The sequence below is a fragment of the Cornus florida genome, unplaced genomic scaffold (assembly GCF_030987335.1).
Source record: "Cornus florida cultivar Cherokee Brave unplaced genomic scaffold, ASM3098733v1 CherokeeBrave_3.0.0_Hap2_Chr10, whole genome shotgun sequence".
Lineage (NCBI taxonomy): Eukaryota > Viridiplantae > Streptophyta > Magnoliopsida > Cornales > Cornaceae > Cornus > Cornus florida.
In genome coordinates this window covers 94,206,963-94,333,127 of record NW_026775580.1, presented here as the reverse complement: position 1 = coordinate 94,333,127, position 126,165 = coordinate 94,206,963, and the positions used below count along the sequence as shown (strand labels likewise).

The window sequence follows — 126,165 nt, the reverse complement described above, 5'->3', positions numbered from 1 at the left end:
AATCCCTGTCCAATATAATAGACAATGGAATGCCATGCAGCTTTATAATATTCAAAATGTAAAATCTCGCTAACTGCTCCGAGGTGAAGTCAGTGCGAATAGGCAAGAAATAAGCTGATTTCGTCAATCTGTCCACGATGACCCAAATGGAATTGTGATCCTTGAAAGAATTAGGCAATCCCTCCACAAAGTCCATTGAAATGCTCTCCCATTTCCACTTTGGTATCGGCAGTGGCTGTAGAGCTCATGGCGGCCTCTGGTGATCAATCTTAACCATCTGACAGGTATTACACTGTGAAACAAATAGAGCAATGTCCTTCTTCATACCTGCCCACCAAAACTGCCGTTTCATATCCTGATACATCTTGTCTCCTCCTGGATGAACAGAAAACTCAGAGTGGTGAGTCTCAGTCATCACATCCTTCCTCAAACCATTAGCAGAAGGTACCACCAAATATCCCTTGTACCTCAAACCTCTATCAGTCCCAACATAGTAGAATAGAACCTCTCCAGAAGCTATCTCCGCAACTTTGTCAATGCACTGCTGATCGGTGAGTTGTGCCTTCAAAACTTTGTGAATGATAGAAGGTGTAACTACCATGCAAGCCATGAAAGCATCCGACAATTCATCCACCTTCTTCAACGCATTTCACTCAGTAGTGAATAGAGCGGAAAGACTACCAACAGGTCGGCGACTGAGTGCATCCGCCACCACATTTGCTTTCCCTGGATGGTACTGTATAGAAAAGTGATAATCTTTCACAAACTGCAACCACCTGCGCTGTCTCATATTCAGCTCCCACTGAGTGAACAAATACTGCAGACTCTTGTGATCGCTGAATAATCTGAAGGACTCACCCAACAGATAATGCCTCCAAATACGTAAGGCAAAGACCACAGCTGCCAACTCCAAATCATGTGTTGGATAATTAAGCTCGTGAGGCTTAAGCTTACGAGATCCATATGAAATCGGTCACTCCTCTTGTATTAAAACACATCCAAGACCCTGCAAAGAAGCATCTGTGTAAACCAGATACTCTATTCCGCTATGTGGGGTAGACAAAATCGGTGCAGAAGTCAACTTAGTCTTCAGCTCATCAAAAGCTTTCTGACAATGTTCATCTCACACGAACCGTACACCCTTCTTAGTCAGATGAGTGAGTGGTTCCACTATCTTTGAGAACCCCTGGATGAACCTCCGGTAATATCCTGCCAAACCAAGGAAACTCCGAATCTCAGTAGGTGAAATAAGCTGTCCCCACTCAACCACTACTAAAACCTTGGCTGGATCCATCACTATTCCTCTTTCTGACACCACGTGACCCAGAAATTTCACCTCCCGCTGCCAAAATTCACACTTCTCAAACTTGGCATACAATTGGTGTTCACGAAGTGTCTGCAAAACTATCCATAGATGTCTAGCATGATCGTCCTCAGACCTAGAATAGATCAAGATAGCATCAATGAAAACAATGACAAACTGATCCAAATAGGCTTTGAAGACCCTGTTCATTAAATCCATGAAAACTGCTGGTGCATTAGTCAACCCGAACGGCATCACCCGAAACTCATAAGATCCATATCTAGTGAGAAACGCTGTCCTCGGAACATCCTGCTCCCGAACCCGAAGTTGATGATATCTAGACTGCAGATCAATCTTAGAGAAATAGGTAGCTCCATTCAACTGATTAAACAAATCATCAATCCTGGGCAAAGGATACTTGTTACGAATCGTAACTTTGTTCAACTTCCTGTAATCTATACACAGGCGGAGCAAACCATCCTTCTTCTATACAAATAATACTGACGCTCCCCAGGGTGAAGTACTCCTGCGAATGAAACCCTGGCTGAATAGCTACTGAATCTGATCCCTCAGCTCGCGCATCTCCACTGGTGCCATCCTATACGTTGCCCTAGCAATAGGCATAATGCTTGGAGCTAAGTCTATCACAAAATCAATCTTGCGACTAGGCGGCAACCCTGAAATCTCCTGAAATACATCCGGGAAATCCTGTACAATTCGTATGTTATCCAATGATACAGTAGTCCCCTCTTCCGTTTCCTCCTTCATATGAAACAAATAGGTGCTAGTGACCCCGCTAGAACGCGGCATGGCGATGACGTACATGTCCTGACCAGGTATGGTGAAAATAACTGACCTATCATAACAATCAACTTGGGCATGGTAATGCGATAACCAATCTATCCCAAGTATCATATCATAAGTGTGCATGTCCAGGACTAAAATATTGGCTAGAAATCTGAGTCTACCAATATCTAGTGTCACAGGTCCATCACTCTCATGAAGGATGGTTGTATTGTCTAACGGTGTAGAAATACCATGAGTTCTACTGCATACCCGAGTCGTCATCCCAGACAAAGCAACAAATGATCTAGCTATAAATGATTGTGTAGCACCCGTATCAAATAAAACACGTCCAAGTAAACCATAAATAGGAAACTTACCCTCAACAGCCTGAGGTGCCTGCATATCCTGTGGCATAGGGTTGTACACCCTGCCATAATATAACTACTGTGGTGCCTGTCCCTGAGGCTGCGGTAGTGCTGATAAAGTCGGATACGTTTGTCCCTAAATCCATAGAACCTGTGGAGCTGGTAAAGGCACTGACGCCCTCTGCCCCTACTGCACATGTTGTCCCTGTCCCTGTCTCTGTCCCTGTCTTGTTGTAGGACACTACCTAGAAGTGTGACCATACTCTCCACAAGTGTAGCAACTCTCCTGGAAAGTACCAAATGGCCTCCTCTGTCGGTTAGCCTATGGCTGACCCTGTCGTGCCTGTGTTCCCCCTCTATGGTGGTAACTGACTCCCACCACTGCAGTGCATCCCCAACTAGCTTGAAGGTAGCAAGCATTTGCTTCTGAACCTCCGTGCACTGAACCAAGCGAAGATGTCGCTCGATGTCTTGTTTCCACTAGTGAGCTGCTCTCGCATCGGTGGAGCCTGTAAACTCAGGTGGGCTCCCATTTGTGAAAGAACTCCTTGCCTTCTCCCAAGTATCAATCTGAACAATCGGCGCTGGTAACGGTGCCGGCTGTACTTGAGGTTGATTCTGAAGTGCAGCTGTTACCCTTACTTCTATAGCCCGAGTAATGAGGTCGTTGATGTGAGGAGGATACTCTGGATCTCTTCCGTGATCCCGAGTCTGCTGAACATCCTCCTGCCCCTCCTGAACCTGACCATCACCATTTTGAAACCCAGGCCCTTGCTGCTTTTCCTCCATTTGTCGATGTTGCAGGCGTTCCTGCTGCCTACGTACCGCTCTCCTCGGTCGACTATTCATGTTCTGTCTAGGGTTAACCATGCTGTTAACATAGAAAGACAGACATCAGTACGAGGTTAAACGAACCATAAAGGAATATAATGACTCCTAAACTTAAGCTCTAATCAAGAGAAAACGCTACGCGGAAGACTTAATACGAAACATCCTAGAGACACTTGAACCTGGAGTGCTCTGATACCAACTGTGATACCCCTCGGATCCGAGACACGGGTTGATCAGGCCCAGGCCCAAACCTGAGGGAATATCCAATAATTAATATTTTAAAACGAACACAGATGACAAAATGAAATAAGAATAAATATTAAAAGCTGAAATGAATATTAATATAAAATCCTCAGCTGATAAAACTTAATAACATCCCAATAATCCAAAACCTCCAATAGATTAAACAACTCGAGAATCCATCTCTAGTGGACCCTTAATAATAATCCAAACTGAAATAAAAACAACTGAAAGAAATATCCAGCAACAAGCTATGGAAAGAGTCCTACGTAGTCAGTAGAATGGAAGTCCTCGTCTGCTCTGCATGACCAAGCTCTAACCCTGGAACTGACGAGCACCTAAAAAATAAGAGACAGGCCTACATACAAGCCTCAATCTAACTGCAATCCATACAGTGACCCGATACACAGATACACCCTAGATACCCTCAACATAGTTCATAAGTATATATATATCCATACTAAGGACATTCACTGGACTACAATAGGGGTCTTAACCTGAATAGAAGGCATCATGCGAAAACGCACCCAAATGTAGGCATAAGTACCTAGACCTAACAGGGTACACCTACCTACTATATCCAGTTACGCATCTACTGCATATACGCACCCTAACCAACGATTCTGAGACTCAAGCTCATATTGTGATACCATAATCATATATCTAAAATCCGTCTGAAACCATAGTATGTCATTCAATTATTTATTGAGGAAACATACAAAACACCGTCCAGATAATCACTCAACTTATTCAGCTGATGTGACTTAACTACAACCAATTAATCCAAGAAGTCACTCAACTTAGTCAGTTGATTTGACTTAAACACATTGATGGATTTAATATTTTATAATCCATTCTTTCCATCCGGTAGGTTAGGTCTTAGCGTTTTGAGCTAAACCGTCCCTAGTATGCCACTGTCCCATACCGGTGCATACAATCCTCCATATCCATGTAAATTACAACATATAAATCATAACTGATTAATTTACAATCCTAACTAGTATCCAAATAATTGCATAAAAGGTTTCGTTATTCTAGCAATTGAAATTCAACAGTAATCCATGTAATTGTAGAAAAAGTTTACTATTTCGACAATTAGCATCCCAAAGCATATATAGATCAAAATAAATATATAGAGGACCTTACCATGCATTTAAAATGGGTTTTATAAACATCCTACATCCCATTATATTGCTAAAATTTAGTTAAACAATTAGTCCACCTTTATCCGTTAATAGTATAGAAAATTCAATAATTTTATACCGTTTGTCCCGTTGACTAGACGTAAACTTTAATCAACTAAATGTCTTATTAATACCTAAGATTACCTTTTTGAATCATTTTGTGAAATCCCAGAATTTTTCAGAACAATTCAATTCCTTCCATCCATCAGTAGTATGTTAAATTGTATTGTTTTATACAGCTCCATCATTTAGTGTAGAGACAGCAATAAGAGGCTTTAACCACACTTGAAATTGGTATTAAGAACCCCCAGAATACTCACCACACAGTCCAGACCAAATTAAAATCATCCAAACAACGCTTAAAACACTTCAGAAATCAAATCCTGTGAGAGACTGCTCTAAAACCAAAAGGAGAAGGCTCCAAAAATTCTAGAGCCGTCTCCAAGAGGGTAGAGCCAACTCTACCTATCCTAGAGCCGGCTCTACAATGGGGGGAGCCGGCTCTTTGCATTCCAGAGCCGACTCTCTCCCTCTCCGAGAGCCTTCGTCAACCTCTGCTACTTCTGCGACTTTCTGCATTGTTTCCGGCCACTCTCAACCTGTCTATTTGGTTATAAACTATTCCTAAGAGTCCTAACTGTGTCCAGTATAATCCCTAAGATATTTTTACAGCAGTTGAAACCAAATACAGAGGCCACAAGTTCTACAGATTTTCATACTTTAAAAAACACTCTGATATCAAATATGCACGAACTGTAATTGAACAAATTTTAACACATACAGATCATCAATATTGCATCTATTATACATATAAATCCCAATTAATGTTTAATTAAACCCTAGAGGCTATCCAGGTGCACAGAAAATAGGCAAATGGAAGGAGGAAGAAAAGAACTTATATATTCAGAACTTGCTTGTTTCGGCAACACGAACCACTGTCCAGCCTCCTCTGGTTCTAGGTAGTCCACCACCACACCTCCTTGGTCCTCCCTATTCTTCCCTTGACAGACCCTACAATGCTCTGTTCTTACAAAACCCCTCTCTGTTTTCACTCTGTAACCTTGAGACGTGAATAGAGCTTCTGTATTCTAAAACCCTAAATCAACACACTGTTTTTTATATATATATATATATATATATATATATATATATATATATATATATATATAAATAAACCATATTCCTTGTGTGTGTAGAGACAGAGCCCTAATCCTAATCCTTGTCGGCCCATAACAAAACCTACATTTTAAAACAGTGTCAGCTACACACGTGAACTCCATTACACAGCTAAAACTATAACCTAATTTAATAAATAAAACATTTAACTTAAGCCAATTAAAAAAAACCATGAAATTAAAACAATTAATCAATTAAAATAAAATAATTAATCAATTAAAGCAAAACAAAATCCAATTTAAATAACCATTAAATAAACACACAATTAATACAACCAAACACACAAACAAATAACCAATTAAATAAATTAAAAATGTAATTAAACAATTAAATAAATACTAGGACTATCCTTTTAAAATTAGGGGTATTACACTAGTCAGTCATTTGGTCTTTTAGACTATATTTATACCGAATATTTGTGGTCTATTTCTTATTGTAGCTCGTTTGCAGTAAAAACATTTTCAGCATCTATTCTATTTATTTCAGTCTTTATTCCACTTTCTTTAGTGGTTTCAGTTAAAGCTCATATTCCTATTTTTTCAGTAATTCCCACTCAATTAGTTATTTCTCCTTTGCAAGCTTTTACTTTCAGTTTCCAATCTAGTTGCTTAGTCTGTTTAGATTAGGAGATTTTCTAGAGCTTAGAAGTGTGTTGTAGTTGGTGATTTTGAGGTGTATGATGGATATAAAACAAAATTAATAGCTAAGTTCTTAAGCAAAAGTTAAATGTTGATTTCTTTGAGATTTTTTCTCTAGTTTCATTAAAGGACTCTTTAAGAGTCATTATTTCATTATCGCTCATTTATGGCTTAAGCAAGTTATATAGTAGTGGTATCCAAAATTTTGATACAGTGCTTACTAATTGTAAGTTCAATGAGAATGTTATAGATAAATGTATATACCTCAAGTTCAGTGGGAGTCATTTTGCTTTCCTTATCTTATATGTTGATAATATTTTGTTAAGTAGCAATGACATTCATGTGATACGTGATATTGAGAATTTCATGTAAAGTTTTTGATATGCAGGACATGAGGTATGCAGAGTATGTCCTTCGCATTAGGATCCATAGAGATTATGCTACTAGCATACTTGGACTTTCTTTAAAGGTTTATATTAATTAAGTATATGAAAAAATTTAAGGGTGACGAAGCGTAGTAAGCCTATTGACATAAAATATTTTTTCATGTGTGAGGAAGTTAGGAAGGTGTTATTGAGGTTCCCAGATAGAGTAGAAAATTTGATTGTAGATCCTCTCACTAAAGGTCTTCAGCCGAAGATAATAAAGTATTTATAAAGTACGTGATTCGGATAGGTGTTCGAGAGTCATTATGTTATGATGTCCGATATTTCTTTTATATATGCTACATTATAGTTAGTTTCTTTACGCCTTGTGGTGACAGTTATTTTTCCTCCAGGTTACGCCTTATGGTGACAGTTATTAAAATCCAAAATAATTATTAAAGGTTGTCTGGAAGTGATATTTCACTCATACAGTTGTTGGGCTAGATATGAGATTGATACCATATCGGTAAATTCAAACATAAGATTTGTCTGGGAGTGGTAATACACTCATGAAGTTATTTGAACTAGATGTGAGATTGACACCACATTGGTAAATCCAAACATAAATATTAAAATTTGCCTGTGGGAGTTTTTTTTTTTTTTTTTTTTTAACACTCCATGAGGATAGCTTGGGCTAGATATGGGATTGGCTCCATAACGGTAAACCCTCACACTGAACAGAAGGTTGGTGGTTTGCTATAATATGTTCAGGTAACATACCGCGATGGTATGAAGCAGGACGGATAGTGAGGTGCGCGTTTAGACCACATGCAGTTTGCACATCTCATGAAACACAATAAAAACCACTATATTTGCTTGAATCCTAGATGGAATCGGTTTTGAGATCATGGAACTATTTAGACTAATATATTACTTGTCTACGCATTCATGATTCACTATTGAGGAAATCTATGGAGGAGAGTGTTCTAAAGTATCAATCCATCTATTTCGATAATTATATTTTTTATAAAACAAAAAATGAGTGGCCACTCAATTTTTTTTTTCTAAAATGTGTTGCAATCCATAGTGTCATTTTTATAAAACTTAGAGTACATGGACCAAGTGGGAGATTGTTGGAAATTTATATATATAAATAATAAAAATTATTTTATGGTCCTATGCACTACATTTTCTAAAATAGGATTGCAATGTAATTATTGATACTTAATGGATTGGGTTGTACTTTCGAATTTGGTGGTCTAATAGGGAGTATGGTTTTATACCGTTGGATTGTGATTTTCTAACTTATTTGGTGTGATTTAATTCTAACCATTGATCTCTAAGTTTTCATGATAGGAAGGGAGACTTAGATATGCTTGTTTGTAGAGAAGTTGTCCCCCATGTTGTTATTATATATAAGGGTTTTAAAACCATTATTCAAACCTATCGTATCAATAACTCTCAGAGGGAGTAAAATGCTCTAATGTTTTGTAAGAACTCACAGAGGATTACATGGATATTCTAAAAATATATATATGTTAATCATCAATCAGGTACGAGTTTAAATTACTCTTTAATTAATTAAAATATTCTTGATTTCTAAATGAGTTAATTTGATTAAAACCCAATACTTTCTTGTTGCTGGTTTTTCAGCTTTGTTGGTTGCTGATTCTTGTTGTTGGTTGTGGAATACTAACATAATTTAGTAATGGATTGATTTTTCCTTTAAATTGATTTCTTTTGGAAAGCCCGCATTGGAACTTTTTGTGGGCTTTGGCAATGGCTGTCTACATGCTAGGTTAATCCGAAAAGTCACTGTTAATAGAAGGGACCATAGTGTACATGTTGGGTTTTTATAAATTTTGGAGGGGTCCAGATCACACATAGAAGTAGATAAGGTTATCACATTAATCTTTGACCAATTTAAAGTCAATATTAATAATTCTCATGTCTCACCTCAATCCTGATTACCCAAATAATAGAAAAGTTAACCTGATTATTTACTAATTGGATAAGTATGGTCTGAAGAAGTTAGCAGCGGAATGGAAGTCATGAATGAAAATGATAGGCAGAGGTATCTTGTCATTTATTTTCAATTCTTTATTAGTTTAGTCAAACTCTCCTAGTACACACGTTAATTATTTTTCTCTATTCTTCCTCATTTCATAATTATTTCAAATTTATTTTTTTTAACCAATCACTCACACACTTATTTTGTCACTTTGAATACCCAAATCATCACCATTCACATACTCACTTTATCTTTTGAGAATTCGAGCATTCACCATTCACTTTGAAAGATAAATAAAATATCACTAGGTTATGTAACGCCCCTAAACTGATACCAAATTCTAAAAAAAAAATTGGCATGACCTCCCCTAAAAAGGGTCCTACCACAACCTGTTCAAATGAAGAAAAAAAAAATGCGATGGCCTTTCAAGACCTATCCAACCTGTCCCAACACATAATACAAAAGAAATATAATACATTCCCCAATACCGCAACATCAACAACCTCCCCAAGTTAGCCCATCATCGTCATCCCATTCAACTTAAGCATTTACATAGTCTTGCTTCCCTTCAAAATATCAACAAGAGTTATGATTTATAATACATGACCTTGGCTTGCAAAAATGAATACACGACATTTTAGTTTTGAGACTATACAAAAAAAATGGGCTAAGATACAAAATAAAACAAAATACAACTCCTAATATTCTTCAAGCTTGCGGGGGATTTTCTGTTGGGATTTATATGCCCTGGCATAGCAAATTCCTGTTTGGATTAAAGTGACATATGTTTCTGACGTTTCTGAAATATTTATGTTTTATACAATTGGTGAATTCAATGTATTATATTTCGATTCATTATAGAATTGATAGTGTCCATTTGATTACAAGAGATATTTATATATATATGTATGTGATGGCAATAAATGCATGATATATAAATAGTAATCATAAATGGTTCATAGTCGGTAATTATGGATGGACTCATAATTAATTAAGATTTGAACTGGATCCGCATTAGGTTGAGATATATTGCGAGCGCCGTCGTATGCAATTGCTCCCTATCACCGTCATGGTATTTGACTCTTAAGCATGAGAAAATTATAGACTCTTTTATTAATTAATAATTACTTTGATTTGTTCGGCGGATTCTTCGGGATCCTTAGACCGACACTTTGGGTAGTTATGTAATTAATAATTAGAGGGTTATATTTTCGATATTTGCATCATTGCTACTTGTATTTATTTTGTATTGATTATGGTTGATCACAAAGTAAATTCGAAGGCCTTCGTGTGTTTTTAGACAAAATGATTTATTATATATTTATTTATTTAAATTATTATTTTTGTCAAACAAATGTTTTATTGTGATCGAGCCAGAAATAATCAAAGGTACCAAAATAAATATATTAATTAAGTAGTCGGATTGATGGCTATATTTATCCGATAACTAATTATGCATAGAGGGGTCAAAGTGCAATATTGACTTAGAGGTTATTTATTATTTAATTGGAGTTCAATTAATTTCTTTTAGTGGAGTAGAAATTAATGTATGAATTAATTGAATTGGGTCCATGGATCGGGCCAATTATTAATTCATTGTAGCCAATAAAATAATAGGCCCAATGGATTCTCACTCATAGCCCAACTTGATATTGGAATCATATTAGATTTGAGACATATGAATTAGAGATGGAGAAGGATTTGTTGTTTCCTTTTCTTTATTTTTATGTTGCCTATAAATATACATGGTCTATGTATATTTTAGGGGGTGATTTTTAGTAGAAGGAAAAGGGAATATATTTTCTCTCTCTAGAAAATTAGGGTTTATGTTCTCATCTAATGGAGGCTCCCACAAGCCTAGTTTTCCAAGGTCATTCATGGAGGCATATGAGTGATTCCTAAAGGCAAAACAATTACCAAGAAGATGGAGATCCAAGGAGAATGCATCTTGCTAAGGGATCTACAATAAGTGAGAACATTCACTTTAGAGGAGAGATCTAAGGTTTACTCAAACCTTGATGTAAGTATTCAATTTTTTTTTTTGAATGATACATCATGTTTTATTTTTGCATAAAACTTGTCTCTATGTAATGAATCAAGATTTATGAATTTAAATCCCTCGAAAAGTTTTTAAAACTAGCACGTTTCCCAACAGTGGTATCAGAGCATGGTTTGATTCATTACTAGAGATCATGATTTTATGAAAATCATCATTCATGGATCCAAAAATTATATTCATATATATTTTTTATTGATGTATGTTGATGTATGATTTAATATGTTGATATATATTGATAGATGATGATGTATGTATAATTGTGAATGGATGATGATTTGTGTATGGGCCATGGATGAAGCTTATAGGTTCATTGAATGTAATTTTATCTTTGGATGAATGTAATTAAGGTTTTGATTTAGCCGTTTGAAAGTTCAATGATGTAATTTATTTTTTCCATTGTATTTCAAGTTGTAAATATTTTTAAAGCCATGTAATATTCATCAAAGAATGCTATGAAGCTTCAAGAAGGTCCAAAAGGGTTAAATTATGCTTCAGTAATTTTCTGAAATTTTTCCGAATTTTTTGAAATTTTTCTGGAATTTTTTGAGGCTTAATTTAATTTCTAGAATTTTTCGGCGATTTTCCGGCGACCGGAGAGTTGTCGGCGGCAAGGTTTTGGCCGGAGATCAAGAGGGATTGATGGGAAATAATCCCAAGTGACGCGGCTAATAATGGGCCCTCGCGCAATACTTAGAGCAATTAAATGTTAAAAGCTGAATCCATTGGCCATTTAATTTGCTTTATCTGTCATTTATTGTTATATGTGATGCATGAAATAATTAATTGCTAATTATTATTGTTCATGCATTGGATCCATGATATTTATTTAAATGGTTTGATTTATATTAGTTAAATTATGAAAATTAATTGGATTTGATTACTAATTAATTAGAGGGCACTTATTGGGAAACGAAAAATTATTTTTGTAAATTATTTTAAAAAGTGTGCCTCAAATTAAATATTAGTGAATCATTTAAAGTCCAAATATTTTCTAAATTTAATTGGATTAAAATCAAGACGTTTTGCATGCATTATATCATGTAAATGAATAAAATGAAAACCCTAATTATGAATGATTAAAAATTGAGTGGGAGCGGGAATTTTTATACATTGTCCCATGACCTTCGTTATTAACACCATTGTAATTAGGTCTTCAAAAATAAGGCCTCACGCATGATTTGAAGAGTCTTAATATTACAAGAATGGTTATCTCATGAAAATAATAATATTAAATATTCATTATAATTAGATCTTTAAAAATAAGGCCCTACGCGTGATTTAAAGAGTCTAGATTATAATGACAAGATATTTAATATTTTATTTTTCATTAGAGCTTTAATAACGTTATACACTCAATCTAAAATCAATAGTGTTAGCTCCCCAACGAAGTGGTCTATACTAGGTGATTTTAGAAAGGCTAAATATAATCGGGAATCATTTCATATAGATAGACAAGGCATTGTCTTAAGAGATATGGAAATGATGGGATTTGCCCGCCAATAGCAATAATGAACTTCGCCAACCGAATAAGTTATTAGCGTATTGGTTATTCGATTTTTCATGCAGTGGTTAAGGGACCCACATACTATTTTAATGGAAGTGCTCGCTTAATAGTAAATGAATCTCAATAATAGTAATAATGAACTCCTCCAACAGGATAAGTTATTGACATATTGATTGGTTGATTTATTATGCTACAGAGTTGAGGGACCCGCATTAATTAAAAGGGATTGTTCACCAATAATGATAATGATCTCTTGTTCGATTGAGATTTATTGTATTATGTGGTTAACAAGCTCATTTTAATTTTAAATATGCATGACAGTATTAATAATTCACCTTCCATATTGTATGAATGCATTTATATTCAGATTAATTATGTCTAATCCAGTTTATCTGCTTGCTTACATATTCAATGTAACTGGATCTCATTAATATTGACTGAGAAAGAAATTTAGATATTTTATTCACAATGTAAGGGTATAAATGTATTTACTACTCCTAAACCTAATCCTTTTACTTTAAGATACCCAAGAGAACATTAATGCTTTGAATAAGTGAAATAAGGCAAATGAGATGACTTGGTGCAATATTCTAGAGTTTACCTCGAATACGCTCCAAAGCTAACATTTACATTATTTTATTTTCTTCAAGCATCATGTTAAAATTCAATAAGATGTTTTGATGAGATTAGATAGAGAGTATGCCAAAGTACTATGTCAGACTTGAATAGCATCAAGATAGCCTAAGGAACTCCAGTATGAAATCGAATTTTGAAAAATGATTGTTTATTATTTAAAAATTAGCTGGAGATCAATAGGGCTGACTTGGGTGGTAAGTTTCAAGTTGACAAGATTATTGCCTTGTTACCAAACTCGTTCGACTCTGTTAGAGTGAACTAAATAAGGAATCAGTTTGAGTTCACACTCGCTGATATTCTTATAGAATTGGTAACAGATGAAGGGATAATCAAGAGTATGGACGTTCCTATCAATTTAACCTAGTCTATACCATCTTCTTCTAGGCCCAAGTGGACGGGCAAAGCAAAGAAGAAGGATGATAATAGGACTAGGCTAGCACAAAACATAGGTATCTAAAAGGTTAAAGGGAATAAGGCAGTGTATGTTGAGGGCGAATGAAACTGTTTATTTTGCCGTTAACTAAAACACTATAGGACGAACTGTCTAAGCAATGACATGGCATAGGAAAATATATATTTAATCATTGAGCCATGTTATGTGGTTGCATCTATTAATTCCTGATGGATAGATTCTGGAGCCACTAAACATGTTTGCAATTCATCGTAAGGATTTCAGGAATCCAGAAGCCTTGATGATATGGATATATATTTATCTTTTGACCTGATGCCAAGGTTGTAATTAGGTCAGTGGGAGTATTACATCTGAAATTAGAGAGTATGAGGATATTAGTATTAGAGAACTATCTTTATGCACAGAAGTTAGACGCAATCTATTTTTTTGTTTCACTTGTGGTTTATAAAAACTGTGTTGTTATTTTGTAAAACTGGTTTTATAAAATTGAATAGATATGCTATTGCTTCTGGTGCATTGAAAGATGGTTAATATACTATAATCACAAACTCTTAAGATTTACATGATGTAAAAACTAATGTTGCATTTTCTAGATTGAATGTTAAGAGAAAAATTGTTATTCTTGACTCATTGTATTTTTAGTGTCAATTTTTGGATTGTAATCAATCAAAATGAGATTCAAAGATTGGTCAAAGAAGGTTTATTACCTAGTGAGGCAGAGGAGCCTAAACCAAACTTGTGAATCCTGTTTTGAATGATAGATAACTCTAAGGGCTTAATCAGCCAGATGAAATAGACATAAAGGACAATTGGAGTCGGTACACACTGACACGTGTGGTCTTATGAACATCCAAGCAAGATTACTCACGTTTTGGATAAGTTTATTTGATGCAACACAAGTCTTAAACTCTTGGTATATTCTGAGAAGGTTAAGACTGATGTAGAGCACATATTAGGTAAACTTATCAAGACACTTCGATCTGATAGAGGATATGAGTATTTCTTGGGATAGTGCAAAGACTATATGGTCAATGAGGGTATTATGTACCAGTTTTCCGCAATTGACTCTAAATGCATTTAGGTGTCAAATAAGAATAACAGAATTCCACTTAACATGGTTAGATCTATGATCAGTTATGCCACATTATCTCTTTCATTTAAAAGTTTAGCGTTAATGACATCGATGCGCGTTATGAACTGCATTCCATCTTAGTCTGTCTCAAGGATACCATTGAGCTGTGTTTTTGACTAAATCTTAGTTTGAATCACATGCACATATGGGGTAGTCTTGCACATGTGCGCTTGATATGAATAAGTAAGTTGGAAACAGATCATACGCATGATAGATTTGATAGCTACTCTAAAAGTCACTAGGATGGATTATTTTATGATCTCAATGATAAAAGTTGATTGTTTACACTCACTGTTTATCTATAGGAGGATCATATTATGAATTACATACCTAGTAGCATAATGTTAGAGAATACGGTATGAGTACCAGATGTACCACATGTGAACACACTTATTATAGAGATTGAGAATAATAAATGAATTCCCTATTGATGCGTTAGCATCATCTAGTACACAGATTCCTACATCGGTACATTGATGTAGTGGGAGGATTATCATCCAATCCGACAGAATCATGTTTTTAGGTGAGACCGTTATGGACATCCCTGTTAAACATGAGTTGGACCCAGTAAGCTACACGGAAGCGTGAACCGATATGGATACAGATCGTTTTGGCAAGTTACTATGAAATCAGAGTTGGAATCTATGTATTCTAATAAATTCTGGGATCTTGTAGAACTTTCTAGTAGGGTGATTCCTATGGAAGGCAAGTTAATCTACAAAAAGATACCAGAAGATTTCTTAGTGAATAAATTATGAGTGTACAAGGGAATGTCATTATTTTTCTGATTCTATATATATTGATGACATCCTACTCATATAGAATGATGTGGAAGGTTTGTCATCAATAAAGAGGTAGTTGTTCAATTACTTTTAAATGAAGGATTTTTAAAGATGTAAGCTATAGTCCTAGGATCAAGCTTTTGCAAGATCGGGATAAAAGGAAAATAGGCTTATCTTAATAATCCTACATTGATAAAGTTTTGACCAGGTTTGGTATGCATAACTCAAAGAATAAGTTCTTGCTTTATTGATATGGATGGCTCTCTCTAGTAAGTAGTTTTTCAAGACTATCAAAGGAGATTGAGCAAATGAAACTGGAACAATATGTTTCGGCATATGAGAGTCTCATATATGCCATGGTCTATACCAAACAGGACATCCGCTACATAGTAGGGATAGTCAGTAGAGATCAGTCCAATACTGGACTTGACAACTGGTTTATTGTGAAAAATATCATTAAGTACCTAAGGAGAACCAATGATATCATACTCATTTATGGATGTGATGATATGGTCCTAGTCAGGTATGCTAATTCTGATTTTAAATCAGAAGTAGATATTATGAGATTCATGACTTAGTGTATGTTCACTTAATGAAAGGGAAATCAGTTGGTAGATTGTTAAGCAGATTTCAACTGCTGACTCAAACCTGCAGGTGGAATATATTGCAGCCTTAAAGGCGGCAAAGGAAGCCTATTGGTTTGATCTCACTGATTTAGAGGTTGTGGAGCATGCTAGCCTACCTATCAAGCTATATTGCGACAATAGTGTAGAAGTAGTCCAAACCAATGACCCAAGGTTCTATAGAGGAACAAGATACACTAAGAGGAAGTATCATGTTCAACATGATATTGTCCGACAAGAAAATGTACTTGTAGCTAGAACATTACATTGGAACACAACTTTATTGATCCATTATCAAATGTGTCATTGATCAATAATTTTGATCATCATCTGGATAACATTGGAGTTAGGTGCAATTTGAATTGGCTATGAGGGCAAGTGGGAGCTGTTGGGATTTATATGCCCTGGCATAGCAAATTCCTGTTTGGATTAAAGTGACATATGTTTTTGACGTTTCTGAAATATTTATGTTTTATACAATTGGTGAATTCAATGTATTATATTTCGATTCATTATAGAATTGATAGTGTCCATTTGATTACAAGAGATATTTATATATATATGTATGTGATGGCAATCAATGCATGATATATAAATAGTAATCATAAATGTTTCATAATCGGTAATTATGGATGGACTCATAATTAATTAAGATTTGAACTGGATCCGCGTTAGGTTGAGATATATTGCGAGAGCCGTCGTATGCAATTGCTCCCTATCACCGTCATGGTATTTGACTCTTAAGCATGAGAAAATTATAGACTCTTTTATTAATTAATAATTACTTTGATTTGTTCGGCGGATTCTTCGGGATCCTTAGACCGACACTTTGGGTAGTTATGTAATTAATAATTAGAGGGTTATATTTTCGATATTTGCATCATTGCTACTTGTATTTATTTTGTATTGATTATGGTTGATCACAAAGTAAATTCGAAGGCCTTCGTGTGTTTTTAGACAAAATGATTTATTATATATTTATTTATTTAAATTATTATTTTTGTCAAACAAATGTTTTATTGTGATCGAGCCAGAAATAATCAAAGGTACCAAAATAAATATATTAATTAAGTAGTCGGATTGATGGCTATATTTATCCGATAACTAATTATGCATAGAGGGGTCAAAGTGCAATATTGACTTAGAGGTTATTTATTATTTAATTGGAGTTCAATTAATTTCTTTTAGTGGAGTAGAAATTAATTTATAAATTAATTGAATTGGGTCCATAGATCGGGCCAATTATTAATTCATTGTAGCCAATAAAATAATAGGCCCAATGGATTCTCACTCATAGCCCAACTTGATATTGGAATCATATTAGATTTGAGACATATGAATTAGAGATGGAGAAGGATTTGTTGTTTCCTTTTCTTTATTTTTATGTTGCCTATAAATATACATGGTTTATGTATATTTTAGGGGGTGATTTTTAGTAGAAGGAAAAGGGAATATATTTTCTCTCTCTAGAAAATTAGGGTTTATGTTCTCATCTAATGGAGGCTCCCACAAGCCTAGTTTTCCAAGGTCATTCATGGAGGCATATGAGTGATTCCTAAAGGCAAAACAATTACCAAGAAGATGGAGATCCACACAGACCTTAATTAGCACAACAAATCAAGAAACCAGGAAACACGTACGAAATTGAATTAGTATTTTGTGTGTTTTTGTGACTTAGTATTTCAGGGTTGATGTATATTGTGTGTTTTTGTGACTTTGAAGAAATTCAGTTCTATGGTGAAAAAGCTTCACAAAGAAGTGGGTCTAAACTGGTACCAAATCCTCATTTAACAGAAAGTAAGGAAACAGAAAAGAGAGAGACAGACGGTTCTACTATTTCATCAATTATCATGGTAAAAAATGAAGAACCAAAGACCTTCGACGTGGTCAATTTGTAATTCTATGCATATATAATTCAATTCAAATGACAGATAGTTGTTAAACCCTCCCAAAGAAAAGGGTTATAATGATTTGGATTCCAAATTAATTACATGCAGAGTAAATTCCAGTTGATTTTATCTGTTATCTCACTATTTGTGCTGAATTCGAGGAATTTACCTCAGAAAAGCACTCGCATTTTCATATTATCTACTTATTTTATGTATAAGCTTTCTTGTTGCTGGTTGTTCAGCTTTGTTGGTTGTAGACATATATATATATATATATATATATATATATGGAATAATATAATTTGGTAATGGACTGATTTTTCCTTTAAGTTGATTTCTTTTGGAAAGCCCGTATTGGAACTTTTTGTGGGCTTTGGCAAGGGCTGTCTACATGCTAGGTTAATCCGAAAAGTCACTGTTAAGAGAGGGGACCATGGTGTACATGTTGGTTTTTATAAATTTTGGAGGGGTCCAGATCACACACAGAAGTAGATAAGGTTATCACATTAATCTTTGACCAATTTAAAGTCAATATTAATAATTCTCTTGTCTCACCCCAATGATTACCCAAATAATACAAAAGTTAACCTGATTATTTACTAATTGGATAAGTATGGTCTGAAGAAGTTAGCAGCGGAATGGAAGTCATGAATGAAAATGACATGCAGGTATCTTGTCCTTTATTTTCAATTCTTTATTAGTTTAGTCAAACTCTTCTAATAAACACGTTAATTATTTTTCTCTGCTCTGCCTCATTTCATAATTATTTCAAATTTATTTTTTTTAACCAATCACTCACACTTATTTTGTCACTTTGGATATCGGAATCATCACCATTCAGACACTCATTTTATCTTTTGAGAATTCAAACCCTCACTAATCACTTTGAGAGATAAAAAAAAAAAAAATATCACTAGACCACAAGAACTTTGGTCATAACAATTTCAATTCAATACTCTATTGTTTTTAATTTCCCAGCTATCACACTTTTAATTCAAATTTCCATCAATTTCCTTTAATATTGCAATTCTTTTTATTAAAAAGGCTTTTTCATACAAGGCATTTAGAACCCTAAAGAAAGTTTCATGTTCTCTTTCTTTTTTCTTTTTTTCATGTTCAATATATTTTGTAAAAGAGGTTCCATGTTTTCTAGTTGCTATTTCTTTCTAGTTATGGAAATATATTACTATTAGTTTGCTGGTGCAGGATATGAGTTTAGTAGAACTTATGAAGGAAAAATCTCTCTCTCGGAAGAAATTCAGTTCTACAGTGAAAAAGTGTGATACCCCCGAATTTCCGAATGCGGGTTGGCCAGGCCCACGCCCGAATACCCGAGGATATCAAAACAAATTGATAATAAACGAACACAGAGTACAAAAGAATAAAGAAGAATAAATAAAATGCTGACAAAAAACTAAAATGATAATCTAATAATAAACCTCATAATATATTTCCATTAATTAATAAACTCTTCTGATACAACTGATCCTCCAAAAAACAACTCGGGAATCCATACTGTGTGGACCCCTAGAAAATCCAAACTAAACAAATGACAGTAATCTAAAACAGGAAACTGAATCATAAAGGAACTCCTATGTAGCATCGGAAGAATGAAGTAGACTGATCCCCGCTCAGCACGAACAACCTCTACTCGTGACGAACACCTGAAAAATAATGGTGGGTCAGGCCCACAAACAAGTTCTACTCTACTACAGTCCAAGCAGAGATCCGATATACGTATACATCCTAGTCAATCCAACAGTAACTAATAGTCCGTATATATATATATACACACTAAAGGAACCTCACTAGACTATAGGGTTGTCTCAACCTGAATAGTAGGCAACATGCAAAACGCACATATAGTGGGCATGAGTACCTAGACCTACCAGGGTACATAACTACATTATATCTAGCTACACATCCCTGGCGATATACGCGCCCTAACCATTGATCCTGAGACTCAAGCTCATATCATGGCACCATATTTATATATATAAAATCTAGTAACCATCCTATCCAGCATAAATTAATCCTCCATAAGTCATTCAACTTGTTCAGCTGACCTGACTTGAATATAAGTAGGACTTAACATTTTAGTTAATCCATTCCCTTATATAATAAATTAATCCTCCATAAGTCATTCAACTTGTTCAGCTGACCTGACTTAAATATAAGTAGGACTTAACATTTTAGTTAATCCATTCCCTTATATAAAATAGGTAGGACTTAACTGATAAGTTAATCCGTCCCTAGAATGCCACCGTCCCATACCGGTGCATTAAACCACACAATCCAACAATTGATGTAATAATTAAAGAAATACATCAAACATTCCAGAAATAACTATGATAATATGATATCAAGTTATCACAGAATATGAATGACTTATTATTTATTTAAGCTCATATATCATATGTCCTACACAAACTGAATCTTATACATGATGATATTTTATTATATCGTCAAATAAGCATTCTCCATATCCAATTCATCCTACACATTTATTCTCAATTGCTAAAGCATTTTAAAAGATTAAATCCATTCGTTTGTGTAAACATTTAAATAGCAAGCATCGTTATGATTGAGTGTATTTAAATTTATTTAAACCCAAACCTAGTCCCTATTTAATGTTCAAGAATCATAGGCATGTTTCTACGTTCCATCATTCCACATATATGAAAAATACATAATTCAAACATATAAAAATTCACACCAGAAATCAAATCAAAATCATGCATTTTTTTGAATTTATAACACAAGAACAGATATGACCCAATTTCACAAAAACCTATACTTTAATCCAATTAAACATGCATTATTTAATTTTATGTGTTTAGTAAATCCTGGAATTTCCTAGGCATGTACAGAAACACGAATCAAAGGGAAAGAGATAGAAGAAGAACTTGCCTTAAACTTTCGGATTGAAAGTTAAACTTCTTCTTCCTTGATCTTCTCTCTAAAGGGTTTTCTCCTCCTTCCTCCCTCTTTCTCCTTCTCTCTCTAACTCTCTCTCTAGAATATATTACGTGATATATTTTCACTCCTTTTTCAACCTATAGTTGTGTATTTATAGGCTAAATAATAACCCTATTCCTTTTCCCAATCCAAGTCAACTTAATAAAAAAAAATAAAAATGAAAATATTAAAAAGGTACTTAAAATATGTTACGTATATAATCTATGCATATCCTTATTAATTAAATAAAATATATACATTAGATTATTTAGTAATACTAAAGTTACCATAATATTAAAAGGTAACTTAAAACATGTTAAGTATATAATCTATCTGTATTCTCATTAAATAAATAAAATATATACATCAGATTATTTATTTATACTAAAGTTACCATAATATTAAAAAGGTAACTTAAAACATGTTACGTATAAAATATCTGTATATCCTTATTATATAAATATATAAAATATATACATCAGATTATTTATTAATACTAAAGTTACTATAATATTAATAAATTACTTTCCTTTTTATATATATGTATATACATATATATCTATATATATACATATACAACTATCCATGGATAATTATCCATACCCATCCAACCTCCTATCCAAGCAGTCCATGGGATCCAATTGGTTGGCCAATTACCACTAACCATAACCATAAAAGAAAAATAAAATAAAATAATAAAAGAAATGAAAACATTTAATTTACAATTAATTAACATTAATCAAATACATCATTTAAGCACACAATCTAATTAAACAAATAATACAAATAACACCTAGACAAAATACAAATAACACATAGATAAGTAACCAATTAATCAAGTAACACTTAATTCAATTAAACACATAAACAATTAGTCAAATAATCAATTAAACAATTAAAAAAAATATAATAAAAATAAATAAATAAATACCGAGACTATCCTTTTAAAATTAGGGGTATTACATTCTTCCCCCCTAATAAAAGGAATTCCGTTCTCGGAATTCGCCCTTACTTTCTTCTATTATGCTTGGAAACTGTGAGCGAAAAACATCATCATATTTCCAAATAGACGCAACCTCACTATAAGGGCTCCACTTAACTCTAATATACCCAGTAGTATACAGAGTTCCTATATTTTAAGAAACACAATAATCATACAATGTGTAGGTCGTATCAAATAACAACGTAATCCTCCTATGTCGACAAGGGAATGATCTACATACCTCCAAGTGCCATAGAATATACGCACAAACTCCTATGCACCCAGCGCTAATAATTTGGTAACGCTAATTCAGAGGTGACTGCCTCAATTGCGAAACACAATCGTGTAAAAGTCAATGTAATAAGTAAAATTGACATTTCTCCAAAAATCGTCTTTCTTCCTACATAGAAAACAGAACGAGCAAACTACTCCCTGATAGAAAAACTCTAGTATACGAGTTCAACTATTTACAACATCCTACTGTTGCTTCCCAACCGCGCGCAGTTCAATATAAAGGGAAGTATCTATTTCCGACATATTTTTAAATGAAGTCAAGGTCTAATTGTACAACCCTTACTTCCATTTTCAACCAACAAATGAGAGGTATGCATTGTGAAAGATACAAAACCTCCAAAGTTGTCACACTAACCTCCTTGTGCCAACAATATCACAGACAAAATTCCGACAAGTGAAGTAAATTCTTCCAACAGTCCATGAAAATCTAGGATATACGCCTCAAACATATCCTTTATGGTCTAATTTAATCTCTCGATTAATTCCCCCGTCTATATTTATGAAGTAGAGCTGCTACTCTAAAATCTTCATAAAGCTCCTTCGAAATAGCACTTTGCATCCACTAATATGGACATCCACATGCTATAACACCACTATCACTGAACTATAAAACTACTATGAAGTTCTAAAATAAGCATCACTCAAATTTATGTCCTCAAGCAATCTTTCTCAATCACCACTCGGATTCCATATGGAAAATTGAAATTCCAAATCAATGTCGATCATTCCCACCGACTATCACTCCTGTTTAGTTCAACTTCCATATTTGGTATAGGAAGTGGCTAAAGATTCCTATGATATCTAATGATCAACTTTCCACCTTTGTAGCAGGTTTTACACTTAGGGCAATTATAGACACGTCCCTATCCGTACCTGTTCACCAAAACCGATATTTGATGTCGTGATGTACCTTCTAACCGTCTGGGTGTACCAAAAAAAATTATAAATTTCCATCTCAGTCGCTCGACCGTCATATCACTATTTATAGAAACTACTAACTCCTCCTCCAGTACCTTAAACTCCATCTGAGTAAGGTAACACCTTCTCGAGGGTTAGCTCCGATATTCAAAGTTGACCTCCTAAATTATCTTGGTAATAACAAGTGTTATTATTACACATGTTATAAATTCAACTGATAACTCATCAACTAACCGAAAGATTTAAATATCTTATCGGTTGTTGAGAGCATCCACTTCCATAATTGTTTCTACTATACGGAACTTTATATAAAGTGTGAATTACCACTTCTATCTATCTAAACCGTCTCGTGATCCATTCTATTCGTATGAACTAAAGTCCTACCAATTCGAAATAGACAAGAACTAAGCTGACCTAACTTATCAGTCAACCAATATCCCATCCAGAATCATGACCCTTGTGCGAAGTCAGCAATCCCTCAACTAAATCCGTGGAAAATGCTATCTCATTTCCACTTCAATATAGGGAATAGCTGTAAATGATCTAGTGATCTCTAATGGTTCATCTCGACTATCTAATAAAAATTACAATGGGAGACAAAATCACTATGTCCCCCCTCCTGCCTGTCCTCCAAACGTCTGCTTCATACCGTGAAGTATCATATTTCCACTAGGATAAATAAAGAACTAAGAGTTGTGAAACTTAGTCTTTGCATCCTCCATCCAATCTGTCTGTAGAAAGTACTGTTAATCCGGTACCACCAGTTTTCGTCTGTACCCATTGTTTAAATTAAAGCATCTTCAAAAGCGAATTCTGCAACTAAATCTATCCACTACTAATCTGTGATAAACTTACCGATATTGAAAGTCAATCGGTAATTCCATTTATCAATAGTCAACTATGATTTTAACTCAACAAAAGTCAACAAATTATGACATTTCCATACATACCATGCACCTCATCTTTATATAGGTGTTTGGTCTTACCATCTTATCTTTGACACACCCTGCTTCTTTAAGACAAGTTAGTGTCAATCCAACTTCTTTGTCTAACTTCAAAAGAATATGAAATCTTTCCATCCTCCACATAAGTCATCAATTTCCTTCCAACAACTATTTGTTGCAAATTGTGACTAAAAAAAATAATTCCATATTATTTATGGAAATAAAAATACTTAGCTTCCTCTTCCATGTGCAACACCGGTAAATTCCTCCTAATGACACACCCTCTTGAATAAATTTTTGATTAAGAATTTAGTGCTGAATATTTATTCAGTCTCCTATCCTCACTCGGTGTCATTCCAATAAGTACTTAATCCAGTACTAAATCCTCCTTCCGACTTGGTAACAACTTCTAAAATTTTCAAGAAGATGTTCAGCAAATCCAGCACCTCTGATATATCATCATGGCGTTTTAGTGATCTTTATTTACCACTACCTCACGCATACCGAAACATTAACAATCACCAATATCATGGCGTTGTAATATGATACGAATTCACACCTAACGTAAAGTATATCAAATTAATCGTTCTAGATTGTTTGACTCGTAGTGATGGTTTAATTATCCCATCCCAAAACGCACCATAATGACACATGTCCAGGTCCAATAGATTGGTTAGATTTATGTGTATCTACCAAATCCTATGACCGTATGCTCACAAATTTAGCGTAAATAGCGCTATGACTCCATGTTATTAAAACAATAATTGATTGATCACACACTTATGTCCCCAACTAAACCACATACCAAATCCCGAGTAATTAACAAAAAAAAAATAAAAAAAAATAAAAAAAAAAATAACATAAAGCACGTATGATAAACACAACAGAACAAAATATACTCCTACTTAGGACATCGTTCTTTCTAGAAAAGAAAGTCTCCTTTGAAATCAACCTTACTAGATTGTTTCAAAATTTCCTTTTATAGTTTTGTAAATAATCATTCAACCTCGAAACATATCCTTTAAAACATAGCTTAAAAGCAACATTTGTTAGTCTAAGCAAATACTAAGGGCTTAACCCTCATCCTCCCTATACACGGAATGTAAACTATCTAACTTGGCTTTATAAAGTGAATTAGAACGTCACAACATAATCCATATGCCTTTTTGTATGTGATTTAAAAATTATGTATTTCGTTCTGATAAGAACACATCCGATCCCCAAACTCCTGAACAATACTTCTTATATACCTCTTTTAGAGATGATAAGAAAGATTAATTATTTGTAGATTGATCAACCCTAATTCTACTAATAACATTCGCTATACTATTAGTAATTCAGATCACCTCGTGCGATCATCCATCTTCAAGATTTAGTACCCTCTCTACTGAATGCACATAAATCTCCTCCATTAGGATCCTCTTCGGCTCCTACTCTTCGCTTGTCTCCTTTTTGAGATCAACTGAAGTCGTGTTGGTTCCGATATGCGGTGACCTATCACGTACACCTAAATCATTCCTTGGCTTATACTTTTAAAGTAACGCCAAACGAACCTAAACCGTCAATCCTTAACTCTGCTTTCGGGCAATGAAATCGATAACTTACTCCTTTACTTCTTTGGGTTTTTATTGCTTTCGCCTTGAACCCAATCCTCCTCCTAATGCCAACCATTCTGTAACTACAGAATCTAATTAACATCAGCTCCTCCTAACGAACCGTAAATAGAGTACAACGAATCCTAATATGAGCTCTAAGTTTTAAGAGACGCAACGCGGAAGTCACATAACGAAAGACACTCCTAAGGACACTTGAACCTGGAGTGCTCTGATACCAACAGTGATACCCCCGAATTTCCGAATGCGGGTTGGCCAGGCCCACGCCCGAATACCCGAGGATATCAAAACAAATTGATAATAAACGAACACAGAGTACAAAAGAATAAAGAAGAATAAATAAAATGCTGACAAAAAACTAAAATGATAATCTAATAATAAACCTCATAATATATTTCCATTAATTAATAAACTCTTCTGATACAACTGATCCTCCAAAAAACAACTCGGGAATCCATACTGTGTGGACCCCTAGAAAATCCAAACTAAACAAATGACAGTAATCTAAAACAGGAAACTGAATCATAAAGGAACTCCTATGTAGCATCGGAAGAATGAAGTAGACTGATCCCCGCTCAGCACGAACAACCTCTACTCGTGACGAACACCTGAAAAATAATGGTGGGTCAGGCCCACAAACAAGTTCTACTCTACTACAGTCCAAGCAGAGATCCGATATACGTATACATCCTAGTCAATCCAACAGTAACTAATAGTCCGTATATATATATATACACACTAAAGGAACCTCACTAGACTATAGGGTTGTCTCAACCTGAATAGTAGGCAACATGCAAAACGCACATATAGTGGGCATGAGTACCTAGACCTACCAGGGTACATAACTACATTATATCTAGCTACACATCCCTGGCGATATACGCGCCCTAACCATTGATCCTGAGACTCAAGCTCATATCATGGCACCATATTTATATATATAAAATCTAGTAACCATCCTATCCAGCATAAATTAATCCTCCATAAGTCATTCAACTTGTTCAGCTGACCTGACTTGAATATAAGTAGGACTTAACATTTTAGTTAATCCATTCCCTTATATAATAAATTAATCCTCCATAAGTCATTCAACTTGTTCAGCTGACCTGACTTAAATATAAGTAGGACTTAACATTTTAGTTAATCCATTCCCTTATATAAAATAGGTAGGACTTAACTGATAAGTTAATCCGTCCCTAGAATGCCACCGTCCCATACCGGTGCATTAAACCACACAATCCAACAATTGATGTAATAATTAAAGAAATACATCAAACATTCCAGAAATAACTATGATAATATGATATCAAGTTATCACAGAATATGAATGACTTATTATTTATTTAAGCTCATATATCATATGTCCTACACAAACTGAATCTTATACATGATGATATTTTATTATATCGTCAAATAAGCATTCTCCATATCCAATTCATCCTACACATTTATTCTCAATTGCTAAAGCATTTTAAAAGATTAAATCCATTCGTTTGTGTAAACATTTAAATAGCAAGCATCGTTATGATTGAGTGTATTTAAATTTATTTAAACCCAAACCTAGTCCCTATTTAATGTTCAAGAATCATAGGCATGTTTCTACGTTCCATCATTCCACATATATGAAAAATACATAATTCAAACATATAAAAATTCACACCAGAAATCAAATCAAAATCATGCATTTTTTTGAATTTATAACACAAGAACAGATATGACCCAATTTCACAAAAACCTATACTTTAATCCAATTAAACATGCATTATTTAATTTTATGTGTTTAGTAAATCCTGGAATTTCCTAGGCATGTACAGAAACACGAATCAAAGGGAAAGAGATAGAAGAAGAACTTGCCTTAAACTTTCGGATTGAAAGTTAAACTTCTTCTTCCTTGATCTTCTCTCTAAAGGGTTTTCTCCTCCTTCCTCCCTCTTTCTCCTTCTCTCTCTAACTCTCTCTCTAGAATATATTACGTGATATATTTTCACTCCTTTTTCAACCTATAGTTGTGTATTTATAGGCTAAATAATAACCCTATTCCTTTTCCCAATCCAAGTCAACTTAATAAAAAAAAATAAAAATGAAAATATTAAAAAGGTAACTTAAAATATGTTACGTATATAATCTATGCATATCCTTATTAATTAAATAAAATATATACATTAGATTATTTAGTAATACTAAAGTTACCATAATATTAAAAGGTAACTTAAAACATGTTAAGTATATAATCTATCTGTATTCTCATTAAATAAATAAAATATATACATCAGATTATTTATTTATACTAAAGTTACCATAATATTAAAAAGGTAACTTAAAACATGTTACGTATAAAATATATGTATATCCTTATTATATAAATATATAAAATATATACATCAGATTATTTATTAATACTAAAGTTACTATAATATTAATAAATTACTTTCCTTTTTATATATATGTATATACATATATATCTATATATATACATATACAACTATCCATGGATAATTATCCATACCCATCCAACCTCCTATCCAAGCAGTCCATGGGATCCAATTGGTTGGCCAATTACCACTAACCATAACCATAAAAGAAAAATAAAATAAAATAATAAAAGAAATGAAAACATTTAATTTACAATTAATTAACATTAATCAAATACATCATTTAAGCACACAATCTAATTAAACAAATAATACAAATAACACCTAGACAAAATACAAATAACACATAGATAAGTAACCAATTAATCAAGTAACACTTAATTCAATTAAACACATAAACAATTAGTCAAATAATCAATTAAACAATTAAAAAAAATATAATAAAAATAAATAAATAAATACCGAGACTATCCTTTTAAAATTAGGGGTATTACAAAAAGCTTCACAAAGAAGTGGTCTAAACTGGTGCCAAAGTCTCATTTAACAAAAAGTAAGGAAACAGATAAGAGAGTTCTACTATTTCATCAATTATATAGATCATGGTCAAAAATGATGAACCAGAGACCTTCAAGTGGTCAATTTGTAATTCTATGCATCATTCAATTGAGAGATAATTGTTAAAAAATTAAATGGAAAAATATGAAAACATGAAACCTAACAAATGCAATAGCTGGAATTCCTCCTACATTTATTTGGAAGTGCAAAATCCCTTTTGGGAAAACCATAATGTCTCCCTTCTTAAGTGTTTTCAAGTAAACAAACTTTGTTGTCTGAAGAAGATATCAAGCCTGCACTAATTCTCCCTTGAATTAACAACCTACAACATTTCATGTGCACTAGGGTGTGTGTGCATTGGTATCACTCCCCCCAGGGCTAGGTCAGCCCGGGCCATGGAGAAACCAAGCCCATTCAAACCAGGGAATTGGGCAACAAATGCTGGGGTCACTGCAGCTTTTATCAGATTGGAAGTGTTACCTGCCATGGCTAGGCCAGAAAATGCAAATCGTCCGTGGTCACATTGACAGCCTTCTTGCAGGGGTAGCCGGCTGGTCCAGTAGGCAATGTTAAGTTTGCAATGCAGAAGTCTAGTGCTGCAGTGTGAGGGGAGGAGGAAATTAGGAGTACCAAAAAGATGAAGAGATGGAATTGGGAGAAACATATTCACAAGGTGTGTGTGAGTGTGTTTTGTGATTTAGTATTTCAGGGTTACTGTATATGAATATTGTGCCATTTATATAGAATGTTGTGGCATGGGTGTTTTTAAATTTTGGGTGGAGACAAGATATTGTCTTAGGCTCTTAGTCTTATCGGCAACACAATGATTCGACTATTGCAAAATGTTGCAGTAGTTGCAACTAGCAAGTGTATCCATCAATGTGATTAAGAGGATTGAAGATACTAGACAATAATGCATGAAGAAAACAGCTCATTCTGATAAAAGTGGTGGGACTCTACGAAATCAATATCACTACAAAATTTCCTAACTTGGAACCTAAAAAGCAAATGAATTGTGTGTATATATATAAAAGCCTAAGCAGTAATAAGATCTATCGATCATACTTTATAATTGTACATGATGTTAGATTTTTTTAATGATAGCCTATTAAATGCTAGAAAATGAATTCAAAAGGGGAAGTATGTTTTGGTGATTCAAGAAAACACCCAATATCTCATGGAAGAGTTCCCGAACATCTATGCCCATTCTACTCTTTCAACAGAAGAACTGAATCTGTTCAGAAATCACCAAAACATGCTACTGGTTTGGACTATATCGTTGCCCTCCAATGTGATGTTTTTGTTTATACCTATGATGGGAACATGGCGAAGGCAGTTCAAGGTCATAGGCGCTTTGAGGACTTCAAGGACTATCAATCCAAATAGGTAAACATTCCATAATTATTATAGAGATGTTGTGTTTCCAATTGATTATTGCATCAGGTTTCGTGTTTCTAGTTGTTGCTGTTCTTGTTGTTGTTTCGTGTTTCTAGTGATGGAAATTTATTAGTATTGGTTTGTTGGTGCAGGATGAGTTTAGTAAAACTTGTTGACGAAGGAAAAATCTCTTGGAATAAATTCAGTTCTAAAGTGAAAAAAGCTTCACAAAGATCGAGTTGGAGGTCCATATTTAAGGGAGTCGGGCGAGTTCCCAAAACTAGAAGAGAGTTTTTACGCGAATCCCCTTCCACGATGTATTTGTGAAACAACACCGAAAGAGTTTTACAGTTTTAGTTTTAAGCTGTTTGATTATACAGTTTTGAGTTCAGCTACGGGAGGGGAGAATCAAGGAATTCTTTGGGGGAGTGGCGGTCTTATAATTTCATCCTCGAGAGAAAATCAATCCATCAGCTTGGAGATGTACCAGCTCAGAGGAAAGAAATGCAAAGAGTACGACGAGTTTAAGGAAATTGCAGCTTGATTTGAGGGTCTGCTGATGAGTAAGGTAGATAATTCTTGAATGAAATACATCAGAAAGTTCATTCTGTGGATTGGATCTCTTTACACTGAATTACATCTCCAAGAGTGAGATGTAACTTTTTCCAGGAGGTGGTATGCCATACTTTTATGTGGTTAGAAAAAACACTGAAAATACGAGGGGAATTGGAGATTATGCTAAAGAGATTGTTACTTCTGAATATCAATGATTCCAAAATAATTCTCTGAAGCTGTTTTTTTTTTTTTTTTCATCCCTTGTGCCCTAATTAGGTTCAAAAAATGCCCCACTTTTTCCTTCCCTTTCTTCTCGGGCGCACTCTTCTTGATTGTCAATGATTGGTGGCATTGATTGCGCTATTGGCAAATTAATTACTACAAAATGGTATATATTCTTCCCTCCATATCCACCACCACCACCACCATGTAAGCAATTTCTTTTTTGGAACATTTTAAATCCTTGGTTCAATCAGGGTCACACAATCACGCTATTTCATATATAATCTACTGATTTGGGTCAGGTTAATTTTGTAAGACCGCTTTAACATAAACATTTTAAGTGAGTGAGATATTTATTTTAAGAGGGAATAACCATTAATAATAATATAATAATAAAAAAATAAATCTGAATAATAAATAGTAAAAAAGGGGTCTTTTTTTTATTTTAATTCTTAACATTTTTGTGGTAATCGCTGGAAGATTACATTGGACCAACTAGTTAGAAAATAAAGGGATTTTTGTAATTTTGAAAGTTTTTCATAAGTTTTTTTTTTTATGAATTCTTTATGAGTTTAGCGGGGTCATTTTATAATTATGAAAATTTTTGTAAAAAATAAATAAAAAGATGAAAATTCCAGTGGAGCCAACTGACTTTCCACCGTTTTAAAGTAGATTTACTCGAAGAGAATCACGGATGATTAGATGATTAGTGGTTCACAAACCCTCCTCTGTTCATTTCAACTGATATATAATTTTTCTCACTTATAGAAATTATAGATATATACGGAAATACTACGTATATAATTTGGAAATGGACCCAATTTTCATTTAAATTGATGTCTCCTGAAAAGTCCGTGTTGGCAAGGGCTGTCTACATGATAGGTTTATCCCAAAAGTCACTGTTAAGGGGGAGGGGACCATAGATGTTGGGTTTTTATAAATTTTGGAGTCCCATGTTTGAAAAGTCCAACCCCACAGACATGAGAATCAATTTAAAGCCTACATAAATTTTTTTTTATCTGAACATCATTTGGGATTAAGATCCTCTGCTGTAAACGTATCGTACTGTATCATGCTATATCTATACTATAGTGAAAAATATATATTTTTTTTAAATTAGAAACTTTAGAGTTTCACCGAAAAAGGAACTAAAGTTCAAAAAAAATAAAATAGAAAGGAAAAAAAAAAAAAAAAAAAAAACAAAAAACAAAATATCCTTTTTATCAACACATTTTAATTTTGTTCTTTATTCTCAACACTTTTTAATATTTTTCTCAACAACTTAAATCTCGTCCTCAACAATTTTTAATATTTTTCTCAACACATTTAATGTTGTTATCAATACATTTAATCTTATTCTCAACACCTTTTAATCTTGTTATCAACACTTTTAATCTTATTTTCAACACTTTTTAATCTTATTCTCAACATTATTTAATCTTATTTTCAACACCTTTAAACTCTAACTCAACACATTTTAATCATTATCTCAATACCTTTTAATCTTTATCTCAACACTTTTGAAAACAAGATTAAAAAGTGTTAAGAATAAGATTAAATGTATTGATAACAACATTAAATGTGTTGAGAAAAAGATTAACAAGATTTAAGGTGTTGAGAAAACGATTAAAAAGTGTTGAGAACAAGATTAAAAGTGTTGATAAAAAGACTAAAAAGTATTGAGAACAAAATAAAATAAGTTGAGAAAAATATTAAAGGTGTTGAGAAACAGAAAGAAAATGTTGAGAATATTTTATTTTCCTTTTTTTTTTTTTTCCTTCTATTTTATTTTTTAGGTGATGCCTGAACAATCTATTACAGCTATGCTATTTTGAGGTACACGTGACGAGAGAGAGAGAGAGATGGTGTACGGGACGGTGACGAGAAAGGGAGGCGCTGAAGCAAAAGAGGATATTTTGTTTTCCTTTTTTTCTTTTTTTTTTTTTCTTTTTTTTTTTTTTTTTTTTTTGGTAGGGAGATGCTAAAGCAGAAGAGGATATTTTCTTTTCTTTTTTTATTTTTATTTTTATTTTTTCTTTTTATTTTATTTTTTTTAACGTCCAGGATCTGTTTACAACAGAAAATCTTAGTCCGTTCGTACAGCACGACCCGTTTACAGTAGATTTGTTAGAGGGAAGCCTAACAAATAAGTCTAAATATTATTATTCCGTGTTTAAATAATATATAATATTCAAATTTTGACTATCAAAATCCTAAAAAATGCATGTTGACTTTTATATCATTTTAGGTTGTCTGAATTTGGTGTGTAACTATTGAGGATTTACTCAAACAATTAGCGGAGGATTCTTATTCTTAATTACTCAATTGCCTTTTTTCTGTCTTGTTTCTTGTCATTATTTCTTGAGCCTCCACCATTGTACTATCTATCTAACCAAAGAGAAAAATACCTCAGTAATAAAATCGAGCCTCTAGTGCTCTTCCTCCCACGTGCATGTAGATTGTAGGCGCGCACTCGGCGGGTTATATCTCATGTTCTTCTCTTACTGTTTTGGGTGACAACAATGCTCAAATGGTCCTCTTTTTTTCTTTTCTTTTTTTTCTCTTTTTTTACTTTTAAGATGACTTTTCCCAATCCAATAATCAATGATTAAAGAAACATGCATAGTGAATTTATTCAAATAGAAGGAGTTTGCCTTCAGGTTTACATTAAAAATAAAAATAAAAAGTTGCTTATTGCAAACTTAGCATTTACACTCACCAAGCTTACAATTAATTTGACATCGAAAATTAATATAGTACACAAAGAAGCAGCCAACAAGAAGTAGAATCCTACACACAGACCTTAATTAAGTACCACAACAAATCAAGAAACCAGAAAACACCAAATTGATTGGAAGAAAATTAAAGTACGTAAGAGACAAGCAATTATTAATGTTGAGAGAGGTAGGTAGCTAGCTTAACCAGTGCCACCAAAAACAGCCTTGAGCTTCTTGACTTGATCATCATCAAGGAAAGTGACCTTCTCAATGTATTCCGAAGGCAAGTTGTTAGCAAACAAAGCATTATCTAGGATTTGGAGACCAGGGTCTGGATCACTGAAACTAACAAATTCGATCACCGGAACTCGTCCTGTATTGACTTGGAAGTGCAGTAAGCCTTTAGGAAAAAGCATAATGTCTCCCTGGTTAAGAGTTTTCAAGTAAACTTGGTTGTCTGAAGAAGATATCAATCCTGCAACAACTGACCCTTCAATAATAATCAAGAGTTCATGTGCACTAGGGTGTGTGTGCATTGGTATCACTCCCCCGGGGGCTATGTCTCCCCGGGCCATGGATAGACCTAGCCCGTTCAAACCAGGGAATTCGGTAACAAATGCAGTGGTCACTGCAGATTTGAAAATATTATTGGAGGTGTTACCGGCAATGCCTAGCCCGGAATATACAAAATCGTCCGCGGTCACATTGGCAGCATTTTTGCAGGGGTAGCCTGCTGGTCCGGTAGGCAATGTTAGGTCTGCAATGCAGAAGTCTAGTGCTGCAGTGTGAGGAGGGAAGGAGGAAATTAGGAGTACCGAAAAGATGAAGAGAATTGGGAGAGACATTTTCACAAGGTATATGTGTGTGTGTGTTTGTGATTTAGTATGTATTTCAGGAGGGTACTTTGCTCATGTATTTATAGAAGAATGTTGTAGCACATATGGATTAAGTTGGTCAATTAATCTTGGTCCATGAGCACATTGGAAATGGCGTATACGAAAGGCATAACAAGACATTATTTTGGCGGCTAAGAGCTTGCAAATTGACTACTACCATATCGTTGCCCTAATCCAAAGTGATCGGTGATGTTTTTGTGTATACCTATTACCTATGATCGATGGGAACATGGCGTAGGCAGTTCAAAGGGAGCTTTGAATGTTCACACCATAAATTGGGATGCCACGTGGCAGCCAATTGGATGTTGATATAAATTGGCATGCTAGGTGGCAGCCAACTGGATGTTGATCGGATTAAGAATGAAGTAATATGTTGACAAAAGTTGATACTAATTGGAAAACTATGGTCTGAAGTAGGATAAGCACACGTGGGTTATTGGATAAAATCTTATACTAACTAATAATATATTGGAACGTATGTGAAGAATAGTTATCAGAGGATGGAAGTCTTGAATGAAAATGATACGGCATCTTGTCCTTTCTTTTCAATGGTTTCTTAGTTTAGTCAAAAACTCCTAATTATTTTTCTCTCTTCCTAGTTTCATAATAATTTCAATTTTTTTTTTTTTCATGTTTTCGTATCACTTACACATTCATTTTATCCTTTGAGAATTCAAATTCTCACCATTTACATTTTCATTTTGAAAGATAAAAAAACATCACTAGGCCAAAAGAACCTGATAATAACAATTCCAATTTACTATTTCCTTTCAACTTATTCAATTTTCTTTAACTTCTCACCGATCACACTTTTAATTCAAATCTCGATCAATTACCTTTAGTATCCTTTTCATACAAGACATTTAGACATTTAGGACCCTAAAGAAAGTTTTTTTTTTTGTTTAATCCACCTAAAGAAAGTTTCACGTTTTCTATTTTTCACAATAGCATGTTGAATATAATTTTTAAAAGAGATTAAATTTGACCATATCTTTTCAACAATAAACAAATCGCGTGCATCACAAGTGATCGGCATTGAGGACTTCAAGAAAACTATCATGTGCAGATAGGTAAACATTGCAACCTACCATCGTCGAATGACTTCTAGAGACATGTGTGAATATATTACTGTTAGTTTGTTGGTGCAGGATATGAGTTTGGTATAACTTGTTGACGAGTATGATGAAGGAAAAATCTCTTGGAAAAAATTCAGTTCTATGGTGAAAAAGCTTCACAAAGAAGAGGGTCTAAACTGGTACCAATTTCTCATTTAACAAAAAGTAAGGAAACAGATAAATTAGAGAGAGAGTTCTATTATTTATGGTAAAAAATGATAAACCAAAGACCTTTCAAGTGGTTAATTTGTAATTATATGCATAATTAATTCAATTGAGAGATAATTAATGTTAAACCCTCCCAAAGAAATGGGTTATAATGATTTGGATTCCAAATTTATTACATGCAGAGTAAATTCCAGTTGATTTAATTTAGGGTTATGTGCAAAAAAAATTCCTCTATTATCGTACATATCAATCATGTGTGGTAAAAACACTCGTATTTTCATATTATCTTTATGTTTTGAGTTTTTCAGCTTTGTTGGTTGTAGATATATATGGAATAATATATTTTGGTAATGGACTCATTTTTCCTTTAAATTGATTTCTTTTGAAAAGCCCGTATTGGAACTTTATGTGAGCTTTGGCCACATGCTTAGGTTTATTAGGTGAAGAGGTGACCCATACCATCCATGTTGGGTTTCTAGAAATTTTGGAGGTTCTTGAAGTCCAGACCACACACACAAATAGATAACGTTATTCCATTAAATCTTTTATCAATTTAAACCCAATATAAATTCTCTTATCTCATGGGGCTATAATTGTCACACCCCAATCTCCAATGACCAAATAATTCTCTTATTCTTATTCCTAATTTCTCCTTTTCCTTTCTCTATCTCTTTTCATTATCATGGTTTCTTTTCGCCTCTACTATTGTTTTGGGTATGAAATTAGAGAAGGGAAAAAAACAAAAACAAAAAAAACTCATTAATAAAATCAAGCTTCTGCGAACTATCTCAAGTTCTTCTAATCTTCTTTTACATTTGTTTTTTGGGTGGAAATAATTATTTTCCTTTCTTAGGTGATATTCACTGATATGGTTTCCCAAATACGTTTCGAATAATGAATTTGTAATTTTCTAGCTGCAAGCTAACTTAGCTCTGATAGTTTCTGCTTAAATGTTACAAATTTTTGGGTCGTGCTTAATTGAAGCTTTCTAGTTTTCTAGTTTTAAGATGACTTTTCACAATTCAATAATCAATAATTAAAGAAACATATTATTCAAATAGAATTACTAAGGAATGTTGCTTATTGCAGACTTGGCAGTTACACTCATCAAGCTTACAATTTGGCATTGAAAATTAAGCAATCAAAGACAACTAGTACACAAAGAAGCAGCCAATTAACAACTAGTAGAATCCTACACACAGACCTTAATTAGCACAACAAATCAAGAAACTAGGAAACATGTACGAAATTGAATTGGAAGAAAAGTAATGGAGAGACATGAATTAATGTTGAGAAAGGTAGGTTAACCAGTGCCACCAAGAACAGCCTTGAGCTTCTTGACTTGAGCATCATCAAGGAAAGTGACCTTCTCAATCAATTTAGAAGGCAAATTGTTAGCAAACAAAGCAAAATCTAGGATTTGGAGACCGGGGTCTGGATCACTGAAACTAACAAATGCAATAGCTGGAATTCCTCCTGCATTTATTTGGAAGTGCAATATCCCTTTTGGGAAAACCATAATGTCTCCCTTCTTAAGAGTTTTCAAGTAAACTTTGTTGTCTGAAGAAGATATCAAGCCTGCACTAATTCTCCCTTGAACAACCAACAACATTTCATGTGCACTAGGGTGTGTGTGCATTGGTATCACTCCCCCCGGGGCTAGGTCTGCCCGGGCCATGGAAAAACCAAGCCCATTCAAACCAGGGAATTGGGCAACAAATGCTGGGGTCACTGCAGCTTTTATCAGATTGGAAGTGTTACCTGCCATGGCTAGCCCAGAAAATGCAAAATCGTCCGCGGTCACATTGGCAGCCTTCTTGCACGGGTAGCCTGCTGGTCCAGTAGGCAATGTTAAGTTTGCAACGCAGAAGTCTAGTGCTGCAGTGTGAGGAGGGGAGGAGGAAATTAGAACTACCGAAAAGATGAAGAGAATTGGGAGAAACATATTCACAAGGTGTGTGTGTGTGTGTGTGTGTGTGTGTGTGTGTTTTGTGATTTAGTATTTCAGGGTTACTATATATGAATATTGTGCCATTTAAATAGAATGTTGTGGCATGGATGTTTTTAAATTTTGGGTGGACATAAGATATTGTCTTAGGCTCTTAGTCTTATCGGCAACGCAGTGATTCGACTATTGCAAAATGTTGCCGTACTAGCAAGTGTATCCATCAATGTGATTAAGAGGATTGAAGATAATAGACAATAATATATGCATGAAGAAAACAGCTCATTCTGATAGAAGTGGTGGGACTCTGCGAAATCAATATCACTACGAAATTTCCTAACTTGGAACCTAAAAAGTAAATGAATTGTGTGTATATATATATAAAAGCCTAAGCGGTAATAAGATCATCATACTTTATATATATTTCTACATGATGTTAGGTCCTTTTAATGATATATAGCCTATTAAATGCTAGAAATTGAATTCAAAAGGTGGAGTATGCATCAAGTTGCTAAAGATATTATTAAATTATCAGAATTAATATGGTCCATGAGCACATGGGAAAGGCGTATATGAAAGGCATGAGAAGACATTCTTTGGCAGCTAAGAGCATGCAAATTGCCTATATGCTAGTTGCCCTCCAAAGTGATGTTTTTGTTTATATCTACAATGGGAACATGGCAAAGGCAGTTCAAGGTCATAGGGGCTTAGAGGTCTTCAAGAAAACACGCAATCCAGATAGGTAAAAACACTCCAACCTACCATTTCTTATCAAGTTCTTTTAAATTTTGACTGTTGGATCAGGCTTCGTGTTTCTTTGTTGGTGTTTGATTATACAGGTTTGAGTTCAGCTGCGGGAGGGGAGAAGCTGAAGGTTTTTTTTGGGTAGTAGTGGTCTTAAAATTTCATCCTCGAGAAAAAAATCAGTCCATCAGTTTGGAGAGATGTTATCAACTTAGAGGGAAGAAATGCCGAAGCGTACGATGGAACCAATACGATGAGGTTAAGAAAAGTGCAGCTGGATTTAAGAGGTTCTGCTAATTCTTGAATGATATATACATCAGAGAAGGTAGTTCCTTCTGTGGATTGGATCACTTAACACTGAATTACAGTTGGAAGAGTTGTAACGACCCAAAACTAAATACCAATCATTAAGAAAAAAAAAAGGAAAATCGGCATGATCTCTGCTAAAAAAGGATCTACAAATGCAATGGCCTTTTAAAACTTATCCAACCTGTCACAATACACAATACAAAAAAAATATGTATAATACATTCCTCAATACTACAACATCAACAACCTCCTTCAGTTAGGCCCATCATCGTCATCCCATTCAACTTAAGCATTTACATAGTCTCAATTTACATAAAAATAAATAAATAAAAAATAAAAATAAAAAAATATCTTAGTTATGTCACATGGCCATGATTTGCAAAAATGAATACTCTTTTTCATAGTTTAAGACTTCACCAAAGATTAACTAGTACACAAAAAGGTATCAAAATAGATCTCTAGTCCTCTTCATGCTTGAGAAGGATCGACATCCACTACATCTTTTCCTAGCCCTGAAAATGTTAAATAATGGGGTGAGCAAAAAACTCAGTAGGTGGTGCCTAAGACGCACCTCTTGTGACCCCGTGAACCCAAATAATGAACAGGACACTAGGGAGAGAGGTCATGCTAAACAGGGGAAAATATAATGTAAACCTGTAAGTTCTAAACAAATGAATGTCGTGCCATGAATGCAATGTTATGCATGTCACTCCCCATTTTCAAAAAAACATCCATCACTTCACAAATTGTTAATATAACCCGTCCTTTGGTGACTTCGCAGCGACACGAAAGAAGGGCTGGCTACTGTCCCTGACCCTTAGTACCCCCGCGGCATCATTTGGGGCCCAGATAGATCAACCACGCTAGGGCAATCTCCCTAATTCTCTCGAGGTTACATTAACACACCGGCCCTTTGGTGACTCCACGGCGATCGGGTTTTCTCAAAAACCGTTTCATCAGATTCCTTCCAAAACTCTCCTTTTCATTTGTTCAACATCATTTCTCATCATTCATGCCCCATGATATATTCAATGCTAGGGTAATAAGAAATTTCTATAATACTTCCATAATTAAGCAAGCTTTACAATAATTCTAAGAAAATTTCCATGAGCTTTCATGTATCATTTCTAGCAATTTTGTCAACACAATAATATAAAGAAATTACAATAATTCTAAGAAAATTTTCATATATAAGCTTCCATGTATCATTTTTAGCAATTTTGTCAACACAATAACATAAAGAAATTAATAATGAAGCATGTTTTCTATACAAATCAACAATTACATATATAATCATGAACTTTATACCCACAAGAAAATCATTCTAAAGGTAATTAATTTCAATTAAGCATGTTGGTATCAAATAACAAGAATTGACTTACAAAGGAACAAGAAAATGCAAATTAGAGACCCTTACCTCAATTTTGTGCAAAACTCCCAATTTTCACCTCAAACCCTAGGATTTTCAAATTTCCTATAGTGCACCAACCAAGGAATTGCTCCTATCAACTTGTAGGTCTCGTCGTGGGCTTCGAATAGCCGCAAACGGCTCTTAAAAACACTAAGTATTGAAGGAGAAATCAAGAGGTGAAGATTGAAACAAAGAAAAAGAAGAGTCTGGAACGAGAGAGAGGGGCTTACAGGAAATGAGAGAAAATTGAGAACAAAAGGTGGTCTCATGACCACTTTAAGTGTTTGTAGGTCCCAACAAAATTTTATTTTCTTTTTTTCTTTTTATTTCATTTTCTTTTCTTTATAAACTCCCACAAATTTCTATATATACACCCAACCAAATAAAACCCACATTAAAATGCATCAAATAAAATGCATGAAATGCTAATGGACTCAATTACAATCCCCGTACACGACAAATTCGGTAACGGGTCTCACACGGGACCGTCCAGCCTGAAAAATAGAAAAATGCGAAAATGATCACCCTTACATTTCAAAGAATCCTGAACTCAATGAAATGCCCCAGACAACTCGAGGACACAACCGGCACACTCCACAGTGTCCGGCTCGCATAACGGCAAAAGACAGAAATGCCCTTGCAGCAACAAAAGTTCCAGAAAAAATAAAAAAATAAATAAAGAAAATTAAAAACATCATAATCTCCCCAACTTAAAAGGATTTCGTCCCCAAAATCACACATGTGGGAGAAAACAACGCTGGGTACTTGGAGCGAACCTCCTGTTCGAGCTTCCTAGTAGCCTCCTTAACTCCGTGGTGTCTTACTCCTCAACACCTTCTGCTGTGTGTTAAGGATCTGAACTGGTCCCTCCTCGTAAAAAACATCCTCATCAATGTCCACATCAATCCAACTCAAAATGTGAGATGGATCCGGCTCGTACTTCCTTAGCATCGATACATGAAAGACATTATGGACTCTGTCCATCTGTGGTGGCGAAGCAAGTCTATAGGCAACCTCTCCTACTCGGTTCAAGATCTAAAAAGATCCAATGAATCGTGGCGATAACTTGCCACTCTTCCGTGGAGAAACCCGTAGAAAAACATGGTCTCCCACTTCAAAAGATAGTGGTCGTCTCCGCCTATCCGCATAGCTCTTCTGTCGCCTCTGAGCTATGAGCGACCTCTATTTGATCAATTTAATTTTCTCGGTAATCTCGAGTACAATGTCGGGTCCTAAGGCTGTTGTCTCGCCTACCTCAGTCCAACAAACTGGAGACCTACAGGGTCTACCATACAACGCCTCAAATGTAGCCATCTCAATGCTCGCCTGATAACCATTGTTGTAGGCAAACTCAATGAGTGGAAGGTGATCCTCCCAACTGCCTCCCAAATCAAGTACACATGCTCAAAGCATATCCTCCAAAATCTGGATGGTACGCTTCGATTGGCCGTTGGTCTGTGGATGGAATGCCGTACTCATATACAACGCTGAACCAAACGCTGCTTGAAGTCATTCCCAGAACTTCGAAGTGAACTTGACATCCCTGTCCGAAGCAATAGTTACTGGAACTCTATGCAACCTTACAATCTCCTTCACATAAAGAGCATCAAGTGCCTCCGCATCATCTATTGCCTTAATAGGTAAAAAATGAGCCGTCTTGGTCAATCTGTTAATGATGACCCATACGGCCTCGTTGCCTCTCCATAATCTTGGCGGACCTGTCACAAAATTCATAGCAATCTGCTCCCATTTCTACTGCGCTACAGGCAATGGTTGCAATAAATCGACTGGTCTCTGATGCTCGACCTTCACCTGTTGACAGGTAAGGCATCTAGCCATAAATTGTGCAACATCTTTCTTCATTCCGTTCTACCAATACTGATGTCTCAAAGTGTGATACATTTTAGTACCACCTGGATGAACTGCAAAGCGGAAAGTGCGAAGCTCCGGTAGAACGTCCTCACGACAAACTATGGGAACAACCAATAAACCCTTAAACCGTAGACCTCCATCTGCATGCGAGGTCCAATCTTTCACTGTCTCAGCACCCGAGATCAAAGTGTGAATGGCATCCAAGTCCGGATCCTGTTTCCGCGACTCAATCACTCGTCTGACAAGAGTAGGCTGAGCCACAAGACTAAACAAGATTGCCGACTCACTACAACCATCATCATCAAAACAATGCAATCTCATTTCTGCCAAATTCTCAAGCATCTTCTATTTCTGAATGGCCAAACTAGCCAAAGTTCCACGAGATTTCAGGCTTAAGGCATCTGCTACCACATTTGTCTTGCCCGGATGATACTGCAAGTCAAAGTTATAATCTTCCAAGAGCTCAACCCATCACCTCTATCTATTGTTCAAGTCCTTTTGGGAAAAAAGGTATTTGAGACTTTTGTGATCCGAAAACACCTCGAATCTCTCACCATACAAGTAATGTCTCCAACACTTCAAGGCAAATACAACCGCCGCTAACTCTAAATCATGAGTAGGGTAGTTAAGCTCGTGAGTCTTCAACTGTCGAGACCCATACGCTACCACTCTATCATCATGCATCAACACACATCCCAAACCATTACGTGAAGTGTCACAATAAATCACGTAACCCAAGCCACGCTCAGGTATCACCAACACTGGAGACGTAGTCAACCTTATCTTTAATTCCTGAAAGGATGACTCACAAGCTTCATTCCATGCAAACTTAATCCATTTTCGGGTCAAACGGGTCATAGGCACTGCCAAGCGAGAAAAATCCTTTACAAATCTTCGATAGTAACCCGCTAAACCAAGAAAACTGCAGATTTCAAACACATTCTTAGGTTGCTCCCAATTCAGAACTGCCTCTATCTTTGATAGATCAACCGATACTCCACCTTCTGAAACAAAATGCCCCAAAAACTTCACCTCTTATAGCCAAAACTTACACTTCTCATATTTGGCATACAATCGATGCTCCCGTAAAATCTGCAATACAATATTCAAATGGATCTCGCGCTCCTCCCGAGATCGTGAATACACAAGAATGTCATCCACGAAAACTACCACAAATTGGTCCAAGTAATCGTAAAAGACGCGGTTCATCAAGTCCATGAATGCCGCCGGCGCATTAGTCAAGCCAAAAGGCATAACGAGGAACTCATAGTGTCCATATCGTGTACAGGACGCTGTCTTTGGGATATCCTCATCCCTAACCCGTAACTGATAGTAGCCTGACCTCAAGTCAATCTTTTGAAAAACAACTGGCTCCTCTTAACTGATCAAACAAATCATCTATCCTTGGCAAAGGATACTTATTCTTAATGGTGGCATGATTCAACTTCCGGTAATCAATGCACAACCTCAAAGAACCATTTTTCTTCTTAGCAAACAAGACCGGTGTGCCCCACGGTGACATACTCAGTCGAATGAAATCTTTCATCCTCAAATCATCAAGCTGCATCTTCAATTCTTCCAATTCAATTAGTGCCATACGATACGGTGCCATAGAAATCGGCATGGTACCGGGCATCAAATCAATAGTAAACTCCACTTCTCGGTATAGAGGCAACTCTGTCAAATCCTTCGGAACACATCCGAAAAATCACGAAAAACCACAGGATAATCTTCTTCCACAACACCATCTTTTTTGGCTAAAAGACTAGCCAAGAAGTAATCACCACGACTCCGTCCACGAACTCCATAAAACGATGAAATATGGGAATCACTCCGATCTCCAACGAAAAAGAAACAGTCTCCCTCAGGAGTGCAAACTGTGACTCTACCTCTGAAACAGTCGATCGTGACACGAAAGGAAGCTAACCAATCCATCCCGAGAATAACATCAAAGCTAATTATCTCCAAGAGGATAAGGTCAAACACAAAATTCCACCCAGCTATCACGATGGAACAATCCCGCACAACTTGGCTCAAAGACACTGAAATCCCAACTGGCATATCAACACACAATGTGATACCCCTCGGATCCAAGACACGGGTTGATCAGGCCCAGGCCCAAACCCGAGGGAATATCAAACAATTAATATTTAATCGAACACAGATGACAAAATGAATTTAATAAATAAAGTTTAAGCTGGAAGAAACTAAAAGTAAAATCCTTTATAAATTAAATACTTAAAATCTGATAATCCAAAACTCCATCAGTTTAACAACTCGGGAATCCATCTCTAGTGGACCCCTAATAAAAATCCCAAATCTGAATGAAAATAAAAACTGAAAATAAAATCCAAATCTAATATTTGGAAAGAAGCCCTACGTCGTCGGTAGAATGGAAGATCGTCTCTGCTCAGCACGAACAAGCTCTAGACTGGAAATGCCTGATACCTGTAAAATGATGAGTAGGTCAGGCCCACATGCAAGTTCTATACCACTACTACCAAAGTAGAGACCCGATACGCATGTACATCCTAACCAATCCAACAATAGCTAATAGTCCGTAGATAAATAGATATATATAATCACACTACAGGACTCTCACTGGACTACAGGCCCGTCTCAACCTGATTAGTAGGCACCGTGCGAAAACGCACCCAAAGGTGGGCATGACTACCTAGTCCTAGCAGGGTACACATCCAACCATCATAGCCAGCTATGCATCCCAATGCATATACGCTCCCTAACCAATGACTCTGAGACTCAGGCTCATATCGTGGCATCATAAAAATATATTTAAATTCCATTCCAAACCAGAAGTGTCACTCAACTATTTAGTGATCTGACACAAATACAAGTAGGACTTAACTTTTGTAGTTAATCCATCCTTTAATCCAGAGTAGGTAGGACTTAGCATTTTTAAGCTAATCCCCCTAGTATGACACCGTCCCATACCGGTGCATACGATCCATCCATCCAGTGTTGATAATATAAAAGACAGTAAACATTACAATATCAACAAATCCATAAATAGTCTAATACCATCCATCCAATTGTTGATAAAACAGATGACATTATAAATATCAATACCAACACATCCATAACAAGTACAGCAAGAAGGTATAAATAGCATGCTTGTCATACACGAACAGTACATAATTCTCTTAATAGTTTAGAAACGTAGGGTACAAGTGTAATCCATCCTTTAATCCCCTATCTACATACTAATGTCACTATTAGAATTAATATGCTCACTTAAACCATTCCATATCATCCGGTAAGTTGATAATACAAAATATTAAATGTAAATACCAACTAAACCATATTAAGCAGTGTCAAAATATATAATCGAGCATGCTTAACTTACACACTTCTTAATTATCCAAGAACTGAAAATACATTTTAATATATGTAGACGTCAGTTTGTCCATTATAAATATATAATCATTCTATAATCTAATATGCTTAATTTGAATTATAGAAATATGATTAAACAATATGTCCATTCCCAGATAAATAACAACCCATCAGGCACTGCATTTGAAATCCTCTACCTCCAAAAACAATTCACAAGTTCCCTTAAAACCATAACGGTTTAATCTACCGATTTCCTTGTGATTTATTATATATTAACACACCCTCAGAATTTCTTAATAAGATTTAGATGCTACTGAAAAATCCCTGTGTAGCTCCTAATTGCATCTGAAAACACCCAATTCTGAAACCTGTAGCCAAAACTATTACTGAAAAGGCGAAAAATCACAAAAATTGGAGGAGCGGGCTCCACACAAGGTGGAGCCGCCTCCACCACCTTGTAGAGCCAGCTCCACACAAGGTGGAGCCGCCTCTAGAGCCCCAAGAGCCGGCTCTACCTAAGGTAGAGCCTGCTCTACTCTTTGGTGGAGCCTGCTCTACTCAAACTAGAGTAGGCTCTTCCCCTGTGCGTTATCTTTTCCAACTCCGACGGTGTCCGGCTATATTGATCCTCCAAACCAAGTTCCTTACTGATTAAAACTAAGTCCTTGTGCGTTCAAAAGTTATTTAACTTCCTTGATTATTAATCAAATTCAATGGGAACAAGAATTAAACAAAATAGTTTAAAAACGATTAACCTGCACATAAAAGAAAACATGATGTTTTGCCTTCTTCTCCAACTCTAGCGATGTCCAGCTAACATGTACCTCCAACCAACTTTCCTATGGATTAAAACTAAGTCCCAAAGTGCTCTAAAGTTATTTAAGTTCCTTACTTGTTAATCAAATTCAATTAGAATAAGAACAAGCACAAATAGTTTCAACACGAACGGAAAATACTTACAAGAACCCATACTGTTTGAAACAAATAATTACAACCAAATTAATTTAGCTTTATTTCTTCCTGGAACGGAATTAGAGATGCAAAGAACACAGGCCAAAGAGATAAAGTTAGTAATAAAACTTGCCTGTGAGATTCGGTTCAAAAATCTCAACGTCTTTCTTCTAAGTTTTCCGGCGAACTACCTTCTCCTAACTCCCCTGATACTTCTTCCTCCAATACGTGTGGTTAGGGTTCTAAACCCTTGGCAGTCTTATACAGATATATTTATAGGCCAACTAAACCTAGGTGCAATAAAACCCTAATCCTATTACTAGACAGAAAAAAATAAGTCGGCTAAATACGTGGCTTCCCTAAACTGATAAAACCCTAATTTAATAAATAAAACATTTAACTTAATTCAAATAAATACTAACTAACATAAACAACCAATTTAAAATAAAACAATTTAAAATAAAACAAATAATCAATTTAAACAATTAAAGCAAAACAAAAATTCAACTAAATAACAATTTAAATAAACAAACAAACACAACAACTACAAATAACCAACTAAATAAAATAAAAACACAATTAAACATTTAAATAAATTCCAAAACTATCCTGTTTAAAATTAAGGGTATTACACACAATACCCAATCCATGAAACTGACCTTTAACCCCGATGCAAATGCAAATGATGATGATATGAAGGAATGAGATGCACCAGAGCCAAACAAAACACAGGTCCAAGAACCAAACACTAGAAAGATACCTCGGAGAACTGACAGTCCAGGAGATGCATCAGTTGGTACAAGTGCAAAGACACGTCCCTACGGTGCCTGTGCCTGAGAACTACCAATCTAAACACCAGATTGTTGCGCCGACATAGTAGGAGTATCCCTCCTAGTTGGTCATGAACCCTGAGAAGACATGGCAAGCTGTGGTGGTAGCGGTGTAACCTGACTGAACTGTAGCCGACTGTGACGACCTATGCCGTGACCCTCTGCCACTAGTGGTGCCTGCTCTCTGACTTGGACAGTCTCGAATCAAGTGGCCCTGCTGGCCACACCCATAACAAGCCCTCGGAGCTGAAGAAACTGAAAACGATCTCATGGGACAATTGGACTTGTAATGTCCAGGCTGCTGACACTAAAAGCAAACAACTCCACTCTTATCAAATCTAGCTAGTAAAGGAGTAGTAAGAGCTGATCGTGCAGATTGTTGCCCCTGAAACTGAGACGAACCACCCCTGTTCCTTTTCCATGAAAGTCCCTTTGAAGATGGTCATGCATTCCTCTTTTGTTTGCACTGTTCCCTTCTTGCATCTTTATCTTTGGCCTCCACCTCTAGCATTAATGCCCTTTCCACTGCCCCTGAATAAACTTTGATATACTGTGCCATTATCAACGGCCTCATCTTGTAGTCAAGCCCGGAGACAAACTTCCGAACCTTATCAACTTCATTACTCACTGATAAGCGCTAAAAAGTGCGCATTTAAACCCCTTAAGCTTAGGTATCTTAGGACCTTTATCTATCTTACTTTCCCGTTTTAGACTAATTTTGTGTTATTGTCCTTTTTAGGTGTTTAACCCCAAAATAAGCTAATTCAGCCAAATAAGAGCTTAAAAGAAGCTAACTCAAGCTGGATGGAAGAAAGGAGCAAAGTGGAAGCAGAATAAAGCAAAGTGTGGAAATCAGCATGTTCGATCGATCTCAAGAATACTCCGATTGATCGAAAATTCATCGATTTAGACTCTCCAAGATGGATCCAAGCTCTTTTGTCCTTATCCAAAGATCCCACAAAGTTCGATCGATCTCAAGAATACTCCAATCGATCGAAAAGATTTCATCTTATCCTGTTGTACCACCCTACCTACCACTTTTGTCTCTTTCCCCAAAATAACTCAGATCTGTCCTTATCCAAAAAGGCGCCGCCATGGGAGGATCGATCCAGCCAAAGTTTGATAGATCTCAGCCAAGTTCGATCGATCTCAGCATAGGTTCAATCGATCGAACTCTCTCAAGTGCGAATTAAATTAATTTCCAGCTCATTAAAAGTTGTCTCATTGTGCAATCATTGGACGAGCCCTTGTGTACGAGCCTAGAGCATTGGGTGTGATAATTATATAAGGATTATGGGCCACTTTTACATATATGCTTTTAGGAGTTGATAGATACAATTTTTTATTATTCTTAGAAAGGAAGAAAAGAGAAGATGAGGCTAGAGACACATTCTTGGGAGATCTTCCATCTACTTCAAGAAGAAGAGCATTTCTACCATGGAGATAGCCCTTGAGGGTTGGAGGACACCATTCATGAGTGGCTAGACATCCTCTTAGGGCTAGAGTTAGCCCTAAGCATGCTTTCTTTACCTTGATTTATGTATTTTTTAGGGAATTTGTGTTGTAATACACGTTTTGACATATTTATATACATAGATCTCGTTTATTCAATAATTTGTGTAGTGTAATTCTTCTAATTGATCATTTCATTCTATCCATATGTCTATGTATGCTAGAATAGATGTTCATGTGTTTATCTCTATCTCTTGTATTGTTGGTGCTATAGATCTAGAGATTGTCAAGACATAGTGCTTAATAGAATGCTCTTGTGGTTTATTTGATGGTTCATACTCATTTCTTAATGGATTGTGCCTCTCCCTTAGTTAATTAGTTTAATTTTCATGTCATTAGCTTAGATGTAATGTAGTTACTTTAGTTATTAAATGGGAGGACAATCCACACTTGTTGTTTGATGTTCCATACTTATGAATGTAAATAGTATATTTCTCTAATTATATGGTATGTTTGGGATTGTGAGCTTAAAGGAAGGATTAATGGCTTAATTTGATATATTGTGTTATTCATTGTGTTGTTTAGACAATATACACTTAATTGGTCATCCATACTTGTTGAAATAACCACACACACTTACTATTGTTGCAACATATGTTTTCCCTCTCATTAATTATGAATTGAATGTATAGAAAAGTAATGCTTAGTGGTAATCTCTAAGTCCCAAGACCTCTCTCTCTTGTTTTCTCTATCCATTAATTACTTGTTTTATATTGAGCTTGCTTAATCTTAATTGTAGTTTAATCAACCAAACAATCTACTTTTGATCACTCGACCTACTAACCCTAAGTATTATTTCCATTACTAGTAGCCCTCTAATCCCTTGGGACGATCCCTACTCACTTTTGCTATGTTAGTAGTAGTGGTGGTAGTGGTTTTTATAAATTTAAACTTGACTCAAAAGGATTTTTGGCGTATAGGAACGGCCTCGTCAAATTTTGGCGCCGTTGCCGGGGATTGAATTGGAAACGCCGTATTTTGGAAACATTTAGGAATTAGTACTCTTTTGATCATGTCTTTACTTTATTTTTATTTTTGGTTACTTATTGTGTTTGTTCTTATTTGGCTAGGTGAATTGAGTGAAGGAAGTTAAGCAAAGGAGAATTCAAAGCAAAGAGTTAAGCTAAGCACAAAAAGGACTAAAAATCTATAAATAAATAAATGCAAAGCATAGCAAAGCTTGGACGTGAATTGAAGTTGCTTAAGGATCCTTTGTGACATCTTTCTAACTCAAGCTCTAGTTAAATCGTCAGCCCGCGTGGAGGCTTATTTTTCATTTCTTAGTTAAATTGTGAGCCCGCGTGGAAGCTATTTACTTTTCTTTGCATATTGTTCAAGCATGGGAGCATGGGATCATTGTATGTGGAGATTTATTGATTGATTTGTTGTGGGGGCGAAGTGTTTGTTACTTGCTTATTTCTTTGCTAGTGCATGCATGGTCGTAGGTCATTAAATCCTACTCTTATCCCTCTTAATTTTCATCTTGAATCGGTTATTCGTAATCCTAGGGGAAGAGGTAGTTCTCATCACTCCATTTCACCAATGGAGAATTTGGATGACAACCATGTGGAGGACCTTAGTCACATAGACCAACAAGGCATCCTTAACCCTAATGTGTATCATGAAAATGTTCAAGTACCATTAGGCTTGCCTAGACCATTCATACCACCACAACAACAAGGCCAAATTCCATTGGGAATGCCTCAACCAATCTTTGCTCCACAACCTCCCATGGTTCAAGCTAATCAAGGTGTTCATGTAGCACCACCAATTGTGAATCCTCCCATTACATTAAGAGACCATTATGTGCCTAATGAATATAATGCACCCACTTGCATTCAATTGCCTCCATTTAGAGCACATCACTATGAAATCAAACCACAAACCATTCAAATGCTTCCTAACTATCATGGACTTCCTAGTGAAGAACCTTATAAGCATTTGGATGAGTTTCTTAAATTATGTTTGTAACGACCCGAACCCGGGGGTCCGAACCGTTAGCTGGGTCCTTACTCGAACCCGAAGTCATCTATATCAAACCCATTATATCACTCGTCAAAACATGCTCATTAGGATCAAAATTAAGCTTTCCCAAGGTTCTAAGTAATTCTCCCGAGTCAAGAGTGGATTACAAAGGAAGAAGGGATAAAGAAGACCAAACAGGTCACTTCGGTCGACCGAAGTGAAGCTTCGGTTGGCCGAAACAGACCTCCAAGAACCGGTCGACCGATGCTCTACTTCAGTCGACCGAAGCTAAGATGCTGAGAGCAAGAGGATGGTTCGGTCGACCGAACCATATTTTGGTCTACCGAAACAGGAGATCCCGAGAGCATGCAGGAGAATCGGTCGACCAATGCACCATTTCGGTCGACCGAAATAGCTTTGCTGAGCCTGGAATCTGATGCTGAGAAGCTACACTCTTAAGACTGAAGAGAAACTGAAATGGGGCCTTTGTAATGGTTCATACTTGAACTAAACCATCAAAATGAGGCATTCTACTATCATGAATATGAGTACTATTCCACAATCATCTTACAAGATTATTTATTACAATTACATGACGTTAAATATAATGCTTACATTAGTTCCATTTACATCAAATAAAAGCTAAATCTCATACTTGAGTTACAAGGTCATGAATAATAACATTTGTTACATTTCCAAAACAATAGACATATAAAAGAATGGCCTAAGTACAAAATGGCAAATGGTCCTCTAACAACTTTCAAGCTTGCGGTGGATTATCATCCGCCAATTCCTTCCCATGACCTGAAAAATGATAAGTATAGTGGGGTGAGCAAAAGCTCAGTAGATGGCACTTAAGACATGCTTCTTGTGTCCCCATGAATCCAACCAAAAAATAGAACAATAGGAAATGGGGATCATACAATGTCGGGACAATATCGCATAACAATCAATCTCAAGTATATACAATATGATGCAATGGGAGTGCAATACATGTCGATGTCGCTCCCCATTTTTCACATTCAAAATCATCGCTTTCAAACTGTTAATATAACCCGCCCTTTGGTGATCCCGCAGCGATACAAGAGAAGGATTGGCTAATGTCCCTGACCCTTGGTACCCCTGTGGCGTCATTATGGGCCCAGCTAACTCAACCACGCTAGGGCGACTCCCTAGTTCCCTCTAGGTTATATTAACACTCCGGCCCTTTGGTACCCCCGCGGTGACCGGGTTTTCATATAACCGATTCAACAAAACACTTTCCTAAAATTCCCCATTTTCATTTCCAAAATCAATTATTCCCATTTCTTGCCCAATGTAAATGCATAAATGCATTAATGTCTTGTCAATGTTCATCATTTCACAATTAATTTAAGTTTGTCTACTAAGTATAGTTCACAAGAATTTCAAAGGAATTTATCACATGCTCGCATACATCAATAATCTAGCATTTTGAGCATACATAATTCAACACATAAGCATGTTCATCACATAGATCATTTAATTCACATAATCCCACAATTAATAAAATACATAACAACTAAACAATTGTCTATGAACTACCCAAATTAAGCATGTTAATTAGCCATTTATGAAGAGTTAACTCACTAAAGCACAAAAACATCATGGATTAAGAACCCCTATCTTGATTTGAGCAAAACCCTTAAAATGGGTCAAGAATTTTGAAATCCCTAAGGAGGCTCAAAGCTGGAATTTCTGATACACACACATAGAGCTCGTCATGTTCTCCGTTTTGCCTCAAACGGCACTTAAAATCATCAAGTATTGAGTGAGAAACCTTAGATCAAAGCTTGCTTCCAAAAGAAAGAAAATAAAAAGAAAATAGAGAGAGAAAGAGAAGCTACGGGGAGAGAGAAAATGAGAAAGGAAATGTGGTCTCTAGACCACTTTTGAGATTGTGGTGGGTCCCACCACTTTTGAATTTCTTTTCCTTTTTTTCTTTTGTCTTGCATTATACACCTCACATATATTTAAATACATACACCACCAAATAAACACCACACAACCATATAAATTAAAGTGCACAAAATGCAATTGGACCCAATCACAAAATGTGAAAAGACAGAAATACCCTTGCACCAACGAATTTCCAGAAAAATGAAAAATTCTGAAAATTAGAAACATCACAGTGTTCTACCGTGAAATACACAGACATGCTGGAAGAAGTTTTAAGACTTAAACTTTTTCCTTTCACCCTTAAAGACAAGGCAAAATATTAGTTCAACAATCTTAGGCCTTTTTCGATAACCTCTTGGGCGGAAATACAACAAAAGTTCTTGAAAAAATACTATCCGATTTCTAAGACCAATGCCATGAGAACTTCAATTAGAGTATTTTCTCAAGGGGATGGGGAAATGTTTCATGAGGCATGGGAAAGGTTTAATGATTTACTTAGGAAGTACCCTCATCATAACATACCTAAGTGGCAACTAGTTCAATATTTCTTTGAAATTTTGCCGGATAATCACAAGGGTATGGTTGATGCATCTATTAGTGGTTCTTATCTTGATAAGCATGAAAATGATGTGTGGCAATTGTATGAAAGTATGAGTGAAAATTCCATGCATAGGTCCTTATCTTCTAAAAATTATAGAAACCTAGGTGGAAGGAAGAATGTCGACTTATATCAAGTTGACAACTCCAATGACATAGCCGCCGAAATGAAATCTTTATCTCAAAGGTTTGATCAATTTTTTATCAACCAAAATTCAGCGAATCAAGTATCTTCCTCCCCTACTCATATTCATCATCGTGCATCTAATGAATCTTGCATGACTTGTTCAAGTATCTTGCATTCTACTTCCAATTGTCCCCATAGACATGTGCAAAGTGAGCACCATGAGCAAGTCAATGCTACATTTGTTAATCAAGGGAATAATCCCTATGGCACTCATTACAATTCAAGTTGGAGGAACCTTCCGAACTTTTCTTGGAAAAGCCAAGGGGAAGGCTCAAACCCTCCCCAAGGTGGTTTTAAAGGAAAGTATGTTCCGCCGCCAATGCAAGGCCAAGGTTCCCAAGGCTTTAAATCATCATCATTTCAACCACATGGAATTCAATTTTCTAATTCTCATTTCCCAAATCAATCTTATTCTCAATGAAACTCTAGAAGTCCCACTTTTGAGGAGAAAGTTTTGACCACTTTAGGCACTCTAGAGGCGAACACTCAATTGTTTCATTCTCACTCTCAATCCATTGCTAAGCTAGAAACCCAAGTAGGGCAAATAACTAGTACCTTAAATGCTAGAGAGAAGAGGAAAATGCCTTTAAATGCTCCACCAAAGCAACAATGTGTTGTGGAGACTCATTCCTCATCGGAAGGTCCCACAATTGAGCATGTCAATGCGGTGACAACCTTGAGAAGTGGGAAAATTGTGGACAATAAGGTAGGTATGTCCAATGAAGAGAGTGAACCGGTGCAACCAAAAGTTGACACCTGTTCCGTTTCTCATCATATTCCTCCTTCATTACATATGCATGATCATTCAAATGAGAAACTGTTAGAAAGTGATTTGAAAAGTGAGTCCAAAATTGATTTAAAGGATGAATTGAACAAAGCTTTGAAAAAGGATTTTAAAAATTCTTGTGTTGATGATGTTTCAAAGAAAAGTTTTGAAAAAGTTTTTGAGCCAAGAGCTCCATTTTCGGATGCCTTAAAAGGATCCATTTATCTTGATAAACAAAAGACCAAGACTAATGAAATCATTGAAATGTTTAGGCAAGTGAAGATTAGTCTTCCACTTTTGGATGCAATTAAGCAAATTCCGGCTTATGCCGAGTTCTTGAAAGATCTTTGCACCCAAAAAAGAAAGAACAAGAGCCAAGCACCTACGAAAGTGGTCTTGACTGAGCAAGTGAGCTCAATCTTGCAACATAACACCCTCCCAAAGTTTAAGGACCCCGGTTCACCTACTACTTCTTGCATCATTGGTGACCATGTCATTAATCGGGTTCTTCTAGACTTAGGAGCAAGTGTTAACCTTCTTCCATACTTGATATATGTCAAATTAGGCTTAGGAGACTTGAAACCGATATCGGTAGTTTTACAACTTGCCGATCGATCCATCAAAAAGCCTCGGGGTATCATTGAGGTTGTCTTGATTAAAATTGATAAATTCTTCTTCCCGGTTGATTTCGTCGTCATTGACACGGAACCGATTCCAAATCCCAAAAGCCAAATTCCCGTTATCCTTGGCCGTCCTTTCTTGGCAACCGCAAATGCCAACATCAATTGTAGAACGGGGGTAATGAAAATCTCATTTGGGCATATGAAAGTGAAGTTGAATATCTTTAATCCAACCCCAAATTCATTCGACAAGCATGAAGAAGTAAATATTGTAGAAAAATGTCTAGACAATGAATGTGAAAGAATGGAGTCTTTGCTTGAAACCAAAACTTCAAAAAGTTCATCTTCAACCTTGAGTCTAAAGAATGATGTTTCAAAAACTTGTTTTGAGAGGGCATGGAAGCCCAAAGATCACATTGACAAAGGACCAATAAATTCCTTTAAACCTAATCCAACAAGTTCTTTAGGGAACCGTTTGTTGGGTAGAATTCAAAGTACCTATCACCCCATTAAAGAGGGGATGCATTATAAGATGTTTGATCCAGGCTAAAAGAGCCCAACGTCTTACTAGAAACGTTAAAGACTAGTAAATGCTTCGTAGGGTTTACAACCCTATTCCTCCCTCATTTCTATTTTATCTTTCATTTCTTGCGTCGTTTAAATATGTTTTGGAATTCATACACATGGCTAGGATTTTGATTGAGTATGCATGCACTTTCATTTTGAAAATAAGCATTTTGTCCCTGTTCGATCAATCTCAAATGAGGTTCGATCGATCGAACACCCATTCCTGCATCCAATCATTTCTCTGTTCCATCGATCTGAAATTTCCTGCATAAATCAGCCCTCTGTGTATCGTTCGAAAATCTCTTCGAATTGATCTGAAAGTTCCTAGATCGATCCAACTTTTTCTTGGATCGATCTTCACTCCACACTTAGAAAAAATTTTGAGATCCATGAAAAAGGCCTCTCTGTGCATCATTCGAACTTCTCTGTAGGTTTTTACCTGTTCAATCGATCGAACCATTTTCTCGATCGATCTCAGCTTGATCAATCTGTGCCCCTTTGTTGACTTTGACTTTGACTTTGACCCCAATTTTATTTTTATTTTTATTTTTATTTTTATTTTAGTGTTTATTTTATTTTATCTTTAAAAACTCCAATTTTATTTTCATTTTAAAATTTTCAAAAAAAATCCCAAAAATAATTTTCTTTTGTTTTATTTCCAAAAATTCAAAAAAAAAAATACTTTTAATTTTATTTTTAATTTTTAATTTCCAAAAATTCAAAACATTTCATTCAAAAAAAATTTGTCGTCTAGTGAGGGGAGATCAATCTCAACATTTTCAGATCGATTTATATTCGATCGATCGAAAATTTTCCCTAATCAATCGAACTTGTCGGAACCAGTTTTTAAAAATAAAACCCTAGGGTCATTAGATTGATTTCAACATCGATCTAAACCCTCATCTCCCTCGCCGCTACAAACCCTACCTCTCCCATCTCCGGCGAGACCTCCGACGGCATTCCCGAACCTCGAATCTCTCTCCCTCGTCTCAAATCTCGTCTATCTCTCTCCCGATCCACTTCTCTCCTCGGATTAGGTAAGTTTGTGTTTCCATTTCCATTTTCGAGCTTCAACTTACATACTTGTGATGATTCCATACTAGATCTGAGCTTCCCATGTTTGATTCTTGCCATTTTTGACTTAATGAAGCATGCATATATATGTATAGAGATATGTGTATATATTTGATTTCGAATGTGATTTTGAGTTGACAAGTGACCCATACTGTGTTATTGTTGTGTGAGACGGCCCCACAAGCTTACTTAGGTGCCCCCGTACCATCCACGTCACAGATCAGTGACTTTTCGAATTTTCCGTACCAGTTCGATCGATCAAAGTTTTTTTCGATCGATCATTCAAAAATCGATCAAACTTATCTCAGATCGATCTCGCATTTTTATGACGAACTTCACAGATTTGCATCCCACACTTCACACACTCTCTTTTGTGATTCCATGCTATCTCATATATGCCCAATGCTTGTGTTTTCCACATTGGATACATTCCATACTTATATTATTTAGCATGTTTCACTTAATGTCATTATTTATTTAGCTCCATCATCACTTGCGTATATTCATGTTCTATGTTGTCTATCTCACTTGACATACATGTTTCTATATAATGTGTTTCACTTCTTTATGCCTATACTGACTTCTTCTGCAAGTGTTTTTCTATCTGTTTTGTAGGCCATGGCTAGGGTAAAGACTGTTGTAACACCCCCACATTTTCCACGCATAAGTTGATCAGGCTTATACACGAAAAACGAGGGATATCAAAAACAATTGGCAATATACAAGCATGGAATACAAAATGATGGAAATAAAAGAATTTAGACAGGAAAGAAACATTAAATAATACAACATCCATCCATCCTTTATTTAAATACAGTCCTCCATTACAACTTGGAAATCCTATGTCAAGGATCCCTAAATATAAACCTGAGAGTTCGACGTCAAAAGTAAATAAAAACTGAAACTGAAGTAATACGTAAAACTTCTACCCTGGACTGGATCGTAAGAGTAGATGAGTTCGGATGGTAGTCCCACACTGCTAACCTCAACCTTGAAACGGATACTGACCGTATCCTGAAATAACAACAATGGTGGGTCAACCCCACGAGCAAGTCCTCTCTACTATGACCCAAATCAGAGAATCAAATAAATTAATCATTATGAATCGGATGAGTACTATATCTGTATACATCCTACGGGAACTATCCGATGTATAACATGACCTCAACCAGAATAGACGGTGATCACTTAGACTCACACTAGGTGGTCAAGTGTCGCCTTTCCCTACCCGGGAAATCAGCTATTATACATGGTGCACGGTACTGACAACACAGACTATAACGAACTACACAGTGATAACACCTCTCAAAGTACTGATGAATATACTGAGCATATCAATTAGGCAACACATGCCAACAATATTAATAAATATACCGAGAATGTCAATTAGGCAACACATGCCAATAATATTAAACCACATACCCCGACAGCCACACATCTGTCTATCGCAACGAATGCATAAGGTATAAATGAGTCTAAACTTATTAGCCAGCTCATATGGTTCTATATGGCAGCACATCCATATAATATAAATGCGACATAATTAAACAGTCCATTTATTTCCTGAAATGCATACAGCATAATAATCATGGTTTAAATATCAATTAACAGTATAAACATCCCATAAGATATCATGGATAATTTATCTGACTAAAACCATGGCCTTATTTAATTTAACAGTAATGTTTGATACCATTTAATACGATAATAACACTATTTATATTTAACAATGTCGTTAAATAAATCACATTAGTATCTGTACTGTGAACGAGCCAATAAATGCTTAGAAAAGATTAATCGGTCATAAGAATAAGTAACGGGTGTTAAAATAATAATTTCGTGGCCCGTTAAACCCGTAAATACCAACACAGTACCTAAAAATCCAAGTTTAAGGTTCTGGAATTTACAAAACAGGCCCTAGGGGTATTCTGGTAATTTCCAGCAGCTGTAGAGACCCCACACGCGCCCTCACGCGCCTCCCAGAGCCTCCCCACGCGCAGCCCAACCTTCCCCACTCTCCCACGCGCCTCCACGCGCGTCTGGCATCAGCCACGCGCCCGCACGCGCTCCCACGCGCGTCTAGAGCGTTCCACTCGCGCGCACGCGCTGCCACGCGCGCACTAAGGGTACCTTGCTGACGCGGCGTGTGCTGGTTGGTCGGTTGCATCATCCTACTATGGGTGCGCTACACTGAATCAGCTCACCCTCTCATCACTCAATCCTGTGCTTATGGATCCGGGTGTACCGCGGTAACATGGACCGCGATGCACCGGATCAATCAGACTCTACTAATGGCCAGGATGCGCGCGCGCACTAACCTACCATGCGCCGCATCACACCGGATCACTCCGGTCACCTTCTTCACTGCCGGTGGCCGGAATCCTTGCCGGAGGCTTGCCGGAAATTGCAGAAAAGCCCCGGAAAATTCCTAAAAATTCTATAAAAAATCCCAAAGGCCATAATAATTATTTTTAGCTATATTTTGATTACATAGGCCATAAAATAATTGTTGACCACCTTTAATAATTAAAATTCCTTTCTTTAATAAATAAAAAAAATTTAATTTAATAATTTCCTAGCATGATCTCTAAGCTCTATAATTATTTAAATAATCTAAACAATTAATTTATGGATTCAAAGGGGAAAAGTAGATAATAACTTGCCTTTTTGGATTTAAAATAAATCCGCCGGTCTGCGCGTAATCGGGTAAAATCGCCTACACAGGTCCAAGCTTCTTTCTCTCTCTCTTTTTCCTTTCACTCTTATAAAATAGCTCACAAGAATTTATACTTTGCTTCTAACTCCCTTTCTTTTCTTCTAAGGTAAGCTAGTTAATTTATATACAAAATATATAATATAAATATTACAAATATCTAATTTTTCATCTACTAACCACCTTCCCAACCATAAGGCTTCAATTCCACCCATAACCATTGATGCAATCCTATCCTAATCTCTAATTTCATCATGACATTGGTTTAATACTATTATTATTATTATAACTATTATTATTATTATTACTAATATTATTTTTAATAAACTTTTATTATTATTATTATTATTATTATTATATTATTATTATTATTATTATTAAACTAATATAATTATTATTATTGTTATTACAAAATAATATATTATATCATCATAATACTTTATAACACAAATATAATACTCTAATTAACTAATATTGCTTAATTAAACATAATTAACAAATAAAATTAATTATAATAATACATGCACAATTAAATGAATAAATTTACTATTTTAACATACACAATTAATTTACATGCACCATTAAATGAACTTAATATAACAATGTAGCATGCACAATAATAGGTAAAGGAATCCACACATAATTGAATTTAAATAAACTAAACTCTTTAATTAATTACGGGGTATTACAACTGTTGCCCGTAAGCATCATCCACGTCGAGTCGGGCCCAGGATAGAGGAGCTAGGCGAGCCCTCCCATATTCAGGAGCAGCCCGAGCATCAGGCAGGACCATCTCGTGTCCAGGATTCAAAGCAGCCTGTTGAAGCTAAGCAACAGGAGCAGTTAGAGGTTTATATTGAGGCAGATCCAGCTCAGTCACCCTCAGCTGACTCTAGACTACAGTCTTCAGCCTCCGCATCTTCATCATCTCATGATGAGGCTGAGCATACACCATCGCATTCTTCATATCCTCCCCATGCACAGCCAGGCCTGGCCTTAGACAGACCTCTATCGAGATACTCACACCTTACAATGGCGCATGAGTCAATTTTTGACATCTCTTTCTTCTTCCGATACATTCTGACCCGGATAGTTTACGAGGATATAGACCTCTTGGGATAATCAAATCCCTAATAAATGTATCTTTTTCGTTTTGCTCCGCCGGATTGGAGCTAGAATTCTCGCCAACATCACCCCTTGTTGGCCTAGGGCCAACTTCCCTTGGTTCCTCACGCCGTGACATCATGCTATAAAACAAGAAAATGGTTCAATAACGATAACACTAAGGTCCAACCGTGAACAACTTAACACAAAAGGATACTGCACAAACACTTAGCATGCAAGACTATGCAATAAGCACATTAGCATAAGCATATAAGCACATAAACACGTAAGCAAGTAAACAGTTAAGCATGCTCTTTCAAATAATAGAACACATAGCAAACAACCACATAATCGACACAAACAACTTCTCATTCCTATGTAGGCCTACCCGTCGTCCTAATGGGTTTCAAACCATCGCTCTGATACCAAATTTGTAACGACCCAAAACTAAATACCAATTATAAAAAAATAAAAATCGGCATGACCTCTGCTAAGAAGGGGCCTACAACAACCTACTTAAAAAAAATGTAATGGCCTTTCTTGGTCTTTCAAGACTTATCCAACCTGTCACAACACACAATACAAAAATATATATATCATACATTCCCCAATACTACAACGTCAACAACCTCCTTAAGTTAGGCCCATTATCGTCATCCCATTCAACTTAAACATTTACATAGACTCAATTTACATAAAAAAATATATATATAATAATCAAGTATCTTAGTTATGTTACATAGCCATGATTTGCAAAAATGGATACTCTTTTTCATAGTTTGAGACTTCACCAAAGATTAACTAGTACATAAAAGGTATCAAAATAGATCTCTTATCCTCTTCATGCTTGAGAAGGATCGGCATCCACTACATCTTTTCCTAGCCCTGAAATTGTTAATTAATAGGGTGAGCAAAAAGCTCAGTAGGTGGTGCCTAAGACGCACCTCTTGTGACCTCGTGAACCCAAATAATGAATAGGACACTAGGGAGAGGGGTCATGCTAAACCGGGAAAAATACAATGTAAACCTGCAAGTTCTAAACAAATAAATGTCGTGCCATGAATGCAATATTATGCATGTCACTCCCCATTTACAAAAAAACATCCATCACTTCACAAACTGTTAATATAACCCGTCATTTGATGACTCCGCAGCGACACGAGAGAAGGGCTGACTACTGTCCCTGACCCTTGGTACCTACACGGCGTTATTTGGGGCTCAGATAGCTCAATTACGCTACGGCAATCTCCCTAATTCTCTCAAGGTTACATTAACACACCGGCCCTTTGGTGACTCCACGGTGACCGGGTTTTCTCAAAAACCGTTTCATCAAATTCTCCCCAAAACTCCCCTTTTTCATTTGTTCAATATCATTTCCCATCATTCATGCCCCTTGATATGCATGTATGTCTCATGTATTCAATGCTAGGGCAATAAGAAATTTCCATAATACTTCCATAATCAAGCAAGCTTTATAATAATTCTAAGAAAATTTTCATGAGCTTCCATGTATCATTTCTAGCAATTTTGTCAGCACAATAATATAAAGAAAATACAATAATTCTAGAAAAAATTTCCATAAGCTTCTATGTATCATTTTTAGTAATTTTGTCAACAAAATAACATAAAAAAATTAATAATGAAGCATATTTTTTATACAAATCAACAATTACACACATAATCATGAACTTTACACTCACAAGAAAATCATTCTAGAGGTAATTAATTTCAATTAAGCATGTTGGCATCAAATAATAAGAATTGACTTACAAAGGAACAAGAAAATGCAAATTAGAGACCCCTACCTCAATTTTATGCAAAACCCCCAATTTTCACCTCAAACCCTAGGATTTTCGAATTTCCTATAGTGCACCAACCAAGGAATTGCTCCCATCAACTTGTAGGTCTTGTCGTGGGCTTCGAATAGTCGCAAACGACTCTTAAAAATACTAAATATTGAAGGAGAAATCAAGAGGTGAAGATTGAAACCAAGAAAAAGAAGAGTCTGGAACGAGAGAGGGAGAGAGGGAGAGAGGGGCTTACGGGAAATGAGAGAAAAATGAGAACTCAAAGTGGTCTCATGACCACTTTAAGTGCTTGTGGGTCCCAACAAAATTTTATTTTCTTTTTTTTTTTTTTCCTTTTTCTTTTCTTTATAAACTCCTACCAATTTCTATATATACACCCAACCAAATAAAACCCACATTAAAATGCATCAAATAAAATGCATGAAATGCTAATGGACTCAATTACAATCTCCGTACACGACAAGTCCAGTAACGGGTCCCACACGGGACCGTCCGACCTGAAAAACAGAAAAATGCGAAAATGATCACCCTTACATTTCAAAGAGTCCTGAACTCAATGAAATGGCCCAGACAACTCGAGGACATAACCGGCACACTCCACAGTGTCTGGCTCGCAAAAAGGCAAAAGACGAAAATGCCTTTGTAGCGACAAAAGTTCCAAAAAAATGAAAAAAAAAAATAATAATAATAGAAAAAATTGGAAACATTACAAGAGTACTGAGGTGTAACTTGTTTCCGGAGGGGAATCGGAGATTGTTACTTCTGAACATCAATGAATCCAAAATCATTCTATAAAGATGTTTTTTCATATCTTGCATTATCAACAGTGAACATTCAGGTTCACTTGGTCGTCCGTCCAATCACTGAAGATAGCAAAATTATGAAAAAAAAAGAAGGAAAAGAAGCTTAGAAACACGGATATGGGATACGAGATATCGGTACATACAGTGATATTGTATATTTTTTTAAAAAAAAAAAAGAAAGAAAGAAATATAGAGGTACAATAGGAATATAGGATACGACAATAAAAAATAATAATAATTATTATTATTATATCTTTATATATACAAAAATTAATTTTGGTCAATTTTTTTTATAAGATTATAAATGCAATCATTAATATGTTTTAAATTTTGTACGAAATCATATTAGATATATATATTAAAAAAAAAAAAATTGAACTTCTCTTAATTATTGAAAAAAGTTATATTTTAATGTTCAAAATGTGTTAAAATTTTATTCTAAAGTATGTTAGGTGGTCGAAGTATTTGAGAAAATATCACATACGTGTTAATAATAAAAATATATATATTAAAATTATGTATATATTTAAAAAGTATTTAAATACTTATCCGCAAGAATATCAATATCAATACAGGTATATCACCATTGTAAAAATGACCATACGGCTTAGAAGATGACCAAACTCGGACCAAATTCGATTCATTACAATTGGATCTCATTTAACAAAAAATTGGGAAACTGATGGAGTTTGTGGGCATGCTAGAATATATATAACTCAAAATTGTGAACACCAATTATCCCTTTTTAATTGATGGTCAGACCATTGTGCAAGAAATTGGATACAAGGACTTTTAAAGGGTTTTGAAAATAATTGTAATGATTAAATGAAAATAATTTAAATCAAAAGAAAGAATTTAAAATTGCATGGAAAATAAAGTGTGCAATGAAATTAACTTGCAAAACTAAAATAACTGGAATCTAAGTAGAGATGGTCATAATGACAAGAAGCACTTTAGATGGAAATAACACAATCAAACATTGCTAGAAAAGAATGTTAATGCTGGAACTCAAATTCCTTGAATGAAAATTGTGATTGGACAATAAATTGAGGTAGGAAAGATGACGTAGAATTTGATGTGCTTGCTTTGTGGTGGAGCTGGTTTGAAAAGATTACAGACTTTCCTATTTATATAATTTTATTTCAACTTATTTTTTAAATTTTTTGTTAGACTAATATCTCCTACCTTGATTTTTTCCCTTTGAATTTGGATGGAGTTAACAATTTCCAGTAAAATATACTAATACATCATTTTTTTTATCTTTTACTTCCTCTTATCTCGGGCTTACTATATCTTCTTTGCTGACACATCACTTCTCATTTGATTAGTCAACTTTAACTTATTTAATTGTAGCAACCTCTTCTATTAACTTGGCACCCTACCTTCAAATTTTGGAAATCACACGTGTCATGATTTCAATAGTATTGCGCGGTATCAAAGTCACTTGTTGCTCTTTAATTTGCCCTCGTTATCCCTGAGGTGGTTGCCAAGTTCTCCAATACAATAGAACAAAACTTGGAAAAGTACTAAAAGTTTTCTAATTCAGTTTTTAGTAGGAATTCTGCTAGACCATCAAGTGGTCGTAAATGTGTGGTCATTGATTTCCACTTTTTCCTTCCCTCTCTTCTCCGCCACACTCTTCTTGATTGTCAATGATTGGTGGCAGTGATGGTGGTACTGGCAAATCAATTACTACATCTCAATATTTTCTGTTTTTTTCTTTTTTTTCTTTACATCTCATTGACTATACAAAATGGAATTCTTCACTTCGTCAATTACGCTCAATATCAAATCACCGACCACCATGTAAACAATTTCTTCAACCAAGATATTGCAATTCATTGGAACATTTTAATTCCAATCAGTCTCACACAATTATATATCATTTCATAGATAATCTACTGATTTGGGTCAGGTTAATTCATAAGACCACTTCAACAACGATAAAATATTTTAATTTTTTCTTTAAAATTTTGGGATTTAAAATTTTATGCGGGCTATCCACATGCTAGGTGTATTCGAAAAGTGACTGTTAAGATGGGACCATACCATGTTGGGTTTGTGAAATTTTGGACGAGAGTCCAGACCACACATAGAAGTTGATAAGGTTATGACCATTAATCTTTACTGTTTTTGGGGTGACAATAATTGTTTTCCTTTCTTAGGTGATAGTCCACTGATATACATTTCGAATATGCAAGCAAGCTAACTAACTTAGCTCTCACAGTTTCTGCCTAAATTGTAAAAATTCTGTGCTTTTGAGCTTTCTAGGTTTTGTAGTTTTAAGATGACCTTTCCCAATTCAATAATCAATTATTAAAGAAACATACACCAAATCTAACTTAGTGAATTTATTCAAATAGAAAGCGTTGGCCTTCAGAAAATGTTGCTTGTTGCAAACTTGGCATGCAGTTACACTCATCAAGCATACAATTCGACAACGAAAATTAAGCAAATCAAAGACACAACTAGTAGAATCCCTACACTCACAGACCTTAATTAGCACAACAAAGTAAGAAACTCGAAAACACGAAATTGAATTGGAAGAAAAGCAATGGAGACATCAGTTAGTCTTCAGAGAGCTAGCTTTAGCCGGTGCCGCCAAGAACACCCTTGAGCTTCTTGACTTGAGCATCATCAAGGAAAGTGACCGTCTCAACAATTTCAGAAGGCAAATCGTTAGCAAACAAAGCAAAATCGAGGATTTGGAGACCGGGGCTTGGATCACTGAAGCTAACGTATCCAAGAGCTGATGTTCCTCCTGAATTTATTTGGAAGTGTAACAACCCTTTAGGGAACACCATAATGTCTCCCTTATTGAGAGTTTTCAAGTACACTTTGTTGTCTGAAGAAGATATCAAACCAGCACAAATTGTCCCTTGAAGAACCAACAAGAGTTCATTTCCACTAGGGTGTGTGTGGATTGGTATCACTCCCCCGGGGGCTAGGTCTAGCCGGGCGATGGAAAGACCTAGTCCATTCAAACCGGGGAATTGGGCAACAAATGCGGGGGTCACTGCAGCTTTGATAATATTGGTGGTGTTACCTGCCTTGCCTAGCCCAGAAAATGCAAAATCGTCCGGGGTGACTTTTGCAGGCTTCTTGCAGGGGAAGCCTGCTGGTCCGGTAGGAAATGACATGTCTGCAATGCAGAAGTCTAGTGCTGCAGTGTGAGGGGAGGAGCAAATTAGGAGTGAAAAGATGAAGAGAATTGGGAGAAACATTTTCACTAGGTGTGTGTGTGTGTTTTTGTGACTTTGTATTTCAGGGTTGCTGTATATTGTATTGTGCCATTTATATATATATATATATAATTTTGTTGTGTACCAATGGTATGGCCTCTTAAGGATGTGGTCATGCAAAGAGTTCACATGCTTGATGATTGCATGGGAAACAGCCAGATTATGGACTGTCATGCATGTGAGTGTACAGTCTTTCTTCACAAAACAACAAGACGACTCTTTTTGTATGAAAATGGGTATAACAGAAAGCATATTCTACCAAAGATTTCCATCTAACTGAGAACCCATGCTATAGATATGATTAATTAAGTTGATGACAAATAAATTCATTCCATTCATTGCTTGATCCATTTTTTATAGTTACATTTCATACAAAATCAGCTAATGACTAGTATAAACAATAGCCTCTCAAGCTGCAGCAGAAAATCATACCAATTGTCGCAGTGATGATGAAGCGTATATAAACAGTGCCATCTCTGGTTATTTTAAGTTTCTGTTTTTATATTCTTTTTCTTTTTTCGGGTGAAGATAAAGATTGGATTATTGCAAAATCTTGCAATACTAGCAAGCGTAACCATCAATGTGATTAAGAGGATTGAAGATACAAGACAATAATGCATGAAGAAAACAGTCAAGTCTGATAAAGCAAGTGGTGGGACTCTGCGAAGTCAAAATGACTACAAAATTGCCCCAACTTGGAACCTAAAAGCAAATGAATTATGTATCTATAAAAGCCTAAGAAGTAATAAAATCATTATACTATATTATTAGTGCAAATTCAAAAGGTGAAATATGGATCAAGTGGCTAATAATATAGATTAAATAATGAGAATTAATGTGGTCCATGAGCACATGGGAATGGGAATTGGCATATATGAAAGGCATAAGAGGACATTGTTTTGAAGGGTAAGAGCCTGCAAGTCTCTTGTCAATATATGTCGTACCTACAACAAAATGTGTGGATCTTAGGAGTTCCCTATCTTCTAGGGTGTTTGGACAGGACGAAAATTTTTCTCAAACTTTTGCTTCACCAACTGTAAGATTCTGGCCGGAAGAATCGACCCTTTGTCATTGGATTGCACCTTTAAATTTTCTCTCTCACTAGCTGTATCATCACTGGATTGAATAACATGTAGGAACTTAAAATTTAGAGTCAATTTGTCAATACTCTGTGAAACGATGACCAACCTCAGGAGGTTGATTATGTAATGCCCTCGTATTTAATATGCCATGCAATTCGGAAAAAATGTGTCTATTTTGTTTAAATTTTTGTATGCTTTGTTATGTTGTGATAGCCAAGACTAAGATGTTCCGAACTATATAATATTTCTCCGGTTAACACAATAAGGACAAGTCAGACTAAGAATCTCCAAAAGGGATAGAAAGATTAACATTTTATAAACATATGCATTCAAAATTGTAATACGGTATATATTGTAGAAGTAAAAGGTAAAATATATATATATATATATATATATATATATATATATATATATATCGAGTCCATTTGAATATAAAAGAATATTGAGCATTAGACATCTTGCCACATCTACTTTTTGGAATACAAATTATAACAGTGTCACTATTATAACACGGACAAGATCATCACCACAATCACCTGACTATGATACTTCGTTCTCATTGTTTTTCCTATATTTCCTTTCATGCCATTGCATACAAGGAGTGCATATCATATAGTCTAAATCAACTAAATTAATTGGCTCATTTGAAGCAGGGTTCAGACTCATTCATTAAACAAACGAGTCGAATTAAGCCTAATTTTTAAACTAGTTAATCTCGAACATTATTGGGTTATGCTTATGATTTTTTATTTGATTTTATCTTTTGAAACTTTATTATATATTTAATCTAAGTTTCATGGAAGGATATTATACTAATCAGATTGAAAAGTAAGCTTAGGAAATAAGCTAATTTAAAATGTCCAATTGATATCTTTATGAAATGTGCTCAAATTGAGTTGAAACATAATGTTATATTAAAAGCTCGATTCGTTTATTGGACAAAAGGAAGGAAAAATGAGCCTCGAATGGTCCATAACGAACACAATGGGTTGGGTTTATAACAACCCAGTCAGGTCCACAAACCGAAGTCCAGTTTACAATGGATCAAGATGTCAAAACAAGCCCAATATAGACATGCTGCTTACAATGTAGAACTTAATTAATTGAATTTTTTTTTTTTTTTCCAATACGAAAGAGTAGTTTTATTCGATATAAATTATATGCCCCATTTTTTTTGTTTTTTTGGTACTTAATTTACAATGTAAAACTTAAGTACAAAATAAATTAATCATAATAGTCATTATGCCTTATCTCAATTAAATTTAATTTATCATACCGCGTGCAAATTAATAAACAACAATTTAATTAGTATGTCGACACCAATATAAACATTCAATAAATATCCATATGGATTTTATCTAATAAATTATTTCTTTTGCCATGACTCATTAAAAAATTATCAAAAAAAAAAGTTAACTTTCTTGAATAAATATCCATTTCGATTGTACCAAAAATATATATATATTATTATGGAATAAATTATCTCTTTTGACTGCCAAAAATAAAATTATTAGTATGAAATAAATTATTTTCTATGTGAGGACCTCCCGAAAAAAAAAAAAAAAAAAAAAAAAAAGTTAAAATTGCATAAAGGGTAATTATAACATTATAAATTAAGAGATGGTATATTAATAAATTTAAGAACCTTTTTATTTCATTTAAAAAATAAAAAAATAAAATAAAATAAAATAAAGGTAAATGAAATTCAATTGAAAAAAAATGAACCTTCCAAAAATTTATTCACACGTGTACATAATTGCTATGTTTTTTTTTTTTTTTGTTTTTTTTTTAGTAACTTTCGTTTTTTAGACTTTAATCATATCCAAAACATACTTGGAAAGTAAAAATCAAACATAGAAGAGCCTCCGAGGAAACTCTATCCACATATGTATGATATGATGACTATATATGTTTTTTTGGTTACTTCTTTCTTTCAACTTTACTCGTATCCAAAACATATTATGATTGTTATACTAAAAATCAAACGAAACTCTATCCACAAATATGATTGTTATATATTTTTTTAGTAACTTCTTTTTCTTTTCTTTTTTTCCCAAAACATACTATCTTGCAAAAAGTAAAAATCAAACATAGAGGGCCTCTAACGAAACTTTATTCAAATTTTAAATATCACTATATCTAATTTTTTTTCACTACGTGTAATTTATTTATTATGTTTTAAAAAATCTCGACAAGAAGTACATTCACACACATTATTTATTCACACTGCGATCTAAGCATCTAAAACTCTGTTTTTGCCATATTAATTAAGTTCATGCCCTAGCGAATGTTAGAAACAATGAATTTTGAGATGCAATGTACAATTATCATAGTTTAATAGGGATTCAAGAGATACATTAGGAAACTAAATTCTAATAAAGCAAGGAGTGGTAATACTAGGGACACAATTAAGTCAAAATCTTTCACTACCTAAATATTTTCTATAAACTGATCTTGAATTCCCGAATCGTCTCCCAAATTAACTCATTTAACATCATAAATTTTTCTTTTAATTTCTAATCCTCTTGATTTCTTAATGATTTTAATTGATCTTTCCATATATACAAATATACACAAACTACTACAATTTTAGAAAGCATTAATACAATTTTCATATATATATATATATAAGGAAATTAAAAAAATTACCGTATATAATATAGTAGCGGCTATAAATACAGTCGTCCTCCTACTTTAGTGGTTTCATCACAAAAAGACTAGAGCATTCTTTCTCTTGAGGTAAAATTCAATTCAACATATACTTTGACCATGTTGGGTTCAACAATTTTTTCGTTCATATTTGTATCAAATTTTGAGTCAATCTTTTTACTGATTATTGTTGATTGAAATACCTGAAATTAATCTAGTTCTAACCTTTTTTTCTTGGTTGAAACTATTCCAAACTTATAATTATTTGTTAATTATGTTTCATGAATATTTTACAATTACATTGTAGAATATCAAAAACTACTTTTATTGAATGCATGTGTTCTGTTTTTAAACTTGTGAACTAATTTTTTTTTCAAATTTCAATTATAATTTCAAGGCATTGATTCTGGTTCTAATTAAGATACTAGACTAGAGTCGGGAAATCTGTTTATCCATAAACATATTTTATGTAATTATTTTTTTCTCTCTATTATGAAAAATCTTTCTAATAGATTTGGCTTCATTACACTGGTTCGTTTCTCATATTGCAGGTTGTTGATTATATATCCAAAAACATGGGTTTGATGACCTCTTTTTGGCTATCCCTTGTTCTCTCCATTATAATATCCATGCATGGCTCCACAGAAGCAGTTGATATAGGTGTTTGCTATGGAATGAATGGGAATGATCTACCTTCCTCACCTGATGTTGTTCAACTTTACAAACAACATGGTATTGCCAAGATGAGACTCTTTGATCCTAATCCTCAGGCACTTGAAGCACTAAGAGGAAGCCAAATTGCTGTCTCTCTAGGGACAAGGAATGAGGATATTCAGAGTATAGCGTCAAGCCAAGAAGCTGCTGATTCATGGTTTACAAACAATGTGGCGCCATATCTCAGCGACATTAAATTCTCGTATATCACCGTTGGCAACGAGGCCATCCCCAGCCAGTTTGCTGGTTCCATTGGTGCTGCAATGCAGAATCTTCAGAACACCATCAACGCTCGTGGTGTAGCTGGCATTAAGGTGTCGACCGTGCTGTCTTCGGGAACGTTGGGAAGTTCTTACCCTCCTTCAGCTGGTGCATTTTCAGCCGAGGCACGCGAAGCACTTATTTCCGTTCTGCAATTTTTATCTGCACAAGGATCACCACTCATGATCAATGTGTACCCCTACTTTGCCTATGCATCGGATCCTGCTAACATACGCCTGGATTATGCACAATTCACTGCAACCGGAACAGTGGTTCAGGATGGGGCGCTGAGTTACTCGAACATGTTTGATGCCATTGTGGATGCTTTTTATTGGGCAATGGAGAAAGAGGGTGTGAGTAATGTGGGCGTGGTGGTGTCCGAGAGCGGTTGGCCTTCTGCTGGGAATGGTGAGCTTACAACTCCAGAACTTGCAGCGACTTATAATAAGAACTTCATCCAACATATCATGACTAATGGGACTCCAAAAAGGCCTCAGGACCACATAGAGGGGTACATCTTCGCCATGTTCAATGAAAATCTCAAACCTGAAGGCACAGAGCAACATTTTGGACTTTTTAGTCCTAACATGCAACCTAGTTATCCTGTTTTCACTTAGTGGCAGTGATTCAAATATCAGACAATGTGGCACACAGAAGTATTAGATTTTAATAACACAATGTTTAATTCAACACAGTTTCTGAATTTTGTTAGCTGATGCAAATATAAATGTGTCTTGGATCAGATATGGCATGTATATACATCAAACGCATTCAATATACTTATCTTATTTCTGATCAAGCAAATATGTTCATTACAATTAAGCTCTAGGCTTAAGCCTACAAATACAAGATATCCAAATGCATAGTCAATAATGTGACACATTTCAATTAGAGGCGTGACAATAATTCATGGTTTCCATTTCCCTTCAGAAAAGGGTAGTCAGTGTACCCTACAACAGGATCTTGGGTATAGAAAGTAGACCTAATATACCTGTTGAGGGGTGCATTGACCTTGAATCTCAAAACTAAGTCAGGGTTTGAGATGAAAAGGCGACCATATGACACCAAATCAGCATCACCTTGAGCAACAGCCTCCATTCCTAGTTCTCGAGTGAATCCGCCACTACATACGAAGGTTCCCTGATAAGCCTTCCGCAAAGTCCTCATAAACTGGGCCTCCTCATGTTCACTGCCATGTCTTCCTGATTCTGTTTGACCATAAGCCGTGTACCTAGGCTGAGTTACATGAAGATAAGTGAGTCTAGAGCCCAAGTCTAGCTGGAGCTTGTTAAGTCTATCGATCACTGCCAGGCCAAGGCTCAGCGGGTCAGAGTCTGTTGCATCAAGGTGATCAATGGCTGGTGAAATTCTTACACCAACTCGATCAGCGCCAATGGCTGCAACCACTCCTTGAACAACCTGTGTTATAAATTTGCACCGGTTTGCCAGTGATCCACCATACTCATCGGTTCGGTCATTGATCCCATTCTTCAAAAATTGGTCAATGAGGTAGCCATGTGCCCCATGGATTTCAATGCCATCAAAACCTGCACGGTGTGTGATCATGATAGGCATGAATGGATAATCTAGGCACACGGTAATGCGAGAAAATTTGAAGTTAAAGAATTCCTGGCATCATGACTAACAAATATAAAGCCTTTTATATAACTACTAAAAAGTGAAATGCTGTCACTCGATGTATCTTCATGTCACTAAAGGCTAAAGCAAAAGGAAAATTTTCTTCATAGCGAGGAATCACGGTTGCATGCCATTTACTGAGAACTGTTATAAAGTACATATTCCATTATTTTTTGACATTTGGAGATATTATCTATTAAAAGTACAATGTCCAATGCCTTTAGTCAATTAAACTCCATCAAAGAGGCTCTTGTAGCCTCGTTGATAAAGTGGGCCATTAGCCTAACTAGTACATAACCTCTCCTCCCCCAGTCGAGTCCCATAGCAGGCATTGTGGGGGTGTATGCGAGTATTTTAACCAACAAGGAAAAAAAAAAAAAAGCCTCTTTTAGGTTCTTTTTGGGATGCATAGAGCTCCAACACATTACTGTAACATGACCTTGTCGGCTCATCAATTAAAGCTATTTCCTGTCTTATGGGGTTCTCTACTCAAATTATTTTCCATTAATTTATCATAAAGCATAGGGGAAAATTGATCCCTTTGCATTCTCTAAATGACTTTAGAAATAATATGCCAACCCTATAGGCAAAACAACACTCTCCGTGTGCGATATACAGACAATATGTCCTTTCCCCTACCCACCGCGTCCGTACCCAAGTAAGGCTGCAAGTTGGGTTGGCCCAACCCAGCCCAACCCCAACTCAACCTCAACCCGAATCGGGTTAAGTTGGACCAACCCGAATTGTACCCAACATAGATTGTGGTCATAACCCGGATCGAATATTGTCGGTCGGGTCGGGTTGACGGTTTGAGTTTTTTAAAATATATAATTTTTTTCCCTCCGAAAATTTATATATGTGTATATTATATATATTTAATTATATTATTATTAAAAATATATATATTTTTAGGGCAAATCATTTCAGCCTCCCCAATCGCCTCCATCTCTATTCTCATTCTCAACTTTGAAACTGCCCCCTCTCTCTCACTCTGTGTAACTGCGAACTACAAAATCAACAAGAATCAGAAGTTCAAAACCCATATATTTCAGTTTATCTATCTGTGTGCAAGAATCAAAAGTTCAAAACCTATTACCTATATCAAAACCCATATCGGCATATCATTTCAGATTGTTCAAAAAATCAAAACATATCTTTCAGTTTCCATCTCGTTGTTCCAGTTCGGGTTAGCCGTTCGCAAGCTTCAGCCGTTGTCTCTCAACTCTCAAGCTTGCTCCCCTCTCTCTCTCTGCAACTGCTAACTTGTATATATGGGTTTTGTTTTAATTTTTGAAAGTGACGGCGGTGGCGGCAGAGGTGGAGGGAAGGCGGCGGCGGTCGATCAGCAGTTGAGGGCGAGGGATGGCGACGGCGACGGTGGCGGCAGAGAGGACGGCGGTAGAGAGAGAAAGAGAAAGAAGAGAGAGGAGAGAGAAAGGAGAAAAATAAATAAATAAAATTTTTTTTTTTTTATTTTGGGTTTTGGGTTGGGTTCGGGTTGAGCCCGAATCCAACCCGAATATGTATGGACTTTGACAAAACCCAACTCGAATATGAACCCGATTTGTGAATTTTAAACCCCAATTTTAAAATTTCTGAGTTAGGGTTGAGTTGGACTGGGTTAGACCGCCCAAATTGCAACCCTACATCCAAGAGTCCGACGTTAACCACCATTCAAATTTGGTCCGTCCCTAGTGTCATAAGTAGTGAAACAGGGCACGATGGTTGGGACAGAAATAGTTGGTTTTTTCATACAAGAAAATATACTGCAAAATCAGACAAGAGAGAGAGAATTATAAATGCATCGCCTCTAGTTCAAATCTGAAAATTTGGAACAATACCCACATCAATCAAGATCTTCTACAAAGTTACAAACTAAAATTTTAATACATCCTCTCTAGTCCCATGCTTTCTTTTACTAATTTGCCAGAAAAAAATATATATACCAAACGATAGATTTTAAACTAATTTTTCATGCTGTCTGTATACGAAGACAAGATAACGATTAAATTTCAAATAATGGAATCTAATAAAATTCAAGCATGCGCTAAAATGTTGGATCATGTAATATTTAACTACACATAGTTTTAGTATTAAATTAATTAACACTTAACAACAGAACACACACATACTTGTAGATTTCTTCATAAATTACTTTTCTGTGTTGTAATTCATGCCGATGTAGCATATAATAAATTAATAGCACTCTAGAAAAAATCAGTTTGTATGTACAACATGATCAGACATTTCTGATGAGATTCACATAGGGAGCCCAAGCAACAACTCAGAATTAAATAATATATTTTGTTGTTTATAGTCGTTCGTATCAAACTATAATACAATAAAATAGCATTACAAATTTACACTTGAAGTTGAGCCAGCTCATGATCATGAAACCACATGAGCTTAATGACATAAAACAACTTAGTTTGATGTAAATTAGAATGATTGAAGTTCAAACTTCAGACAAATAGAATCAAAATGATACCATAAACTTAACTCATCACAGTGATATTATTATATACATATACATATATGTGTGTATAGTATTAAACAAACTTACCTGCTTCAATTGCATTTGAGGCTGCCTGACGATATTGTTCGACCAACTGTGGTATCTCGTAGGTTGCCAGTGGTCGAGGGTTGGGGTAAATCCCGTGGGACCCATCTGGCATCAGTATTCTCCACCTCTTTGATATGGGCTTGCTCGTAGACGATATCGGCGGTTCTCCACCAGGTTGATACACTAATAATTCAATTTCATTGGTCGATCAAAAAAATTTCACCAGATCAAAATTAAATTAATCTCTAGACAAGTAATCAGAACCATTAGTTATGTTGACCTGAATTAGAAGATACGCACCTTGATGAGAAGCTCGTCCTACGTGCCACAGTTGACAGAAGATAACGGCCCCCTTGGCGTGGACAGCATCCACCACCTTCTTCCATGCCTCCACTTGTTCCTTGTTGTAGATCCCAGGGCAATGTGGAAACCTGGTCCCACTCTCACTATATCAGTATTGTACATATACCGTCCGATCGCGATCGGCGATCGCGATCATGATTAGACGGTAGGTGACAAGCATAAACTTTAGTGGACCACGCAGAGCACCAAACGAAATTATTAGATACACGTGGGTTGAGATGAATGGTCATCATCAGTGCTTACTTTATTAATAAAAAGAGTTCCACTACAAACACATGACACTCGAAATGTAGGGGAAATTACGGAATTACCCGGCGGCTTTGGGAGAGACGAGAGTGCCTTCGGTGATGAGAAATCCACCGGCGGTTGATCGCTGGACGTAATAGTCAACGAGGGCTTGGTTTGGAATTTCATTCAGTGCTCTGCACCTAGTCATAGGTGCAAGAACCACCCTGCACCAAGTCAAAACACAAACAGTTCACACCCAAAATTAATGTTAATCCTAAAAATCTAAATAGTCTAGTATACCCCCAACACAACTCGGTGGTTTTGATCATTTTCTCCCAAAATCATTGAACGAACAAACAATTTTGTGACGAAAATACCCTTTATACTGACCTGTGTGAGAGGTTGAGTTTGCCCATCTTGTAAGGAGAGAAGAGAGTTGTGGTTCCTTTAGCGGACGACATTTCAGACATTGTTGAACAGAACAAAAAGACTGATGGAGTGAGAAGTTGCTATAAACAAGAGAGAGAAAAATAAGCAGTGGAACTACTATGTTGAGGAATTTTTAGGAAAGGTTGGGTGTTATACTGGTATCGGTCTGTAGGAGATGATATGGTGTAGCTGGATATACCACATGGGATATGATCATGCCATTTGATGGGATGGTGATCCTGATTATGTTTTGGAATTGCACTGTAACTAATAACGATGGACGGAGCGGTCGGTGATTGGAATTTCGGTGGGTCCCAAGGTGGAATAGAAAACGGTCACGATGTTCACGAGGATTACGGTGTCGATTTGGTGGGTGGGGTTGACTAGTTTTATATGAATTGAGCCGCCTTGGTTGCTTCCAATTCCAAAATTGAAGAACGGGTGTACCCAATGAGTGCATAGAAAAGAGGAGTCAATTAAGGGCCAGTTTAATGCATTGGAGTTCAGACCTGAGAGACTCGGACCTCCATCTTCGATGCATATGTTCGGGCAATTTAAAAGCACAATAAAATTTGCCGTTTTAGAGGAGCTAATAAAAAAAAAAGGGAAAATAAAGCTATTTTTTGACTACTCTACTCCAATTTAAGTCATTTCAATTTGACCACAAATATTAACTTAAATTAAGTTAGATATTTTATTTTAATTTAGGTATAAGCCATGAATTAAATAAGTGCAGGCACCATATGTGTAAGAATCTGGAATATACATGGGCATCTTATAAAAAATTTAAAAAATAACATCTAGTATTCTCAATCTGATTTAATTTCTTCTTTAAATCAATCCAATAAAATTATTATGAAATTGATTGATTAGTATTATGAACGTGAGGAATGCTAAGGACAATCGCTCATCTCATTGGCTACCTTTCACAGTCGCTCATCTCATTGGCTACCTTAAAACTCATTAATTACTCTTTTTCTATTCTCAAGGAACGTGAAATATTTAACCTATTTTAAAACAAAACTTATCTTTAAAAGACAAAACTACCCTTTAAATCATTTTTCATTACCTTTCTTATATCTCCTCCCTCAATCCATATATATATATATATATATATATTACTGCCTTTATTTCTTTCCTTTTTATTTCAATTGTCCCCCCTAGTTATTTTTTTTCTTCACTTTTTTTCTTTTTTTCCCTTTTTTTTCTAAATTGTTGTCATTAGCCTTTTTTTTCCATCCTTTCTTTCAATTTTTTTTTTTTTTTAAACCAAAACAAATAAGAACAGGGAAATGTTCACCAAATTTAGAAAAAAAACTTATTAAACCAAATTGTTATTAAATTTTAACCCATAACAAATAAGAACATGGGAATGTTCACCAAGTTTGTTATTAAACCGAAACAATTTAGAAAAAAATGAATTGAGGGTATACTAAAAAAATATGATGGACTTATAAAAAAGAATATATTCATTATAAAAAATTTATTTCAATTGTCGCCCTGTTCTTAAATTTTTTTCTAAATTTGGTGAACATTCCCCTGTTCTTATTTGTTCTAGTTAAAAAAATAAATAAATAAATAAATAATGAAAGGAAGGACAGAAAAAAGGCTAATGGCAATAATTGAAATAAAAAGGAAAGAAAAAAAGGGCAGTAAAAAATATATATATACTACACGTATATGGATTGAGAGAGGAGATAGAAGAAAAGTAATGAAAAAAGATTTAAAAGATAGTTTTGTCTTTTAGAGGTAAGTTTTGTTTTAAAGTAGGTTAAATATTTAGCGTTCCTTGAGAATAGAGAAAGAGTAATAAATGAGTTTTAAGGTAACCAATGAGATGAGCGACTGTGAAATGACAGTCCTTAGCATTCCTCTATGAACATATATAGTTTTACGTTTCGGGTTGCAGTTGGAATTAAAAAAAAAACACTTTTTATCAGTAGTGTTGTCAAAAAATTGCAGTCACTAAGCATATTAGGTGTTTGGTGACACAATATAATAAGTACTTTTCACAATTAAATTATTTTTTAATTTATTTGGTAATAATTATTTTTTAAACAATTATATTGCTAATTTTACAATAATATCCTTTAATATGATGTTATCATATTTAATAATAAAAATTTTATTAAGAAAGGGGTGTAATTGTCTTTATAAAAAATTAAAATGACAAAATTGTCTAATGAAAAAAGTTATATTCAACCTCTACTCCAATTTTAAAACACCAAATTCTACCTTGATTCAAACGCTCTACTAAACTAAATTTAGTAACCATTAAAAACACTTATAATGGTTACCAAACATATTTAAACGCAATTTTTCAAAAATAAAAGTGATTTTAATGTAACGACCCGAATCCGTGGGTCCGAATTATTAACTGGGTCCTTACCCGAACCCGAGGACACACTGAGGTAAAATGTTCATTTTACAATATGAGAGGGTAATCTGCCTTCAAACTAGTTAAATGAAGTTAAGTGAACAAAACTGATAAAATTGTGAAGGGCAAAAAGCCTACGGGAGGACTTGAACCTGATCCCCATATTTGGAATAGGTTCCAAATGGGCAGAATGCCCAAACATGAATCAAAATACCCTTTGAACCTGTTCCCTAAAAGCTGAACAGGTACCAAAAGTCTATAACATTGAAATTTGCCCAGAAAAGCCTAAATTTAAGCACTTGTGTACATGGGTACTCCCTTAGTCCCTTGATGACCTTATTTAAAGTCTAATCCCATTCTCAAATCTTTCATTTGAGAATATATAAAACATAATTAAACTCTCGTACATTCAAATAAACCGGATACAAGCCCAATACATCATTTAAAGACCGAATTACACAAATCTCATTTATATACAATTTCAAAAGAATTAAATACAAGAATGAGGCCTTCATGGCCAAAATTACATAGCTTTAGTATAAATAAAATGAAGTCTTAACTACATCGATATCCATGGATGCATATCATTCACCGGCTCATCTTCAATCCCTAAAAAATGTTAATAATGATAGGGTGAGCTCAGTAGAGAAAGCCTAAAGTACATCCCTAAAAATCCCTTGAGCCGTGACCAAAGAAAGGGAATCAAAGAAAAAGGGATCATGGGATTATGAGGCATATCAACCATACATGAATTTCACAAATTCACAAACCATACCAATTAAACATGAAATGCAAATGTCCCCTTCTTTCCAACCCAACCTCATTAAAACATTCCTAACCATCACCTTGGCTTACCACACAAACTACCATCTCATTTTCTAACCTTTTTTCTCACATCAACTTTTATCCTCTCAACTCACCCCTATGCCAAGAATATGCATGTCATACAACTATTCATCAATATACAAGTCATGGTTTTCATCATAATTATATTAAAACATTCAAACACAAAAAAATTGATCACATAAATCATACTTTCACATTTTCTTATAAAAAAATAGCATGCTTGGCACAAATACAAGAAAACCATCGTATTCTCATCTCAAGTAATTAGATCAAGACTATCTCATGCTTAACATCACAACCAAAAATTTACAACTAAGCATGCTTCACAATATCAAGATATTCATGTAAAAAAAATCATAAAACTCAATAAAATCATAAGAAATTCGTAATTTAGACTTCCCTTGCCTCAAGATATCAAACCAAACAAGGCCTTAGCAAGCTCTAGCTCCAAGCCCCAAACTCAAATCCCACCAAAAGCTTGCAATACTAGTACTAAAACGTAACCCTTGCAACGATCTATAATTTACTAACTCCGGCTTAATCAAATCATTTTCTAGCATGAAGAACTTTTAGAGAGAAGTGAAAGAGTAATATAGAGAGAGAAAGAAAATGTACAGGGAGAGGGGATGTGGTCCGAAAATTGAAGGAAAAGAAAAGAATGGGTAAAAATGAGGCCACCCTTTTGGTGTTTAGAATTTTCTAGGCTGGTCCATGAGTCTAAAATAACAAAAATGCCCCTTAAACTTCTTTATAACTTCAATCATGCCACAAAATATCACCCTCCATTTAAGAACATTAATACAACATACATACATGTCTATAAACACACACACACACACACACACACGTGTGAAATGTCGATGACACCCCTCATTTAAGATGAGAAAACCGGGAGAAGTTCTCTAGTCCGAAAATCGTCCAGACTTCTGAAAAATTCTAAAAATAAATCATCACTTCTAATTGACTTAAAATGATTAAAAATATACTTTTAAAACCCTCGGCTCAAGAAAATGACCAAAACGCCCCTCGGGGCCCGTGTGGCACGCAAAATGAGGTAAAAATTAAACTAATCCAGAAAAATCAAATAAATTATAGAAATTAGAAAATAGGAAAAATCGGTAACATTGCATTTAAGCAGTGGAGAAGCAATCCCAAACGGACTAGTATATCTCATCTTCACTAGTAAAGGGTAGTTTTGACATTATATATTTTTTTAATTAGTAGACTTTTTGACTTTTTTAAAAATCCAATTAACAAAAGGACAATATTTGCTTACTCACTGGTGAGTAGGAAGTATATGTTTATCCCTAATGTGGCGTAAAATAATGTGATAAGTGTCCCTAAAATATAAAATAATAAAAATTAATAAATTTGAACGCTTATTGGGTCAATCCAAATGGATGCAAATCAAATCCTAATTTAACTCTCCTTCTTTTTCTCTTTCTCAAACTATTCCGCTGAAACCCTAATCTGCTAATAGTGAAAATTTTGACTTTTATCTTTCATGATTTAATGTGTAATCCTTATATATACTTATCAATTATTTTAATCTAAAGTATACCAAATTATATAAAATCTGGTTCACATGGTTTGATAGATAATTTGTTAATTGCAGGATAGATTGTTATTACTTATTTATGATTTTTTTTTTCTTTTAGCGGAAAACAAATATCTATGTATCATTACATTTATAGTTATTCTTTCTATTCATTATCCAGAACTTTGTTTGTATCTTGTAATATTATTTTATTTAAGAATTATAGCTTAAAATGTTTTTTTTTTTTTTACAAGATCCCCTTCTCATTCACTCACTGGACAAAAAAAGTAACGCTAGAGAAAGGAAGAGAGTTAGATTTGGATCATATTGGGTTTAATCCGAATAACCTCTCAAATCTTTTAATTTTTATTATTTTATATTGTAAGGCACGTGCTCCACTAATTTTGCACCACATGAAGGTAAGCATATACTTCCTACTCACAGGTGAGTAGGCAAATATTGTCCTTAACAAAATGGGGGTATCAGGGCAAAGTTAACTAAACTTAAAGGAAAGTTTAGGGTTTTTTGTTTTTTTCACTAATTTAATCAGTAAGTAATAAAAACAAATATGAAGGGGGTGTTAGAGCATTTAACCGTTTTTATTAAGAAACTGAAAGAAACTTTTAAAAAACGAAATAATTGAGAAAAAATGGGAAATAAACAAGTGTTGATGTGCAAATATAAGCAATTGATTTTATACATGTATTTTATATAAATAGAGGCTAATATAATCAAGACGTAAATTCATATTCATATAAATCAATCAAATCAATGGTATATATGCCGTTTTCAATATTGGCATGCTTAGGTGACCTAAGCAATATTATTCGGAGGTTATCAAGGACATTTTGCTTTGGACATTATCTCACGCTAACCATTCGCAACTCTGAGAGAGTATAGTGTGAGAGTGATTTTGGTTAAGTTTAAGTAATTGTGCAACCACTTTAATAATAAAAAGGGTTGAGAATAAAAGGGTGAGAGTTTCCTCTCGATGAAGTAGAGGGTTCCTCTTGTGAAGTGGTGGTTCTCTACGGTGTCAAAGCTCCTTGTTTTCTTGTTTTCTCCTTTTTCTTATTTCAATTTCCTGCTTGATCGTTTTGATTTCGTTTGTTTTATGTGTCTGTCTCTTCTCTGTTGGCTGTTTTGCTCCCAGTCCCTTGTCCTATGGAAGGGTCCTACGTTTGCATCTCTTATTGGTGGTGTTCACTCTACGATCCGATTTGTCAATGGTTTTTGCTGTGGTGGAGTTTTCTCTGTTCTTCTCTTCATCATATTTTCAAACCGGGATGGGGTTGTTTGTTTTTTCAACACGTTCTTTTTTGCTTTTAGGTTTTTGGGTGCTTCTGGTTTTCTTAGGTGCTTGGTGGTCTTTTATTACCAAGCTCTGATTCTTCCCCGGTCAGATGGGTGTATGGGGTTGATAGTGTGTTTGATGTTGTGTTTCCGTTATTGGCATCACCCTAGATCATGTCTCTTCGGCCTTTTGTGGTTGATCGATCTCATGGGCTGCCTTTGTGTTGCGCAAAGTTCGATGCTTTGTTGATTTGCCAGTGGGTCTCGGCTGCTGGAGATGTGTTGCCGGATTTATTTTTGACACGGGATTGCCGTTCGTCCACGTTAGGTCGCCTCTGTTCTTTTGAATTCCACGTGGCTAGTTGAGGTCGATGATGCGTCTACACATGGGCCCCCACCGATATTACTTCATTATGTGTACTTTGTGTGTGGAGGACGCTTGGGTTGTGCATTTTGGTTAGGAAAGTTCTGGAAGGGGCCTATGGGCCTGACCCAATACTTAGTCTTAAATGGGCCCTTTAAAACGCTAACTCTAAAATTGAGTCTTAATCTGATTGGTGGTTTTATCCAGGCTTATGAGCATTCTGCTCTTGTCTTTGGGCTGCTTAAGTGGGTTCTTCCTAATGGATCCTCTAATATTCATGTAGGTTCTTCACAACTTTTTCTTTTTCGCTTAGCGGATCTTCGATGGGTTTCCCTCGGCCACATCCTGTGGGATATGAATGTTGTTTATTAGGCTTCTTTTCATATGGGAGGTGTTGCAGTTCCCTCTCGGGGCTTATGGAGATCTATTACCATATTGATCTCTCTGTAGTTGTCTGGTTTATTCCTTATCCATATTTATCTCTCGGCGGTGGCATAATATTTTCTGGTGGATCCTCTCTGCCAGCTTCAGCAGTTTACTGCCTTTTGCTTAGCCTCGTTTGACTTTTATCATGTGGTGGACATGGCTTTGGAGTCATCCAGTGGGAGGAGTGTTGGTGTGGTTGCTTTAATTGCTGTCGCCACTCTTGTTGATCACGGCTTCAGCCTAGTAACTTTTATGTGTAAGGAATGTATACTTCTAGAGCTCTTTGTTGTTTCATGTCTTGTGTGTTGTGAGCTCTGCTTTATGTTTGTGAGCGTTGTTTTATGTTTACTTCGATGTATTATGGGTCATGTTGTTTTGTTTTTGTGTGATTGTGTTTTGTGGTCCTATTTCTTGTAGATGTCCTAGGACTTTTATTGCTAGAAAAAAAAAAAAAAAAAAATACAACCACTTTAATACTATAATTGACATAAGTGAATGGACGTCTTATATTTGAGATTGAAAAAAATTAATATAAAAATTGAATAAAATTTTTAAAAATTTTAAATTCAATGGTTCGACTCGATAGTCTCATACATAACATAAGTAATCTTTATTTTTGAAATGTCAAGACCACCCAAGTATGGGTTGTTGAATGTCATTGTCTCCTAATCTACTAATCTAGATAATTGTAAATCAAAGTTATTCAGCAACAGTTACTAGTATAAAGCAACGGTTTAACTTTCCTTGAGATTATATAAAATTACATACAAATAGAGCATCTGACTTTTATTACTTTCATATTGCCTAAAAATATGAAATATTTTTATACTCTTATCTAATTTAATAAAAAAATTATCAAACTAAAAGACTTTATTACATTTTATTTTTTTCTCCATCCTGTAAACAATATATTACCCTACCTAGGTTGTATTTTTTTTATTATTATTTTTTTGGAGAAAACAAAAAGAAACCTAATCAAATTTCATTAACAAAAAAATATATATATATCTATATTTTTGTAAAATTTAATAATATAAATTTAGTATGAAAATTGATATTTTGCATTTTACAATATTTTTGTCATTTTCATATTAAAATATAATGTTATTGAAGTCATTTAATACGAAGAAATGATAATATGATTATTTTTTATATTTTTATTAACAGCAGGGTACCAGTAAACACATGCATCAATAATAAATGTTAAAGGCTTCTGTGTGTCATTTACACAACCCTGGGTGACCTAAACCTCGGGTGATTTACTAATTGTTTTTGAAGTTGTGATAAGTAATAGATTTAGGATAATATTTGCCTACTTATTGGTGAGTAGGAAATTTATATTTGCTAAATTATAAGTGTATTTACATTTAAAATAATAAAAAATTCGAGGTAAACTCAAATGAATTCGAATCAAATTATAATTCTCTCTCTTCTTATATAGATTATTTTAGATATACAAAACTAAATAAAAAATATACTTTTGTTGGTTATATATAGTCTATTTTAGAGGTACAAAACTAAATAAAAAGTAATTCTATAATATAAGGACATTTGTCAATTTAGCATTATGCTACATATATAGTGAGTATAAATTTTCTAGACACTGATAAATAAACACCGATGAATAGACAAGTACTATCCATATATTTATACCTAATCAAAGAGATTTCTTAAGCTATATGGATCACCATTGGGTGTGGAGTGTGTGGACCCTTTCGGTCCCCAATACATCATCATCGTCCCCACGAAAAAAGCCCTTTTCTAACACGCGTGACCAAAACACACTGTATATGTCGAATCCTATTCGTCGACGTCCCATGTTAATTAACGTCTCCATTTGTTAAGACACGTTTGACCATATCATGGCTACTAATCCCACACTTCAACACCCAACTGTGTATAATTTTCGACCATGGTGATACTGAATCTCTCTTGTCGACTTTCATAATTCAACACCAAGACATACATCGGATATATACGTAATTTTTTTTCATAGGACTGGTCTTAAAATACAACAATTATACCATTCAAAATTTGATAATTTTGAAATCTTTATTTTATTATACAAGATATATAACTTTGCTGAATAACTTTGATTTACAATTAACTTTGCTGAATAACTTTGATAATTTATACTAGTAACTTTGCTGAATAACTTTGATAATTTATACTAGCAAAGTTAATTCTATATTCCCTCGTCTAAATTTGATAATTTTGAAATCTTTATTTTATTATACAAGATATATATAACATAAATAAAATAAATATAATATGACTCACCATTTCTTATTATTTTTTTTTTAATTTTATAATATATAATGAGCAGCGTTACACATCTCCAATATTAATTGAAATTGGAGATGTGATTTTGAATGATGATAACTAAAAGGATGTAAATGTTCTATATTTTAATACATATTACACTTTATTTATTTATTTTTATATTTGTGTTTCGTATTTTAACAAAAATTTGGCAATTGAGAGAAAAAGTTAGAATGAAGAATTACACTAATTCTCTCCATCTCTAATTTGTTTTTCTCTACTAATATTTTTCACCGTATATATATTCTCTTTTGCACTGTCTCAACTTTTTTATATTTTTGGTTGGGTATCTAAGTAAAATTTAATCATAATCAGAAAATACCAAATTAAAATACAATTATAAAAAGCTTTTAAGTGAGTTATGTAAATCAGGGTCGTTAAAAATTGTAACTTCTAGTTTTAATTATTTAAAAATTTAATAAAAAAGTTTTCAAAACGAAAAAAAATATAATAGTAGAATTGAATTCAGGTTATTGAGTTATATTATGGGTTTAGATTGTATAAGATTAAATTTTACTCTCTCTCCTATATTAAGATCTCTTTTATGTTAAAAAAATTATTTTTAAAAGAAACAAAGTAGGCAAATAAACTGAAAAATAAGAACCATCTAATTGGAGATAAAAGCACAAATATAAATTTGTGAAGTATACCATTTTTTAAATATAATAGAATGTGATTCTGTACGGTTTTAATTTTTTTTGGAAAGAGTTTATCAAATAGTTAAATTCATCACATGCCTTGTTAGGCCAGAGAGAAATTATAAGACATTTCTCAAATATTTTATAGATATTTTTATAAGATATTTCATTGAGAAAAGTTTGAATTATGGGCAAGTCAAACACTTTGATTTAATTTTCTTTTCTTTTCTAATTAGTCATATTCCAAAATTTTGTTTGGTTCCCATTGTAGCAGCGCACAGCACTCGAAGCTATGTGTAGAACTTTAGCCGGTAAATAAAATTCTGGTGAAAAAAAAAAAAACCTTGAGCAGGAAGCCTTAATAAGAACTTAAACTTGGTTCGGGTAATTATAAAATATAAAAAGGAAAAAAATAGTATTAATTAGAAAATAAAATAAAGAAAAGTTTTAATTTCATGTTTTGATAATTTAAAGGAAAAAGACAAAAATGATATCATGACTAAAACCACACTTACCCAATGTTCCGTATAAAAAAAGTCTCCCAACTTTTTCATGTTGATGACTTTTTTTTTTTTTGTTATTTTTTGCATATTCAACTTTTATTATGTAAATTCATTTTAAGAATATATAAGATCATAAAGGTTCTACATCAATAATAACTCTTTCTTATTTTCGTAGAATTCATCATAATTCATAATTGTCAAATAAACGATACAGCATCACTAGCAATAAAAAAATAAATAGATACTAATCTTATTTGAGTCATAAGCTATTATATATTGATCTAATTTTAAGTACTTTTTTATTAAAAAATTGTAGCGTTCAAACATGTATGTTGGCAGTTTTGTTTTATGCTATGTTAGACTTGGGAGGAGTTTTGTCGTACATGGGATTGAAAAAGATAAAAAATAAATAAAAATATTGGGTGCAGTGAATGGGTAGGTTGTTGGGAAAAAAATAAAATGTGAAGGTGACGGTCAGTATTGACTATTGAGTAACTAACTATTACGAGTAAAAGATAGTAAAAAAATAAGTAAAAAAAATTTATTTTATTTTGTTACTAGTAAGGACAAAACAAAAATTAACTTATTTAAAAAATTTGAGACAAAAGAGATAATTACCAATTATCCTATTCTTCCATTTCAAATCTTTTCAATTTTATTTTTATTTTTTTTATAAAAGAGAGCCAAAACCCTATTCAAATTTCAAAGGGTTAGATTATTTATTTTTCTTCTATAAATCGTCTCATCTTATTCGGGTTTGTTTGGTTAGCAGGCTAGAAAGGAAAAGAATTTTTTTAAAAAAAAAAATAAAAATAGTGGAGACAAATAAGTAAAAAGAATTATTTTATTTTGTTACTAGTAAGGGCAAACCAAAATTCACTTATTTAAAAAAATCAAGATAAAGAAGATAATTACCAACTATGGTATCCTTTCATTTCAAATCTTTTCATTTTTTTAATAAAAAAAGAGCCAAAAAACTATTCAAATTTCAAAGGATTAGATTATTTTTTTTTCTTCTATACTAACCAAATTGATATTGAAAATTTATTTATTTATTTTAGTTCACTTCACTTTCTTTAACACGTAGATGCATGTTTGAAGGAAATATATATATATATATATATATATATATATATATATATATATATATATTTTTTTTCTCCTTCCCCCCCTGTGTTTTTTTTTCCTCCCCAATTGCAAAGGAACTCTGCACACCTTGGATGCTTGTTACCAAACACAACACATTTCACACAGCTAGCCAAAAAGAAAAGAAACGACCGTGGTGACTGTAATTATCATTTTACTTTTTATTTTTTATTTTTTTATCCTTCATTTAATTACACTAAAATAGTAGAGTAATTAACTTTCCATTTATATTAATATACCCCTCTCTCTATCTGTCTCTCTCTTTCTTTTCTGGATGTTTATTACTATTCATGTCAAGAAGGAGCAACAAGAGAGAGAGCGCTATCGTTTTTACGGCCGCCTGAACACTCTCTCTTTCTCTCTCTAGAACTCTTCCTCTGTTTAATCTATCGATCATCTAAAAAGGTGAGATTATTTCATTAACTTTGCTTCAGTGTTCCGCTTGACTTTTTCTGATTCTCTTTTTCTATTGTTCGCATATTTTTATATTTGTTTCTATTTTCGATTGCGTTTTCCACATGGAATTATTTTCAGTGGTTTCGTAGATACGTTTTAAAGTTGAATTTGTTGATGTTTAACGCAAGAAGCACCTAATTAAATAAAAAATTTGTGATACTTTATCCCTTGGAAGTTTGTGTAACTGGCAAATTTTGCTAAAAGGAAAGTAATTGACCGATTTCAAGAACTCGAACGTGCTATAACTTAATTAGCTGTTGTTTAGTTCAGAATTCTTTATGTTTCGAATTTTGTGATTCCGGGTGAGAATATTCAACTACCTGTAAATAATTATAATTGTGATATTAACATCCATGTAATGTTTCAACTTCAGAAACTGTAGAACGAAGCTCAATCAAAGTAACATGGGTTGTATTCAGTCTCTTTTTAAGCATTGTACCTGCTACAGTAGTAAAAAGCTCAATCAAGGACCATAAATCCCTTCATATTTTATCAGGAAACCCCCTTGCTTGCAATAACTGTTGAAATTACTCATGACAGCTAATTGGATCAAAGATGTTAGTAGACATTTCGGAGATAAAAGTGAAATAGAAAGAATTTAGTTTAGTGTTGAGATTATGGCGGGGAAGGGGTGGTGTGTGGGGAAAAATCCGGAAATGGCATTTTTCTTTTGGTTGATATATGACATTAGGTGCAAAAATGTACGTGAAAAGGATTGCAATGTGCATCTCGAGTGCATTTCACAGTTAAGAGGCATAACCATTAGGTTTGTGCTTGAGGTGTTACCTCATGTCACAATTTTCAATTTCTTGTTGATTTAACAAGATTTTGGATACCCACCTCTAGTTGCAAGTGTAGTTGTTTTAGGATGGCTCGGAACTTAGTATTTCCGTAGCATTTTAAACTGTCATGCAAGCGGTAGTCCCCTTATGATTTTGATTATATCAGGCATGGCTTATCATTTATGCTTATCTTAGCAGGAGAGGAAATTTTAAGCATGGCAAAGAATGAAGAATCAGCTAGCCTTAGTTGGGGTACTTTATTCTTCACACAGACTACAGAGGATGTCGCAAGAGCTGTTGCTGCTGCAACTGCAGCTGCTACCCCTGTTCGTTCACCACGACCATCAGTGGTATTTTCATCAAAAGATGACAGCAGCAACAGCCAACTTCAGAAAATTCAGCACCATGTTTCTAGAATACTAAATGGCTTCTCACAACCTTCTGAAGTCAAAAGTGGAACCTACAACCCAGAAGTGCTAACTAGCCAAAAGCGTCAATGGACAAGTTATCAGTTGCAATCCCTGGTATGCTCCTTTTGGTCCTCCTAACTCATTTCTTTAGAAATAACTTCTTATGTTAATCTTGCTTTGCAACTTTTTCTGTCTTGCTTATAAGTCATTGTGATTTGATTTCAAAATCTAGTGCTTAATTTGAATTGCAATTGCTCTTAGAAAAACAGAAGTTGAGATAAGTAGTGCAATCTGAGTTTGAGTCTGCTCAGTTTGACATCAAAGGTCATTCTACAGTGCTATTCCCACCTACGTGGGGTGCTGGGAGGGAGACTAGAGAGAGAGACTTTGCCTTTGGCATTGTTTGCACTAACTGGCTGCTCTGGATATCGAATACTTAATATTCTGGGTGTTTTGAAATCTATCGATATAGAGATGTCTGGATGCGAGACTTTATATACCATTTCCCCTTCATATAGAATTGAGATGTCATTATAAAAAGAAATTTCTATTCTTTGTGTAAGCGTATAAATTATTTTTATTTTATTATGCAGGATCATAGGTCTTTAAAAGAACCATCAAAGCTATTTGAGAGCATAGTAGTTGTTGGAATTCATCCTAATTGTGATATTCAAGCACTTCAAAAGCAGTACCTCGCAAGAAAGTCTGAAGGTTCTGGGAAATTTCGAAGTGATCTTAGTCGTCAGCATCAATCGAATACAGAACCTAACCTTGAACCGCAGGTGCTGATTCTTTATATTCAGATTGTTGCGCATGCTAGCATTTAGACCAGAGGGAATGTTTTAATTATGAGAAATGGTTTTTCATTTTCAGGTTTTATTTGTTTACCCACCTGACAAGCAGCTACCACTTGAACATAAGGATCTCCTTTCATTTTGCTTCCCTGGAGGCCTGGAGGTTGGGTGTCTATATATAATAAGTTATTTTCTTCAATTCATTGATGAATTATTTTATTCTGAAAAAGGTTCTAAGTGCTTATTTTCAGTTGTGTCCCATGGTTGGTTATGGACATTGTGGATTCATAAACTTTAATTACATATAATATATCTAGTTGTTCTCTTCTGTGGTTTGTAGTTCAAGAAAACAAATTTTAATTGATTTCAAAGTTAAAATTAGTATCATTAGTCTAGAGATATCAAAAGAAAAAAAGGAGGGATTTGTCTATCAGATGGGGCACAAACAATTCACAAATGAATTTTATTGGCCCTCACATATTACTATCTAATCATAAACAAGGGAATGCGACCTACACTTTAATCACTTTTTTTAATCAGGGCACTGGACCCCAAATTTATAATGAATTAATGGGCTTGGATATTCAATTTATTATCTTATTCTCTCTACTATATTATCTTATCCCTTATACAATATTTTCCATATACTTGACTCATTTGAGATATTTACCTATGCTTATATTGTCTCTTCATCTACATATTTGCCATCATTTAACATGGATACAATCTTTTAAATGTCGGTATACATGATTTTAGGTTCATGCTGTTGAGAGAACTCCTTCAATGAGTGACTTGAATGAAATACTTTTTGGGCAGGTACATTGCAGTCTCCCACATTTTATTATTATATGAAATTTTCTTTACTTTAATTTACCTTCTTAATTAGTTATAATTTTTTAATTTTATTGTCTCATTTCTACGTAATTCTGGTGTTAATTAGATTTCGACATAGATTTGATATAAAACAGAGTGAAGTTGTCAAGTCCATGGTTGTTAAAATCCCGATTCGGATCGTCCCGATCCATCCAAAATCGCTGGGAAGTAGAATCTCATAGGATCGCACGATCCTACCGATTCTACTAAATAGTGTTATTTTTGTTCTTCTTCACAATTTATTTGGGCCTAGAATTCATTTTGGACAAATAAAGTTAATCATTTTAAATATAAAGTTCAACTCTTAGCCTAATTACATTAAAAAATTAAAAATAAAAAACAAAAATCAAAGACCCAACGTCAAATGTAGAGATGATCCAACTTTGAATTTCAAAGGTATGGTTCAAAACTTCAAAAATTTGTTCTTTTTTGTTTTATTCTTCTTGATTTATCTTTTCATCTTTCTTTTTCAGTACAAGAACAGAGAGAATTCTATTTTTCCACCTAAATAAAGAGAGACTTCATTTTTTTTTTGTTGTCCTTTCTATCTCTATTTTGTTCCTATTATTTACCCAAAAAGTAAACTTTTCAACTAAATTGCTCAGACAATTAGGCAACTAAATTGTACTTTCTCTCTCTACTTCTTTGTTCCCTTTTTCTATTTGTTTAAGCTTTAGTTTAATTTCTGTGAGATTCTGCTTGATTGTTATGCTGATGTTTTTGTTGAAATCAAGAAATTGATTTTAAGTGTTTCTCATGTGTCTTAGTATCTTTTAATGTTAATTGGTTTTGCTAGAGTGTTTAATGTGGCTATATCGAAAATATTTGATTAAGAAAGTTAGTTCTATCTAGATTCGATCCTATGGACCCCTCATTGATCCTACATAGAAAGCCGATCCTAACAACCTTGGTCAAGTCTTCACTGTGTGGAACTCATATGACTGTCAAAACACCTTTCTTTTTACGAAGAATACTTCTCTATTTAAAATTATCATTATTTGCCTTTGCAACTGGTGATATAATGTGCAAAATTGAAACAACTTTATAATTATATAATCTGTTTCTTGTGAGAAAATGATCTCAGTAAGCATTCTGCTATTTTTTCAGGATCACCTTAAACAAAGTGATCTGTCGTTCGTATTCCGGTTACAGGTAATCTATGAAATACTGTGTCACAGGCTTTCTGCTTTATATATATATATATTTATTTATTTAATTTGTGCTGTTTCTGCATTCTAGTTGAGTTTAAGATGACTTTATTTTCACTTGAAATTTCTATTTGAGATGCTAACTTTGTATTTCATGAGACAGAAAAAGGCTTCTTCTTACTTCCAAACTGTGATTGCTTTATTAATGTGGACATTATCTTTTCCATTTGCTTGTTTGGGGCGACCATTCCCTGATTGCAATGTTTCATTGTTTTCATATTTTTATTGTCTCTTAGTGGTCTAGCTTGAATGTACTTGAGTATTGTTAGGACCAGAGTACTCAAAAGTATGAAGCACTGTTGAATACGGATGGTTCATAACTTTAATTGTATTATTTTTTCAACCTTTTCAGGTTGCCTTATCGGAAACCTGGTATGCAATGACTTTGTTCTATTTTTGATATCTGTTGAAATTTTCTTCAAATTGAATTTCTTGACCTAAAAAATAGTGATTTAGCATGTCTTTAACAATCTATTTACGAAATTTATACTTGTGGAACCAGTGCTCAATTGTGAAGTGCTGCCAGCCTGCCACCATCTCCCAGGCGACCAAGTCAATGTTCTATAATTTTTGTGTTCTGCTGACTTGAGTTAGATTTCTCTTCTTCTTTGTTTTTTTTTTTTTATTTATTTTTATTTATTTTTATTTTTAATTTTCTATTAAGTGTTCTTTAAGAAAGTACTTTTGTTTATTTACAGTTAATATTCCCATTTGGCTATAAGTTCTTTGTGATTATGCTCAATTGTTATTTTAATGCATGTCATTTCCAATAAATTAATGTTTTAGTTCAAGCCTATATTGCAACCATTTTTCTAACTTATGAAAGTAACATATTTTTGCTTCAACCTTCTGCGCAAGTAGTTTTTAAGTTTTCTGAAAGACTGGGTAAGGGTGGGGGCTTGCTTTCTGGCAAGGCCAAGTTCATAAGGACTCAAATGCATGCAGAGTATCCCCTAGAGAAAGTCAATGAAGTCCTCTCGAGTCTCGAAAGGCAGCGGGACAGTAGTTTTGATTCCATTAATAGCAAAAGTACACATTCTCAGACTATTTCCTTTTTTGCAGGTTGCTGATGATTCAACTTTGTACGGTTGCTGTGTGCTAGTTGAAGAACTAGTGCAAAAACCCTCTGGCCTGATTTCCATGATTTCGGATGCACAATCTTTCCGCTCTACTTTGAGCCGCCATATATTAACCACGCGGCGGTGTTATTGCATTCTTTCAAGGCTTCCATTTTTCGAACTGCATTTTGGTGTACTGAATAGGTTTGTTAATGCTGGTTTTCAATGGAAATCTTCTCTATAATTTTTGCATGGAGTCCTGTTGCCTGCTTTAAGAGTAGCTTTTTGTATAATTATAATACGTAGGAACTTTGAGTTTGTGTTGTTTAGCTGATTTTGTATGGAAATGACTCCATTGAACTATATTCACAGATGACGGATTGTGAACATGTTCTTTCTTCTTTACTAGTATTTTGTAATGCAATTTTAGTAAATCATCTAATTGAAATTTCAGTAATGCAAATGGTATATTTTTGGTCCTTTTAACAATGAATGAATTTTGTAGGCATTATAATGAGAAGGAAGAATAATGATTTACAAACCGAGAGAAGGTGCCAACTTCGGTCGAGTATCTCAAGCCCCTTGAAGTTGGCACATTCTCACGGTGTATGTAGCACCACTCTTAGATGAAAATGTAGCATTCTTTCTGGCTTTTTTCCTCCATCTGCTCATTGGAAAATGTAATACCTAGGTTTTTGGTTCTCGAAATTTTCACTTTTAATTTTTTTTCACTTGTATTGTTTGAGAACATGTTGATAATTGTTAAAAGCATATTATTGTTTAATGTAAAAGATAAGTTCACCTACTTGAATTCAGAAACCCATCCGATTGAAGCTTTTTCCCTTGCAGAGAATTCCCTTGACTGATTTAAATAAACACATTAAGGCTGCTTAGAACCTCCCTTATATTATATTTCTCCAGAGAGGTTTATAGTGTGCTGTTTTTTGTTTAGCTGTCTGCTTGCAGTTGTTAACAGATTGTTTTTCCGGTTCTTTTTTTTGTTGAGCTGCTTTCCTTCTAGGGGTTCCCCTCTTTTTGCAATAAAATCTTACTTACCAAAAAAAAGGTTCAATTTTCTGTTCTTGTTGTCGCTTATAAAAAATCCCTTTTTCTTTTGCCTCTCTAGCATCTTCACTGAAGAAAGGTTGGAACTGTTAACAAAAGGTATTGCTAAATTAGATTTGGAACAACCTAATGAGTATTGCGAGGAAGAAATTTTAGAAGAAAATTTTGTTGGACTTTCACTGGAACAAAGGGAACTGGGCATGCTGAATGGAACAGAAGAAAATTCCCAGTTAAACAAAAGTGTTTCCACCCCTGGAAGAGTCACCGATAATGTGTGTCACCTTGAGCATCAAATACTTGAGGTGGGCTTTCACTTTTTGAAGAAAGGCATCAATGATGATGATGCTGTTGTTCTAGTTGATTCTGCAAAAGAAAAGCTTTCATCTAGAAGAAAATGTGGAGTTGCAGCACAGTTCCCTGAAGCTTGTGATAATTATGCTGATGAATCTGTAATGAACAAGCAACCAGTGGAAAGACGATTACCAAATGCTGTTTTGCCACTTCTGCGATATCAACAATATGAAAGTTCTGAATCTTCCTCCAGGTACATCCTTGTCAGTTTTCACTGTCATTGAATCAGTTCATATGTTTACTGGAGTAAGTAATATTGCGTATTGGTTAAGCATCCTCATGATTCATTTCAAGTTCAAATAAACTCTTAACTGGTGAGCGAATTTTGTAATACAATGCAGTATTACATCTGGAGTCTATGCTTTCTGAGTTTCTTCTATCCGAAACAGAAAAAAAGGAAAAAGAAAAAGAAAAAGAGAAAGACGTCAATCCACAGGGGACCCCTAAACTCATTTCAACCAAACAAAGTTTTATCTCAACTACTTCAAGACCAAAAGGTCACTAAAAATAGTGATTTTTGATATTGACGGTCCATGCTACAACATGATAGAGAGGTAGACGACGATGTAATAAATAGGGTTGGAGCAGGGTGGACAAAAAATGGAGACAAGTTGGGTTTTATGTGACAGAAAAATATCAAATAAGTTAAAAGGAAAATTCTGTAGGTTGGTTAGTGGATCAACTATTTTGTACAGAGTGGAATGTTGGGCACTAAATAGAAACAAGAACAATGTATTCATGTTGCTAAAATGAGAATGTTAAGATGGATAGTAGGAGTGATTAGAAAAGATGGGATTAATAATCAACATGTGAAGGAAAAAGTAGGAGTGGCACCTATTAGAGTGATAAAATAAGAGAAAGTAGACTTAGATGGTATGGTCATTTACAACAGGGACCCATGGATGCACCTGAAAAAAAAGGCAGATTTATTTGTATAAAATGTAAGAGACAAAGAGGCCGACCAAAACTCACTTGGGATGAAATAATTAGCCAGTCTTAAAAAAGTAAATATAATAGGATACATGGATTATAATAGAAAATAATGGAAAAACAGTATTCATGTGGCCGACCCTGTTCATATGGGATAAAGGCAAGGATGATGAAAGCTTTTTCACAACTACTTGGGGTCAGCATAAATCCTAATTTTCAATTCCGCTTTATCGGCCATAGCTTTAGTCAAATTACATGTTATCATATCTTTCCTTACTGACTCTACCCATCTTAATTTTGGTCTACCCCTTCCCATGGCATTACTCTCAATGTGATCATATCACTCTTCCTAGCTAGCACACTTGGGGGATCCCTACCGTCACTCTAATTTAAATTATGTAAAAAGTACTACTATACAAATTTGGTAGTCGATAGTGAACCAATCACAATATACATTTTCCTTTTGGTGTAAGGTAAAGGTACAAAGAATGTGCTTTCACCTTTAATATAGCAATTTGTGTGTGTATGTATTAAAATTAAGTTGCACCTTTTGTTCCTTGTGTCTTTCCTTTTAATATGGGCTGGAGTCTTGGAGATATGGTGCAAGAAAACCACAATATCAGAATTAACGTTTGCCTCCTATTTTCTTCATGCATAAACATGTGTCAATAATGTTGAATCTGTAAACTTCTGCAATGGTAAAGAAGCTTGATATTGTTGCCTTTGTATTGCCTGTGACACTCCTCGCACGGTGGGTCCACTGACTTAATCACAGGTTAGGCGTCTTGACTAAATTAGTTTCCCTTTATTTTCTGAGATAAATCCTAGCTGAGGATTCTTTGAACTGTTAGACCTAAATTTGATACTATTTTTGGTGGAGCTGACATAGTTTATCGTGAACTGCTTTTAATATGCCATATAATTGTCCGATGCAGTTTCCAGGGCTCTCCGAGTGAAGACAGAAATTTTAGGAGTGACATTGATGAAGCAGAGATTGAAGAGGCATCCTCCTCCGGCCAGGAATATTACAGTGACCACAGTGAGATTTTTGAATGGGCTAAGGTTCGAATATTTGTTTCTGATGTTCCCATAAATATATCAAGCTCTCTGCCACATCATTCTTGTGCTTCTGGAGTTTTCTCTAGCCAATTTTCATTTACTGTTTGTTTTATCAACATTTGCAGGCAAACAACCATGGACCATTGCGAATTATATGCGAGTATTACCAGTTATGTTACCCCACAAGGGGTTCAACAATTACGTTCCATCCTTTGGAGCACCTGCAGCCTCTGGAATTTCATAGACCTCATGAAACAGTTCTACGTATTGCTGGCTCGACAATTGCTTTGGAATCATGCAGTACGAGTTTGGAATTAGCAGAGGTGCATCTAATGATAGCTAAACTAATCCCTCCCCCTTCCCACTTTTTTTTTTTTTAAATTATTAATTTATCCTATTATCGTGTCTTTATAGTTGGTTTTTTTCTTTCAGACAATGTCTGTCTTCTGTATCTTACACTACTGATTTTTATAGGTACACAGTATGCTCATGGTGGAGGAAGAGGCAACTGCTTTATCTGTATGGGCGATTTCTTGCTTATGTGGCTCCTTGCGACTTGAGAATGTAAGTTTTTGCGCTATGCAGAGGCATTTCTTCTGAGAGGAAACCATTTTTCCCAAGTATATTCAGGGGAAAGTTTTGTTGTATTACTGTTTACCATTCCCTAGATTTTTGTCAGTATGTGATCCACTTGCCAGAAATAGGTACCTATATCTTTTTCATCGCTATTCATAAAAAAGCAGAACTTTTGATGTAGTGATGCTGGCATTTGAAAGTTTCATCTGTAACTATGGATTTTTGGGGCTTAATTATTGAAAGAGGGGGACTGAGGGGATGTTAGTAGTTATTGCTACAACATTTAACTATATCTAGTGAGTGAAAGGTTGAGTTTGATCATCAGATGTTGAAACCTACTTGTTGTACTTTGAATGTTCTGTTTCAGTAATTTTACAGTGATAGAAATTTTCTTCACCCTCAACATGATCTTATTTGGATTAGGTTCTCTCCGTCATAGTTCTGCCAGATCCCCCTTTCCCTTATCGTGGTCACTACATATTCTGGCAACTTATAGTGGAACCCTTTTTTTTCAGGAAACTCACACGTCCACTTTGTCCCTATAGGGACTTGAACCCTTGACCTTCTACTTCAGAAGGTGAGGAAGTACTACTAGGTTACGACCCTTGGTAGAGAAATTTTCCTTCTTGTTTTCTACTTTTGGAAAGAGAAAACCACAATCTCTTGCCCTCCCTCTTGTTTTTGTACTGCCTTCAACATGGACACATAAACTACTTCAAAGTCACCGGATCTCCTTTGTTATCTACTGTGCTGACAAAAGAAGCTGAAAGGTGACGTGACCTTGTCAGTTGGATTCAGTGAGAGTTCTGCTTTACCTTGTATCGAAAGATAATTGTGCTTGTTTTGTTGAGTCCCATTTATTGAAACTTTAGTAACTTCAATCTGCATTACCCTATATTGATTGTCTACAGTGTTTACACGAAGGGTGAATAAGGTTCTGAGTTGTTGATTCTCCTTGTGCTTACAGGTGTTAACATTGTTAGCTGGGGCTCTGCTTGAAAAGCAAATTGTGGTTGTTTGTTCAAATTTGGTATGTATAACCACTCACATCACATTGATCATGGTTTTGTGCAGATGAATTATCTCTGCACCTTAAGTTTAATTCTAATATTGGCAAATACCCAAGAATGGTTGGTCCCTCTGTCCCAAAAGTTGTAGGTACCCATTAACTACTATCTTGGCTTAGTAGCACCTGGGGGCTACTATTGATCTGACGCCTGGTGTCCCTTGAAAGAAATAATACTAAACAGAAGGCACCTAAACCTTAGGATTTTATTTAATTTCTTTTTGGATTTTAATTTGTTTCATATACAGGGAATATTGTCTGCATCAGTCTTATCAATAATTCCTCTAATTCGGCCCTATCAGTGGCAGAGCTTATTAGTGCCGGTACTGTTCCTTTCTTTTCTGTAAGAATTTTCATTCTACTTTCAGAAAACAGTTGCTTTGTGGGCAGTTTTATCACTGTTAAGACTGTCCTTTTGGGTCATGATTTTGATTTGACTATACATGACCTTCCAGGTTTTGCCAAATGACATTCTGGAATTCTTGGATGCACCTGTCCCATACATAGTAAGTTCTGCAATAGTATCTGAAAGCATGAATTTTAGGTGGGAGCATTACAGGAAAATGCATATGCAAATTTTGATGTTTCAACTTTCAATTACTCGTTTGTTCTTATCTTACATGCTCTTCAACAGTATGTGAAATACAACTGTTGGACATATGACATTTGGACAAGGGTGTGGGATATGAATCCAGCACATTTGGTCGACATTTTCCTTTAAAAATCATATCCAACAATTTGCTTCAAAATGAGTTAAATGCCTGTTTTTTTTTTTCCATAAATAGTTCAATGCCTATTTTGAACACCTTGTTACATAAAATGTTATTTACTATAGCAAGAGACTGTAAATATTAAATAATATGAATCTTTAACAGTGTCCCTATGTAATTCTATTTGGGGATTTGACACATCTTATGCTCGGACACATACTTACACCTGACGCACATACTTTAGTTCGCGTAATATATTGCTCTCTTCTTGCAATAAGATTTTGGGGTCGTTTGGTAATGTTTTTATTTCCTATTTCTTGTTTCCAAAAGGCCAAAAAACAGAAATAGGTAGAATAAACATGTTTGGTAACCTTATTTCTATTTTTAAAATTTGGAAACATGTTTCTCAAAAGCCCAATTTTTAAGAACAAAAAAAAGTTGTTTCCACTTGTTTCTAACCAAAAAACGGATTCATATTCCAACTTATTTCCAACTTATTTGCATATTAGTAGCAGCAGAGATCCCAAACTGAACTGTCTCTTCTTCATCACTCACGTTCTCTTCGAGCCCTCATCTAATCTCAGTCTTCATCACTCACGATCACGATGACAACTATCAAGTTCTCTCTCTCTCTTCTCCCTCCTCCTCCTTGTACACAATTTTTTTTTCAAGCACGACCAATTGAGTTTGTCTCTCTCTCTCTTTCTCACGCTCAATTGCAAGTTCTCTCTATCACTGTATTTGATTTTCTGTTTTTCATTGTGATTGACCCTAGAAATTGGGCCAAATCAAAAGCTGAAAGATAAACACTTGATTCATTAAATACACACACACACACACACACACACATATATCTAGCAAACATCTTTTCGTCTTTATTTATCCCTTTTTTGCTCTCTCTGTGTAAATTTTATTCTGAGTGTTTGATGCATGATATTCTCATCTAAAAACTGCCATTGAGTTTATACATAAACACATGCATAATATCCTATTGAGATGAAATGGCTTGTGCATGGGACAGTTTTAAGGGATTGTTACCAGTAAATGATGTTGAATCAATCAACACAGAATTTTGAGGGATGCCATCAACACAGAATTTTGAAGGAAGCCTTGTTAAGGACAATCAAGAAACAAGAAACATAAACAAATACATTACCAAATATGTTTAGTGTTTCCTATTTAGAAAATTCAAATAACAAATGAATGTTACCAAACACTGATTCTCATTTTAGGAAAAATACTTAGAAACAGAAATATATAGAAATAGAAAATGAGAAACACGTAAACATAAACGTTACCAAACGACTCCTTAGCTTTTCTTTTCTTATCAATAATCCTACTTTAGTTGAGAATGCTTGATAACAAAGCAGATACATGACAATGTGGGATGTTATAAATGCTGGTATTAGTTGTCTGTGTGTGTGTACAAAAATATGTAAAAATACATGTTGCATTTACTTTATTAATGATGATGCTTCAGTTGATTCCATCATGTAGCATTGGATATGCATCTTTGAGCTTAACTTTTGTTTTATCTGGAATATGAAAAGTACATGCGTTATGGATGTTTTTTGCCTTTTAGGTTTCTGGGATTAGTCATTTCTGTAATCATGTTCTATGGTTGTACCTTTTTTAGTTATTTGCAATTTATCTACTATCAAGGATTATTTTGACCCTTTTTTTTTTTTTTTCCCTACTAAATAGGTTGGTGTGAAGAACAAAACAATTGAACTCCAGTCAAAGTTAACGAATGTCATTCTGGTTGATGAAAACAAGAACCAGGTGGGTTCTCATAGTAGTTGAATTGTCTCATTGTAGGAACACATTCTTTTAATCATGATTGTTTAACAATGCATTTACGGGAAAGATATCATACTAAATCTTTTGTAATACAATTTGTAACAAAATTATCACTCACCTATATTAAGAAAGTACCAAAGCATTTCTATTTCTGGCTTGGACCCAAATTGATGTAGGATGATACTCCAATGATTTTGGCAGTACTACAAAATGAAGAATAAAGGTTCCCACAGTTGATTTTATAGTGGCCTAGGCTATGAAAAGCTATTAAATTTATGTATAAGCAGTGCAAATTTCTTTTAGGCTTTATGGATGGCAAGGGGTTTGAATTGGCTATGTTTTTTGATGTGTTTGGTTGCTGAAAATTCAGAATAATTTTACTGAAAATTCTGTAGAGCAGTTATTTATGATTTTTGGATGTTAGATTGTAGGAAAAATGATAATGGGTAGGGTTAGGGTCAGTTAGGATTTGATTGACTAGAGTTTTAGTAATGGACAAGAAGGGTTATGGGTTGTTCTGGGACGACTCCTATGCTGTTAACAATAACTTTTGCTCTTCTTGGGTTTGAGGTAAATAGGGTTGAATATTTGGTGAAGAAAATGATTAGGCTTATTAAAATAGGATTCTGGGATTAAAAAGGTGTAATCACAAATATAGAAGTCTAGAAAATTTAAAGTAAAGTAAAAGAAGAAAGTAGAAGCCACTTGTAGATTCCTTAAACATCACACCTAGTGTTAAAAATGATCATCATCCTGTTTCAAGATATCTTCTAAAGTTTCAGAAATTCTCGAACTGATCTCCATTGAAGTTAAAAGATTACATGGGTATATAGAGTTTTTGTGGTTTTTATTTTTATCCTCTTAAAAATAAGAATTTAATTAAGAACTTCGTAAAACCTATATAAACCAACCAAATTCCATTTTAAAGTAAATTGATCCAAAATATGCTTATGGACCGTTAACACATCCCATGCCAGCAAATACCATTAATTCCGAAACATAAGAAAACATAAATAAAACCTAGTTAAAGAAATATAAAATAAGACTTGACGCAAACTAAAACTTGATTGTAAGGGGTCGCAATTGAGTCCCGGTCATCGCAATTGAGAAATCAGAAGACAATTCTGCCTTTGTTAATTGTTTTCTATCGTATAGATCATTTGTTGACTATTTCTTCAGACATGACGAACAAATAATGAGATAAAGGATTACTTGCTCACCTTCATAGCACAGAAAGTGCCAGTTTATCTTGCCATAAGCTTTTCCTGAATCAACTTTAATAGCTAAACCCCCACTTCCTTTTCTTTTACTTTCTCCGAATCAACTTTAACACTTTGATGAAGTGCCTATATGCTTTTGCTTCTTTCATTTTGTTTGTCTGGTTCCTATTTGTTACATATGAGATCATCTAGTTTACTCTTTCAAGCTAAGTTATCTGATATATATTCTCGTTGCATGAGGCAATAGGTGAGGTCACCATCAATACCGCAACTACCACAACATAAGGAGTTATTTTCATCCTTGAGTCCTTACCATGCAAAACTAGTGGGAGAAGGTTACTTGGGGAGAAAAAGGCCAGTGTATGAATGTACAGATGTGCAGGTATGTTCTAGTACTAGAAGCCTTTCATCCTAATTTTTTTTTTCTCAACACTCAATCCTATAATTTTTAAGTATTGTGATAATTGGTTTGAGGCCGTAGTTTCAAACGAAGTTTTTATTTATTTAATTTATTATTTTTTATTCGAATGCTAAAATAGTATTACTATTTCATTTTTTGGTAGAATATGGCAAAAATTCAACAATAGTAATTGAAATTTTAGCATCATAAATAAAAAAGAATACACATGAGAAGAAGAAAATGTTAATTTGGAAAACTTATTACACAAAATGTGATATAAAATTCAATAAATGCACTTTTGCATTGCATTGATCCACCTTACAGCAAAAAGATCACACTGAGACAAAAAAAACTGCATAGTTCATTTGTTTCAGGTTAAGTGCAAGCTGCTTTCCTACTGGATAACTAAATCATATATAAGCTATGTCATTGTTAACTTTTCTTCTCCATCAATTTTGATATTTGGGGTCTGGAGTTTATATTTCATTTTACCAGCCTTTGTGTTGTAGGCAGTTGGCTCTCTCTCTTTTTACGCTTTGGAAACAATTGTAAAGCCTAGGGACATAATTGACTCTTTAATTCTCAGTTTTACATACCCCTTTTTTTGCGTCTATATGCTTTATGTTTCTATATTTTTATTTAATGCATCATAATTGTGGTATTCATCAAGTAATGATTCCATGATGTTGAGGGAAGCGACCTTTTCTTGAAAAAACTTTGGATCCTCTGTCAAAGAGGCGCATTTCTGTTTAGTGTCATTCCTACTTTCTTAATAATTATAACCTATTAATGAGGTCCCCTCGGTCCAGGAGGCTAGATTAAAACTGGACTTCCTCAATGTGTGACTGTATTTTTTGTTGCTTTCAAATGGTTGTTTCATGGGTATTCTTATTATTTGCAGGTTGAAGCTGCCAAGGGTTTCCTTGCAGTGTTGAGATCTTACTTGGATTCTCTTTGCTCTAATCTACGTTCTCACACAATTACAAATGTTCAGTCCAATGATGATAAGGTCTGTGTTTTGTCTCATATGGTATCTTGAGTAAAACTACTTATCAAAAAAAAAAAAAAAAAAAAAAAAAAGGAGGTATCTTGAGTAAAAAAAAATCTATTTGACTGGAACAGGATGGATTTTTTATTCTTTCTGATTTAGTGCTCTAAATTTCTGAAGGGAATGATTACCTCAGTAAAAATGTGGGAAACATGAAAATCTTCAAAACTTTTTCAGCAAGAAACATTACCATAATAAAGAAACCATTAAAAGACTAAAATACCCCGTGGGTAAACTAATTTCAAGTGTGCCCTAATATGACTATTTTAACAATAATAATGCTCTTTGAACTGGATTTTTCTGTTTTAGATATCGGTTAACAATTTCATCTTAAACTATAGGATAACTTGATTAAAATCAGAGATGTGTCCACAAGCAATAAGAATATATGAAAGTGTGTTAAGAAGCATTTTATTTGTGGTAAGCAAAGTTGATAGAAAACATGTGCAGTTCATTTTATAGGTTTACGATTGCTATTATCTATATGGAAAAGTAATCAAGTTCCTTGGCCTTCTGCATAGAATCCCCCTAACTGCTTACACTGGAAAAGCTCTGATGTTAATTTTTTTTTGCTCCACTAGTTGTTCAAAATCAAGTGTATCTCTCAGTGAAATACCTATGGAAGTATTATTCTTACATAACATATTTAGCACACCTGATTAATTGTAAAGTATGTGAAGCATTGAGGCAATTATCTGATTGTGATTTTTCAGGTATCATTCACTTAAAGTTCTTTTTAATCTAGTTGAAGTAGTTTTTTTTAATCACCCCTCTTGCAAAGGAATTTGTGTGGTTTGATGTTTGCAGTCGTGCTGGCAAGCATGTGATTATAAATGCATAAGTAAATGTTTGCAAAGGAATTTGCATGGTTTGATGCTTGTAGTCATGCTGGCAAGCATGTGATTATAAATGCATAAATAAATGTTCTCGTCCAATATGTTGTATATGAGCACTGCTCATATTTTGGAATTGCCATCAGTATATTGTTTCGCTATAAGATAACATATTCTTATCTATGAACTTTAGGTATCATTGCTTTTGAAGGAGAGTTTCATTGAGTCATTTGCCAAGCGAGATCGACCTTTCATAAAGGTGTGTTCCTTGTGCTTCCACTGTAATGTATTTGCTTAATACAATTAAAGGTCATTTAATAACAATAATATAATGTAGCCTTTCCACAGGTTGATATACACTGCCATTTATGATGATTTGGCAAGATCTATCAACAATTTTCTTTTATATTGTTGTTATCATGCTCAGTGGTTTGCTTTTTAGTAACTAACTTGTTTCTGGGTTATCATGGACCATTTGGTTTTTCTTCCGTAAATATTATGACTCAAGTTTTTGAGAGATGAGGCTCTAGTCAATCATACCATTGTTTTGCATCACTATGCATTTGATTTCTAGTAGTGGCCCAAATGACTGCCTGTCTTGCTCTTATTGCTATTTAAATTGTACCTTTCTGGAGTAGTAAAAGTTCGAATTTTTTTTGATGTGTTACTTTTTCCTTGTATTCTGTGATACAGCTTTTCGTGGACACACAATTGTTCTCTGTACATACAGATCTTGTACTCTCTTTCTTCCAGAAGGAATAATGCTGCCATACAAGGTTGGCCTGGAAATGTATAATTTTAATAGAATGCAAGTTCTGTAATTTATAATTTTTCAGTGTAATAATATATTTTTTTTTGTGTGCGCAATAAATAGTAGTCTTCTGTTTTTTTATCCTCACTGTTCCTCTCACAGTGAACATAATAATCAAATGGACATGTTTTATAGCCCTATTGAACACCATGATTTGGATTTTTAGTGGCATGCTGAATAAATTCAGAAGATAGGCAATGTTTTATACCAAATGATATATTAGAACCCTGTTTTTTTTTTCATGTGTATATGTGATTTACACCAACTCTTCAAGGCTGCACAATGCTGTTCTAGTATATTGTTAAGTAGTGATTCTCTAGAATGTCAATTTTTCCCACCTGGGATGTGTATTTTTTTTTTTTTTTTTTCCTTTCCCCTTGTTCTCCTTCATATTTCAAATAGAGGTGCAAAGCTTGAAATTACAACTTTCAAGCATGGGGTACAGAAGCTTCAGCCAGTCATACAATTACAATTAAGGACTGAAGTCGAAAGGTGAGTCTTACTCAATGTGCTAAGAACCAAACTGCTATTAATTTTCCAATATTGCTAACCAGTCTATGAAGTAATTCCTTCTCTTTTAAGTGTGATGATCATCTCTCTGCAGGCTAAAATTGGTTGCTGAGGAGTTGGAGCCGTGAGGTTGAAATTCTAGAAGCTCCCAAATCAGTCTCAAAGCTGCTTATTTAAAATTAGTTTTTAAGATGACCTCTCAGACCTCATGCAGGTATACCCAAAATTTATCATAAATACCCAAAATAATTGGCCTGGATCTCCACTAACAAGAGCACCTACTCCTGGACCCAGGTTACCCGCGGAACTTACTTCCACTTGGAGCTACCATCTAAATTGGTTCCCAAGTTTATCACGTTGTCATGTTTTATGCATGCGGACTCTCCATGAGAATTACGCGAGAGGTCTGTCTTCAATACTTAGCTTGTGGGGGCCTGGAGTATAGCTTGAGACCCATCAACAGAACCTGTACGGTATGAATGATTGTTATTAAGTTGTTGGAATTAAGATTTTGAGGTTTTTCTTGGCATTTATTATATTCCAGTCTGAACTAAAAACAGTCCCAAGCTCTGGAATTTCATGTGATTATGTTCACACACCAAAGGTCAAAATTTTGGCCAACTCAGAAGCCTTAGCCCCCTGTATACATCATTGGAGTGAAGAAATTCTTCTACGATGCGAGAGTTCATGTTCATGTGTGCAATAATATGCAGAATTTGCCCATATGTTGGGGTTTTAGCTGTCTCTTAACTAAAAAGAACCTTGTAATTATAGGGTGAGAAGAAACCGAACTCTTTTTATTATTATTATTTTATTAATTTGAGAATAAAAAGAAAGTTCAGTAAGCTTACAACGGTGGTAGACACAGGTATGATAATCCCTTCCCGTAGTCCTCTTATAGCAACTTAAGCCAAGCAATGATCATTATTATCATTTGTGTTAAAAATAGCGACCCTTTTTTCAGTCATTTTGGTTTTTTATGTTCTATTTATTCATGGTAGGTTAGGTACTATGAACAGTCATTTGTATCTTTCTGTTCTATATAAATATATTTTTTGGTTCTATTTATTTATGTCTGGTAAGACCTTGTGGCTGTTGGTCTTGGTGGTCCAAGGCTGTATCACTATGTTGCTAATATTTTTGCTTGGGACCACTATGTTATGGTGCTTACAGTGAGCTCGACCCCTCATTAATTTAATCTAATGAATGGCATCACCGTGAGCGCGTCCTTACCACAGCAACCTGGTTTGTGGTTCCTCTTGCTTCTGTACAAATTATGTTTGGCATTAAGCTTAGGGACATTCCAGAACTAGACACTAAACTCAAGATGGCTTTATTGAGGTGAGGTTTTTAAAGTTGGCTTTGGAATGGTGAGATTGAAAATGCCCTACTTTAAACTAGGCATGTTGAGATGTTATAATTCAATGTAAGGGAATCTTATTCAGCCATTGAATCAAATGGTCCTTGTCAAACCAGCACTAATAGGGTTTACTTTTGGAGTAAATGTGTGAAATAGTGTCATGTGTACTCTGCAACAGAATGCTTTGGGAATCTTGAAAGGGATTGTATTCAAGAAGAAATGCACCTGAGGAAACTTTGGGTTAAGTTGTTCTGAGACACTAATATTAAAGGTGTTTTGCATGTGTTTGGAGCCTGCCATGGGGACAAGGACAGCCCCATGACTGTATTGCAGGTACAACTGTTGCAGCACTAAGGAAAAAATGAAATATAGTGCATGTCATTTGATTGCAACCAAACAAAACTCTACAGAGGTAAGTACTTCCAAACAAAGAAGCACTTCTTGTGACTATTTTACTTGCATGCCATGTCTTCCTTGGCACTGTTGAGTGTCTCTGGCCCATCAAAATTTTAATTCCAACTACTTTGAGGGCAGGTAGGTACTTAAATCATCTTCTTACATTATGGATACTAATTTTCTGACAAAGATTTTGATGTGACAAAGTGTTAAATTGGTCGTCCACTGCTTTCAAAATATCTATTATGACCATGGTAGGTAATCAAATTAATTGGAATTTCATTTTAATAATAAAAAAGCAAATGTAAATATCCAAAAAGGAAAAAAATAAAGAAAAGGGCTCTAAATTTACAATTCAATCTCTCCGAACTCTCGTGCTAATGAGAAGTAGCTGAAGCTCTCCCAATTCTAAAATTCCCAAATGGAAGAAAAGTCGAAAGAGTAAATGAAGTAGGACTGGGGCTTCTAAGGTAAAGGTACAGGGATAAAAAGTAAAGTGAACAGTAATTGTGAAAGTTGAAAGCTTGCATACAATACAATCTTCTCTGTGATGATCCATACAGACAGTAATATTAATATAAAATGATACCTTGTCATTTATTTAATCCCTCCATCCTTTATTATATAGATTTCCGTATAGATAGATGGCAGAGACAATAGCTGCCACAGTGACAGTAGCTGCAGAGAGGGTGCCAGTCATAATATGAGCAACAGTACACTTTCAGGAGAGAGAGAGACACAGAGAGAAAGATGGCAGCACTTTGATCAGAACCCTTCATTAGTTTTATCCATGTACAGAAGATTCTGCAATGCAAATGGTCCCTGAAATAAATATACTACTACCTGCTACTCCTCAGAGCCCAACACTAGCACCCTTCTCTTCTCTCTCTCTCTGAAAACCACTGTCTCTTTCTGTGCCCTGTTTCTCTCTCCCTCAACTCTGAAACTCGTTCTGTTTCATCTTTGTTTTCTCTTTCAAATCTCCCTCTCTCTCTCTTACCCCTCTCCCTCTCTCTCTCTCAGTGATGAGTGCAAGAAATAGGTTACCCTTCACTCCCTCTCAATGGCAAGAACTTGAACACCAAGCTCTTATCTTCAGATACATGGTCTCTGGTGTGCCCATCCCATCTGATCTCCTCTTCACCATCAAAAGAAGCTTGGACTCTCCACTCTCTCCAAAGCTCATCCTTCAAGAACCTCAGCATAGTAAGCTCATTATTGTTCTATATTTACATTGTTTAGCTTCTTGTTCTACATACATATATACATTTAAAATATATATATATCTGTACCGACCTGGAACCTTGACCTTAAGGTTTGGGAGTTTAGACCCTAACCCACTGGGACAAAGGTAGGCCAGTCATGTACTATATTCAATAGTTCTTAGTATGTTATACTTCATTCTATCATCCTGTGCATTTGTATGCTTTCTTATGATATGGAGAAAATTAACTGCACATGTTAGGAGTTTGCAAATCACAGTCCAAAGTGACTAGCGGTTAAATTGATTCTTTGTTGTCAAAAATTAAAAAAAAAAATTAACTGGGTTGGAGTTGATTTGTGGGTGCAGTTGGGTGGAACTGTTTTCAGATGGGATTTGGGAGAAAAATTGATCCAGAGCCATGGAGGTGCAGGAGGACAGATGGAAAGAAATGGAGGTGCTCAAAAGAGGCATACCCTGATTCAAAGTACTGTGAAAGACACATGCACAGAGGCAGAAACCGTTCAAGAAAGCCTGTGGAAGTTGTTAATACTACCACTACAAACACAGCAGCAACAATCAACTCATTAAACACATACCCACCAACAATACCCATCTCATCAATCACCAGGAACCCTCCTATTAATCCCTCTACTTTTACCCAATCCACTACCAATTCTCACTTGCACTCTTCTCTCTCATCAATCCCCTCTAATACCCATCACTACCTCCATAACCATCCTTGTTACACTAATACCACTACTCAAATCCACCATCCTTACCTTTACGATTCCCATTCTTCTTCAAGACACCCAGGGATTGGTCTGTCATCTTATGACAATGCTTCTGACTTGCTTTTGGACTCTGGTCTTTCTTCCCATGCAGACAAAGATTACAGGTTTTTAAATTTCTATCTATTTAATTGTTATATATGTGGGCGGGCCTTTTTGCATAACCGTAAGATTGCCACGTTGTGATCTGGATGTCACGGGTTCAGAACAAGGAATCAGCTCTCCACTTGCGGAGCTAAGTCTCCCTACATCCGACCCTTCTCAGATCCTGCAATGGCAGCAGTCTCGTGCAGGGCCCGTCTATGTGTTTGTTAAATATACATTGCACTTGATTAATGAGTTTCTAAGTCTTGGATTGATGACTGATGATTTTTATTTTTTTATTTTTATTATTTTTTTAAATGATTGGTGAGAAGAAACAGATATGGTGATGGAATGAAAGAGGGGGTTGATGAGCATGCTTTGTTCTCTGAAGCTTCTGGAACTATGACAAGTTATTCTGGTTCATCCAAGAATGATTCTTGGCAGCTGACACCACTGACAATGGGTTCTTCACTCACCCATTTGAAACAGAGGAGTTACTCTGGTTTACAGAATGGATGCTTGAACTTGCAGGTTCAAGGCCTCACTGATGCCTCAAATCAACAAAAGCATGATCAACAACATTTCTATGGATTGGGTAGTCATGATGTCAAGTGTGAAATGTCCTTAAAAATTGAGAGAGATGATGAACCCCAGAAAGTAATGCACCATTTTCTTGACGAATGGCCGCCAAGAAACAAAGATTCATGGCTTGATTCGGATGAAAAATCGTCGACCACACAGCTCTCGATTTCCATACCCAACTCCTCACATGACTTTTTCATGAACCATAATGGTAATTGAATTTACATGTTCTTGATTTTATTTCCCTCTTGTTTTTTTAAATTTCTTTTCAATATGCATACTTCTTTTTGTTTTGCAGATAAATGAGTTAATTCAATAGATCAAAGCCAGAAGAGTACTTAAATGGTGGTGGTGGGTTAGTGCTTTTCCTCCTCTTGCTTTCCTTCTTCATATGACATTTGGATGGGATGTGAGAACTAAGAACTTCTCTCTTTACTTTGTTTAACTAGTTGTTGGATTGAATTATGTATGCTCTTAACTGAAGGATAAAATGTACTACTAGTATATAGTAATTTTTTTTTTTTTTTTTTTTCTTTCGGTTCTGCTTCTTTTTCTCTTTACTTTTTGCTTCTTGTTTGAGTGGCTCAGGCTAAATCCAAGAATTTGGCTCCACGTTTGTATGTTTTTATTGAAGAAGTTTTGGCCTTTTTCCATGGTTTTGCTTTCAAGAACCTGTTAAAGCTTTCAGTTTATTGTAACATCAAGGGGTCCCAATGGCTATTTTGGCTTTTGTTACTGTGTCATTTCAACTCAAGCTGGTAAAGTCACTGGAGACTCCACACGCACAGTGAGTTCAGCTGAAAAATATTTACCGCAGTTGTACTCAACTGTGGAAGGTGCACTGACCATATATGATTATCCCATTGACTATTGCGAATGTAAACATGTAAACATTTGAATACACACATTTACATGGAACCAATTACAAATCTTCTTTAACCGGTAGAGTCGAAGATGGAGCTCATTCTAGCTTGAACAATAATACATCTTTCGAATTCGAGCGGAAGTGGTCGGCTCGCATCATCCGGATTCGGCATTTCTAGATTTAGATAACCTTTGTTTTTCAAAGGGGGGATAGTACTTAATAGATTAGACTTTCGCTAGTGGTAATCACATCGGTAGTGATAAAGCATAAGCTTATCAGAGTAATGTATCTAAAGTTAAATCAGCAGTGACTAATGTTACTAAAGTAATGTGCATTCAACAGTGCTTTGGTAATTTTTGCAGCATATGTATATATATATATAGTTGTGCAAACTCGATAGATATGGCTAAGAATCAAGGTTGTTGGGTTATTATTTCTAGAAGAAAGGGCTATTTTGGTCAGAGGGTCACAAAGCAACCAGGTGACAAAGAAGTCACTGTATGGGTTGATACTCCATGGAGTTAAAGTGTTCAGAATTCAGTCTCTTTTACAGACTTATAACACACACAAAATTAGTACCTATGAGTATTAACTTTTTTTTACCCTACTTTCAAGACACAACCACCACAGTCCACGGCTCGCTCTCTTCAGTCTGTCAGTGTCAGGTCAGTCATCAAGTACTGACTGACTCAGGACATGAACCACCGACCCACTTTTTCAAGAGAGGAACACTGGATAAAAGGAAATAGGGAAGGAAAGGGAAATTATGGAAATTTTTTTCTTTTGTTTGGCAGAGGGGAAGAAAGAAAAGAAAGGGAAATAGGAGAGTTCTCTTCTGTTTTATATTCTTGTCCTTAATAAGAAAAGGGGAATAATGGATGATAAATATTTCACAAAACCTTTCCTTCCTAATTAACCAAACAGGATGAGAAAATGATTCCTTCCCTTCCTTTCCTCCTAGAAAGGAGTATACATTATCCTTCCTTCCTTCATCTCCTTTCTTTAATTTTTTCATTACTCAAACCAAATGAAGCTTAAAATAGTCTAAACCAAGCAACCAAAACATTTCTCAAGACTTTTTGCATGAGCAGAGACATTTCGTGAACTCTTAACAGAGAGGAAACTCTTAACAATAACAGATATTACAGGAAAATGAAAAAGAGGACTGAATTATAAATACCCAAATCATAGCAAAGTTGGAGGTCCAAAACTTATTGCCAAAATATTAAAACAACACACTTGCACAAACATAGAACATAGAAACTTTCTGGATGCTAAATCCCTTTATTTTCTATGTCACATGTAGATTCTTTAGCATGCAGATTGGCCTAGCTTAATAATTAATGAAGTGGGTGTAAGATAATCTGAGCTCCATGTTGTGGCTGAAGAGTCACGACAGTATGAGGAGAATGAGTGTAGGAGGGTGAGAGTTCAAATGAGAAATGTTGTAAAATCATAGCCAAGGCCACCTTAGCTTCTATCATGGCAAAATTTTGGCCAATGCAGGTCCTTGGTCCCCATCCAAATGGAAAGAAAGCTAGTTGATCCTTAGATGCCTTCGAAACTCCTTCGGAGAACCTTTCTGGTTTAAATTCTTCCGCGTCGTTGCCCCAAAGTTCTGGATCATGATGAACAAGTAATGTAGGCAAATTAAGATCAACCCCAGCAGGAAGGGTTATATCTCCGATCTTGGTTTCCCCATAAGCATGTAGGTACAGACCAATCACAGGTGGATATAACCTTTGTACTTCATAAAGTATCATAGTTACCTGCAGAACAATTTAGTGTTATGGTTGTTGGATGAATGTCATTTAAGTATCATCTCCAAAAATTCAAGAAAGATTTTTTGTACTTCAAAACTGTCAAAAAGTGGCCATATAAGAACCGCTTCTTGCTAGTTATATAACCTTCAAGCCATGTCAATTTGCATCAATGTATATGTAGGACCTAAACTGAAACAGAGCTTGAACTGATATAATTACCAGCCCAGCACCAAGTAGATATTGTCCGACTTATACATTCTTCTTTTAGTGCTCACGATGTTTCTCAAATCTCGTCTAAATGATTAAGGAGTGTCCACACATATAAATGACATGAACTTCTCCCCTAGGCGATGTGGTAGAGAGGATTAGAGGAAAAACTCCTCTTTTTGGGATGCAGCGAAGAAGAACACTTACAATTTTTAGGTGGCTTATAGCTTCAAAATCAGGATCCCTTTTCCCAAATGTTTGTAGTACTTCTTCCCTAGCCTTCCCTTGCCAGTCGGGGTGCATGGCTAGGACAACCATGGACCACGTTAACCAGCTCGACGTTGTCTCATGGCCTGCAAGGTAGAACAGCTTGCATTCTTCTATCACCTCTTCAATTGTCAAGCCATTTGTTTCATTGCTGCTTGCATTATGTGGTGAATTGTCCTGGTGATTAGATTGCAAGAGCACGCCTAGTAAGTCATCAACCCTGGATTCACCAGCTCTCATCGCGCTCTCTTTCCTCTGGATCAAAGTTCTGAGCATTGATGTGATCCTTTTGTTCAAGTTCTTTCTTCTCTGGTTCTTTTTTGTAGGAATAAATCTGTACAAGAAAATCAAGTCAAAACACTGATGCATACAAAAATGCACTTTTGCTAGCATTAAATCAAAATTTTCGCATCTTAAGTTGATGTTGGCAATGAAACCTGAAACCAGGAATGTATAAGGTTTGCATAGCTTCAACAACTAGTACTTGCAGCTCCTTTTGGAGTTCAAGGATATTCTTTCCTTCTTCATAGTTGCTTCCAAATGCTGCTCGAGAGATAATATCTCCGGTAAGACTCTGAAATTCAGGCCAGACATCCATTTCACAGTGTCCTTGATGACCAACTGATTTCTTCCATTTCTGGATCAACATGTCAGAGCTGGATGCAAATACTGGTATCATCCCCTTTAACAGAGAAGCCAGAAAGAGAGAATGAAAATTATAAACATAATCGCGGCTTTACAGAGGTTATGACTTTAAATAGAGTAAAACGATTAAAGAATAAGATATAGGTAGCCAACCCCTAATGGGTTAAGGGCTTTGTTGAGTTTCAATGAGACATAATACTCTTCACGGGCTTCCTCACATTGCGGGGTCTGGGAGGATCAGATATCCCAATTTTAGAGAGAGACTATTTCTTTGTTTCGATTATTTGATTTCTAAGTCACTTGTCGGTTGTGGATTATATAATTGAGCTTAATTAAGAATAGTATAAATAAAGAAAAAAAGCAGAAAAGGAACCTTCAATTTTTCAAGGTGGAAAGCAGGATTGATGATCCTTCTGTGTTTGGCCCACTTTTCACCTTCTAGGGTAGTAAGTCCTCTTGTAAGACTGAGAATAAGTGGGTTTAGTGAAGGCTTTTGAAAGTGACCTAGCTTGTTACACAGCACTTCTTTCATCAACTCTGGATCCTTGATAATCAGTCTAGGTGTTGTCCCAACCCAACAAAATCCCACCTTCCCTGTGTTCCACCAAAAATATTAAAATAAAAATAAAATAAAAATTATACGAACAACCAATGTTATACATAATACCATGTTTTTGGACAATATCATGTGTGAAAGGGTCGACACGTGGCACAATGTGGTGGGTGAGATGGAGTGGTTTGGACCATGCCTCAGTAATTTGTCTCACAAACTCTCTCATGTCCCCAATCAGCAACTTGTAGGGAGTGCCTCTGATTCCTTGCTGCTTTAATTGCTTCTCTAGCTGTTTGGGCTTCCACCAAATGGAGTAACAAAATCTTAAAACAAAATAGAGTAGTAGTAAGAGTATTGAAGAAATTATTAGAGACTTTATGATAAAGTTCTCCATTTTGATTGATTGATTGATGGATCACAAACTTGAGACCTTATGCTTTATATACAAAAATGTTGTGGCATTATCCGTATGAGATATTTGACTCTCAGTTTTATTGTCAAAATACTTTTATTTAAATAATTTTTTTTTTTTTTTAATGATTATTTGCTTCTTAGACTTTTGACTAATTTCCTTGGGGGAAAAGATACTGTCATGTGGGCTTAAAGTAGCTATGCTGAGTCATATAGCTCATTATTTTTTATTTTTATTAATTTAAGAAATTGAGTATTACAGGAACGCTCACACTGAGCTCGTGCCCCTCCCCCAACATTTTTATTTTCAAATTTTATGATGGGACAATGCAATACATGAATAAAGGGTAGAAATCACCCAATATGGAGTGTGAACCCTATGGACAGAGTGGTTTTCACTATCTCTAACATTTTAATAAATAGACCATCTAATGCACAGAGATGATTCTTTTGTCCACTCGAACTGCAAGTTCTCCCTCCCTCTTCGAGGATAAAGAGGTTATGCCACCGTAATCTAAATTATTTTAAAAGAGATGATGCACTTGTTTAAGTGACGTCTTTTGCGTGAAGGCAACGTATCCAACCTCCGTTTTGGGCCTCCTTCCAAATTAATTGGGCTTTTGGGAAGATGGATATGAGCTGAACCAAACCCACATCATCACTCAATATTATATGTCCAAGTATGAAGTAATGAACTCACGTATTTCTAAAGAAGGATGCACAAAAGGCTAAAGGGCCTGTTTGATAATATTTTGAATATTTTTCTATTATCAGAAAATTGGAAAATAAAAAATGATACCAAAATGTGTTAGGCAGAGCATTTTCAACATCGGCTTAAATACAAATTAATGACCCTTTTCTAGAATAATGTTACATTTTAAGAACACGAGTTTATTAGAAAATAAAAATTAATCAAGAATGTTCCAAATGGGTGCGTGTGACTTCCCAAAAAAAAAAAATTCTCAAGAATGGCCTTTTTCATTTTCAGAAACTGTGCATGATTAGGTGAGTTTAGATGGCTGGGCTAGCTTATTATTTCAAACCAAACAATCCCTTGTAACATCAGGGCCTCTAGATGCCATGTTGGAACTAGAAAATTTTATGGGCCTGGGCCTGGACCCATTAACGGATCAAGTAAAATTAAGTGGGGAATTTTCAAATATTGGTCATATTCTTCAAGTTGAGTTCAACATTCAAACTTTAGCCATCCTATCCTTATGATAGGAATCTCAGATTTCTTGATGATAATGACATCGTTTTCTTATGATCCAACGTTTTCTTCCAATTGGAGGAGAGTGAAATTTGATTCAGCCGACGTAACAATCCAATTACTAGTTTTTGTAAGAGAGGAAATCTCAATTTCCATTCCTCCACAAACTGACAAGGGAAGGGAATTGTTTTCCAAGGTTTAAACACTATCCATCTTAAAAAATAGATTGCATTTTTCACCATTTTTGTCATTACTGTCTAAATTATTTTTTAATAGGTGTAGTCTCATTCCAATGAGTTGCTTTCTATGATTGAAGCTCAATGTCATCTACTTCCTGTGTCCACTAATTTGTCTGCTTAGCTTTTTTTTTTTCCCTCGGAAAATGATTCTTAATTAGAATCGTTTATAGCATGCAATATTTTGGGGGTAATTAAGTAAATCAGAGCGCAAAGGACGTCTCAATGTCACTTACCCATATATGTTTAAACCAACTGCATAGAAAAACTTAAGTGAACAAGTAAAAGATCAATTAGTACCAAAGTTTAATTCCACCCATTTTTGGCCACACCTCACACTAAAAGCAACAAAGTTGAGAATTGCCGTTTGCATTAATGTTGACACGGTAACCTACTTCAATAAGCCCATTAAAATCCAAATACTAAAATCAACATATCATTTATCGAGGTGTCTCATTTTAGTAACTCAGTAATTTTATGTGAGTTCGGCAAATCCGACTTTTAAACGGTAAATTGTTATACACAAGGGTCTTGTGAGATAAGATTTGTTTACTCATCGGTGAATAGATCATTCTACCTGATGTGGTTCAATCACAAATACACAAATAAGTTGTAATTACAAAATTAGTAAAGTGATAATTGAGGACAATAATTTATTTATTGTTGTTATTATTTTTTTTAATAAATACAGTCACTCTCAATGATTTCCTTATTTTTACTTTCCAGATTTTGAAATTATAGACTATTTGTACATTTGTAATTGGACCATATCAGCAATTTGTAAGGATGATCTACTCACAAGTAATTAGACAAGTCTTATTCGATCTTGGGACCATATTAGCAATTTGTAAGGATGATCTACTCACAAGTAATTAGACAAGTCTTATAAGGAATTAATACCTCATTAATCTTAGAATATATATTCCAGTTATTATAGTATTAGGCACATGGACCAGTTTGTCCTGACAAATTACCTTTTCAATTACCTACTCGTAGCCGATCCTAACAGGAGTTGGTGTAGTTCCGGTTATGGTGCAGTTTTGATCATAGTTTGTAATCACGGTGTAACAAATTTGAATGAATATTAATGTAAATCGGTCGAATCAGCCTAATCATAAAAGTGTGTAGCTCTATAAACCCTTACAAAATGGTTACAAATTATTTGATATGACCGTCAATTAGTATTAGACACAGAAAAAAAAAAAAAAAATCATAATTACTTGCATGTTTGATGGACTTGGGAGCTTGTAATAACTTCTCGGCACATGCCAGATTAGAGAGAAAAAAAAGAGGAGAGAGAGATTGAGCGAGTGGGATGTGGGGACCTAAATAGGTTAAATGTAGCGTCGGTATGTTGAATGCCAACAATGAAACAAACAAGTCAGATCCATACAAAAAAGACATGAGAATTTTGACTTGAATAAAGCTGAATAGAATGGGATATTCTCAATGGAATAATAGTTTTAAATTAACAATATATCTGGACAAATATCTAGATTAAAACTAAAGAAAATTAGTTTTAAAAAATATGTTGATGTGATTGTGTAAAATATACAATAATTTTATACATTAATGACGTGACAGTATAACTTAACATAAAAAAAAAAAAAAAAAAAAAATTATACATTATATATATCTATATATATATATATATATATTAACATATTGTTAGAGATGCTGTTAGACACATGAACCAAATTGTCTTGACAAAACTACGCACTAAGGTTAAGAAGTAGTATTAGTATAGAAATTAAAATATGTAAACAAGAAGCTAATAGAACTTGAAAGCAAAATATTTAATTGGAAATTTAGAATCCGTTAACACAAATTAAGGGGGTGAGTGGGTTATGGTAGGCCCATGTGGTGCCTGCTTCCTCGGATGCTGTCCGTGCGGCCAACGGAAGGTAGCTACGTGGGTGGGAGACCTCCTTTTGAATTACTTACTCGGGTAGGTAAACCCTACAAGAACAGGAGTAGGTTTGATTTGTCTAAGTCACTTAGGTGTTCAGGTATTAATTACGACGAATTTGGATAAATAGAGTAGGTTTGATTTATCTGAGTCACTTAGATTTTCAAGTAGTATTAATTACGACGAATTCAAATAAATATTCGTGTAAATCGACCGTCAAATTAGATTTGGTGACATTATCAAATGGGGGGCCCTACAAGATTAGGAGTAGGTTTGATTTGTCTAGTCACTTATGTGTTCAGGTATTAATTACGACGAATTTGGATAAATAGAGTATGTTTGATTTGTCTGAGTCACTTAGGTGTTTAGGTAGTATTAATTACGACGAATTCGGATAAACATTCGTATAAATGGATCATCAGTGTGTTGAATGCTAACCGCGGGGCATGTAAGAATTTTGACTTAAAAGAAAGTTGAAAAGATGGGATATTTTCAATGGAATCTTGATTTATTATTATTATTATTATTATTATTATTATTTTGTTCGGTAATTAAAAAATTGGATTGTTATATATATTTTTTCATGTGTTTGTTATGTGTTTTATTTAATAGTTTTAAAACAACAATATAAAAATTATGTAAATGTGTTAAAATTTTAATTTAATATTGTTATACTGTTGTAATATGATCTAATTTATTGCATAAGATTTGATAAATTATTCTCTGTTGTCCTATGGAATCTAGTTTCGATTCTTTGCACCCGCTAACGACTAACGTCTCATCTAAAATTCTTACCATGAAAAAAAAAATAAATAAATAAAATAAAATAAAATTTGTGGTTTTGTACACTATAAGGCTTGATTTTTATTAAATTTTGAACGGACGGTGCCCACGTGCCCGAATAATGAACATCATTAAATTCAATTGTCAACATAATATTACTCCTTTAGTCTCAAAATAATTGGGTAATTTAGAAATTATAAATCAAAATATCTTGCAAACTTTTTTACACTTCAGAGTTTGTGAACCACATCCACATTACAGAGTTCAATGGTTGAAGCATATATCGACATCACTATTATTTTATGGTACCTGTAATCCTGTATAGGGAAAAAAAAAAATGTCTGGGAACTGAAGTAGAAGAAGGTGAAGTAGTTGCCGCACTATAAAACATTTGCTTTAATTGGTAATGTTTATATATATATATATATAGTGGTCCAGGATCCTCCTTGCTATATAAAATCACAATGCATTGACAAAATTGTGATTCCGGTGAACGGACGGATCGCAATCGTCCATTACGATACATTTAATCTTCCAATCAACTAAGTCACAGTCCTGGATACAAAAAGAGAACTCAAAATCAAACAACAGTTCCTGCATTTCATGTCTAAATAGCCAAATTAAGCTGAAAAATATATAATTAATGGGCAACCCAACGTACCCCATGAACCTGACTAGAGTTTATTTAAGCATCATATATTAACGTAACATAAACATACTTAGTATCTAATCTTTTTAATTAATTTATACAGATGATCCTGATAGTAATTTGCAGGTACATTTGGTTCAACATACTCTGTTAATAGGTCCAATCCTCCAAACAAGGTACTGACACATCATTAGTATTAACAACATTGCTATAATTAAAGTCACAGAGTCCGGAGAAGTCCGAATTGAGAAGATCCGATAAGCAAACCTCTCCAATGTTGAAATCCCAAGTGTGATCCTGATCTTCAAGAGTACCACTAAACGATGAAGCCCCCACACACGAATTCGATCCAAATATTGGTTCAAAAATGGAAGTCTCCTCCTCCTCCTCGACCACTGGTTGTGCCATCCCTATGTTGGTGTCAATATGTTCAATTTTTTGAGGGTGTGGTGGTGGTGGTGGTGGTGGTGTAATGACAACCTTAGAGCACATCACTACCTTGGTCCGGACCACATGTGACTCTATTTCTGGTGTCACCGGGAAGGCTGTGCCGGTTCTCTTCTTCTCCTTCTCATTAGAGTTCCGATTTGAGAGATTGCGAGTGGAAGCTGCGTTATGGTGATGATGATGATGCACCTTCTTCCCTAAGGTTGAGTTCCAATAATTCTTTATTTCATTGTCTGTTCGCCCTGGTAGCCTCCCAGCTATCAGAGACCATCTACGCAAATTCAAACACGACAATTTTTAATTTATTTAAGGTAGATGAATCAGATCCTATATTTTCAAAATTATGAAAACACAAGTATTAATTAAAATTTTTAATAATCTTTGAACTATATTTTTTCTAAAAAAAAAAATTTTACACTTCAAAACCAACAAATTACACCATCAAAATTGAAGTAACGGATCAAAATGAATCATATATATGTTGTATATATAATGTGTGTAAAATTAACCTGTTTCCCAAGAGGTTGTGAAGCCTAATAATGAGGTCGTCTTCATCAAGTGATATGTTCCCTCTCTTAATGTCTGGCCTCAGATAATTCAACCAGCGAAGGCGACAACTCTTCCCACATCTCTTCAAACCTGCATAAACAAAATTACCCAACTATAGTAGGGAAAGCTCTGTTTACATACATACATACATATATATATATATATACACACACACACACTTATAAATATATGCACACACACACACACACACACACACACACACACACACATCTGTGTGTGTGTGTGTTTGTGTGTGACCGACTAATTAAATACCAGCTTTTATGGGAAGATTTTTCCATCTTCCTTCACCATGGAGCTTAACATAGTCTGTGAGAGTTTGGTCTTCAAGAGCAGTCCAAGCACCTCTGTTCAAACCCTCCTTAGAACAACAAGGCCTCCTTCCCATCCCCTGCACCCAACCCACCAAACACAGATGCTAATGTTTTTCACTCCCAAATTAAACCCAGCTTCTGAGAGTGGGAGTGTGGATGTGGAGGCTGTCTTTATTTATGTATATATATATATATATATATATATATATATATATATATATATAGATTCAGTTTCTTCGTAGACTTTCCTCCACTTACGTATACAATGTCTCCTCAATTTGATTTTTGAATAGAGTAGTAGGTGGTGCTTTTTATTCTCAGTATGCATTGAATGCGTCATTATAGTATGGTATACATACGACCTGATAAATATTAGTAGTAAACATTATGGTCCCATTTCATTCAAATCAACCTCAAACAATTTTGGAATCAAATTGAATCCACTAAAATGAGATCCACTTGGACTACACCAATATGCATCGAAAGGTTTTGCTTTAATTAACTTCAATTAGAGAGTATAACTATTCAATTTGAGTTTGTTATCACCCACAAGGTGAGACCATTCTCAATCAAAAAGTCTAGTGAGCAATTCATTGTCTACGTGTTTGTTTTTCAGTGCTACAATAAGACAACTGAATATTTAAAAAATAAATTTAGAGAGGTTGAAACGAATTCAAAATTGTTTTAAAAGTTGGAGTTTATCTTAGTTTAGTCATTAGGAATTATCTTTGGTTTTTTTCTTAAGTTAAATACCAAAGCAGTTGATTGGTACTTTTGAATCTCTAACGAAAATCACAACATAATTAATCAACATTTTCATCTAAAGAGACGCAACAAATAAAGCTGAGTAAACCAGACCATAAACAAATAACCAACAAAACCCACATCACATGGGCTGACGTAAATTTATTAGTTATTTTACTTTGATATTGAGTAGCTGACTTAATTTTTTTTTCATGTTAAGAAGTTAATTTTCTATTGTAATTGAAATTAACAGATCAATCTTCATGATCATGTTCATCTGCCATTCCTAATTACTGCGACTCCCTCCTGAACTACCTTTCTTACGACGACTTTGAAAGTCTGTTGTTGTTAGCCCCGCCACTCTATCTCTCTCTCTCTCGCTCTCTCTCTCTATAAAGTTTCGCCACCAAAAGTGACAGCAGAATATACCGTGTATATATGCAGGAACAAACTTTGAGTCACCATAATATTCTATGGCCCAATGCCAACTTGGACATTTGTAATACCCCAATATTTTAAAAATTTTATTAATTAGTATTAATTATTTTTATTTTATTTTAAAATAATTTATTTAATTTAATAGAGATTAATTGTTTTTTATTTTATTTTTAAATAATTTATTTTATTTAATTGAATGCTTAGATTAATTGTCTTATTTTAATTAGATTTTATTTTGTGATTACATTTGATGAATTTCTAGATAGTAAATTTTAGTTAAGGGGCCTTGAGTTATGGAATCTTCAAGTTGTAACCATTGGAGAAATATTAATGGAAATTATTATTTATTAGTTTTCTTCAACGTATTATTTATTCTTTATTTCATTTTGTAATCTGTACTTGTTTGAAATACTTTAATTGTTTTGATATCCCTTAATTTTGTGCGCAAATTTGATCACTTGTGTTCCAAAATTAGAGGGTATCACAGTTGGTATCAGAACACTCCAGGTTCAAGTGTTCCTAGGGTGTCTTTCATTATGTGATTTTCGCGTTGTGTACTTTTTTATTTAGAGCTTAAGGTTAGGATTCATTATATTCTCTATTCGGTCTGTTAGTGTGTACATCCAAATGGTAAATCATTGAGTCTTATCAGAAAATGGTAGGACAACGATTTGGAACGTATTTAAGGAGGCAAGAACGTAGGTGTTAGGATCGTATGCTAAATCAGTATGTTAGGAGACAATATTTATTGTGGAAACTGATTAAATGACATAGATTACAACGGTTGATAGTTTACGTTCACATAGTAAACGTAAATGTTAGATAGAGTAGATAACTGAATTGTGGAAAGTTATTACTTTTACATTCAGTATTGTTCAGGGAGGATGAATGTAGTTTCAGATATTCTCGAATGTCAACACGATACAAAATGGTCAGTATTTGAGAAATAATTTGGTTTAGAGGTTGACCATGATCGATTGAGAGCATTAAATAAAACTTTCGGGGTTGCATGTTGGTATGGCATTACTTAAGGATTTGTATAGACGATCTTTTAAGATTTTCTTTTCGTGGATCCTTATTTAAAAGGAGTTAAATTATGAGTCCTACATTAATTAATGATATACTTATGAAGATATATTATTCTTTTTAGAGATCTTATTTGTGTTGCCAGAATGGGGCAAATAGTTAGGTTTTCATAAACTCGTATATTAGATTTCGAAAATAGGAAGCAGGTTATTAACTAAAACATTTTTTTGTGGAAGGTATAACGTAGATTGGCAATAAAGAGGAGGTTATTACCTTATTATGTGGGTTATTCGTATTTTGTTTGATTAGGCAATTAACTGTTGTTGGCGATATTATATATTTCACATCATGTATGTAAAAGGATATTTATGTGTTTTGCTGCAAGAAATTACAGCAATGGGATATTTTTCCAATCCATATAAGTTGGCGAGATTAGGTTGTAAATAAATGCAACGAGTATGGATTAACTTTGCATAGTCTTAATAAATTACGAGATATGCCTGCTAATTATGAGTATGTGTGGATGGGATAATTTCCACACGGATAAAGGGAACATTGAAATTTGAAATCAAATAATCAAAGTTTTTATTTCATGGATTCGTGAATTCCGAGAATGGAATTCCTTTTGTTAGGGGGGAAGAATGTAATACCCCAATATTTTAAGGGATTTATTAATTGGGATTAATTACTTTTATTTTATTTTTAAATGATTTATTTTATTTAATTGGGATTAATTGCTTTTATTTTATTTTTAAATGATTCATTTTATATAATTGAATGCTTAAATTAATTGTCTTATTTTAATTAGATTTTGTTTTGTGATTATATTTGATGAATTTCTGAATAGTGGATTTTGGTTAAGGGGTCCTTGAGTTACGGGATTCTAGAGTTGAAACCATTGGAGAATTATTAATGGAAATTATTATTTATTAATTTTTTTCAGCGTATTCTTTATTCTTTATTTCATTTTATAACCGTACTTGTTTGAAATACTTTAATTGTTTTGATATCCCTTAATTTTGTGCGCGGATTTTATCAACCCGTGTTCCGAAAGTAGGGGGTATCATAGTTGGTATCAGAACACTTCAGGTTCAAGTGTCCCTAGGGTGTCTTTCATTATGTGATTTCCGCATTGTGTACTCTTTTATTTAGAGCTTAAGGTTAGATTCATTGTATTTTATATTCGGTCCGTTAGTGTGTCTTAATGGTAAATCGTTGAGTCTTATTAGAAAATGGTAGGACACTGATTTGGAAGGTGTTTGAGGAGGCAAGAACGTAAGTGCTAGGATCGTATGCTAAATCAGTATGTTGGGAGACAAAATTTATTGTGGAAACTGATTGAATGACATAGACTACGACAGTTGATAGTTTACGTTCACACAATAAACGTAAGTGCTAGATAGAGTAGAGAATTGAATTATGGGAAGTTATTACTTTTATACTCAGTATTGTTTAGGGAGGATGAATGTAATTTCGGATATTCTCGAACGTCAACACGATACAAAATGTTCAGTATTTGAGAAGTAATTTGGTTTAGGGTTGGTCAAGATCGTTTGAGAGCATTAAATAAAGCTTTCGGGGTTGCATGTTGGTATGGCATTACTTAAAGATTTGTATGGACGATCTTTTAAGATTTTTCATTCGTGGATCCTTATTTAAAAGGAGTTGAATTATAAGTCCTACATTAATTAAGGATACACTTATGAAGATTACTCTTTTTAGAGATCTTATTTGTGCTGCCAGAATGGGCCAAATAGTTAAGTTTTCATAAACTCGTATATTAAAGTTCGAAAATGGGAAACAGGTTATTACCTCAAACATTTTTTCGTGGAAGGTATAACGTGGATTGACAATAAAGAGGAGGTTATTATCTCATTATGTGGGTTATTTGTATTTTGTTTGATTAGGCAATTACCTATTGTTGGCGATATTATATATTTTGCATCATGTGTGTAAAAGGGTTTTTATATGTTTTTGTTGCAAGAAATTACAGCAATGAGATATTTTTCCAATGCATATAAGTTGGCGAGGTTAGGTTGTAAATGAATGCAACGAGTAGGGATTAGCTTAGCATAGTCTTAATAAATTGCGAATAATTTACCTGTTAATTTGGAGTATGTGTGGATGGGTTAATTTCCACACGGATAAAGGAAACATTGAAATTTGAAATTAAATAATCAAAATTTTCATTTCATGGATTCGTGAATTCCGGGACGGAATTTTTTTTATTAGAGGAGAAAAATGTAATACCTCAATATTTTAAAGGATTTATTAATTAGGATTAATTACTTTTATTTTATTTTTAAAAGATTTGTTTTATTTAATTAGGATTAATTGCTTTTATTTTATTTTTAAATGATTTATTTTATTTAATTGAATGCTTAAATTAATTGTCTTATTTTAATTAAAGTTTATTTTGTGATTATATTTGATGAATTTCTAGATAGTGAATTTTGGTTAAGGGGTCCTCGAGTTACGAGATTCCCGAGTTGTAGCCATTGGAAAATTATTAATAAAAATTATTATTTATTAATTTTTTTTAGTATATTATTTATTATTTATTATATTTTGTAATCTGTGTTTGTTTAAAATACTTTAATTATTTTAATTTCCTTTAATTTTGTGCGCGAACTTAATCAACCCTGTTATGAAATCAAGGGTATCACAACATTTCACTTCTCATTGATGCAGAGGAGAGTAAGAAATAAGAGTTTTGTTCCGTGTATCATTTTTATAATAAGATATTAACTTTTCTTCTCTGTTAAGAACCAAAGTTTTCTTGGAGTATTATATTACTTTATTTGGTAAAAGTGTTCATTTAATTAACCAAAAAAAAACAAGGACAACAATGTTACGTCCAGAATGCAGCTCATCACGGTTTATGAATGATTGTCAAGTTGTCAACCTAAGAAGCAATAAACGGATCCTATTATTTTTTCAGATATTTGTCAAAACTAAAAAAATAATCATATATTTTAGTTTACATATATATATATATATATATATATATATATATATAGTTTGAAAATAATAAGTACAAAAAAAACAAAGGGAGCTGATATTGGCTGGGCCACAATTATCCTCAGGCATTCCATTTTCTTTATCTCTCCAAATGAAATTACAAAACAGTAACCATATATTTTGGTTTACACATACAAAAAATATATATATATATATAGTCATGATCTCTTACTCTCTATGGAACAAGATCAATTCACACTTTTTATGTAGACCGTTAATCTAACGGTCATTTTTTAAATTTACCTACGGTTTTTCTTTTTAACATAAAACCACTCTCACTCTATTTTTAGTTTTTATATTTAATTTTCCCATTGTCACTTATTAACAATAAAATGTAATTATCAAAATAAAAATAGAAACTTTTGAAAAAAAATAATACCAGTATATTTTACTTAAAAAATTGTTTTTATTTGGATGTTTCTTTGAAAGAAAAACAATACTCTT

General features: G+C 34.7%; 9 protein-coding genes, 1 long non-coding RNA gene and 2 pseudogenes across 13 annotated transcripts; 3 read left to right on the top strand and 9 right to left on the bottom strand.

Moving 5' to 3' along the window:
- Positions 1 to 28,694: 28,694 nt before the first annotated feature.
- On the bottom strand, positions 28,695 to 29,205 carry LOC132278149 (auxin-binding protein ABP19a-like; annotated as a pseudogene).
- Positions 29,206 to 33,334: 4,129 nt separating this feature from the next.
- LOC132275995 (auxin-binding protein ABP19a-like) lies at positions 33,335 to 34,346 on the bottom strand. Its single transcript, XM_059777238.1, has one exon. It carries the CDS (start codon positions 34,286 to 34,288, stop codon positions 33,644 to 33,646), a length of 645 nt encoding a protein of 214 aa, XP_059633221.1. The 5' UTR covers positions 34,289 to 34,346; the 3' UTR covers positions 33,335 to 33,643.
- Positions 34,347 to 36,655: 2,309 nt separating this feature from the next.
- LOC132275996 (auxin-binding protein ABP19a-like) lies at positions 36,656 to 37,909 on the bottom strand. Its single transcript, XM_059777239.1, has one exon. It carries the CDS (start codon positions 37,565 to 37,567, stop codon positions 36,926 to 36,928), a length of 642 nt encoding a protein of 213 aa, XP_059633222.1. The 5' UTR covers positions 37,568 to 37,909; the 3' UTR covers positions 36,656 to 36,925.
- Positions 37,910 to 51,080: 13,171 nt separating this feature from the next.
- On the bottom strand, positions 51,081 to 62,098 carry LOC132279170 (uncharacterized). Its single transcript, XR_009471231.1, has 2 exons — positions 61,866 to 62,098; positions 51,081 to 51,319 (listed from the first exon to the last, which is right to left on the bottom strand). It is a non-coding gene; the product is annotated as an uncharacterized LOC132279170 (long non-coding RNA).
- LOC132280560 (small nucleolar RNA R71) lies at positions 52,854 to 52,952 on the bottom strand (annotated as a pseudogene).
- A 2,900-nt stretch (positions 62,099 to 64,998) lies between the features above and the next one.
- LOC132275992 (auxin-binding protein ABP19a-like) lies at positions 64,999 to 65,965 on the bottom strand. Its single transcript, XM_059777234.1, has one exon. It carries the CDS (start codon positions 65,893 to 65,895, stop codon positions 65,260 to 65,262), a length of 636 nt encoding a protein of 211 aa, XP_059633217.1. The 5' UTR covers positions 65,896 to 65,965; the 3' UTR covers positions 64,999 to 65,259.
- Positions 65,966 to 70,219: 4,254 nt separating this feature from the next.
- On the top strand, positions 70,220 to 71,236 carry LOC132278147 (probable glucan endo-1,3-beta-glucosidase BG4). Its single transcript, XM_059779961.1, has one exon. The coding sequence runs from the start codon at positions 70,220 to 70,222 to the stop codon at positions 71,234 to 71,236; it is 1,017 nt and encodes a 338-aa protein (XP_059635944.1).
- A 140-nt stretch (positions 71,237 to 71,376) lies between these two features.
- On the bottom strand, positions 71,377 to 76,240 carry LOC132275991 (12-oxophytodienoate reductase 3). The gene is made up of 5 exons (XM_059777233.1): positions 75,802 to 76,240; positions 75,495 to 75,635; positions 75,121 to 75,251; positions 74,821 to 75,003; positions 71,377 to 72,166 (listed from the first exon to the last, which is right to left on the bottom strand). The coding sequence occupies exons 1-5, from the start codon at positions 75,879 to 75,881 to the stop codon at positions 71,508 to 71,510; spliced, it is 1,194 nt and encodes a 397-aa protein (XP_059633216.1). The 5' UTR covers positions 75,882 to 76,240; the 3' UTR covers positions 71,377 to 71,507.
- Positions 76,241 to 87,542: 11,302 nt separating this feature from the next.
- On the top strand, positions 87,543 to 104,823 carry LOC132275988 (uncharacterized). 2 transcript variants are annotated; one of them, XM_059777228.1, is made up of 19 exons: positions 87,543 to 87,697; positions 88,729 to 89,054; positions 89,534 to 89,722; positions 89,814 to 89,897; positions 90,491 to 90,550; positions 91,715 to 91,759; positions 92,878 to 93,077; positions 94,000 to 94,482; positions 96,155 to 96,281; positions 96,404 to 96,601; positions 96,753 to 96,842; positions 97,822 to 97,884; positions 98,169 to 98,243; positions 98,376 to 98,426; positions 100,335 to 100,412; positions 101,898 to 102,032; positions 102,952 to 103,059; positions 104,125 to 104,190; positions 104,625 to 104,823. In XM_059777228.1, the coding sequence occupies exons 2-19, from the start codon at positions 88,746 to 88,748 to the stop codon at positions 104,691 to 104,693; spliced, it is 2,430 nt and encodes an 809-aa protein (XP_059633211.1). In that variant the 5' UTR covers positions 87,543 to 87,697; positions 88,729 to 88,745; the 3' UTR covers positions 104,694 to 104,823. The 2 variants fall into 2 exon arrangements, 1 of the variants encoding a protein (XP_059633211.1); XR_009470817.1 differs by lacking the exons at positions 104,125 to 104,190; positions 104,625 to 104,823 and having other exon boundaries at positions 101,891 to 102,032.
- Positions 104,824 to 105,095: 272 nt separating this feature from the next.
- Positions 105,096 to 110,319, top strand: LOC132275989 (growth-regulating factor 1-like). 2 transcript variants are annotated; one of them, XM_059777230.1, is made up of 6 exons: positions 105,096 to 105,234; positions 105,347 to 105,466; positions 105,547 to 108,214; positions 108,579 to 109,107; positions 109,423 to 109,877; positions 109,965 to 110,319. In XM_059777230.1, the coding sequence occupies exons 3-6, from the start codon at positions 108,034 to 108,036 to the stop codon at positions 109,970 to 109,972; spliced, it is 1,173 nt and encodes a 390-aa protein (XP_059633213.1). In that variant the 5' UTR covers positions 105,096 to 105,234; positions 105,347 to 105,466; positions 105,547 to 108,033; the 3' UTR covers positions 109,973 to 110,319. The 2 variants fall into 2 exon arrangements, with proteins under 2 accessions (XP_059633213.1, XP_059633212.1); XM_059777229.1 differs by having other exon boundaries at positions 109,417 to 109,877.
- A 1,336-nt stretch (positions 110,320 to 111,655) lies between these two features.
- LOC132279163 (cytochrome P450 CYP72A616-like) lies at positions 111,656 to 114,368 on the bottom strand. The gene is made up of 5 exons (XM_059781098.1): positions 114,081 to 114,368; positions 113,787 to 114,007; positions 113,206 to 113,450; positions 112,709 to 113,102; positions 111,656 to 112,300 (listed from the first exon to the last, which is right to left on the bottom strand). Exons 1-5 carry the CDS (start codon positions 114,358 to 114,360, stop codon positions 111,872 to 111,874), a joined length of 1,569 nt encoding a protein of 522 aa, XP_059637081.1. The 5' UTR covers positions 114,361 to 114,368; the 3' UTR covers positions 111,656 to 111,871.
- Positions 114,369 to 118,840: 4,472 nt separating this feature from the next.
- On the bottom strand, positions 118,841 to 120,791 carry LOC132275990 (transcription factor MYB1-like). 2 transcript variants are annotated; one of them, XM_059777232.1, is made up of 4 exons: positions 120,434 to 120,791; positions 120,121 to 120,250; positions 119,432 to 119,882; positions 118,841 to 119,070 (listed from the first exon to the last, which is right to left on the bottom strand). In XM_059777232.1, the coding sequence occupies exons 1-4, from the start codon at positions 120,564 to 120,566 to the stop codon at positions 118,975 to 118,977; spliced, it is 810 nt and encodes a 269-aa protein (XP_059633215.1). In that variant the 5' UTR covers positions 120,567 to 120,791; the 3' UTR covers positions 118,841 to 118,974. The 2 variants fall into 2 exon arrangements, with proteins under 2 accessions (XP_059633215.1, XP_059633214.1); XM_059777231.1 differs by lacking the exon at positions 118,841 to 119,070 and having other exon boundaries at positions 119,136 to 119,882; positions 120,434 to 120,788.
- Positions 120,792 to 126,165: the final 5,374 nt, after the last annotated feature.

Bases quoted from the DNA above. Each gene is read 5' to 3' on its own strand.
- LOC132278147 (XM_059779961.1), top strand. From the start codon at position 70,220: ATGGGTTTGATGACCTCTTTTTGGCTATCCCTTGTTCTCTCCATTATA.
- LOC132275991 (XM_059777233.1), bottom strand. From the start codon at position 75,881: ATGTCTGAAATGTCGTCCGCTAAAGGAACCACAACTCTCTTCTCTCCT. The intron at 75,636-75,801 runs GTCAGTATAAAG...GACTTGGTGCAG, and splicing joins AAACTCAACCTCTCACACAG to GGTGGTTCTTGCACCTATGA. The intron at 75,004-75,120 runs GTGCGTATCTTC...TTGAATTATTAG, and splicing joins AGGACGAGCTTCTCATCAAG to TGTATCAACCTGGTGGAGAA.
- LOC132275995 (XM_059777238.1), bottom strand. From the start codon at position 34,288: ATGTCTCTCCCAATTCTCTTCATCTTTTCGGTACTCCTAATTTCCTCC.
- LOC132275989 (XM_059777229.1), top strand. From the start codon at position 108,034: ATGAGTGCAAGAAATAGGTTACCCTTCACTCCCTCTCAATGGCAAGAA. The intron at 108,215-108,578 runs GTAAGCTCATTA...TTGTGGGTGCAG, and splicing joins CCTTCAAGAACCTCAGCATA to TTGGGTGGAACTGTTTTCAG. The intron at 109,108-109,416 runs GTTTTTAAATTT...ATTGGTGAGAAG, and splicing joins CATGCAGACAAAGATTACAG to AAACAGATATGGTGATGGAA.
- LOC132275996 (XM_059777239.1), bottom strand. From the start codon at position 37,567: ATGTTTCTCCCAATTCTCTTCATCTTTTCGGTAGTTCTAATTTCCTCC.
- LOC132275992 (XM_059777234.1), bottom strand. From the start codon at position 65,895: ATGTTTCTCCCAATTCTCTTCATCTTTTCACTCCTAATTTGCTCCTCC.
- LOC132279163 (XM_059781098.1), bottom strand. From the start codon at position 114,360: ATGGAGAACTTTATCATAAAGTCTCTAATAATTTCTTCAATACTCTTA. The intron at 113,103-113,205 runs GTTTCATTGCCA...TTTCTTGTACAG, and splicing joins TTATACATTCCTGGTTTCAG to ATTTATTCCTACAAAAAAGA. The intron at 112,301-112,708 runs GTAAGTGTTCTT...ATTGTTCTGCAG, and splicing joins CTATAAGCCACCTAAAAATT to GTAACTATGATACTTTATGA.
- LOC132275988 (XM_059777228.1), top strand. From the start codon at position 88,746: ATGGCAAAGAATGAAGAATCAGCTAGCCTTAGTTGGGGTACTTTATTC. The intron at 90,551-91,714 runs GTACATTGCAGT...CTATTTTTTCAG, and splicing joins ATGAAATACTTTTTGGGCAG to GATCACCTTAAACAAAGTGA. The intron at 104,191-104,624 runs GTGTGTTCCTTG...TCTGTGATACAG, and splicing joins GAGATCGACCTTTCATAAAG to CTTTTCGTGGACACACAATT.
- LOC132275990 (XM_059777231.1), bottom strand. From the start codon at position 120,566: ATGGGAAGGAGGCCTTGTTGTTCTAAGGAGGGTTTGAACAGAGGTGCT. The intron at 120,251-120,433 runs GTATTTAATTAG...TTGTTTATGCAG, and splicing joins AAATCTTCCCATAAAAGCTG to GTTTGAAGAGATGTGGGAAG. The intron at 119,883-120,120 runs GTTAATTTTACA...GAATTTGCGTAG, and splicing joins CACAACCTCTTGGGAAACAG to ATGGTCTCTGATAGCTGGGA.